The sequence below is a fragment of the Hydractinia symbiolongicarpus genome, chromosome 10, assembly GCF_029227915.1.
Source record: "Hydractinia symbiolongicarpus strain clone_291-10 chromosome 10, HSymV2.1, whole genome shotgun sequence".
Lineage (NCBI taxonomy): Eukaryota > Metazoa > Cnidaria > Hydrozoa > Anthoathecata > Hydractiniidae > Hydractinia > Hydractinia symbiolongicarpus.
In genome coordinates this window covers 8,533,463-8,653,488 of record NC_079884.1, presented here as the reverse complement: position 1 = coordinate 8,653,488, position 120,026 = coordinate 8,533,463, and the positions used below count along the sequence as shown (strand labels likewise).

Here is a 120,026-nt window from a genome sequence, read left to right as displayed (position 1 = left end):
TTAAAGCTGGAAATACACCTTTGTAACGCTTGCATACAAACTGAATGTCAGCCCTTAACCTTCCACTAATACTACTGCACTTCTTATGTACCCAATGCTTGCAAGTCTGAAAAAAATTGAAAAGTTACTACCAACCCCTTTCCTGCAAACTCCACAAGGCCACTTTCCAAATTAATTCTTCCATCGACTTTGCTATGAGAACCAAATCATCTACATACAATAACTCCCATGGACGACCTGTTCTGAACTCCATCGACAGCGCTTCTAAGACTAGAACAAAAAACAAAGGACTAAGTAAAGAATCCTGGTGTACACCAACATTTACACTAAATTCATCACTAAGTGCATTGTTAATCCTGACACGACTTCTAGCATTGCTGTACATAGACTATACCATCTTAACTAGCCACTCATCCACACCTAATTTTCTCATAGCCCACTAAATAACTTTACGTGGCACTCTATCAAAAGCTTTCTCTAAATCTACAAAGGCAAATTAGAGATTCTTTCTCTTTCCTAAACACTTTTCCTGAAGCTGTCTGAGTAAAAATATGACATCTGTAGTGCCACGCTCTGGAACGAAACCAAATTGCATCTTATCTATATCAATTCTTTCTCTAAGTAACTTATCAATCACTCTTTCAGTAACTTTTATTACTTGATCAACCAACTTCAAACCTCTATAGTTACCTCTTTCTAATGCATCACCCTTGCCCTTGAAACAATTCACTATTACACTCGACTGCCATTCACTCGGAATAGCACCGTCCTTTATAATCTGATTAGCAAGACTTGTAATAAGCTCAATTCCACCAATCTTCAATTTCCTAATAGCCTCCACTACCCATTCTGTCTTGATCTGCATAGCTGGCCCTTCTACAACATCATCATCAGACAAATTATCCTCATCTCAATCAAACTCAGTGTTAAAGCAAACTCTGATAAAAATTCTTCCAAGCTACCCTTTTCTCCTCCTCTGTGCTAGCCAAAACACCTTCATCATTATGCATACACTTCTCACCTATAACATCTTGATTAGTCTTTTTCATTTGCTTTGCTATCTTGAATCCCTTATTGTGCTGGTCTTCCCATCTTAACGCATCTGCAAATCTGTTTCTCTCTGCTTCTGATTTTGCCTTATACACTGCTGTACGAGCACGGCACTTAGCTTCTAAGTAAATATTTTTACTAACACCTGACAAATTTTATTGCTAGGTCTAGATTATATAAGTTAAATGAAAGAAAATACTATCTATTAAAACTGCAAAAATGTCCGTTTAAAAAATGCAGGGGTAGTTATAATATTTTTATTGAGAAACCTAAAACATCTATAAAAATTAACAATCGCAGTAATTTATGTTGCAAAATGTATAGTAAACATTGAAATCGCAATAATTTATGTTGCAAAATGTATAGTAAACATTGAAATCGCAATAATTTATGTTGCAAAATGTATAGTAAACATTGAAACCACAATAATTTATAAAGGAATAATGATATGTCCCAAAAATTTTTTGTCCAAAACAATTATCTAAATTGCACAAGTTTCTGTAGCTGTGAAGTATAGGTTTTACAGTTCCATAATACCTACAATTAGATTACATTGCCGTACTTGGGCACTTGGAAAGAATGGAGGAGGATAATTGGGTAAGAAAGTGTAGAGACTTGATAGTTCCTGGGGCAAAGCCCAGAGGCAGACCGAGAAAGACTTGGCAGGAGGTTATAAGGACAGACTTGATAGAGAGGAAGTTGAGTTTAGATCTAACACAGTCTAGATCAGATTGGAAGAGGGTCGTTAATATACCCCATCCAACCCATGCTAGCATGGAAAACGGATGTTAAGCCGAGAATAATGATGATGATGATGTAATGTCAATGTTGCTAATGAACAGAGGCATGAATGTAAAAACATGTGATTAAAACTACATGCTAAAGCTTTATTCACACCAGGCACGATCGAGAAAATTTACATCCACAGGCGCAGGAGCACACATGTAAATTAATTCAGGAACAACCATGAGACTAATGTTGTGAAACTCGCATACGTGTAAAGTTCTCTTTAAGGAGTACTATAACCAACAAACCTATTTAAAAATGTTGTAACATAAACATTGGATCTGATTTTTACGAAAAGCTATGAGTTTTTTGACTATTGACTAGCTTATATTTCAACTTTATATTTAGATTGTATTAATATATATATATGCAACATACAATGGCAGGTCAAGATGGAATTGCCACTACTCAAATAAAAACAGAGGGACTGCCAACAGCAGGTAGCACAACAATGACAAGTAGTAATGGTCAAACTCACCCACCTAATCCAAGGGATGTCAAGGTTAGGTGTAGTTTTGTTCGTTTTGCTACCAGTTATCTGCTGCAATTTTTTAAAAACATTTTCCTCTATAAAAAAAGTTTTCCTTTAGAAGCCTAACTACGTGATAAAATATACACTAACAGGCCACACGAAAGCTATATCTTCTGTGAAGTTTAGTCCAAATGGTGAATGGCTAGCAACAGCTTGTAAGTAGTTGTGTGACAGATTGGTAATTTAAACTTGATTTTTTTGATGAAAAATAAAAAGTTACACTTAATACAAAAGCAAAATTTCATATATAAGCAAGTGCAAAAAACACAATCAGGCTTAGAGTCACATTATGCCCATAGTGAAAACAAAATAAAAACTTAAACATTGACTTATAAGCTATATTGTTAGTTAGGAATGGTCCTGTTTTTAGCTTTAAAAGAACACTGACTGAAGACCAAGTTCAGACAGTATGGTGGTGTTAATTAAGTCTTATTGTGTATAAGGAGTTAGACAGTGCTCAATTTCACAAACGGTGATTTAGCAGATAGCCAAAAATTGGGTTCAAAGATGAAATATTATCAGTAAAAAGCAATAGATATTTCAAGTTTTTAAATAAGGGTTACAGAAAATCATTTTTTAGCGGTATTTGTGATAGCAATAATATTTTAAAAAACGTTTAATTTGCTATTTTTTTTGTCTCTAGCCGCTGACAAACTTATAAAAATATGGGGTGCATATGATGGAAAGTTTGAAAAAACTATAGCAGGACACAAACTGGTCAGTATAGTGTGGAGAAATGATTCTTTTTTAACTTTTGTTGTCTTGCCATGAAATATGTTAAATTATTATTTGTAAGATTGTATTTCTGCCAGTTACTAAGGTTTCTAAAAAAAATGTAGTATTCTATATAATTTTGCAGCAGTCGAAGTTCTGTATATATATTGTCGTTTTTACCAATATTTTTTCATATTTTAACGGTTTACTTGTAAATTTAATTTGACATAACCAATCAAAAATGCTAACAAGTTATCTTATAATTCTTTCCCATACCCTTCTGTCTTTCACAATCTTTTTGCTTTTTACAAGTAAGTTTCAGTTCATTTAGATAGTGTCTGATTTAGGATAATAGTGTGGTTGGCAGTCTACCTAGTGGGCATTTTTTATTTTTTAAGGGCGTATTTTATGTCTTATGAAATAATAAAATGTAAAATTTTAATTGGTTAATTGACGTTATTGTAAAAGTCGTGAAGTTAACAGATATCATTTAATGCGTTCTAACTTCTCAGCGTCAAACACCTTGACAGCTGAAAAGAAAATCAGGAAGCCTAATTTTCCAGGGAATTATTATTTCGGCCAATTTTTGGACTAACTAGGACGCCAATAACCAGGAGCTGTATAAACTCTAACAAATTGGAAAAAAACAACAGTATTTTTGCCAATATTTTTAATTATTTTTCATCCTGGCAATACTTATTTTAGTCAAAGTTTTGAAAATATTAATAATGATTTTTGCACTTGGTAGTGATATGGTTTTTGTTTCGATTTACCCGAAAATGTATATTTTTCAGCATTTATTTGCATTTAAGTAACAAATTTTCTGCTTTATATAGGGTATATCAGATTGTGCTTGGTCATCCGATACGAAACTTATTGTGTCTGCATCAGACGACAAGACGTTAAAGATTTGGTCTCTTGTCACAGTAAGGCAATTCATATGAAGAACTATATTGTTCATCACTAACCTACTGCGTGGAAGTGAGCGGGATTTAAACCGCGTACCCCAGAACTGGGAGCCGAGACAAAAGCACTAAACTACATGCAGCAATATGTTAGTGATGAACTCATATAGTCTATCCGAATGGTGTGTATACATAGGTGAATTCTTATCGTGGCACATCTGCATTTATATATTATAAGAGTTATATAAAAGTTACAATTACTTTGTATGAGTGTGTTTATGCACTTTGTTGTTCTTCAAGATTTATCTTGTCAAGGTATTATTTTTATTTATTTCAGGGTAAATGCTTAAAGACGTTGAAAGGACACAGTAACTATGTATTTTGCTGTAATTTTAATCCAACATCCAACTTAATCGTTTCTGGTTCGGTAAGTACGAGGAATATATAACTGGATTTGGTTTCAGCAATGATACTGTAGTTAGCTTGCTGTATTATTTTTGTCTCTAACGTTTCTAATTCAAATAATTTTGTCAACGTGTGAATATTTTGTTGAAATGCGTTAAATGCACACGAAAGTGTTTACGTGCTTGGTCACACTTACTGTTAAAAATAAATTAAAACTTAAAACGAAAGGTAGGATAGGTATGGCATGTTTATTTGAAAACTCAAATAACCATTATGTAAAATACTAATTAAATAAGGAATGAACAAATGAATAAATAAGCGATTGAATTTTTAAACAGAATCTATCATTGAAGTCAGCCTTAAATTTTTTGCGCACAACAAAAATCTTTGCATTTGTCAAAAACTTTCATGGTGCATGTATAGATGATGACCTGTGTTTTGCAAATTTTAAAATGCTTTGTTCTAGTTCGATGAAAGTGTTCGTATATGGGATGTAAAAACTGGGAAGTGTTTAAAAACGTTACCAGCTCATTCGGACCCAGTCTCTGCGGTTGATTTTAATCGAGACGGCGCACTAATAGTTTCCAGTAGTTACGATGGTTTGTGTCGAATATGGGATACTGCGTCTGGCCAGTGCCTCAAAACACTTATAGGTAGTGTATTTGTATATTATTGAGTACGTCAGATATAGGATGTTTAAAGGGAACCCGAGGTATAAAATGATGACATATTATAGAGCTTCAACAAAAGTTGGTTAAAATAAAACGAGTTTAATCAAATTCGAAGAGATAAATGAAATGTTAGAAATTGTTTTTAAAATTAGCCCTGCACAATCTAGGAACTGTTGTGTTCAAAATTGGGACGGAATAATTTGTATTTTCTCTTTTAAATTATGTTGCTGTATTTATTTTTCTAGATGACGAAAACCCACCTGTGTCGTTCGTTAGATTTTCACCAAACGGAAAATATATATTAGCAGCAACATTGGACAAGTAAGACGTTTTAACACGCTTTTTTATAAGAATATGGTTTATAAGAATATCAGGCGGGGATTTCAAAGAACAATTGAGAAATAGTGACCACCCTGGTTAGGATTTTAATGTTTTCATAAAAAGGGCGTATATACAAGTTAGTGAAAAAAATCGGTAAACAGCTTTAGTTGTCACCTTGAGAATATTTTTAACTCTTTACCGATATAGTATGTAAATGTCAATTAAATTAACTAACTCTGTTTTTTATCGTGTGTAAAAATAAACGCTCGTCAAGGCTACGAGGACTTTGTGGAGAAAGAGTTGTTACCTAGTCAAGCGTCATGACTAGCCGTTTTAATTCAAATTATTTCACGTCGGCGAAAAAAACGTGTACGGGAAATGCTTGTTTTTGTTCACAGGCGGGTATTCTTGTCGGTAATTATCGATGGGAATTCAAAAGACCGATGGCTGTTAGTGACGTCAATAAAGCTACGTATGTTACAAACATAACTTTCTCTTTTTATAGCACATTAAAACTTTGGGATTACAGTAAAGGAAAGGTATATTTCTTTTTTATTTTTTTTTTACTTTATGTAAAAGTTGACGTGTATGAAATTATTTTCTTATTTTGTCCCAATTTGCTCTCCGAATGATCTCCGATCGCTATTTTCTAATGCTTTCGAAAACTCTAAATGTTTATGCCTTTGTTTTAAGTGTTTAAAGACGTATACTGGTCATAAAAATGATAAATACTGCATCTTCGCCAACTTCTCTGTCACTGGTGGAAAGGTACAATAGCAAATTTAAGTTTGTTGTTTTTCATGCGCATGCGCAATAGTGTTTTTTATTTAACTTCAATTCATATTATAGTGGATAATTTCTGGTTCAGAAGACAACTTGGTGTATATATGGAACTTACAAACCAAAGAAGTTGTTCAAACACTGGAAGGACATAGCGGTTAGTTTACATAAAAATACTAATAATTAGTCTGAGTTAAGCGAGGCAGTAAATTGTCTCTCTTAGCCTTTATCCATTTAAATATTTGTCTTTACCGAGAATATTACCTGGTTAAAAATATTTTGTTTTTTCATTTAGATGTCGTTCTTTGTTGCGCTTGTCATCCAACTGAAAACATAATTGCATCAGGTGCTTTAGAAAACGATAAAACCGTCAAAATATGGAAGTCGGACAGTTAAAACAAATCTCACTTACTTCAGAGTATAAGAGATAATCAAGACAATATAACTTGCGTTTTCGTGGTGATCATGCGATTCGAATTTTACAATCAACGAGACAATTTTTTTCTTTGTTTACTCATAAAATCATACCACCTTTGAGTTCGACTACTAATTTCTGCAATTTCTTGAAATCAGCTTGTTTGACGTATTTTTTTCTGATTGCCTTAGTCTATTTATATGTAGTTCTCATTTTTTTCAGTATTTTGTATGTACATACTGTATATCATTTAGCCTTGTAAAACGAGTAATATTAATAAGTAGAGGGGTCAGTATTAGAAATTACATAACATAAGCCTTCTGTCTTTTTTATGCGGTTGTCCTTCCCAGAAATCTTAAAAAAAAATCTAACTGGACTGGCGGGAACATTCACACGAAAACATGAATACATTGTGAGGGAAAGTTTTTATCTTGTCAGCTTTTACGTTATGTCTTTCTTTAGCAAATGCAACATATATATCGATGCCAAGATTATTTGACCGCCTGTGTTTTTGTTAACGGAGTGAGACGAATGAGAATTGGTTTCTTAAAATAGTCTTTTTTGATTTTCCCGCCATATACTTGTTATAAAGGCGGGTTTCCACTCAAACAAATGTTGTCGAATCGATCGAATTGATCGATGTCGATCGATTCGACCACATTTGTTTGAGTCGAAACCCGCCTTACGGCCCGGTTTTTGTTCTGTAGCTCGTGCATTAAATTTAATAAACATTCGATTGGTTTTCTTTTGTTGAGCTGTAATGTTTTCCCCCGAGTCAGACATGACGTTGGTTAAACAACTTTCTTATATTATATATTTCGCGTTTATATATTAAAAAGCAGTGATGTAATACACCTTTCCCGAGACTTATTCTTTTGATGTGCCGCAACTTTTTCTGTTGAGTTTTATGAAAAACGGACAACAGATTTGAATTCCTTATAAACAATGTCATAAACAAAGAAAATTTCGAAACAATGCAGCAAGTAAACAACTTGCTATTCTAATTTAAAGATTTGTGACATGTCCAACCTCTTTTTGAAAACGAGGCATGGTAACTTGAGCATTAAGAAGACTTTAACTGTGATATATATCTCCTCAAAATAGCACTTTCTGTTGGCGTATCAAGTTAAACTTTTACACATGAATTAAACAAACTATGGTGAATTCAAATATGGTATTCATATTTTACGAGTTTAAAAAAAGTATGACTCATGGTCTCGGGAAAGGCGTATTCGCAAAATTCGTAGTGAATATGTCGGTACGCGTACTTGTACCGAAATCAGTTGATTGAAAATCAGACTTTACAAGCATAATCTGTATATTGTTTTGCAGAGTTGTTTTCTGAAATTATCAGATGGAGAGGCAGATTATCTCTTGATTGACAATTTTATATTTCCAGTGGAATAAAATAGATGGAAAAATGAGGAAAATGATAAAGGAGTTAATATTGCTCCTAAATTAAGTCCGTTTATCTGAAACGTTTAGGGGGTTATGAAGGTTTAGAGAGATTAAAAAACACAGAATCTCGCGAATAGCAAGTATTGCAGTTATTTATACGGGAAATAATATTTTGCGAAATTCTCGAAAATTAATTTTGTTAAGGAACAGACAACCTGTATATAGCCTACTTTCCAATATCGCGGACATCTTGTGGGATCAGTCCTTAGAAAAAGTATTTTTTAGACAATGTTGTTGTTTTTTTTGTATGAACTGTACGTTGATTGAAAATGAAGAAAAATTTATCACCATTTTTATGCCCCGCAAATTTTATACAACAGAAATTAGTTTTTATAAACAAAGTCTTGACGATATTGTTTTAATGTTGTTTTTTAAATTATTACCTACGACACTAAACCTAATTGTAAAAATTAAAGTTTCGCATTTTAATTTCTAGGATAAATTTTGAAATTTTTGCTAAATTTGATAAATTAAGAATTTTTTATATTTCGAAAATTAGGAATTATGTCCTAAAATTTTTTTCATTATTTAAACACACGCAGCTACGGGTTTCTCTTCTCTTAGTAAGAAACTGATGGCTTCAAACAGAATTTTCTATTCGCTTTATATGCAATTCAAGGTGAACTTATCTAAATAATACGCATCTTTTCTTTGAAACAGAACAATATGACAAAAACCAAAACTTTAAAAGATTTAATATTTCACTCCATCAGCTCTGTCTACATCATGCATTAAATACGACGATCGAGTAAATCGTCGTACAAGGTAAATTCTCCAGCACCCAAAAATAACATAAAAAAATGCTAATAAATAAACTGAAAAGACACAAAGAAATATTAATTTAATTGAGAAAATAAAACTGAAAAATCAAATAAGGCATATATTTTTTTTGTATAATAGTTATTGCAGTTGTTTTACATTTTCTCCCACTCTTTGTATGTTCAGAAATTTTTATTGCATATATAAAAAAACTACGATACTAAGGCACACAAAATTTTTAAATTTATCAACATTTATTTTTAATATATATTCAGTAATTAAAAATTGAAAGTTCTTCGCCCTGTTTTCACATTCATTCGTTTTCACATTCATTCCGTTTTTTTACTCGTTATACTCTCCTTCGCACTGTTTTTGTCATCAACCTTCTTCTTCGTCTTCTTCTTCATCTTCTTCGTCTGCAGTTTCTAACCACTGCAACCAATTGTTCACCTTAAATAAAAGTTAATATCAAAATGTACCCAACGTACCCGGGCACCTACAATAAGATCTATAAATCTAGAAGCAAAAATATCTACCTGAAATAAAGAATTGCCTTTTCCTGGATATGAATCATTGATGTCTTCTTTCCATTTTAAAAATACATCTTCCTCAACTATCTCCAAATTGTAGAAGAGGATAAATAAACGCAATAACATTTCTAAGAAAAAAATATATGCTCGAATGAATAAATGAAGGAGCAAACAAACAAACAAGTACAAGTAAAAACAAACGAGCAATAAACGAGCAAACAAACGAGCAATAAACGAGTAAACGAGCAGGAAACGAAAAAACACGACCAAACAAACGAGCAAACAAACGAGCAAATAAATAAAAAAAGAGCAGCAAACAAACAAACGAGCAAACAAACGAGAAAACGAACGAGAAAACAAACGAGAAAACGGACAAAAAACGAGGAAGCAAAGAACAACAACAAAAGCAAACAAAGGAGTTTAAAAATTAAATAAACACCTTTAGGAAATGACTTCTCGCAACAAAATATTTGCAAGGCATAGATAGCTTCCAGCTGCAACGCGGCATCAGAGCCGATGTTATTTTTCAATAAATTTTTCAATCCTTCTAAAATGTCTTTTTCTTTCTCTTGCAGTTCTTTATCAGGCTTTTGTGTAAGGTCGCTGTTTGAAAATGTTTCCTGCGTTGCTACAGCAACCGCACAAATAACTATCATATGGATAAGTAACTTTTTCTCCACTTTGTTCGCGACATTGTTCTGTAAAATACGAATGGAATAAAATTACCACAAAGTTCGGATTAAATATGATGCATACCGCAGAGAAAACAAACACAGAGCTCACGTACCTCGACCCAACTGATAAGAGAGTCTTCAGGTTTATCTTGCTTAATCAAATTTAAAAGCTCTTCTTTTAAGCATAGGTGAGGAAACAGGAATGTTAAATTCTAAATAAACATGAGAAAATGATCATTGGCAGGGGGGGGGGGCATCAAGAAAGAAATGCGTTAGGATACAGCCAATGAATTTTCAATTGTCTAACCTGGACGCAAAAACACACAAAGACGGTAGTCTATAGATTAGGAAGTAACGAATATAAATATTTTTTACCTTTTCGTCCACTGTTTTCAGAACGTCATCATCGCTACGGGAGTCCTTTGGAAAAGTCAAACGTAGATCTATCTTTGATTGTTTATAGGTATTTTCCAACCACTCCTAAAAGATATCTCGAAGTGATAACACGATAACTAAAAATGACTGGTCCGTACATTTTGAATTTCTTAGTTAAACTGTACAATTTGTTCAAGAGGTGCTAAATCAAGGCTAATATTTGAGAAATTAACCTTATTCTTTTTACGTTAAGTGGTAAAGTAAAATAATTCCTATTGACATGGTTGTTGATGAAATTCGCCAAAGGATACGACCATATAGGATCAATTTTCTCTAATATTTCATCCAGGATAAAGACAAACTTTCCTGATTTTACTTTGTTACTGATTTCGAATGAAACATGATGTAATTCCCAATGTATATCACTCAAGATAACTGTTGGGAATAAAAACTTGAAAACAAAAAAAACAATCAAAAGAATCAAAATCATAAATTTAAACAAGCTAGCTACATTCTCACTTTGACAAGCATTTGTTCACTTTGACAAGCATTTGGAGAGCTTTACTCACCCTTCCATTCTTTTCGCACATGTATGCAAAACATAGCAAGACTATCGGGTAGTGGCGACCATCTTGGAAATGCTCAACAAAACTGGTCAATGACATTAAATCCTGAAAAATATGAAGAATTCACAACTACATTACATTTTGACAGTTTTTACGTCTATTAGAAGAAAAAGAAAAACAGGCGTTGATTTGAATATTCGCTGAACAGTCAAGTAAGAACATAATTTTTAGAAAAAAAGAGCTCACACGGAATTATAATTTTTAAATTTTTGGAGCATCCTCTACTTACATTATGTATAAAGATAGCTGCGAACGTTGAAATGAATTCTTTTCCAATAGCTTTTTCCATCACTTTGGCATCGTCAAAAAGCTGGGTAAAAGTCTGAAACAATGGAATAAAAAATTGCACATAACTTCACATTAACTACGAATAAAAAACGTGTTCTTTTATGAGCCCCCTAAAATAAATTATTCAGATGTTTTAAAAGAAATATTTGATATCGCTCTTGTATAATGCTTTGTTTATGGTAAAGCTTTTGAAGAATCAACCGCTGATCTATAGGCTTGTCAATTGCATTTGCAATGAGATGTTGAACTTTATAATGCCACTTCTAAATTTGAACGTGTCGGTTAAATTTACTACCCAAACCTTGGATAGGACGAGAAATTCTTTTTTAAGTTGATTTTTAAAAGTTTCATTAATTTCATTAGTTCAAATTAGTAACAAGTGCATTCATACAAGATAGCACTATAGTTGATTACATTTTAACCACTCGACACACGTTCTCTTGTTAACTTACATTAAGAAAGGTGTCTTCAGAGATGATAAACTTTTTACCACACTCCACACAAATATTTGCCAACATTTCCCAATCTTTATCCTCTTGATTGGTCGAAAAATGAAGAAACTGTTTCGCCACCATTTTGGAATACTTCAAATTAGTAGCAAGTGACTGAAGTTCATTGCAAACTTTTTCAATGTCCGCATCCTGACGATATTGACCTATCATGGCCACCTTTTAGAACGAGCATGAAAACAAAAAAAATCTGTTAATAAATTTTCAATAATCAGGGGGTAAATAAATGTACAAACAAAAAAATTAAAAATAGATAAAGTTTTACTATTCGATAGCACAAGAATTATTTACTTATCAATATTTTTACACTTAATAAATACAAGCTTCTTACGATTTTCTGGTCAATGTCTGCTTTTGTCAATCCAGTTTTTTTAGTCTTGTTTGTTTTGTCATTGATAGTAAGATTGGTGAATTGTTGCATGTTAGCTGGTAAGTCCTAATAATAAATAAATCACAAGTATTAACACGAAACTAGAAAAGAAATTTGTTAATTGCAGAGCTTGTACTTGATGAAGCAGATATTTTGTACTTCACAATACTAAAGACCAGAAATTTACATAGACTTCATCATTATGACTTTTGCCAAACATAAAATATACAGCAGACTTGTAGTACTCAATATTTTTAAAAATACATCTATCTTCAAATAACAAATTGAGCAAGTAAGTACACGTCGTAATCTTTATGTCGCAGTGCTTGGTTTATCTCACCTCAACTTTTGCAAATGTCGTTTTGGGTTTTTCATCTTTTTTGCTTAAAAATGACGATGGTCTCAGACTTATCTAAATAACAAGATGGGTGTTAATAATATCTAGTAATAAACATTTCTGTACTCACAAAAATTATTTAGCAGATGTAAAGACCATGGTTATCATGATTTCCCTTTACTTTTACACCACCAATCCTACAGCATACACAAAATTATTCTTAAATCAAATTATTAAATTATTCAAATCTTTACATAGAGCTCGTAAAACATAAAAAGACTTGCTAAAAAGAGACGAAATCTAAAAACAAAAAATCTAAAGCTACAAAAAGCATCTTATTCACACAGTAATCATTTAAGCATTTTTAAAGAGTTTGCTAAATTCCATTTAAGACAAATCATAAATTTGGATGAATAAGTAAAGGTCTCACCTCTCCATCTTTGTTAGATGATTTGTTGTTGTATGGATTCAATCCATTTGATCTACTAGCTATAATGTAAAGACAGGTTGGACTTACTGAACTAATATGTAACATTGGGATGTAAGATGTTGTCTACCACATATGTAAAGTCCTTTTGCTTAATATGCAAATGTTATGGCATTTTTTTCGAACTGATGAAAGGTCCTACTAATGGATGCAAATATCAGAGCAGTGTACCTGCATCCATAATTACACAAGTGCAACTTAATGTGGCACAATCCTTCTAATGGGTGCAAATATCAGAGCAGTGTACCTGCATCCATAATTACACAAGTGCAACTTACTGTGGGGCAATCCTGATAACGGTACTTTGGAAACTTTAGCCTGGTCAGATTTAACAGCTTCATCGTTTACGGGGAAAACAGCTGGTTTCTTGTAATGTGGCATGAATGGATCCACATTCCATGGGTTATTCCTGTTAATTGCAGATGAGCGTGTCTTTGTACTTTCTTTTTCATCTGCTACCATGTTTGTTCTGTGGGTGTTTTGTGTTTTCAGTTGTGGGTTATTGTACATATGCAAGGCAGAAATGGCTGCTTTTGATGCACTGCTTCCCTTCGATTTCATGTAGCTAAATATAAATTTATTTTCCTTCTTGATATACAACATACTTAGCAACAAGTTGAACCACACATTGTTTTTAAGAAACAGGACTCGAGAATTAAAAAGAAAAATTGGGTTTCTTCAAGCCAAAAAATACATCTCTTTAAATTATATATTTAAATAAAAGGCAAAGGTCACCAATTTTTTCCTGGGATTTTTCACTTTTTCCTTAATTTTTTCTGTAGGTGCGAAAAAGGAATTTCCCGTGTTTACTATACCCTTTCCTATCTGTCTTAACCCTGAAAGAAAAGTATTTGTGAACTTACTGTGGTTCAAAAAGATCTGGTTTGGCTTGTAATTTAGATGCAGAACCAGAGTATTTACTAGCTGTAGGTTGTTTTTGAACAGGTTTACCAAAAATATCTTTTGTATCATCTGTAAATTCAGTAAGCTTTGGATCCATTGATGGTGGCATGATTCCGCCAGCAAGCATTGAATCATTCAGCCAAGGCATGGGTCCACCATTTGCAGCAAAAGGTGGCATCGGCATGTTAGGCATCATTCCTGGTGGAACCATTCCAGAAGGGAAAAATGGAAATGGGGGAGGCATCATTGGCTAAAATATTAAAGGTGTAACAATTAGAATGATGATAGAGTTGTAACATTTTAACTGAACTGAAAATTGTTGCTGTAATGTTTATAAGTATGTCTTTTTTTTCGTTTGAAATGCTACATGGTTTGACAAATTGCACATATATACAAGAAGAGATCAAATTAATCCCTAAAAATGCTAAAGTACGTTTTTTTCTCTAAATGTATGTTATGCTTTATACATACTAGGTGTCACATATTTTATTAACAAATTTTGACTCTTCCATTAACAATATTTTTTTATTGTTCATCTGGTATTTAAAGAACTGATGCACGATGGTAGAAATTAATTTTAAATAGTTTTGTTGCTTTTTAAATCATGAATATTATACACTTTTTTTTACTTCCTGACTGAAATTGTATGTGATGTTGATGCATAGCATGTATCTCATGCAACAAAGAATAAATGACTTGAAGAGACTGTATTATAAGACGTACAGTTTTACATTTGTGCACATTGCCATGTGAGAAAAGTAAATTCTTAACCCCTGTAAACTTACCCCCATCATTTCCCATCTCATCTGTGTTACAGATCTTGGTCCATTTTCCTGCTGGATTCGCCTTGGCACCCACTAAAATAATTTAAAAACTTAAGATTACATACATCATACACTGTAATATATATAATAGGAACCAACTTTACGAAGAAAAGATATCAAACCTTGTGCTTCCGAAGTGTAAGAACATCTTGCAACATAAATCTTATGCGTGATGGAAGCTCTTCAGATTCAGACAATACATATATTCTGTCAAAATATTGGTCCATAATATTCTGCAGAAAAATAGAAAAAAATTTATCATAAATATTATCATTTTTTATGTAAATTACACAAACCTGCAAAACTGTTGATAAAATTTTGCACCTAAACAAATTTCCAAATCATTAAATGTGCACTGAACCAATTGTTGAATAGTTAGGTAAATTAACTCATACTGTCTGAATGTTTGACTCTAGATCAGATCATTTAAGATCAACTAATGAAAATCACTTTTCAAAATTTTCAGTCCCTCCAAGTAAGCTCATATTTAAAATTGATCCAACCCCCAGTTGGATAAATACAGCTTTTAAAACCTACCCTTGTGATTATTCTCAAGATGCAGCTACAAAATTTTAAACTTACCTTCGCCTTTGGTGTATCTAACCGTTTACCGATTGTTGTTATTATTTGACACAAGCATTCAATATCCTCTGCCATATCAACCAATGAAACTTTCTTTTTCTTAGCAAGCAGCTGGAAAAGTAGATTAAATGTTTTAGTGTCAAAATAAGTTATAAAGCAGGCCTTGCCTTAGACTTTTAGCTTCAGCTCAAGTACTAATATGCACTGCATTACTCAATAACAAATATTGTATACTAAACTCAGGTAAACTTCTATAAGGCTTATTTGTTAGAAATCATTTTTAGGGGGAGGCTGATTTAAAGTTGAGTTTATATAAAGGATACTAAAGTATCTGCGGTACTAAAGTACTGCAGTATGAGTGTGCTTAAACGCTTATGTTAATAAGATTTGTTTTAAAGTCAGCTTTTGAATCAACGTTTTGGTTACCTGTTGAATACATTTGTGCAAGATGGCTTCTTGTACAAGCTCCAACTTACCAAGTTCTCCTACAAACAAAAAAAAATACAAAAAGTAGATGAAAAAGAAAAGAACATCAAAAGCCTTACTCTACATAATCTATATTCCAGAAAATGTTTAATATACAGTTCTTTTAACCAAAATTGTTTAATAAATAAATAGATATATTTTTAAATGTCTATTATACTAAGAGAAGTAGAGCTTACCGATGAATTTAATATTTCCCAACATTTTTCTTTTTGCCACCTGCTTTGCTTCCTGCTCGGAGGGTGACAATGACCCATTTTTCTTGTCATAGACTAAAAAATGAAATGCATTGTGAAATTTTGTGCCATCAAATTTGTAATACATAGTATATAAAAAATCTATGTTAATATTATTAGTAACCAGTGCTACGGAAGCTAAATGGAGTGGGGCTTACCAGATGAGGCCTTTGACCTAGTTTCAAATTCCTCTTGACACTTGCTGAGCAACAACCGCACAAAGGTCTAAGGTAAAAGAAATAGTTCGAAAGAAATTAAATTTCATATATTATCAAAACGTAAAAATTGAAATTATAATTTTGTGAAAACATACTGTTGTATTTGATGTTGGTTCATCAAAATTTGGGACTTCATGTCGAAATCGTTGACACAATCGCGCATATAAATTAGAATATTTTTGTTCATCAATAGCTTTCTCAAAAATCTAAAAAAAGAAAAGACATATTAAAACGGTTGTGTGGTTAATAACATGCAACAATATACCCAAAACAGTTGAAAATTATGCTATGATATTAAACTGAAGAAAGAACTCACCAAAATAATAATACCCTTCAATATTGTTTTATTATGTATTCCAACATTAAGCAAATCGTAACACAACTTATCAAACTTTTCAGGAGTTAGCTTGTTTAAAATCCTAGAAAAAAAATATACTCCATTTTTATTACTACATAAAAATTTGAAATTACAGTATTGTTTATTGTGTTAAAAATAAAACTACATAGTTACTTTATAAATCAACATTCAGATGCTAAATTAAGGTAGCATGTATCATCTTTGGCCCAAGAAATTTAGGAAACTTCATGCAACATAAAGCTTAAAGGGAAAAGCTGAAATCATGATGTAATCTCTAAAAACCTGGCTCAAAAAATGTTCATAACTCATAACTGAGCAAAAACTTTTCATCATTGAGAAATTGTACGTACCCTCTTACTCTTCGGAAAATTAGTTCATTCCGATCAGTTATATCATGCAAAAATAGAGGGGCAATCCATCTTGAAGAGGAGCTGGTCTTATTTTGAACAGAAGAGACTGGAGGAGACTGTCTGTGCACATTTTCTACTTCATTTGTTGAGCTATGGTAGCTGAAAACAACAAGAATTTAAACAGGAAATAAAAAACAATTATTTATAGATATATACAAGAAAATAGTCAAACACTTGTAAAACTATTTTATGTTACAAATAAATGAATGAAAATCAAAAAATTTGCTAGTATATACCCGTTTTCAGGTTTATGTGAATGGTCACCATTTGTCAGTCCATGCTGTCTGTGGGATGCCTCCCTTGGAAAAGATTGAAATGCAACAGAACTCGAGTTGTCCAGTTTAGCGTTTTAATTTGGCAGATATACTGAAAAAAAAAGAATTGCATGTAAAAAAATAAAGGGGAAGAGTTTCATGTTGCACAAAATAAATTGTGATATTTTGATAAAGTTATTGGGAAGATGCTCTAGAAAATATTTTTAACAAATATAATATACAGTCAAACCTGTGTTAACGACCACCTGCTTATAACAATTTAAAGAAATTAGTAATAGTTAACAGGCACACAACCAATGTATAATGGCCAAAAAATAACATTTGTTTTTATGGCAATTTTTTTGTGGCAAGCTTCATACATAATTGTTCAATAATGCCACCTCACTTGCTACACTACAATTGCTTCTGACAAGTTATGCATTCATTTTTTTAGATAACAAAAATCTAAGGAAATGTAATGTCCAAATCAAGAAAACATATACCAAGCCAATTGTCTGATGATGATGATGATGATGCTTGTAGAGAGAAAATAAGAGAAATTGATTGCAGTAAAAATAAAGCTTTAAGTAGTCTATAAACAGCAAGTTCCAGGGTTAATTTTAAGTTGTTTTGACCACTTGATGGCATTAGAAAGATGGTGGCTTTCTGGGTGCTGTCAATTTATCCATTGAGGACTCTAAAAACCTGTGTTGAGGGTTGACAGACCCTGGACTAATACCACAGAGTCTACGATTTGATGTTCCGTTCTGGATTAAGTTTCCAATTAAGAAGAAGCCATAGACATAGATTTTTGTTTCAGAGTTGTTCCAGGGGACACCTATACCTTGACATATATCTGTCATAACTTAACAACTAAGTTAAACAACTGCTGCATGTGGTGTTCACACATATTTAGGATGTTTGGGGAGCAAACAACAGGAAAACCTTGCCACGTAGCTAGCATGTTTTTTTTTGAGATGACAACATCTGAGTATAATTAACATTGAAGTTACTCGAAGTAATCTACAAAGCTAAGCTTTGTTATTTATAAATAGTTAAGATTTATATAATGCCTTGCAGTTAGCTAATTTATCTGTCAGTCCATTTCTTTATTTTAGCATTCTTTCCCCCACAAGCCATAGCTTTACTTTCCTCCATCCTGATTTTGAAAACACGCCAATCTTCACAACAGGGTGGCAACAGAATTTCTGACTTTCTTCTTAGGCAACCTGTGCCCAAGATTTTTACTGCGATAAAAGCTTTCAAGATAGAGCTATCAAGGTAGATTTGTTAAATAAAATGGAAATGAAATTTATTTAACTGATAATATTGTTTCTACACAGATTTAAGAATGCTGAAAGTTAGTGTATGGTGGTAAAATTTTGCCACACAGAAATAAATACTATTCACATCACCACAAGGAGTTTTCAATGATGCACGCCTTGAGTTTCCAATGATGCACACCTCTTCTATGGACAAATCTTTAATAAAAAACAATGCTTAAAACAACAAGGCAAATTTCTGTAGACCACTGCTACAAATCTTTCTCAGACCTGTGTTTTCTTGATTTTTATTTTTCTCACAAGAGTGGTACAACTTCTCTGGATTTTATTTTGGTAGATCTGAAGAGATTCTCCTTTTAAACCCATTTTTTTTACCTTCACAAGTAACAAAGGGCTTAAAAATAGTACTGGACTGTTTTCCGGTCCAAAACCTACCTAGCCTGCAAAATACACCGTTTCAGAATGAGCACAGCCATATATAATTTTTCCGAGAGTGTTGCAAGCTGTTCCCTATGTTCTTGGTATAAAAACCTACAAAAAAGAGCCAAAATCTTGTGGCTCTTTTCAGAGATTTACATTTAACCTTTTAATGTTTTTTTCTTATTCTTATATATCAGCATGTTATTTTAAGTCTCTCAAGTCTTGTTTTATAGGAAAACTTTTTAAAGTTCCAAAACATGCCAAATCCAAGGTGGTGTGGAAATTTGCAAAGTATATCAAGATACTCTGTCTGTGGGTCTAAAATTTAATATTGGTACCCAATGAAAACAAAAACATGCCAAGATAGGTGATAAATCTCTCATAAATAGACTCTACTTTTTAGCACTTACCTTATGCTGCCCCACCAAGAACTGAAGGTCCAAAGTTTAACTTCCACCACTTGCGGAAAAAATCAATATGTCTGTGGTAATTTCAAAAAGGGTAATTGTACCTCCGTTGGCAAAATTGTATCCTTTGTGTGAGTCCCATCGGTTCAGTCTTATTGTGACACATGGTCAGTTAGAACTGAACTATATTTGTTTGGTTATTTGTTGGGGTACTGTATGTCCACAACTGTGATTAAGTCTTTTTGGGGTGCTTTACACAAGGCTAAACAGAATTCCTAAATCAATGTATTACCCACCCCCCTGCTAGCTTAAAAATACTTTTAAGTAAAACACATAATAGCTAAACTAACTAACGAGCTAATGTATATTGTAGCCAGAAAAAAATTATAGCTTAGCTAGCTAGCTAAATGCTTTTTTGGACACTGTGTGTATGAAATTTAGCAATTTTTAAGAAGATAAGAAATTTTGGCTAGCAAAACTTCCTAACAACCAATGTATTAAGCAGAAATAACTACATACCTAGTTCAAGAATTCTTCCTTTTTTTTCTCCAAAGGATAATTTGTATCTGTCTTTTGATGAATGGCAAATTAGTGTCGGCTTTTGCTTTATTTTGAAAAAAGGAAACGGATATTTTGAAGTAGCCTCACTTTTGTTTTTAAATGTTGTTTTGCCGTCAAATTGACGTGCGATATGCCGTATTTTGCAGTAAGACTATGCTTCAAATGATAAAAATATGAAAAAAACTAATATAATACAGTACTGCGTTTTGATTATAGATAATTTCGATTTTTTAGCTTTGTTAATAAAAAATTTTTTATGAATGCTGAACAAAATGTAAAATATTTTTTCAATAAACTCCCAGCAGGAGGGTCTTTCACGCGGGAATTTTCCGAGACGCATGCGTCGCTAAATGTTTTCCATGCGTAAGTTATGTCCTTTCCTTCCCCTGCTACTGAAGACGAGTAGTACAGCCTGCGACAGAGGGCGTCAAGAGGTAAAATACCTGATAGTTTCAGAAAATTTTTATTTTAGATAATGAAGTTTGAAACCGTATAAAATTAACTAGTTAGTCAAGAGTTTAAAACAAAAAAGTTCCTGTTTATAACCCCTTTTGGCCCATCATATTTTGTCTTTTTTTTAACCATAGTTATATAATATAAAACCTTACTCCTTACTGACTTTTTTACCTTATTTCAGGATTTTATCTTAAATATATGTAGCTAGCTAGCATGTACTCTCCTTATAGCGTGATTAGGCCACCGTCGAAATTATGTTTGGTTAGCGTCATTTCTAATTACAAAAGTGAGTCGGTCAGTCAGATAAAAAATTTTCCCGAAAAATTACAAAAATACTATATTTTGCAGCCATATTTTGTTATTCTTTTTAAATGTACGCCAGCTGTATCTTTAGCCTCCATTTCAAGTTCGATTTATAAATGCGAAGCAGGAAAATATAGCACTGAGTAGCGCAGCGCAGTACCCTATCGAAATAATATTCGAGCGTAACAACCATAATTCAGAGGACCACCGAAAAGGTAAATGGTGGATTTTGTTGCATGTCGAAGATTGTTCATGGATTGTTTGGTTTACTTTTACAAATTTATTGACTCCCCGACTTGACTTTCGCCTTTCAAAGTGAGTCGCTCGGGTGACGCTAACCAATTATATTTTTAAGGGTGGCCTTATTATCTAAACAAACAAACTTTGGTGACGATCTGGCAACTCTCTGCTTGCTACATGAATTCATAGTTTTGACTATAAGCCATCCCTTGAAACAACTTTCCAAAAATGAAGTTAAACATTACTGTTTTAAACATCACTTCAAACATTGGCCATCACCATCAGTAGGGCACTTTTTCCCGATCGTGTGAGTCTCCCCCGATCGGGGGTAATCACCTGATTGGGGGAGTTCGCAACTTCCAAATTAGTTGTGACTTACCTGGATTGGGTGAGTACTTTTTGTGAAAAAAATTGTTTTGTAAAAGAGCAACCCGCCGGACAATAGTGCGGGCCAATTTTGTTTTGTGAAGTCACATGTGTATTTCACGCCGATTCACCAATTAAAATAAATTCACCAGCTGTTCTGGCGCTATTAATGTTTATTTACGTTGGATCAACAACATGGTAAAATACTATTTGTTTCTGGCTAACATGCTGGAGAGATTTTATTATTTTGATGTCCTGAAGCATGCAAGGGTAGCTAGCTTGTGAATAATAAGTATGTAAAAATATATTCATGAAAGAAATAATTAATGATACCCTATAGCGCTGGCTAGCTAAAGACATAAGAAACATGTTATTGGTGTAATGGCTTCACATATATAAAATAAACTCTGAGCAGCTGATAGGCCAAAACTTTTGTGAAATATGTTATAGCATTGATTGGGGGAGAGTCACTCTATTGACTGATTACAAGCTCCAAAGAGCCACTCGATCGCCTGATCGGGGAAAAGTGCCGTACTGACCATGTTCTGTTGCTCAAAAATCTAAAACGACAATAGAAAAAGTGAAGCGAATTAACAAGGAGAATTTTGGAGGAGAGCACAGGTGGTAATGATTTTGTTTTTCTAAAAATATTCAAGTCTAGTTTAAAAATGATATAGATATAGATAATAACATGATATAGATAATAATTACAAAGATTAAAATAGATTTAATGTCATCAGTTAGCTACCCAAGTGATGTTTAGGTTGTCTGTTCTGTAAAATACAAAAGTTTTAGTATTGCTGAAACTGATAATATTGTAGATCCTAGACTTTAGGCTAGGAATATTGGGTCATAACCATCCAATGTTGCCAGTTAATAGAAAAGTTTTATACCGGGCAGAAAAATTGAAATTATGTAAGTTAAATGTTTACGTAATACTGTCCCTGATACATGATAATCTGATTGAATGGTGATTTTGACGGGGGTGCTGACTCGCCAAAAACCATGGGGGTTGTTGACCGACTTCCAAAAAAACGTGATTTCGCCCGGAGAAACCCCAAACAACATTTTATTAAAAGTTTATTACCATCTATAATTTATTCTATGTTCAGCAGTGGCAGTGGAAGAGTTCTGAAAAAACTGTTTTTATCATTTTTTCCATAAATAGCTGTAATAAAATCCCACAAATAATAAACTGAGAGTACTTAACGAAAAAATAGCACCTTGACAAAATTTAAATGGCAGCAAAATGAGCATGCGGGTGTTGCATTTCGGGCGGTTTTGGACAGCCCCGGGCTTTGCCAGGCAGTTACAGACAAAAAATATAGGCCTTAATACATAATAAAATAACTTTAACACTAAAATTGTTGAGTCAGTAAAAATTTCTATTTAAAAATGTATCATAAACAAGAATATATATATCTTCTACGAGCTCTGACTTTTACAATCTCGTTATTTTTCATCAGCTTCTGTTTTTAAATGAACCTGGAGTTGACCCTGTTAAAACGGTCTGCGGATTTTTTTTGTTCATTCTTATTTTTTTAACAATAGCCTATTGTTTTTTTCAAAAGATTCTTTGTTGGCATTCCCTGCTGAACCGAACACTGTTAAAAGAAAAAATATTCCAAATAAAAAGATTTCCACACACTGTATCATGGCTGCAGGGTCCACCTCACCTTTTTAAAAAATTTAAAGTAAAACAAAAATGCTATCGGAAGTTTAAGCTTGTGCAGTGTAGCATCTTAAATTTCTACATAATGCGCCATCTTTGGTGTATCTTGTCTTTTTAATAATTACGTCATTTCTTTCTGTACAATTTCGCAAGCGCATAAACTTGAACTGGCAGAACTAATTAATTATTCATGAATTTTATTTTAGAGGAATTGTTGAGACTGAATATTTTTGGTGATAATAATAGTATTTTAGCCAAATAATATGGATATTAGTCTGAAAATAAACTTTCGTAACTAATTATGTAAAAAAAAATTCCGATTTTAAGGGTTACTGCCACCTTAACGTAAGTAGCCCCTGTAAATCTTGTATACATACCAATAAGATATATGAATCCACTGCCCATTTCATTTCTCCAGATCAAAGCTGACTACTTTGTTAAACTTTATCTTAGCAGGGTCAAAGAGGTTTCCAACTGCTGGTCTGGGAATAGTCAGTTTGTATCGTTTACAAACTAAGCATTCTAATGATATCTTTTGTAAAATTGATAAAAACTTTTTGTCTTGTTCATCAAAAACCATTAAAACCTTTTTTAAAACTCAAATAGTGTATGGCAATATTGTCGGTGCAAATGCTTAGCAGCTTTAAACTTCTCCTTACTTGACATTTCTTGTATATGTGCAAGCAACACATATACAAAGTCAATTGGAAATCATGGTTGATTGTTGATACACCAATGGCCACTTGATGACGTGTATAGCTTAACTACCTTTTTATCTTTAATTGTCATTTGCAGTCGATATGACAACAATTCATTTTTAAAAGTAGAGGTAAATCACCAACAACATCAAAAGCAATTTTTTTTTAATTATCCAGCAATCATAACTGGCACTTTGATTTGGTCCGAGGACTTCAAAATGTGACCACCACCAAACCTAAACTTTTTAGAACTGGCACTTCTTTGGACTTGATTTTGCAGATCTTCATTTAAACTGTTTAAAAAACATTTAGCCCAGGCTAAACCTGAACATTTTTGGGGGCAACCAGTGTCTAGAATCATGTAATTTAAAGCTTATGATGTACATGAATCAGTGGCAATGTCACATTCAATAATATTTTTCCTTCACTATCTAAAAATGCGTCAGAAACGTTATTATTGTGATAAGTGGACTTGTGGGGACAATTTCTCAAAAAATATGCCACAGACTGACACACATGACATTTCAAGTACCCTCCCTGCTCTTTGAACCTTTCGCATTAAATCTTGTAAAGTTTTTAAAAAATTTCATTGTTAGGATTGCAATATTAAGATTGTTTGTATAAAACCTTTTTTGGTTATGATGAGACTGTTTCCAGGCAAGAATCATATGTGTAAAATACTTCTTCCTTAACTGCAGGTGTAACACTAACTGCAGGTGAAATACTGTCCAATTGATTTGTTACATTATTGATTGCTGAACTTCCATAATACTTCTTTAATGCTTTTTCTGCCTGCTCATGTCTTCTGGCTTATCATGACCAACTTCCCAAAATCTTTAGCTCGATGTCGTTTAAAGGAAGTTCAAGCCATGAATACGCTCACCAAGATCCATTTTAAACTGTTTCATTTTAGTTTTAGACTTTTCGTAATGCATTATGTATTGGTAGATTGTTTGTTCCTTGGTTTGAGTAAAATTACAAAATTCTCGCAATGTGTCAAACGCAGTCGTTTTTTCATCCTTCTTTTAATGTATTTGAAGTAATTCAATCCTTCCACACCAGGTAACCCATCAGTATCTTGTGTATCAAATATCTGATGCCGTATTTGACTTCCTTCTGGTAAATGTAAAGCTATACCTGCAGACCATGGGCATTTTTGAGTCCTGTTAACAACTTGTTGGTGTTTTCCACGCTTTAACTTTAGGCAACCACAAAGAGAAGTCTTTATTCTTCTCATCCAACAGTAGTGGGCTTAAAAAACTCTTGATGCCAATGTTTATAAAATTCTGTTAACATCCTTCTGCTACCATGAAACATTGAACGAATAATACTATATTGAACCCACCAAAGGCTACATATTTTTAGGAATACTATTTGAAGGGAGGGGAAAGGTAAAGTCTATGTCTAATTTGACTTGTACCGAAATTTCTGTAATTTACAGAATAGCCTAAACAACGCTGGATAGCTCACCAATGAGAACATTTGTGCATGGCATGTAGTCTTTTGTGTATGTAAATCAGTCATTAAATACAAAACAAACCTCTAATATTATCAAATTTGACAGGCTGGGGAATATTTTAGGAAATTGCTTTTATGTTCTCCACAAATCTTTGCTAATTCTTGCTCATTGAAAGTCAATGTGTATCTTAGTGCTAATGCACATAGAGATAAGAGATAAGGAAGAGCCAGTTATTAGGATGGAATCCCCATGGACTTTAAAACCTTCAGTTATTTAATTACTTAAAAGTTTTAAAAGGACCATAAAACGGAAGGAAATTATAAAATCATAAAGAATCATCAAAAGTACGAGGGCTTTGTCAAAAATATTTTAAACATTTTCCCCTTATTTGTAAAAATCATAAACAATCATTTGTAAAACCAAATACCTACAAAAGGCATTTTTTTTATTCTAGATAATATATACATATCTGTTAAGATTAGTATCATTAAGGTATTTTTTTTACTTTAGATATAAGATGTCTGGTGAACCTGAAGCAGGAGGAGAACATGATGTTCAAATAGACAGTACGTTAAGTTGTGACTATTTATGTTAGCAAAAATACACAACTCTTTCTCTCCTAAATAAGGTATTTTGTGAGGTAGGTCTGAATTGTAGTAATATTACCTCCAAACTGGTAAAACATGTACTATTTTTTACATTGAAAATTGAATGAAGTAAGACTAATGTATTTTTTTGCTGTATACATTGTTTTGCAAAAATAAATGGCAAATTTTATTGTATTTACTTACCAATCATTAAAACCTAATATACTCAAATTTTGCTCATGTCTAATTTTCGCGCATTTTTGCGCAGGAGTGCTAAATGTAGTTTTTGCACATGTTTTAAGTAAGAGTATCACTTTTCATGCTTTGGTCGCTATTGTAGACATCCTTGATATTTGACTTCCTTCAACCAGCCAAGACGGTTTCGCTATGATCTCTTATGTAATCATCAATTAATACAACCCATTAGCATGCAGTGGCTTTATAAATGTTGTGCATGCATCAACCTTTATTTCATGCGCTTGTTTACCATCTTTCAGTTGTTTTTCAATTTCATGGGAGTACAAGAATTGGGATTATTGTCAAAAATTAGATTTTTATCTTCTGTTTGAAATGGATACCACTTTCACAACACAATCAGAAAATATAAACTTTCAAGGAGTGCGTTGCATCAATTTCAATAGCGATCCCTGCAAATTATTTTTTGGTATAAATATGCAATAGCTTGAATGTCTCACATCTTTATCTCCAGAAAATGATTTAAAGAAAGAATACAAATATATAACTGTATTACTTCAAAATACAAAATATATATAAATTACTTTGGACATGCTTTGTTTCTTTTGAAATCAATATATCTGTACAATTCTGAATAATCATTTGATTTATGAAAACGCATTTAAATAAACTTAACTTAAATGCATTTTCTATATATATAAGAGTAAGTGTATACTTGTTTTACAAACAATTTTTTTTTTTAAGTACGCTTATCAACTATTGTTTCTATACATCCATCAGCTTTGTTTAGTGTCACAAGTGTTAATTTAAAAAAGAATATAATTGTCCATCATGGGACCAATACTCTTCTGACCTAAAAATATGTTTTCCTGTTTTAGGTACTACTGGTCTTACTGCATCTGATTTGATGTCAAATCCACAAATCATGGCTGCTGTGCAGGCAAAACTAAATGGTTTAATGGGAGTGGGTACAGGTTTCATTGAAACTTTACCAGAGTGTGTAAAAAGAAGAATTAATGCGCTGAAAAATATTCAAGTTGAATGTGCCAAATTAGAGGGGAAATTTTATGAAGAAGCTCACCTGCTTGAAATGAAATATGCTGAACTTTTTAAGCCATTGTATGACAAACGAAATGATATTGTCAATGCTGTACATGAACCAAACGATGAAGAAGCAACTTGGGTTGAACCAGGTGAGGATAACGAAGAGGAAGAAGAAGAAGAAAAGAAGAAAGCAGAGGAAGAAGAAAAAGCAAAAGCAGTGGATGAAAACAAAGAAAAAACTGAGGAAGAAAAGATTGCTGAGGATGTTCTTAATAAATTAAAAATGGATGAAAATACTAAGGGCATTCCAGAATTTTGGCTTATTGCAATGAAAAATGTCGAATTACTGGAGGAAATGATTCAGGTACAAAAAAAATAAGATTATTAATTTGTAGTTATTAGTAAATTATAAATTTTTCAAATATATTTTTCTAAAGGAACATGATGAAGAGATCCTAAAGCATCTTATCGATATTAAACTAATTTTTACTGGTAAAAAAGATGATGGAAGTTCTGATGATTCAGAAATGGTAGGTGTATGAATAGATCACTAGAAAAAATAACTTAGTTTATTTTGTTTGCTTATGTGAGCCTGGCCTGTCATACGTAATCCGTGCATTAGCACACAGTTTTATTTATTAACTTACTCAGTTTTATTTATTAACTTATTTCTTTAGGGATTTGTGTTAGAGTTTCAGTTTTCTCCAAACGAGTACTTCACAAATACAGTATGTATAGTGTATATTTCACAAATTTTCACAATTTAATTTCATTGAATTAATTCTGCAAAGTTCTTTCTATTTGTTACAAATTCTAGGCACTCACAAAAACATACAAAATGAAATCAGAACCTGATGTAGATGATCCGTTTTCATTTGAGGGACCTGATATTGTCTCATGTACTGGGTGAGTTTAATAATCCTATTGACTGCTCTGGAAATCTGACCTTTTCTATGTATAATATATGTTTTAAGTATTTCTGCATTATCATCTTGAGCCAAATGCAATTGCCAGTGACGTTCTATTAATATTTTTGTCAACTGTTTCTTGTCACCTGTTTTATACAAAAATCTGTGTTTTTGAGGTTACAGTAATAAGCATATGCAGTTATTATAGGAAATAACTTTGCTTCTAGATAGGAATGAAACCATTTGCTTATTTATTAGTATGCAATGTTGAATCTGAAAACAAACAATAAACAATAAATACAACAGTTCAATGTTCATTACTCTTTATCTCCCCCCAGTCATTAGGAGATGTGCAGTATATAATGACGATTAAATGTATTAGTTCATAACATAGTCCTCGAAACGAGATGGTTGCCGACGTTCTCTTGTAGATCGACGAACCGGGGACGGATAAGGCGGTGACGAGGAGGCGGTCGGTACATCCAAACGGTTGTCAGCAGCTGGCTGGTCAGGACCAAAGTATGTGTCACTATCATGCGATGCTTGTGGAGGCGGAGTGTTGTCGGTCGGATTTGAGAGGGGTGGTGTAGATCCCTGTGGCAAGTCTTGAGTGGAGCGGCTGTCATCGATGGGTTGTTCCACATCTTTAGAGGTGATTGGCGGCCTAGAGGCTGGTGGGATTGATCGCCAGGCGTTCATAAGCTGGTCCAATGGTAAGTTTGGCCGAACAGGTGTGAATTTCCGAAGGAATTTACGGTTACGTAGTGTCACCCGTCTTGATCCATCAATTCGAACCACATATTGGTCATGCGGGCGAACTTCGATAATCGAGCCGGTTTTGTCCCATCGAAGAGGATGGAGACCAGTCTGATTTTGGATTCGCACCTGATCTCCCACACAAAGTGGGTTCAACTGCTTAGAATACAGAGACAGTCTCTCAGCAATGGCCATATGACGACGCCTTAGTGCCTTTTCGCGATCTTCAAGGACACTCACCCACGTAGGGTGGGGGAGGTATTTACCTGGCAAGATGGGTACGAAATCCTTGATGGGTCGTCCAAACAAACATATTGCAGGTGATAACTTGGTGGTTTGATTTGGCGTGTTTCTATATTGTAGCATGGCTTTTTGAAATGCGTCTGTGTCAAGGTTCCCATCAGAACAAACATTATCCGTTAGCATGCGTTTTACTGTTTTCACACCAACTTCAGCTCGACAATTGCTGTGTGGATACGCAACTGATGATATTCGGTGGTGGACACCCCAGTTACGCAGGAAAGTGGACGTGGAGGATGCACACAGCTCAGGTCCACCGTCTGAGGAGAATTCGTCCGGTATACCATAGGTTACAAATGTTCGGCGGAGGCAGTCGATTAATCCTTTCGCACCATTTCTAGCCTCCTCAACAATCGGCCAATTGGAGTATCGATCAATGCAGACAAGATAGTTGTGGCCGGCATAATGAAAGAAGTCGCCACAGATTTGCTGAAACGGATAATCAGGATATTGCAGAGGCTTCGGCGGAGCTGATGGTTGCGATGGAGCAATACGGTCGCAGCTTTGACATCCCTGACGTAACTTTACGATATCTGCAGATAGACCTGGCCAGAAGATGGAAGATTCGGCCCTCAAGTTCATCGATGTGACACCATGGTGTGCGGCATGAAGGCTGGATAGTATGTTAGGCCGTAGGCATGGAGGTATGATGACCCTGTCCTTGTAAAGTGCGACTCCATCAACAGTGGACAATTGATCGCGATATTGATGATATACCTGCAATTTCTGGGGCCACTCCGTCTGGTGTTCAGGTAAGCCAGACTCAATGGTATGAACTAGATCTCGCATTTCGACGTTGGCTGTAGTTGCTTGACGAACATCCTCCCAGGTTGTGGATTTAAGGGAATTCAATGCCGATGAAGCAGCTATAAACGAAATGTCGTCAGGTAATACCAGTTGTTCCGGAGACGGGTCGCCAGATGGATGGCGCGACAGAGCATCTGGAACTCGATTCTTCAGGCCAGGAATATGTTGCATGGTGAAACGATACCTCAGTGTGCGTTCTTTAAGATTCCGCAATCGGTTGTTAGGTATGTCTTCCAGGGATCTGTTTGTAAAGAGTCCGAGCAACGGCTTATGATCAACTGCAATGATTAGGTCCTTGCAACCCAAAACAAAATGTCGACACTTGTCCAACGCATGTGCAACGGCTAATGCCTCACCTTCAATTGGTGCATAACGGGACTCAGCTGGGTTAGTGAACCGACTGCCAACTAACACAACCTTCCAACCACTACGACAACAGAAGAGAGATTTCCCTTCACATAGGCAATGTTTTTGGAGCAGCCAAAAACCAACTCCGTTCTTTGACCAGTCTGTTGCTATACATGTGAGCCTTGACTTGTCAAATATGCGTACACCTTCCTCAATCTCACTTAAGATTTTTGATTTAGAGGCAGCAAATATTTCGTTGAGTTCATCGCTCCATTGAAACGAAGACTGAGGTTTCAGCAATTCGCGTAGGGGTAGCATTTTGTCCGTCATACTGAATGTGTATGCTACTTGGTTGACCAGACCGAACCAGGAACGGATGTCTGTTATATTTTGCGGTACAGGAAAATCGGCAATGGCTCGCATAAGGCTTGGTGCTGGACGGACATTGGTAGGGGTAACTTCAAACCCAGCAAACTCCACCACATCATGGGCAAATTTGAACTTTGAGGGATGTTGAATAATTCCGTTTTTCCCGCAAGTGTCCAACCAACCATGTCCAAGAAGCTCCAGCTGAATATCAGGGTCGGAGATACCACGACCAAGAACATCACATAATATTTGTTCGGTATAGTCCACGTCGTGGCTGCACGAGGGGCAGGGAATAACATATTTACATACACCAGCTTGACCTTTCAATCTAGCCCCAAACGATCTTATTGGCTCATCAGGATCTTGATTCATATTGTTTAAGGCAACTCGTGCAACCATAACGTTTTCCTCCCTGACAGCGAGTGATTTCATTGAAGCAAGGATGACATCCTCACTTTTTTCGGCCAACATGCCAGTGGTGGATCGGGTGAGGTCTCTGCGCAACTGCTCGTCACAGCATTCAAGGAGTTGGAGAACAGCATCTCTACCTGTGATTTTGGTAGCGGTCTTGTACTCAATCCAGCGGGTCAGGAAGTATTTCCAATCCTCAGAGGTTCCGGCTAAAGTAACAGTGGGACGTCTCACTCGTTCAATCTTGGCCGTGGGTGATACCGATGTAGGTTGATTCGAATGCGTGGTAGCATGGGTTGTCAGTAGTGCAGCAATGATGACAGCATCGAGGTCTGGCGTGGTGTAGGTGCAGCCAGGCACTGGACAACTAACTGATGGCATGTCGAGGCGTTTCACTTGAAGATTAAAAGATTCAACATAGATAGGAATGAAACCATTTGCTTATTTATTAGTATGCAATGTTGAATCTGAAAACAAACAATAAACAATAAATACAACAGTTCAATGTTCATTACTCTCTAGCTTCATTTTCCAGTTTTCTGTTTCAGTGCTGCAAAGAATATTCTGCTTCCTTTTTAGTTTTTGTTATTTTTTGTTTGTTAAAACAAACCATTGTTGTATATTATAGATGCAAAATAGACTGGCAAAAGGGGAAAAATATAACTCAAAAACAAGTAAAGAAGAAGCAAAAGCATAAAGGTAATTATTTCGTCCTACTAAATATATTAACTATACAGATTGAATATATATTTAGCAAGGCTGATTTGATTTTATAGGTCGTGGTCAAACACGTGTAGTAACAAAGACTGTCCAAAATGACTCGTTTTTCAATTTCTTCGATCCACCAGAAGGTTTGCATGTCATTTTTTATTTTCTTGTCTACAAACTGTTTCCCTGCCTGTATTCTCACACCTGATTAACGAATGCAGATCTTTTTTTAATGAAAATAAAAAAATTACTCTATACTCGTTGCCTCGAGGAAAGACAAACTTTTTTATGTGTTCAATTTTATAGGACAACTGCAATTACTAGGCCTCTAATTTGAGGGATTTTTCTTAATTTATAAAATCATGTGTGACCAAAACAAATAGTGTGTATCTTACTGTAATAATGTTGCTGAAATGCTATAGAAGTCATCCAAAATGGTTTATTTAAAAACCTAAGCTCTTGTTGGGAGGCTTGAATTTTGTTTGCATGGGCGGCATTTGTTTTTTAGTTGACATGTTACACAATGTTTAAGCACGATGCTTAAAAGAAAAATTGAAAAAAATAAAGCGTTACTTCAATTTTCATCCTTTGAAATAATAAAAAAACAGTTTCAACGCCAAAAACACTAACATAGATAACATAGATAACAGAAATTTTAGTCAGAATATAAATAACGTTCATAATAATAGTTATTATCTGTTCAATCTTAGTTCCTGAGAATGTTGACGAAGATGACATTGTAAGTCAGTTTTTCTTAATTTACCTACATGAATATCTACTAGTGAAAAAAGTAACGTTTCATGTTTTCTTTTAAGGATGAGGAGACTGAAGCAATTCTTGCTGCAGACTTTGAGATCGGTCATTTCTTCCGAGAAAGATTGATTCCAAAGGTTTGTCGTTTGTTTTACGTGATATTGACAGACTGTTCATGATGTAATACTTGGTGTAGCAAACGACTAAACTGCTGTACAAAATCCTGTTAGTATTTTGTCTGTTATATTATTTTGTTTTATAGGCTGTTTTGTTTTACACTGGTGAAGCTATAGAAGAAGACAGTGATGATGAAGACGATGAGGTATTGCTAAAAAAGAGTATTGTTTGAGTTTTTTAGTAATAATGGCAGGGGTCATAGTTCGCATGGGAACTCGCCGGGATCAATTTTCTTTAAGTCGTACGTGTACGTGTACGTACGTGTACGTGTAATACGTGCCTACTTGCTTACTCATCACTCGTCTTTATCCAAGAGTGCTGCACTTACTAACTATGCCTCTTCGAAACAAAATTTTTATAGTATTTTTAGCTTTTACTTTCATTTATTTTTGTACAGGTCCTGCATTGATACCAGATATGTATATATTCTGACGTAGTCAACCTGTGTAAATATGAATAATAATAATAATAAAATAATCAAGTGTTTCTTTTATTTTTTAGCTCGATGATGACGAGGTATAAAATTAATATTGTGTTTGTAAATTTGTTTTCTGAATTTCAAGCTTGTAACTATTTTTTTCTCTTTTGCTAATAAGCATAGCCAGTATGCCTAACCTGATTAAGAAATAGGTCTGAAAATGTTTTGTTAAACAATTACTTTCTTAATTCTCAGGACGATGATGATGACGATGGTGATGACGATGACGAAAATGACCCAGATTTTAAACCTGTAAGTAAAAATTTTACTTTTTCTCATTGTGGTTGCCACTTGCGAGTCCTGCATTTTACTTGATTTACCCAAAATCCGACCATTTCCATGATTTCAATGTTCTGTGCTCAACCAATCTAAGCTGTTGTTGTGTTTAATTTGCTTATTTATTTGCTGTACTTTGACAAGTCAATGTTCCTTTCACATTAGGGAACATGCACTTTCTGGGACTTCTAGAAAAATTTGGCATTTTAATTACGTTTTTTTTTTAACCTTTTTAGGGTGAAAAACCTCAAGAGTGTCAGCAACAATGATCACAAATGCTCCTGTTATCGAAACAGGTTCTCCTCCCTCGTGATGAAGACAGCTTGCGCATTATTGACACTTTTTATAATGGGGGTACGTTGATTCGACCCCGTGGTGATGTGCTCATTGATCAATCAGTCTTGTATTGAAAATTTCTGAGGTGTTTAGAAACAATTTTTATCTGTTAACACAAATGTGTTAAAAATAAAATTTATGAACGAAATTGTCCGTATGTAAATGTTAATAAATGCAAAAAAATATCTTCCTTTTAACAATTACATTAATAGTTTTAACATATTGGCGAAAATTAAATTTCGGATCTGCTCTTAAGAATTAGCATTAAATTTTTAACAGTTTGTTATGAGAAAGTTGTCGGAATTTTAGTCAAAATGTCAGCAAATAGTAACGACTGAATTTGCACCAAGGTTTAATTCTTACTTTTAAGGTGAGATTTTTCATCATGTTCTATGAACAATATGATGTGACAACTTAAACTTCCTAAATACAGAAAATAGTTTAAGAAATAACTTAAATGAGATCCAGTAAATTTTCAGCGCAATGCTTACGTCGAAATAATACATTACAGCTTTTTATATGATAGTCGTTAGCCCGTGAAAAATCCACGGGTTCGCCCGTCGTTTTTATACCGCATTGCGTGCTTCTCGCTATTGCGCAGCTAACCTACCATTTTGCGTGACAGACAGACGGACGGACAGACGTATACGGGCATTATAATAGCCCGTGGAAAAATCCACGGGTTCGCCCGTCGCAGCTAACCTACCATTTTGCGTGACAGACAGACGGACGGACAGACGTATACGGGCATTATAATAGCCCGTGGAAAAATCCACGGGTTCGCCCGTCGCAGCTAACCTGCCATTTTGGGTGATAGACGGACGGACAGACGTATACGGGCATTATAATATAGACTAGTCGTTGCCCGTGGAAAAATCCACGGGTTCGCCCGTCCTTTATATTTACCCGTCGCAACAAGGTGGATAAAAATATATCGGATTTGATATTCGTGTTTCCGTAACATCATTTTCTAACTCAGCGGTGGGTCCGCGCAGAGACAGACAGACACAGACGGAATACGACTATTATTATAGAGAAGTCGTTAGCCCGTGGTGAAAAATCCACGGGGTCGCCCGTCCTTTATCTTACCCGCCGCAACGAAGTGGATAAAAATATATCGCATTGATATTCGTGTTTCCGTAACATGATTTTTAAACTCAGCGGGGGGTACGCGCAGAGACAGACAGACGAAATACGGCTATTATTATAGAGATTCGTCAAAAAAAGCGAGTACTGTTTCCCAACACAAAACAACTTAGGTTCAAATCATTGTTTTTAAAATTTATAACAACCCGAATAAATGTTACCATATAATAAGAACAATCCGGGATGTAAATACTCTCTCAGGCTAATGATTGCTTTTGGTCGTTTCTCTTCTCTCGCTCGATAGTATATGAGCAGGACGTATTTTCATATATAAAAATGTTTTTTAGGAGAAGTTTAAAAGAAATATTCGCCAAAATATAAACAGAGACTTTGGGTTGCACTCTGCAATTGTTCTTAGTAATTACATCCGGCTGAGAAAGTCTCGAACAATAAATCCCTCTTCCTGAACAAACATCGAGTTAAAATCTGCCAATGAGCAAAATGTCAGCGCAGTCACATTCCCTCTTTAAGCAGTCTCTTTTGACTTCCCGGTGGTAAGAAAAAACACTATAGGATATACTTTATTCTATCATGAAACTGAACGGTAAATGGCAAAGAAGTTGTTTTCAAGGAATAAAGGTTAATGTTTAACCTTCTTTTTTATTCGCTTTATAATAATTTCGCGCATTGTTAACCAACTCTGACTATCTGTTATACTTTCTCGGGATATCGCATAGTTCTGCAATCCTTGTAAGCATTCATGCAAAAACGTATCATTTATCCTTGGTAAAAAGTATCTGTCGTTTACTATTGTATCGTTCCTATTGTTGAGTGTATTCTTTGATGTAAATACGTCGGTGGTGGACTTCTGTACCTCTTTTGTCTCCTCTTCTTTGCTAAAATTGACAGAGCTGTCTTCACTATCACGGTCCTTGGTATTGCAGTCCCCGGTATCGTGCTCTTTGGTTTTGCATTCTTCGATATCGTGCTCCTCGGTATTGCGATCTTCGATATCATGGTCATCGGTATCGCGATTCTCGGTATCGTGGTCCTGGGCATTGCAGTCCCCAGTATTGCAGTCCTTGGTATTGCAGTTCTTGGTATTGCGATATTCGATATCGTGGTCATCGGTCTCGCGATTCTCGGTATCTTCGTCCTGGGTTTTGCATTCTTCGATATCGTGCTCCTCGGTATTGCGATCTTCGATATCGTGGTCCTCGGTCTCGCGATTTTCGGTATTGTGGTCCAGGGTATTGCAGTCTCTGGTATTGCAGTCCTCGGTAATGCAATCCACGGTATTGCAGTGCTCGGTATTGCAGTTCTCGGTATTGCAGTCCTCGGTATTACAGTCCTCAGTATTGCAGTCCTCGGTTTTGTATTCCTTAGTATCGCAGTGTTTGGTATTGTATTCCTCGATATCGCAGTGTTTGGTATTGTAGTCCTCGGTATAAAACTTCTCAGTATCGTAATTTTCGATATCACGGCCATCAAAGCCATTCAGAAGCACTTTGTGAACTGTTTTCTCATCATGTTTATGTTCAGTCATATGTACTGATGATAAACATGGTTGTTGAATTTGACAGTAAAACTCTCTGGCTAGTCGTAAACAAGTTGACTAAAAAAAATAGTATTTATTTTACGCGACGAGTATGTGTTTTCAAGATCACTCGAGATGTAATAAAAAATATACCGTTTCTTTCTTCAATTTTGTTTTTTTCTTCCCTTTATTGTTCATTCTCCGGACAGCTCCACGACTAACAAAACCTTTCATCAATTCATTTGAAGACAAATATTCGACATACGTGAATAAATTAACTTTTCCTTGCATAATTAGTTTGTTTAAATACTCCATTATATTTTTCTGTAAGATTCCCTCTGTTATTCGAATGCATTTTGTCCAAACATCAGAGTTCACAAATTGCCAAAAACACCTAAAGCAGAAACAGGGATAGTTAATTTCTGTGGATGTACTACATATTAAAAAGGAAAGTCGAGATCGCGCCATCAATCAATTCCATGCACCGTTCATATATAAGTAAAATGTGCTTTTAACTCTATGGTTAGGGAACTCTATGGTTATTTGTTTAGATCCAAAATCTTAAACAACAATACTAATTTTTGCGTATGGCTGCACGTACCACCAACCTTGTCCCTGGGGCTCCTTTTCTCCTTCCAACACTCTCGCCCTGTCCGAGGTTGCACGTCCCACCTCAACTCGTCCCCAAAGTTCTTTTTCTCTTTCCTCGCCGTCTGAGATTGTCAGATTGCCACAGCTATGGGTCCACTCATGTTATATAAAAATTTGGTAGACACCATTCTCGACCCAAGAGCTCTTTGAGATAAACTCGAAAGTATTGTGTATCACAAACCTGATTATACGATGCAGGTTAGCTCCGTATTTGCTCAGTTGGCAGATCAACCAGCTTTAAAAAAATCATTTTTTATTCGAAAAGTCAACCTAGGAAATGATCTGTATATACTGTTCTCTGTTTTCAAAAAAATAGGTAACAAACCAGCATTACAATTAATACAGAAAATACTCTTATTTTTGACAAAATGAAACTGATAAGAAATGTAAAACATAACATGGTTGTTTCTTTTTTGTTTTAGCTTGCAATATGCATGTTTTTGCTTTTTCAACCTGACACTGGCTTGCTAAGTGACATTATATGAATCGAGTCAACTAATCGATTCAACTCATCCTCAGTTGGAGAATGAGCAAGCTGGTTTCAAGAGAGTTGGCCTGCTTTATATAATATCAAAGAATCTTTAATGGTCTTTTTTATGCCAACTGGTTAACTTAAGCTGGTGCTGGTGTAACAAAACAGTTTTCACAAAAATAACTAGCTATTTCTATATAGCTAGAGATAGATAGATGGCATCTTTTTCGGAGTCGTAGAAGCCACTCTGGTTAAACTTACGATTAAAATTATAAGCTCATGATTGAAAACGGCAATATATGGGATAAATAGTTAGCTAACTAGTGTGCTAAATTTGTACGTATAGTGAGACTTTCACTTATAGCTAAGCTACAAAACAGAGACTGACTACGTAACTAAGTTTCAGATTTACATGTAGCTTAAACACTAAAAAGTTTTTAAAAATTTAAATAAGTGCTTTGGACTTAGAATCATCAAATTAAATTTCTTTTCAGGATCTTTCCACCGTACTGTCACGAACCCAATTAGGTCTCCTCAAACGATAAGTCAAATTAAAAACAACTAGTTTACAAGCACAACATCAGGTACTTGAGTCACAATAATATGCAAAATATGGTGGCATATTTTCATCACGTGACCAGACAGGTCCATAGCTACTTTCGAGGTTTTATTCTCAAAGAGCCTTGGGGACAAGAATGGGTAGACACAATGCCGAGGCAGATATCTATTCGAAAAAATATTATCAGATAAAGTATTTATCACCCTGAGAAAATTTAGACACTTTTGTCCGACATTTCCGATAAGGTACATTCTTTGTATACATTTAGAACATACAGGTGTCCACATTGATAGCAGTGGTTTTGCTGTATAGATAGTGGGAAATGTAAAATGATAATAATGCAAACATTCTGAAGTGGTTATGCTATAGATACAGAAAGATATAAAATGATAATCCGGTCCTATGTGTTAAAAGTGAGACATGAAACGTGTAAGAAACTAAAGATATTTACAACCTACCTTTCTTTCGTGGAAAAAGACTTTATCTCGCCAGTTTCCTTGTCAGTATAATAAATAAGCGATTTGTCTTCTGTATTTTCTTTCAGTTCCACAGTACAATCATAGAATTTTTCGTAATGTTTTGGATTAAACGCAAATCGAACGTTTTGGATTTTTTGAAAAGATTCTGTACTACTTAAAACTATTTGTCGAAGACTCGTAGTTTGTGTTTGGGAGAAATCTTTGGAAAACGTACTGCTTGATTCGATTGTACCATTATTTGAACTTTCTATGGTTCTTAGTTCTTCAATAAATTGACCATCGGTAGTTGAAAAAGAGTTTTCTCTTGACATTCTCAAACGATGTTACAAAATGTGAACAGTAGCTCTAGAATATGACGTGTAATTTGCACTCCCAAACCTCGCTTACCATTCACGCTTGTAAATAATATCTTTTAAATAAATAAAATTTTATTTATTTATATTATTTAAATTTTGAATAATACAAATAAATAAAAATTGTTTTAAAGTGAGGCTGTGTGCACCCAAGATGGTAACTATTTTGCAAAGAAAATTTTACCTCCTAGTAGAAGAGAGTATCAAAACACAAAGAAAAAAAACAAAGAAACAAAACAAACAAAGAAAAAAATGGTGGATATCCACTTAACTTTGATAAAATCACGTAATAAAATGTTATAATTTCCCGACAAAGACCTGAACTTAATATTCGGTTGAAAAGAAACAAAACAAAATTCTACTAGCTTTTTTAATGGAACAACAGCATGAAAAAAACTAAAAACAAAGTTGGGTGTAGAATAAACAATATAGTGTGAAAGTATGAGAAAGTCGTAATCAATGATTTGACGTCATTAAATTTAGAGCTACAGACGGCGCGAAATTTCTAGTAGTGGTTATTTTAGTTGACAACCTCGTTCCCATGGCTGATTTTGTTTATTTTATAGTTCATTCTATAGCATACACTGCGGCAATGGTGTAGTGACTAAGTTATATGTCAACTAACCTGTGTGTATCAGACTAACAAGTTGCGAACCGCAGGGACGCAACTTGTTTTACTTGTGGCTACCGCAAGATGTATCTAACCATAGGTTTGTGGTGTGGAGAGATTATTCTTTTTGTTGTGTTGTACCAATACCACACGTGCATAACCAAACTGGTGAGAGGATTCTTAATCCCGTCATTTACTTTGGGTAATCTGGGTGCGGAGAGCAAAGATGTCAACTTCATTAAAGGTAAAAATGTTCTAAAAGCCAAGAAAGAGAAATTGGAAAGCTGTGTTGAGGTTGCAATCAAGCTGTTTTTACTTATTAAAAGAAAGTCTCTGAAACCTCGTCCTCAAGGCATCTTGTATCTTTTCTGACCCCGGGACGGCGATACGATTCTTCTCGCCTTCCCAAAATAAAAAAGAGACAACAGGCGCTGGGAACAAGGTTAAGTCTCCGGGTACCAGGCAAAACCGACGTTGACAGGTATATTAGTATGGTGAGGCACAGCGTCAAAATACTGATCGAGAAACAAGCGAAAGACACGGAATCCACCAAGGCACATGTGTCCACGTTGTTGTTGAAAAAAAGGATAGTATCGTTGTCCAGCTTGATCCTGAAGATATTGAAAATGACAAAGAGCGTGGTGGCTGTTAGTCTTTAAAATAAGGGAGATGATGCTACTGCTTGAGAATGTTCTAGATGACAGAAAAAGCCTTCTGTCAGAGATGTCTTTTTTTACGGAACATGAACGAAGCGAGCTAAACCTTGAACTCCAAACCCTGCAGGGTAACTTAAAGCTGCTAAAGAACAAGATTTTTTACGATGGCGAGATCGGAAGAAGTTAAACAAAATTAGAGTGACTAGAGGCAAAGAAAGCCCAGCCAGGCGTGTCGGAGCATTATCAAGAGATTTAAAACGAAGATAATGCTAAGACCAGGAGGGTCTGGAAAAATTGCAGAATCAACGCGAGATAGTACGTCAGGCCCATGGATTACTATTCAATTACTATCCAATCTTGCAGCAATTACAAATACAATGATGAAGCTAACGAAGAATGATACGTGTCTTACTGAGAAGCTTAAGATTCTGTTCATGGAGCAGGAAATAACCATCACATCAATCGTCACAGCCGTCGGGTTACTGGGTGTTATCGAATTGAATAGGCTTCTTCTTTAGGGCTGCAACAAAGGTGGTAGAGTCCGCGGTACGCCATCTGTATCTAGCTCTTGCCGGCATTGTTACTATTGTTGTGAGATACATGGGAAAGAAGAGGTAAATAGTAAAGGATCGTAAAGGTCTAGTAAACTGATGAAGCACACTAGACAGAGATATACTTTTTGTGTGTGTCTCTAGGGAATTCACAAAGATAGTTAGACACTTCTCACTTAAACCATATATACGCTAGAAAAACTCCTACCCCTGTTGTCATCAACACAGTTTTATCTACGTGTTGTGGTGGTAGATGCATATGATGATGTAACTTTGGCTTATGCACAGCGTGCGGAACTGTATGGCGCTCTTGCTTTGGTGGTAGTATCTGTGGAATTTGTTTTCCTTTCGATCTTTTTTTTTACCTTGCGCACAGCGTTTACATTGACTCGTGTACCAGGGCTCACACTGGCTGGTGCTATCAGGATAATATTTTTGTACCCTTACCACGAGATTTACAGGTGTTTTCAGGCATACTGTATCACTTTGCTGATCCGAACAAAAGCGCTACCCGCATCAGCTTCGCATACGGTCCATATCACAAAGGAATCGAACAATTAGGGTGTGTGTTTGGTTAGCGCGGAGATCTCACTATACCGGTAGGTGCCTTTTAAGTATACATATTAATATATTTCGTGCTGGGTAAAATATCCAATCACATATCTCGTGTCTTTGCTATTAGTTGCAGGGGTTGAATCGTTTGGTATTAGATTTTCAACGTTCGCATCTTAAATATTGTAGACAGGAACATCGCTAAAAAATTCTTTTGACTTGAAGGTTTAATTTTTAAATTGTAACATAGAAACCCTTTTTTATTTAGTATTTTTCTGAGCTAGCAAAACAATCGGCGGTGCAAAAATGTTTTCTCTTACATATGCAGCTACTGTAAGATAGACATAACCAAACTTCTTGAATTTCAAGTAAACAGAATTTTAAATAACATGATTGTATATTTATACATATAGAAAACAATCAAGAGCAATATAGAAGCAGTTTGTCTGCACTGCGTATGAGAGGAATTAAAACAAACTCACCGCATATATCTGTAACGTAAAACGCCAACTTCGCTTAGTAAAGTAGTAGTACTTATTCAGGGGCGGCACCACAATTTCCAAAGGGGGGGGGAGGGGTGCTTAGGCATAGTGGGAGATTTTTAGATTTTAGTGACAATCAACGAGAGCAACGACTTCCCGAAACAGCTGCGGTCCAATGCATTTTTAGAGTACTAGAAGTTATTCCCCGTTTTCAGAAAAAATTAAATGGACAAGAAAAAAATTTTAAAAGGTTCTGGATCGTCGGAAAGCGCGACGTTTTTTGGTTTTCTGGTTGGATAACATCAATTTTCATGCAGTGTGATAAAGACATTTATTGGCAGAAAATAAAAAATTATTACTTAGCAAAATTAGTCGTAATAGTCGTAATGGAGTCGAGGTTGGAAATGATGGTCAAACTCTTATAGGAAAACCTGTCTACACCCGCCTCATTCCCAGGGATTCCCAGTAAGACAACAGGTCCTGGGATCGAGGTTGCTCTCTACACCTCCTGAGAGGTTTTAAAAGCAAGACAGATCAAATCACGTGACATACTGGAGATAATACATTTCTCCATCAATGAATTACCTCTGCACATAAATTCAAAATGTCTGCCAGATTTTAAGCACAAGGAAAAAAGATTGCTCACGTAAAATAACGTTCTAGAAAGATGACGGAAGTAGTAAGTGAAAATTTCCATGCTTTTTTTGTTCAATCATAGAAAACATATAAAAGAATGGATGACTTACGATTTAGTTAACCAACTATAGCTGCTAGCTAACTAACAATTTTCCTCCATTCCAGGGACAAAAGGCAGAATTTTTGCTTTTCTAAAAGCGAAACTATATAGTTACCTAGCTAACTAAACTTGCGATTCGTATTGATTTAGCTATGAGGTGATGTGCTTAAGAATAACAGGTGGATAGCTAGCTAGCTACTTACAGCGGACAAAAGCATTGTGAAAAAAGAATTTTTTATTGTGAAAACAGGATATCTTGACACTTGAGAAGGAAATAAAATTTTTATATTTTTATGTGGTAAAAGAAAACTTAGGTGTTTTAAACTGCTCAAAAATTGGCAGCTGACCACCATTGAAGAGAGTAGCAAATGATCCGCCAACTCCGTGAATCCGATAACTCCGTGAAACTGCTTTCGAAGCCTACAACAACCTACCACAGCTCTGTCTACCATTTTTAATGAATGAATTCGATTCAGGGGGTTTGATACTACCACTTAATCATTTTAGGGGTGTCGGACCTCGCGCAAGACAAAAATTTGGTGGTAAGTTCAGCCGGCTACACCTTTTTGTGATTTTCAAGTCAAACGCGACGGTGGTCATTTTTGATATATATTGTTATCTCAGTTAATTGATTATAATTATGGTCATGTTATATATACCTTTTTTGAGGGTCCAATGATTCGAGAATGTTTTCTAATGAATATTTTAATTTTTAAAATATTTTTGCTAGTCATCAGAAAGCAAACGTGTTTTTCAAATCTCACGGAGTTGAAGGATCCATCACGGCATTATCGGATGATAGTACATGTCGGATCCGGCTTATTTGTCCACAAATAAATGTATTTTTTTCTTGTCATACCCCCCGAACGGTCCGCGACAGATAACGCTATGATAATAAAAGTTTGAAGTAACCGATATGTTGACGATATGGATATAAGGACGTTAAATGTGTTTTTTTCACGGAGTTGGCGGATTATACGCTAGCCACTTTCACAAAACATTTGTATTTACCAACATTATTAGATTAGAGATTATGCGCCATTATGAATTTTTGGATCTCGGTGGTGCAAGTTAAACTTAAAGACTTTAAACTTCCGTTTTTTCAGTCTTCTGCCTTACGGAACTGCTTGCAACAGGGCAGTTTTGCTTTTTGTTATCTGTTTTTATCTTCGTAATATATACTAATTTTATGATATATATTTTGAAAAATACTTTTATTAAGCACTTTTTGTACAACGAAGGCAGCTTATTATATCCTAAAAACGTTTAAACTACCTAGCTAGAAGTCTCCCAAAAATGCTTTTAGGACACTGTAGATGAGGGTGCCGATAAGCCGCATTCGCCGTAAAAAGTGCGGGCGTTTTCGGGCGAGTTCGGCATTTTGAAAAAAATTAAAATATTCGCCCAGAAAAACCTGCATAGGCCCGAACAATGCCCGAAAAACAAAAAAAATAGACACTAATATGATTCATAAAAACTATAAAAATTAAAATAAACTTACTATGTGGTAGCGAAGTTCTTAAAAGAACTGTTTTTGATGGTTTTTGATAAAGTTTACATATATAAACTTTATTAACTCCTTTCTCTTCTAGCGCCTTCTTCCCAACTATCGTCCGCATGGTTTGTTACAAGGAATTGCATTTCGGGAATGTTCCGGGGGAGCTCGGGAAAGTGCGGGCGGTTTCGGGGGACAACCGCCAATTTTATTCAAAAAGTCACCCAGGCGTTTGCGGCTTATCGGCACCCTCTTCACTGTAGCTCCAGCGATTAACTCAACTTTTCTACCAACTATACTCTCAGTCCACGTACTGGCAAGAAGTCAGTCAGCTGCCTCACACTAAGTTCTAAAAAATCCTCATGTTGTAAGAAGCATAATTCGATCATAAAAATATGTTTAAAGTTGATTAAATAATATTCCAGATGCTTTGCTTCAACGTTAAAATTTAAATGTATTAAATAGGAATCAAAAACAATAATAACACACACTCAGTATCACCTACGTCCTACACACGTGTATTTAATTGCTATTTATAATTTTATAAAATTCGCCAAATTTAATCCTCGCCAAAATTTATCCACTTAAGGTAGTTATCCCCTGATATTTAGATAGAAACATAACAAAGACCTATAGGGTTCAAAGTTAAACTTGCAACACCGGGCTTCAAAAATCCATAATGGCGCATAATCACTGAAATGGTCTATACATATGAGTAAAAACTAAACTTCCCCATCTTGGCATATTGTAAAGAAAAAGGTGAGAAATGTAACATTTACAACATTTTTCAAGTTTAAAAAAGTAGTTTGCGTAAGTTATTTTCTATAGGTTATAGAAAAGAAATAGGTGCCAATAGATCGCATAACAGTGGAAAAAGTACAGGCCTTTTTCATTTCACTTTGGCATTTTTAAAAGACATACTTTTTGATTTTGTAAAGCACCAATAATTTTGTCTTGGAACCCTATGGGACCTTATTATAAGTAGGAGAGACACATAATTTATGTCAGCATCACTTCAAGAGGTTGTGAGCCAAATATGCCCTACCTAGTTACTAATAAGCTTATTGATACTAATAAGAGTGTTTATTGATGGTACAACATCTAACCTTGTATCCAAAATGTTTTGCACATAACTCTGATAATAAAAATATGGCAGACATACTGTGAATGGTACCACAAACATACATAATTGAAGTTCACAATTCTGTTTACCTTTAGGGGGCTGTCTTTTGTGGTCAAGTCAACAGAATTAAATGTACTGGTTTGCATTTCTGGAATAGATATTGGCAAATTTAAGGAGAAAATCAAAATATTATTTAAAAATTTGTCTAGCCTTTAAATATGCAAACCTTTGTGGCATATCACTCTACCAGGACTGTCTGATGTTTGAAATAGATCAATTAACAGTGACGTTTTTTTACTTTTCACTTTATATTTTTGTTCAGATGGAAGGCCCAGAAGCTGCTTATGCACAGTCTGATTTGTATGCTGATGTCATGACTGGTGACACTGTATCTCAACCAGATGGTCAGGTATGTCTTTCCCCTTTTACGTATATACCACAGGTATTATGCAAATTTTAGCAAATAGTTAAAATAAATTAAACACAAATCCTCAGGCTTAGGCAGGAGTAAAATCTCTGGCATGCAGACCATCACACACCAAAATCTTGTTGATGAGTGTCACCATAAAGTGAATGCGTCCATGCGTCTCTTAACTAATGTAAAGGTGAACCCCACGAAGCCCAGATGAAGCAAGTCTGCAAAACTGCACTTACAGGCGGAACAGACAAAAACAATAATGGGGTGTGCGGAGGTGTGCGCATGCACTCACAACCCATTTCTGTCCAAGCCTGAATCCTTTTGAAATCAAATTCTGTGTCATCAACTTAAGGTTGACAACAATTTGTGAGTGCTGTCTGTACATGTCTGCCAAACCCTAAAAAGAGATCAAGAATTCTGTGGTTTGTCAATTTTTTTATCTATGTTATGATAAGATTTTCATTGTTGCTTTTAGTTTGGTCAAAACCAGCCTGCTGGAAATTCCAAACCATTGGGTATGTTCTCAAATTGTCTCTTTTGTATTTTATCATGGTAACACTTAGTGTAGTTCACTTTCAGGAAGTATTTTAGTGATGCACAAAGTAGCAATTTAATTTAAGTTTACATTGAGCACACTCACAAGTCGTGATTGGGGATCCGATCGTGTGAACAATCCTCAGTAGTACATACACTGATGTATGCCATTCAAATACTTAAGTTTTTAACTCTGATATAACATGTTAGATAAATTTATTTAAAATTTATTTATAAATATATTTTCAGCTCTGATGAAACGAGACATTTTTAATTGCCCTGCTGTTTATATCACGAGCTACAAGTAATTTTTTAAAAATTGTTAAAACAGGAGTGGTATATCAGTAATCCTGAGTTTATTTTTCTTTCATAACTGAGAGCACTTTAACAAATTTTAAATCTAATTTAAAGGCTTAAAACATGCATTGTTAAAACATACATCTTTCAACTTCAAGTAGAATTATGCAAACGCTGCTTAAAAGACTACTGTGAATGCAAAAAATGGAGATAACTTAAAAGTTTAGCAAATAATCATTTGTGATTGAATAGCAAAGAATTATGAAAGTTGTTCATAGGTTTATTATTTTCTACAAAGTGGCTTGTAATGTTACATTTTATACACAGTAATGGAATACAAATCATACACAACAATACATCCGAAATCTGTTGAACAGCAAGAAAAAGAATCGAAAATAGCTGCTCACGTAGACCGTCAACCAAAAGGAAAACAACTTTATGTTGGTGGACTCACTTGGGTAAGTGATTCATAAAATTGACTACAAACCCCTGTCCTATCCCTTCACACCCTTTCACCATTGCCTTGTTTTTTGTGCTAATGTTCTAATTGCAATTTTTTGTTTTCCACAATTTTATTTGCCAGTTTTGTTATTATGTCAGTAGCTGTCTTTAAAACGTTTCGTGGTGTACAAAGCATACATGTAAAAATATTAAAAAAACAGCTAAATCTTTCATTGTTATCAAACCTTGTATATTGTAATTAAAATTTATTCATTGTTTTGTTTAGAAAGGTATAGGCTACAGTTTTATGCTTTTATAGACTTTGTATATACATTAAGATAATCTAGAAAACAAAATTTTTTTATTTAAAAGTAATATTAACTTTCACAACTTTTGAGCCGAAAGATTAAATGTTTCTAGTACAAGGCAAATGGTCTGGTTTTTCAGTGTATGCTGTTCTTATTTAGTAGAAATTGATTTTACAAATGTGGGAATAAAACATAAACAATCTTTAGAATCATAACAGTTAAATGTGAGTTTGTAAGAAATGTTTTTGCTTGGTGGCATCTGTGAGTTGCTTATGATTTCCCACCTGCTTGGGAGGATTCTTTTTATGTATCCAAAGGTTTGGTGGAGATCTATTTAGTAGTTTTTCACCACAGTAGTAATGTAAATGTAAATTATTTTTATATTATATGATATTTTATATAAAGCATGTAAACAAAGTTGTATTTATGTTATAACATATTGGTTGTAATCTAGTGGACAAATGATGAAGAAGTAGCTAAGGCTATCCAGGCATGTGGTGTGCAAGATCTGATCACTATAAAGTTTTTTGAGAACAGGATTAATGGACAGTCAAAAGGGTAGGATTTTGTGTGTGTTAGTGTTTTAGTGAATGAGATTAGAACAGCAAACTTTTGGTCAAGATTGTTTTTTGTTGTTTGTTTTTACTTATTTGTATTGCTTATTAATTTACTTTGTCCCCTATTACTTTAGATGATCTGTGACAATCCCACTAAGAAAGCGGAATCGAAAGAAAATAAATAAAATAAAATGTACATAAGATTTGTAAATATGCAGACCACAGTTACATCTTGTTAGTGGTACTACTTTTGCAACATCTAATGCCTTTTCCTTTTCTTCATCTCATAATCTCTTCTTCTCATAATCATCTCATGCTGTAGATGATTATGAGAACATAACTATAGCATGAAATTTTGGGTCAAAATGTTTATATCTATATTACATATTTATCTGTTGTAATATTTTACAAGCATTTAGCTTCCTAAAAATAAAGCTTTAACATAACATATCGATTTACCACCCCTTCTTAATTTACCATTAAGTCAAGGTGTGGGCGCTTATTGAGTATTTCCGTAAAGCTTCTTCTGCTGTCTGATGGAAACGAATCTATATTCAATGAAAACTGTTAATTTACTTACATGTACACACACTGAATATGTAACTGTGATCTGGATTTTGACTCATCGATACCTTCATTGGTGTCTTGTTCTAAAGCATGCTGTTCACTTGATGAGCAGGTATTTCACAAAACGTTTAGTGCAAACTATCTTTAAAACTAAGGTTGCTTGTTTCGATGCAGCAAGTAAGTATGATAGTCTCCTCCTGATGTGTTTTTAAGGTGCAGTAAGACGATCTGTTTCTTGCAATGCTTACTGAAAGAAATAGAAAAACTTCCAAACATCGACGAAGTAGTAAAACTAAAACCAAATGAAGCTACATTGTCTATATCTGGTTCCTCTTCTATTCCTGCAGAATTGAACAGCATGCTTTTTGACATATAGATTTCCACTTAGTGTTTTTATTCTTGTAAATTTAAAATTTCAGACTATCAGTTTCGCATATGCATCAATTTATTGTTACATCAAAGGTGTTCAAAAAATTATACGTTACTTTAGAAGCATGTCACTGTGTTAAAAATCTTTAACACGTCTAGCACTTACAGCAAAAGCTTTCTTATGTGTATTGAAATCAAAGTTTTGTGGAAATGTATTTTATCTCCACGTAGAAACTGATTTACAAGAATGATTTCACTTGTGGATATTTAACAATATAATGGTATAAGGCATGGCATGCTACAAATAATTTTCCAACTCAACGTAATGATACTATAAACACGCATAGACATGCCTTGTGCCATTATATATACATTATCTAACAAATTTTTATAATGTAATTTTGCTGGCAACTGTAAGTAATATAAAAGTCAGCACCCCTGTAACTATTTTTTAAAGCAGCTTTTATTTTTCGTAAGTGGAAATGAAAATATGTAATAGATTTGCAAACACGTTTGTAGCTATGTCATGCAATCCACCTTAGCTCACAGTTACCTCCAGTTGCATATAAACCTGCCTGTTACATGTTAAAATCCCGCCTGTTACATGTTAAGAAAAAACTCTTAGCACTTCTTTTCTTGTATACTTAAGAACTTCGTTTTTGTCGAAAATGGATACAGCCTTCATATTTTAACATCTCCTTTGTTTTCACAATTTCTGATTAGCTTTTGGTCACAACCGTTCTATTCGTCGTTATATATGCTGAATGAGCAAACATATTTAATCATTATTAATATTACTTTTAGATTTGCTTTAGTTGAAGTTGGTTCTGAAGAATCACAAAGACTGTGTATGGAGAGACTTTCGTCCCAGTAAGTAGACCTAAAAAAATGGTGGAAATATGGTATAACCAGATTGCAAAAAAAAAACAATGTACTCCCCAGTTGCTACACAGTATGTGACTCCATTTATTTTATCAGATATTTTTTGTTCACTTTCGCACGCCATGATCACCTAAAAGTTTTTTTTTTCCATTTATAAATCAATAACAATAGAAATTTACAACAGTTGTTGTTATATGCAACTGAGTTTGAGGCTGAATTATGGATCAAGACTTGATTAACTGTGTAACATGAATAGCTTAACAGCCCACTGAAAATTAAAAGTTGAACAACTAAGGCTTAAACCTGTAATCCATCCACAAAATATTGAGACTATGCAACTATTTGGGGCTATTTTACAAAGTTGGCAAGAAGCACTAACTCTCCACAGTAGTTAAGTTTCAGGAGTGTGACTTTTACACATGAGTAGGTTAGGTAAGCAGTGTTTTAAATTGCGCACTTTGTAACACATCTATTCTATAAAATATTCCACGTGGGACCCATAGAGTTCTTTAATTTGAGAAAACTGGCTATACTGATGTCAGTAACAGTTCGTACAATTTGAGGATTTCAATCTAATTGACCAAGTCCACTATAACATTGCCAAATTCAAATTGTGTTAACCTAGTAATATATGCAGGCTTGTAGAGACAACTGTGCCACCTTGTCTCAATATGTTCTGTTGGGGGGTTGTAGATAACCAAACAAGAAATCTACAGAGCAGTTCTGTAAATAATGAAGTCTTTTCCAATGAACAATATTATAAAATGCAAATTTTCACAAATGATGTTTCAAGCGGACTTTGTAGGTATCACGAAAATCTTAAAAATTACAACACATTTTTGGCCGTCTTCTTTGGTTGTGACTTACTCTTAGGTTTAGGAGCTATTTAATATGGGAAATATTTACTCGGTGACCCGAAAAATATTTAAACATATCTTTTCTTATTATATAGGCGATAGAACCCCTTCATATCTTTTTATATGGTATAGGCGATAGAACTTTTTTCTTGTTTTGAAAATGTTATGTGATGGGAAACTAATTGTTTTTTCTTGTGCCAAAAAAATCTATGATATATCCTGCAAGCCAAGTGTTTATTTGTACATCCAATACCTCAGTATCGGGAAAAGATTTATTAACATATGAATGAGATTTTAACGGTGGTTTGACAATGAATGTAGATTTTATCCCTGACATTTTCCTAAACATAGTCTGTAAAATATATTTCTACCTTGTGAGCCTGACAATCTTAAAATTTTGCAGGTTAATAGCCGGATCAGAAACCACATATTGTTTTTAACGTTTGTGATATAACGGTTTTTTAGGAGTTTATAAGTATGGGTGTGGCTACAGAGACGCAAAACAGCATGTTTTAATTTATGTGCATCCTACCTTATGATGGGAGACTCGTTTGAAGCTGATCTCAAGAAATATAAATATTAAGTGTAGCTCATAAAAAGTTTTGGTTTTATTAAATTTAAAAAAATCTGGAAAATACGATTTTTGATCTTAGCTAGTCTTCTTACAGTAGCTATCGTTGTCACTGTTGACCTATTTTCATTGGATTTGTTCTGTCTATTTAGAGTAATCCATCACCAAAAACCCATCGTGACGTATGTCAACAAACAGTCCTTAAGTATGTTTGAAAGTCAAGCTAGGAAAGGTAGGTTATTTTGTTTGTCTTTATTTTGTTTTGACATACAATTGTTTATCATTACTCCAAGTTGAAATAATCACTTAGATATACCTGGCCTGGCTGGTTCTGATAAGCGTGGAGGAGACGATCGAAAGCCCAAGCCTAACTATACGCCACACAACAATGGTCCACAAATTATCACTGGACTGCCCCCACCAGGTGCAAATGTTGTCAGTGCGCCTATGCTGGATCCAAGTATGATGCATCAACACGCTCTACCTATACCGCACGCTGGTTTTCCTCCGGGAAGCATTGTGGTTGATGCTATGGGAAACATTATTCAAGGTGGTATTAATATGCCTGGTATTATGCCTGGCGGTATGCCACCAGCATCAGTAGGGGGACCCATGCATGGATTACCGCCGAGACCAGGAGTTGCGCCGCACATTAACCCGGCCTTTATACCACACGATGGGGCCCCTATTGATCCAATGACAGGCGCACCTTTGCAAACAGCTGGTTTAAACGATCAAGATATGGAGTCAATGAGAAGAAATCAGGCGGTTGCTAGCACAGCCATTCAGAGAGCTATGACAGATGCTAATGCTGGAGAATTTGAGAGTGGTATTGAAACTTTAGTGACTGCTATTTCGTTGATTAAACAATCGACCACAGCCAATACCGAACCTGCGCAAGTGTTGGTGCAATCGCTTCAAGATTGTCTGCAAGGTTTAGAAGGTCAACTTGTTCAAAAGGGTTCCGGTCATCGTTCTGGAAGATACAACGATGACTATCGCGACCATGACAGAAGAAGGCGAAGAGATCGATCACGTTCACGCTCAAGAAGTCGTGATCGGAACAGAAGATCGTATTCGCCTCATAGATCCAGATCTCGTGAGAGAAGACGACGATAAACGGTATTTTAAATACGTAAGATTTTCACGTAAAAAGAAAAACGGTTTTTATTGACGCGAATTACATTTTAAAAGAACTTTAGTGAATCTTCTAACGAACGAGAATTGTAGCCATCAGTATGAAGCAAAAAAGTGACAATGTATGAACAGATCTGCTTGTAAAGATATTTCTGTAGATTTAAAACCTTTGTATCTAAAGGAGAGTGTTTTTATTCTGTTCTCTTTTTTGAGTTTCTTGACGCTGATGTAAAAAATGCATGCCAACCCGCATTTTAGCGTTAAAACTAATTTTGTCCATATGCTAAATTCACGCTAAAAAAAGTTATGCGTCGCAGCGCGTTTTCACCGTGTATAGTATCCGCTAACTGACTTTAATCGTTTTCCAATCCAAGCATGCTGCAGCGTTTTGCCATGCCGCATGCTGAAATAAGCATTTTTCCTTAGCCTGGTATCACTTTTTTCATATATTGTTGCAGATATTTCGTTTGAACATAAAGATGCAAAAAGTCATGCAGCGACCGCGCCACAAGGAATTGTGTTTTAGTGTGAATTTAGCTTTACATTTTGCATATGCAAAAGTATGTCGGCTTTTTATACATTCACCAGAGCCTCCGATTAGCTTAACAGTGCCGTGTAATGAGCTTAATGAGCGTCCAACTTGCGCTACATTTCTTTACTCATCGCAAACTAGATAATTTGGGACAAATTTGTAGATTTTGCAAAATAAGCTTGCACCCTCAAATTATCAAGTTAAGATTCTTTAATGTAGTGACCAAAACGATTTTTGACCTCACTGGCCTAAAATTCAACCTCGTCCCCAGGGCCTTTTGCCTTAGTCGTCAAGCGGAGGTAACAAACCCTAGGGAAGAGGATCGCATGGAATTGTGATTGGCAAATTCAGCGGCGAATTAGCTTCGACGTATTTTTTTGATTTCTACTAGAAACAAAAAACGTAGTAATGAATGTAAACAATTAAAACTTGTTATCCATCTGGTGTTAATTCGCGTTGCGGGTGCGCAAATTACAGTTAATTTTTTAAGGTCTATGAATAATTAGGGCACCTGCTTTAACTTCGATTAGCGCGCAGGCTAGATATAATTTTTTTGATATTTTAACGCGATTTGGCGCGGACACACTTATCAAAATATTGAGCATATTATGTGTGCATAAGCTCAATTTCGTTCCCAGGGCTCTTTTTCTCTTTCTGACAAGCTCCGACCCCGAGACGAGATTGTCAGAAAGAGAAAAAGAGCCCTGGTGATGAGGTTGTGCAAAAGCTATTTTTACAATTTTTTTCAAACCGAGAGACTAAAAAAGTTTATATTTCAAAATTTATGTTAATTCTTATAAAGGAGATGGTGATATTCTCCATATTGCCTTTGTTGTACAAAACATTCACGGACCTATAATCTTGACCGTTTTCTTTTTTGATTTTGCATTCTTTTTTAACAACACCAGGGGCGGATCCAGACTTTTTCAAGACTTAGTCAAGACTGAGTCTTGAATTTAGCAGCTGGGGGCTAAATTTTAAGCTTTGCGGGTACAAAAATCGCCGAAAAATTGTCTTCCGATTTATCTAGTTATTAATAAAATTGACCAAAAGAAACGCTAAGCTATAACAAAATCTCCTAAGAACATCTTTTATAAGAATCAAATCTCCGTCTTACAAGTCTTATTTTAGATAGATAAAACCAGTAAAATTAACAGGGATTAACTACAATAAAGTGAGACAATTGTGAATATATTTCATTATTTATAAACTCCTGCTGTTTCTGCCAATATCAGGCTTCATCAGCATGACTAGGTGAATCAAATGATCACACCAGCCATGGACAGCAAAATAAAACACAATAATAACAAAAAAAATAAGAATATGGAAAGATCAGGATAATGAAGATGAAATATACATACATGTGATATGATACAAACACACCTCAACCCATGTATTTGTTCAGATATATTTGTTTATTCATAGGGCTAAACTCAAGTTTCGTTTGAACTTTGAAAGAAGAATTAAGAAGGGCTTTTTACTGCTTTTTGCATGCTGAAATAGGAAAATGCAACTTTCAGTTAAGAAAGTTGCAACCTGGAAAAAGGGGAACGTAATGATTTGGCTTGAAGTCTACACCAGACTTAACAATATCTTCATAACAAAATAAATTTTTTAACTGATCTTCATCAGGTAAAATAGATGGGTGTGGCAATATACACTGTGTAAAGAAAGTTGTAACAAACTGTAACAAACCGAATTGTGGGTAAAATGTGTTAATTTTTCTCTTTATTACTGTTGACAAGGCAAGTATTGATAGAAAAGGAAACCATGTCTTGGGGGTACAGTTGTTGATTGCTTCTGCTTTAACTGCCTCCTCAGGAGAAAGAGTCATATCACAAACAATATGGGAAAGGGAAAATCTGAATAAACTTTTCTCAGATATAAAAATATTTGCCTTTTGGTTTTTAAAAGCAAATTGAAAACAAGGATGATTGGAATAAAAGGAAGGATGCAAGAAAAGTTCTATGGATGTCAAGATTCTCAAAACATCAACAATAGAATTATCACCTATGCCTATACCAACGATGCTGAGCTGTATAGACAGTCTCCTGATGGATTGGATCTAAAAATAATATATTTTACCATGACCTTTTACTCAACAAACTTGTTTCTTAATAGTCATTCGAAGAGTTGTTTATTTTCATCACCAACCTTACTTATCCAGATGTCAAGTTCTTGCTTCTAATAACAACACAAATATTAATTGAGAAAGAATTCCTCCGCAATGCTGAAAATTCTGTTCAAAGCTCATATTACAAAAACAATACACCTTTATGACAATTCAATTGTACATGCGTTCCTACGGCTCTCCATCGTTTTACAATATCGGAAAAAAGGAGGTAAAACTCGTGTTTTTATGAGAGTTTGTTAGAGACGAAAGCGTGTTTTCTCCAGTTTTTTAACTTCCGTCGTATCAATTTCTTTCAAATTTTTAGGAAACGTTAATAATAATAAGATACAACTTATGTGTACTTTTCATTAAAAACAAAACGTGGCAAGAAAAGTTATCACGAAAAATAGTGTTTTCTCCTTAATAAACTCTTATAAAAGTGTAATGTTTACCTCCTCTGATTGCAAAATAAGCTGCGATGGAGTGTTATTTTTTCCGAATTATCGTAAAGGTGTATTAGCCCTAGCTATTAGCTAATTAAATCTTTTTGTATTTGGTTTTAATAGTCTGTTGTATAAAGCTCTCCCCAACTAGCTTTTCGTAGCAAATATACTGAAAACCTTTAGATAAATGCAAGGTGTGTTGGAGAGTAAAAAACATACTTCTCACCTTAAAACAATAATTCCTTTATCCTCACACCTCGCCTCAGATGGAAGGTATATATCTGGACCTGAATTCCGATGAAGACTTTTACCAACCAAGGGATAAATATCCCCAGACAACAAAAATGCTCGAGAATAAACACTTTCTAAAAGTTCTTTTTGCATTTTACGAACAGATTCAAAATTATCACACTTTAAATCAGTAAGCACCCGCGCCAACATATCTGCTGCAGCCATAATCAATAATAATACGGAAAGAATCCAAGCCAAAAGGCGTGAGTCTTTGACTAATCCTGACGGATGGGAGTTAAAACTATAGCCTAACAGGTTATCAGTAACCACGCAGTACGGAAACTAAATTTCCTTCGCCGGCTGCGGGCCACATATTGTTGGACTACGCATAGAGTGTGAAAATTACGTCACGATTTTGACGTCACAGGCCCCTTAGGTGAGATGGGGAGGGTTGCGGGCCATAGCTATTTGATTTTTGACTGACTGAGTGACTGATTAGTCAAAATGAATCAGTCAAAATCTGTAAGCTATAATTTGCAACCCTCTCAGTCTATATGGTAGCGACGTCACAACTTTGACGTCAACATCGCTATAGGCGAATTGGAGAGGGCTGTGAACCATGGCTTTTCGCCGTAAAAAAATTACAATTTTTAACGCCCTCCGTTTGCAACGCCTGGATCGTCGACATCTTCGCTTGGCTAACATTTTTCGTCAAATTTACACTTAGTCACGCGACTTATCTGACTAACCCTGGATCCGCACCTGAACACCTCGTGAAAATCCATAATAAAATGTCCGCAATGTTATTAGACATATTTTGTCAACGAAGAGATTTAAACCACCGTTAATTTTAACCACCGTTAACCCCGCCAAATGCTCAATATGAATAACCCTGAGATTAGAAATTAGCGGAAAAATAACCACAATATAACGCCAGATGACTGTGTGGAAACCATGCTTGAAAACAATTTTTTTGAATTCTTTTCAGTGAAGAGTGCGTTAACCGAATTTTTTAAAACAAAATCGAAACTGCGCATGCTCAGAAATACAATTCGCCAGGAAATTTGCCGTCTAATTCGCTTTATGAAAATCCCACTTTAAAACAAAGCTGGGGCCTGGAAATAACTTATATACCGCTGACCATATGACATCTCCGGAAGCACACGGAGCACATTGTCTGCACACCTGTTCTTTCTATACCCACCATTCAATGACTTATAATCGATTTTAAAAAGAAACATTTGTTATTTTCCATAATTCAGCAAAAGACAACAACTTTTTATTTTAAATTCAACTTTTACTACGTTCGGAGCAAGGTACGACTTTTTTTTCTTTCTTTTTTTTATTTATGGGTTCATTGCTATATTAAGACATATTAGCTACCTATATATTTTGTTAAAATTTAATAACAATATTTATATTTATATTTATGATAGATACCCACCCTTGGCAGAGGGGTCGAAAGCGCGGGGCAAACGATCGCAACATTTGATGCAACATCACCCAACAAATGTTGCACGATGTTGCGATCAAATGTTGCATATCGTTTGCCCACAACAGAAAAAAACATGCAACATTTTTATTAAAATGAGAAATCAAAACAAATAGTTGTCAATATGTATAGTCAGCGCAGACGTTGTGTCGCGGCTCTGATGCTAGCTGGCTATTTCTTTTATAGCAACATCTCTCTTGTCTCGATTTTTATAATTTTTAAAAAACACATTCCATAAACACGGTCTTTTTTCGTATAATTCGATCAATATCCCTATCTCTTCATCTGTCCAAACTTTATTATTCTCTTTTTTACTTTTTTTAAAATCCGGCGTTTCTGCTGGCATGTCTTTTTAAAAAAAGACAAAAAGCGCTCTCATGTTCTTGATGTATGATTTCTCAAAAATTTTTAAAAACAAGTGGTGCGAAGAATTTAGACAATAGCAGGATTAATTTAAACAAAGAAAATGTTGAATGAAGTAGCGTAACATTTTTGATTGAGTTCAAAAATATTGGGCGAGCTGGCAACATAACCCAACATCGCCAGGGGGCACAGCCCGTACCCCCCAATAATTTTCGTACTATGGTACTACTGGGTTATCTTCTTAGATAAACCCAAGTAAAATACTTTTGTTTGAAGTTATAAAAGTGGGAAGACTGATGTTAGTTATGCATGCTACAAATGCTGTAAGGCTTGGTTCTCACCTGGCACTAAGGAGCACTAAAGAGCGATAGAAATTGAGCACTAAGGAGCACTGGAAAATGAGCGTCTGTTTTAAAGTGATTCACACTATAAGAGGAAAATTTTAATGTAAAAACTCTTTTCAGCATGAAACGTAGAAGAAGAAGGTTGCTTTTACTGCTGCTTTTGCTACGTTTACAAAAATTGAAACATAATTTAAAGAAAAAATATTTTGGATACGTCCAATATTCAAGCTACGAAGTGAAAAAGGGGAATAAGGCACAAGAAAGTTCCTAACACATTCTGCTAGCCGTTCATCCTCTGCTACGCATGAAGATTGGTTACGTCTCGATTTCTCCAACGACATTTTCCTCTGCCTTGAAACACAAAACACACACAAAATATCTCTTTAATAATAGCCGTCGTCTGTGTGTCTGTGTGTCCGCGAAAGCCGTGTCCCGTAACGGAAACATGAAATTTTTAAAATGCGCATCAATACCAAATGTGATATATTTCTTTCCACTTTGTTGCAACGGGTTAATTTAAAGGACGGTATAACGACTATTCTATGTTATAATACCCGTATACGTCTGTCTGTCTGTCTGTCTATCTGTCTGTCACGCAAAATGGTAGCATAGCTGCGCAATAGCGAGAAGCACGCAATGTAGTATAAAAATGACGGGCGAACCCGTGGATTTTCCACGGGCTAACGACTAGTATTCACAATTCACACTGTATTTCATCATTTGGAAATCATGTTCTGCACGAATGTCGGCACCTTTGATCTCAGAAGAAAACAATGAAACGAGTACTAGAATCTTAGTGCTGTTATCAAAAATTTTTGATTAACTATAAAATCTGCATGAATTAAGGGTTTTTTTTTTATTAGTTTCCGATAAAAAAAACCATTGTGGGACTTTTTACATATTACATATATCCCCCCCCCCCCCACCCACCCCCAACTTTCAATTTCGGTCCGGGCCTGATCGTCCAACATCATGCAACATGTTGCGTGTGAGTGCAGTCTTTTTCAGGAATTTCTGAGTAGGTGTGCGATGATTCGCCCGGGTAAATCAAGTAACCCGTGCAAAGAATGTTACGCATGCAATACGGGCTCCGAGGTTATTTTTGTTGCGCATTTATTTTGCGGTAGAAAAGTGGGAAACGTTTTAAAACCCAAACACGATAATCGAGCGTCTACTGGTATAGCGACTCTCTCAATCTTAACTTTCTTTTCTATATGTCCGAAATAATATGCATGACTACACTGGCATTTTTATATTTTGAAAATATGCTTTGTTTCAAATTAAAACAAGAAGCCCTGGGGGCTCTAAGAATTTTCGCTCGGTCCCAAAATATTTGATGAAAACCTGCTAATTCGTTGTGTTATTGTGCTAAACATTCGAGGAGGTTTGGTGCATGAAGCTCTGAAGATAAAGCACACAAGTGACATTATATCTTACAACAAATGCAAACAAAACGAAACGTGTCATAATAAACTCACATTTTAAAAGAAATTGCTAACAAAAAATACAGCCTATCATTCATGGTTGAAAGTCTTCCGATTGAAACGTTTATGGTCTTAAACGGCATTTAGTTGACAAAAAATCAAAATTTTGCTGTGACCATCATTTTCAGCATACTTTTTTTATTAACTGTGCCAATTTTTGTCGAAAATAAAGCAGTTTTAATTTTTGGTTAAATTTTGGCCTAAAATGACATTTAGGTGACAAAAATTCAAACTTTTGTACCATCATCATTTTCAGCATACTTTATTTGTTAACTGTGCCAGATTTAGCCGAAAATGAAGTGGTTTTAATTTTTGGATCAATTTTGGCCTAAAATGACATTTAGGTGACAAAAATCAAAATTTCGATGTCACCATTATGTTCGGCATACTTTTTTTGTTGACTTTGCCAATTTTTGTTAAAAATGAAGTAGTTTTAATTTTTGGACCAATTTTGTCTTAAAATGACATTTAAGGTGGCAAAAAATCAAAATTATTATGTCACCATTATGTTCAGCATACTTTTTTGTTAACTGTGCCAAATTTTGTCGAAAACAAATACTAATTTTGTCCTGAAACGTCATTTAGATGAGTTCCCAGTAGTTAGGGAGCTTGGGTACGAAGTTTACATCTGTGACGGAGGAACGTGTAATCCCAGGGTCGATTTTTTCTCAAAAAATGCTCCAAAAGAAAAAAACGACGGTTTTAAAGAATTTCCTACGCCTTCGGGCGCGGAAATTCAAATAATCTTTATCCACGTGGCTTAAATAAAAATTCAAAATTCAGTCAGAAAATTCAGAACACTTACCAAAATTTTTACAGAAAAAAATTATACCGCACGTGGGTTTCGTTTTTACAGGCATAAAGGAAAAATCCAATAAATTCGGACGTGCTATGGTTTTCAATTGTTTTGTCAAATAAAGAATTATCTACAATTAAGTCCATGATAAAATGTCTATTCCACCTGTAAGTGCAGTTTTGCAGACTTGCTCCATCCGTACTCCGTCGGCGTTCACCTCCGCATTATTTAAGAACCGCATGGCTAGATTTCTTAGTAAGATCTGGTTACCAACGACGAAGGGACCAGAGAAAAGAGATTTATGCCTACGTATGTCTTTTAACTAAGTCGGGAGTCGGTGAATTAGCTAGGATGGTCAGGTTGGCTATGAATAGACTTGCTCGTGGATTAAAAGGACCAGGACTATTCAATAATTTCTAAGACCTAAAAGTGGGGCAGCTATGAAACTATGCAGAACATCACGCCTACATGGTGCGTATCAAAACTAAAACAATTTTTTTTTGCTCACGTGGTACATAAGTACGCATGCTCGGAAGCTTCTCTGTCCATGTCTGTTCCGTTCTGCGGAGAATTTTCTTTTAGTGGAAAAAAGCCTTTTAGATCGCTACTATATTTTTTTTAAAAAAGCTTTATCGTCAGTGGCCAGGTTTCAACACAATAGCTGTAAAATGTCGGCATTCCCAAATTATTGTTTTCTAGATCTCCTAGCTGAACTTTAAGGGGCTAGGGAACAGCTGTTGGTTTTGGACTTCAGTAACTTCACGAAAGTCGAGCTGATGGCGGCGAAAAACAAAACTGGATATTTTCCGGCATGTGTGTAATTTACAGACTTAAACATATAGATATATTTGAAATTTTTTTCTTCTCCAGCCTGGGTCATATTTTCTTCCAGAATGAGTCTCGCTGAAATATTTCTTTGTAATATATTTTTCGAAAAAAAATTTTGAACCAGCGAACAAGTGCGCTGGTCTGTTCATTGCGCAAAAAGTGTGCAGTATATACGAAATGTGAGCATTTTAACCGGTTCGTATTTGCGATTAAATCGCCCGGGCGATTTGCATGTGCATGCGCAATAGTCAAAAAACGCCGCTGGTTCAGAGATTTTCGTGATCCGGCGATAAAATAAAATTCCCTCGCAAAGTTGAATGAATTCAACTTTGTGAGGGAGCTTTTCTCTTGTGGCATTTAAAAACACACTTAAGGTGGATTTCCATAGAGCAGATTTTACCCCTGAGCTCAAAATGTGACGGAGATTTTTGTGACAGCGAATTTATAGCTTGTGCGATTTCCATTAAACTAGTCGTTAGTCCGTGGAATAATCCACGGGTTCGCCCGTCCTTTTTATACCGCATTGCGTGCGTGTCTCTACTCGCGCAGCTAAGCTACCATTGTGCGTAACAGACAGACAGACGTATACGGGTATTATAATATAGACTAGTCGTTAACCCGTGAACAAATTCACGGGGTCGCCCGTCCTTTTTATACTGCATTTCGTATGTCTCGTTACTTAAGGCGCCATCTTGCGCAGAGACAGACAGACGACGGCTATTATTATAAAGACTAGCCGTTAACCCGTGGAAAAATCCACGGGGTCGCCCGTCCTTTATATATCGCATTTCGTGTTTTTGTAACAGGACGCAGTTTTCGCGGACAGACAGACAAAATACGGCTATTATTAAAGAGACTAGTCGTTGCCCGTGGAAAAATCCACGGGTTCGCCCGTCCTTTATATTTACCCGTCACAACAAAGTGGATAAAAATATATTGCATTTGATATTTGTGCGCATTTAAAAAATTTCGTGTTTCCGTTAAGGGACGCGGCTTTCGCGGACACACAGACAAAATACGGCTATTATTAAAGAGATTCATAATTTATAATGTCAATTTGTTGTTAAATGCCGGAAGCTGAAGGGTGGTGCAATTACTTTATTTTCAAGTGATCTGATTGGCTATCGCTCAAATCGCTCAAATATCGCTTTTTATCCAGTGAAATGAGCAATAACAATGACTCGAATCCAGTGTGATAAAACGTTTCTAAAGAACGCCGCCGCCGCGACGAAAGGGTAAACCAACATATCACACTACTACGTATGTGTGATTTAATTGTACAGTGGAACCTCTAATAGCAGTATATACGTTTAAAATTTTCCCGTTGCTCCAAAAAATTTTTCGGTACACGTTTAATTCTATTATGTGGTCAAAAATTTTTATAGAAATTTGTGTATCTGTTGTATTCATTGTATAGATCTTGACACTCTCATATTGGGGTTTGAAGGATTTTTGATGACGTCATCAACCCGTTCATTCCGAAGCGGATTCGGGGACCCAGGTTTGGGAAACTTACCCAAATTGGCCCCGGATGGTCCCTAGTAACCCACGTAGTGAAAAATAATTGACGTCAACACCTCGTTTTCAAGTTATTTAGCCTCAAAGTTTTAAATGCACTAATGGCTTCAGTAATTTTAAAGTACGATTTTGACCTTAAAGTAGTGTTATTGATGTCGCGCCGTACATATCATTTTTGGCTGCGTCAAAGGAAAATATACACATCCACTTTGCCTGTCATAGACAGCCACATTCTCCGTATTTTTGTAAGAGATAAAACTTTTTTTGCGATTTTTCGCTTTTCAGCATTTTTTAGTTTTTGGAGCCGTTTTTACGAATACATGAATTTATTTACGATTATGTAAATTATGCCCTTGCGTTCAATCAAGTTTTCAAGTCACACGTCGATAGAAATCTTGTGAACCTCCCACCCACCCACCCACCCACCCACTATAATTATGTAAACGTAATTTGATAGTATATTATCATTGTCATCGCGTTACTTGTACAACCTTGTCACAAGACTTTCTGACTACACCTTTTATATTTATACTTACTATTACTTAAAATAAAAGCAAATAAATAAATGAAGTTATTTTTGTTTGAATATGTGAATTAGAAAATAATGATAGTTTCTACAATTCATTTCATCGATCCTTGTGCACGCAGTGTTTTAAAGAAACTAGTCGTTAGCCCGTGGAAAATCCACCGGTTCGCCCGTCCTTTTTATACCGCATTGCGTGCTTCTCGCTATTGCGCAGCTAAGCTACCATTTTGCGTGACAGACAGACGTATACAGGTATTATAATATAGATATTAATCGCAAGCTCAATGCGGTGATTAAAGCAATACATTATTTGAAGCCATGTCAATTTTTCCTTCTTCAGTCTTCCAAATCCACCACGTATGACGGTGTTAAGTACGGCTCAATCCACGTTCAGACCAAGGATATGTTTAGATGTCAATGCCAAATCTTTAGGTAACACATTCCAATATCCCATTTGCGTCAGCATTGATTTACAGAAACGTCACTTTCGGAATACTACGTACCAAGTAAAGAATGTAGCTAATCAAGGTCTTCCTCAATGACCACGCTGTTAGTTCTGTAACATGAAATAAATAACATGGAAACGAGGCTATAGCTGTGTAAGAGTTTCACTACGCCACATACAATGTACAGTCATGTGGCAAACATCCTTTAGGAACCTCACGGTGCAAGTCCATCTTTTCATAAAAGTGATCAATTTTAAACAGTGGCTCAGTTTTGCGAAAGGCATCTGGTCTGCAAATTATTATGTAAAGTTAGACATGGCGAAGTTGAAAGTAAAGCTTCTTTTTAGCAAATTGGCACTAAATTCGATATGTTAAGAAAGCTAAGAGCCGTCGTGTTAAGGTAAAGTTGCATATATATTGCGTATTTACAAAATATACGCTTAGAATATTAAAATTACTACCCCCAATCACTACCCCAAATGCTATCCCGATTGGGGTACCCGATGTCTTCATTTAACCCTAAGTATCCCTGTTTCAAATCTGTGGCTATTGTAATGCGCTAAGAAATTACTCAAAATGCTAGCGGTAATTTACTTTCGCAAATGACTAATTTTCAATTTCGCGCAATTTGCGGTAACTGTTTTTTAATCCAACGGTAATTTTATTATAATGATACAAAGTTGACAATTGCGAACGCGGCTTCTACGTACTGATTTTTCTTTTCGTTTAGATCTTGGAATGCTTGTTGTGTGGTTGTTAGTAGCGACGTTTTCATCGGCTTATTGCAAGCCACAGTATCTTCAAGGTATGTGACGGTTAAGGTAACGTGACTGAAATTGATTTATTGTGCACCTTCAGGGAATTTATTTTCGCTAGAAATTTTTCGAGAACTAATTTTAAAAGTCCTAGTAGGAAAATTAAATTTTTGCGAAAAAAGAATTTGATGACACTTTGTTTCTCAATTTATGCCATTTATGAAGGGCTTGGGAGGTTCACACGTAAATTATATAGTTCTACGTTAACCAAAAATGAAATGGTGTGAATAAGTTTTTAAAACGGGGAAAAAATTCCAAAGCACCCGAGAATTAACTTACGCCAATTTGCGAGTGAGTTTCCTAATAATTTTCTTGGGAACTAATTTTCGTGGAATCAAAAATTGGGAAAATCAATTTCCTTGGTACTTCAGAGTGCCGCATAATGATTTTCAAACTTAAATGATGCTAAAAAAGACAAATTACAAACATTAACCATACTTTTTCCTATTTTTTGTCTTTTAATAACCTACCAATCACCTTTCAAGGAAAGAAAAGATTACAAGTAAAACATTTTAGTATCTTGAGAGGAAATTTCAAGAGAAATTGCATCCTAAAAGTGTCCTTATTTTATGTGAAAATTCAGACTCGGATTGCTCGTTTATTAAAAATATGATTCAAGCCTGGGGCTGTTTTTTTGTTTGAAAATGTACGTAAAAAAGGCATGTATAACTGGATTAGTTTCCGAGAAAATTGTTTAAAATTGAATTAATATTTGGGTCAAACATCACTAATTTTTGTTATATTTTTATAGGTAATGGAACGTTTTACATTGATGTTTTCCTACCGATGTTCGACGAAAATTATGACATAAATTATTCAAAAGGTATTATGTCACTGGCTGCCGTGAGATTTGGCATATTTGTAGTAAACAAACGTTATGAACGTTATATGAACGGATACAGGGTAGCCTTACGAAAAATCTTCACTGTTACGGCAGATAAACAGCAGTTAATAGAAGATTTAAAGGATTCCCGTTTTGAAGCAGCCTTTGTCGTGGCGGTGTTGACACCAAACACAGCTGTTGCAGTTTCCGCATTTGCCAGCTTGGTAGATTTGCCTATTTTGACGCACGATGTATCCAGCTATATGTTTGACTCGGCATCAACTGGTTGTTCAAAAATGCTTCGAACAATGACGCCTTCCTACAAATACCGTACGGCGTTTCTGCTCGAGTTAATGAAGGACTTGGACTGGACTTACGCGAGCATGATTAGTTCTGATGGTTATGATGGAAATTTCGATGCCTATAGTTTCTCTCGCCAGTTGAAAAAAAATCACATTTTTCTGACTTCTTTCGTAGAATTGAAGATGCAAGCAGACCAAACGGAGGTTGAGGAAAAGTTAATAAAATTATCGACAATATACAACCTAAATCTGATACTTTTATTTACAAATGACGAGGATTCAAGGAAAGTGTTGGTTGCTTTACGAAATTTAAAGATGGAGAAGAAGTTCACTTTAGTGTTTGTTAATGGAAATCTCAATTACGTTGAAGTGATAAAGGGATTAGAAGATGTCGCTGTTGGTTCGATTTCATTGAATTACGAACCAACTATTTACCCTGAATTTGAAAGTATAATGTTACTAATGAACACCAGTTGGGTACCTGTGAAAGAGTTCCATTTGTTTTGGGAACAGTTGTTTCACTGCAAGCTAAATAGTACCATCCTGGAAAATGTTACAGCTCCTTATAGAAAAAAGTACAACCAGTCGTGTAACCCGCATATGAAGCTTTCTCCTGGTAAAGGGTATTTTCCCAATTCTCCTGCACAAACAATTATCCATGGCGTGGTGGCGGGTGGGTTAGCAGGGGCGCTTACCGTAATGAAAGTTTGTCATAAATGTGTACCCTGTAATAGTAGCGATCCTGCGTGTAACTACACAGAGAGTATTAAAGACTGTTTGCATCCACCAAATGCTACCCATTGCCCATTTGAAGCAATTGAAACTAAAAAACGCTACAGAAGATTATTATCTGAATCTCTTTGTGAAATAACCATCAATTCGTACTTTGCAAAGTTTTCAAATCTACGCAACAAACATCGATTGGAATTTGTGGCTAGAAATTTTCAGCGAACAAAAAACAACGTTTATGAAAACAAGAACGTTGGACATTGGGCTATACATTTACCTGATAGAGATTCTGAACTGCATCCTGATGAAACTATGCAGTTTGCGCACAAAATAGTGTATGATTTGCGAAAGAACGAAATTATATGGCGAACCAGTGCACGAGCTGTCTGTAGCGAAGAATGTTCACCAGGCCACATAACGCACTACAGAATACACTTGAAAAGTTGTTGGGCTTGCGTTAAATGCCCGAAGAACAACGTAGTGTTAAACAACACGTGCGTTGAGTGTAAATTTGGTGAGGTTTCAAATCATACAACAGCTTCTTGCGTTGCCCTCCCAATCAGGTACCTTGAAATTGATGTGGACAGATACCCTATGGTGATGGTGATCGTTTGTTTATGTATTGTTGGACTTCTTGGTGTTGTTCTCGTTGTGACATTGTTTATGAAGTTCAACCAGAATCATATTGTTAGAGCTTCTGGTCGAGATTTAAGTTATTCCATTCTGTTTGGGATTATTTTAATGCTGTGCTGTCCGCTTGTCATTTTGACGAAACCAGACTCCGTCATTTGTGGAGCTCGAGATGTATTACCTAGTTTGTCTTGTTTACTCTGCTATGCTGCATTGAGTATGAAGGTTGGGAGAATCTACCGAATTTTTATCAGCGCAAAGAGCCAAATTCAAAGGCCAAGATTTATAACTACATCTTCACAACTGGTAATTTTGCTCATCTTTGTTACCATGCAGTTAGCAACATCAACAGCCTGGTTCATCAATGATGTACCTGCAGCAATAAATGTGGTATCCAAAGACGACACCTTTGTTTCATGTCATTGCCAGGGAGCTGATAACCTTGCAAAGTTTTTTATCAATTTTTTACCAAGTGTTGTTTCTATAGCTTTCTGCACCGTGTTGGCTTTCAAAACAAGAAATTTTCCGAAGAATTATAACGAAGCAAAGTACATTGGTATTACGTTGTATGTCACTTGTTGTTGTTGGTTGGCTTTCACCATTCTCCTGATTATGTCCGGTGACGACGTGTTTTCGCTAGAGTACCGTTTGTCTCTTTTTTGTTTATGTAACGGCTACATAACCCTTCTCGGTTTATTTGGTCAAAAGTTGTGGATTTTGTTTCGACGAAAAACGCTTGAAGACCATCACGATTCGTTAAAATCGCGTGCTAGATCGTTTTCATCCCCGTCACATAAAGATATACCAGTGCCGACCTAAGCGTTGTTGTTGGTTCTTTTAAAACTGGGCACATAAAACTTCCACAGCAAAATGGATCGTTCAAACGATGGAGAGTTTTTTTATTGATGTGTTTTTGTTGTACAGATGGTTCATCAATGAAGCACCTGTTTTTGATGTACCTATTTTTAGCTATTCACAGTTATGTTTTATATATTATGTGATAGAACCTGTCTCCCATTTACATGAGACCCAAAGTGAAGAAATCAAACTAGTTTAAAACTTCAATAAGGTCAATCTCCCCACCGCTTAAAATAATGGATACGTATGTCAAAATTCCTATGCGACACAACGTAGCAAGAATTAGATTTTTCGCTTCAAGCTGATTTGACACTAGGCCTCATGTGAACAGACATTTTTTTCTTGTATTTTTCGAAACTTTTAACTGTAAATATAGTTTTTTAGAAAGGCTGGTTCTCACATATTGTCGTTTTGCTTTTAAAAAAGTACTTAAGTGTAAATACTACTTTAGCTTACATTGGCTATTATTCGCCTTCTTCAGCCGTGAAAACTAGCCTTAAAAGATAACTTCGATATATTATCTTTGGTTTTTATAGGAAGATATTCTTCCAGCTATTTCTTATTTTAGATTATATAAAAAAAATTATCTCAATTTTATTTTTCGAAGTACTTGACTATACCTTTCATTTATTTTAATGTTTTAACTAAAATTAAACAAGGATTAGAAGTCAGCTACTAAAATGACACCATTGAAGTTTGGATCAAAACAATGTCACAATCACGACAATGTAAAGAAAGAATTAAACTGTAAGTATTTTGAAAATACTTAAAACTTCTACTAATGTATGTATTTTGGGAACTCGTGTAGGGAGTTAAAATACTAAAATTTCTTTTCTAAAATTTAAAATTTCTTGAGCAGCTAAAAATGTTTTGGCAAAATGTAGTAGAAGTATAGATGGGTTCAACCCAGGAATTGGAGTCACATCGAGCAAAACCCTTACTCGAGCAATGCTCCTTTAACACCCCTAAAAATCTGTGACGTCACAACTGTATCATGCAGCAACTGAGTAAAATCTGCGCATGCGCAAAAAATCTGAGAAATCCACCGGCATCCGAAAAATCCGCCGACGGCATCATGCGCAAGTCGAGTAAAATAATTCAAAAGTTTCTGTCCATCTAAAAATTTTATTGATAAATAAAATTTGTATATAATAAAGAGAGATAAGTTGGTTTAGAAATGCAATGACAAAATTATACAACGCAGTATCGGCGCCAGTAGCAGCAACTCACGATGCTCTTACCGCTCGACTGCAGAGTGTGCGAGATAGTATTACTGATTATTACAAAAGAGCAAAGGAACAACTTTCGAGAGGGACGACGCTCCACGATGAGGTCGAGCAGGAAGCACAGGAAAACTACATACAAGACGAATATTATGTAATCGAAGATATCAAACGTGTTCCAAAGACAGAAGAAGCAGGCCACAGGGATCGAAGGAAGAAGAAGAAGGCCACAGGGATCGAGGACATCAAACACATATTCCCGGGAGAAAAGAAGCAGCCCATGGATCCCGAAAGGATCGAAGGAATTCGGTATATATTTGATGAAAATGATATACAAGTGTTAGAGGACGGGAATCGTGTCAAAACATGGAAAAACAACAAGAACCTTAACCAGCCACTCACGCGTGCTATTATGGATAAAATCATCCCCCATATAGATATGCGAGTAAATGTTGTTTACAGCTTCAGCTGTGATATTCACCAAGGTGGAGGTGGTGTATCTCTATCACAAAACTAAGAGCTCCAGGTCTTTAGCAAGGATCGCAGAGATCGAAGCTTTCATAGAGGAATGTTAGATGAAGCGTCTGGATCTGGAGGATGGTGAGTTTTGGAGCAAAGCCTACCTAACAGCTGTGAGAACTATAGAGACGCCAGGAGGGAAAATCATCTTCGATCACGTGCAGATTAAGATCATAAGCACGCGTGAGCCTCTGTTGGGATGCGGACCACTTCCAGACTAGCTACGGAGGAAGAGATGTATCTACGCTATGGATGGTATGGAAAAGAGAACGGATAATCTATGCTTTTGGAGATGTTTAGCGGTAAAAAAGAGGACTAACGTAAAACGTGGAACAGATTTCCCTACAAGGCCAGCTCTTGCATGAGCGCGAGAGTACTACGAGGACTCCAAGCTAAAGCGTAAGGACGTCCACCCCACAAAGCTGGTAGATATGGAAGGTATCGCAAACCACCTCAAGATCAACATTAAAGGGTATGAGCCTTAGTCAAACAACGAGAAAGCACCATGGCGACTTGTCTATGGTCGGAAGCAGCATAAGAAAGGGTTAGATGATTGGAATGTTTGAAGGCCACTGCTTCTACATTAAAGATATCAAGGTGTTGACAAAAACCCTGGAGTGTGAGGTATGTATCCAGCTCTTTACTGAAGCCTGGAATCTCACGGGGCATAAGAAAAATGAATGCGAAGGAGTCAAGACGACGATCATCTGCAAAGGTGAGAAAATGAAACGTATGCCGAGCAGGTCTGAGAAGGTATTCTACAGGGAAGGTTTTAGCTACGCTGCATCTCAATGGTTAAAACACATGTCGAGGGAAACAGCAAGACATTCACCACGAACTCTACGGCCATGCTGGAGACCGTGTGATACGTGATGGAGAAGGGAAGGAGTGGAAATCAGACGGCTATGAGCCTATCACATAGACCGTCTACGAATACCATGGATGCAAATAGAACGGATGCCGCTGTCAGCCGCAAACGAACAAATACCGCTATGAACAGACGAAGAAGAAGGAGGATATGATACGAGAATAGGGATACAACCTAGTGACGGTGTGGGAATGTAAAAATCCTCCCAAGAGCAACCGACATTTCAACAAAGAATACAAACGCAATCCTCGCTACATCGTATTTGATTTTGAGGCCATCTTGCCACATTTCAAAAAAGCAAACATCTGATTTGACATACCTTTCGAGTCATAGCTATACCAGGAAGTGCCGCTATTAATGATAGTCTGAGTGGCAAACCAACGTTCTTAGAAAATGAAGATCCTAAAATTTTATTGAAACTATCCGTAGAGGAGCTAGAAAGGAGACGCTCTTATCGTCGCTGAAGTGGAGAAAATGTACCCGAGACCTGACGATTTTGACATGCTTCCGCAAGAGCCAGGATGCGTGGATCGAATGGGTGAACCAGGTAACGGTGATAGGCTTCCATAGTGGTAAGTATGATCTGAACATGATCAAGCGATACTTTGTTGAGCAAATTGTGAAAAACGGAAGCGAAAATATCAAGGTTGCAAAGAAGGACAACAACTACATGTTCGTGACGACATCAAAGTTCAAATTCCTTGACATTATAAATTTCCTCGCTCCTGGTATGAGCTACGACCGATGATGCAAGTCTCTCGAATGCAAGCTCGTGTTCCCTTACGAGTTGTTAACGAGTTATGACAAGTTGAGCTATGTCGGGTCTGTCGCGCACGATGACTTCTATAGCCGATTAAGCGGTAAAAGCACACTATCACCCGAACAGTACGAAGCTTCTCCGCAGAATTCTATAATGTGGCAGATGTTGAACCCTTCATCGAAGCGGTTGATAAGACAAGACGTCAATATTATGGAGATGATATCGACATCTTGAAGGATGCAGTGAGTATTTCAGGCGTGTCGATGCGTCTGTGGTGAACAAGACTCTAAAACTAAACCCCAAGGTGGAGCTGTACGCTCCAGGTGGACCTTGTAAGTACAAATGTAAAGAAGACTGCACGCTCCAGCTGAACCTTGTAAGCACAAATGTAAAGACTTCTGCTTTTGCAAGACCTATGAGGATTGTAAAGAGGTGCATAAAGCCTGTACGAAATGTGCAAAGAATTAGGCTTACGAGCCGCTACAAACGGGTATGGTAGGAGGCCCGGCGATTGTGTTCACTCGCTATCACAAGCGTATGACTGTCTTGTGTTTAGATGCGAACATGTTGTATCCAAGCACCTTGTTACAAGACTTCCCTTCCCATGCTGGAGTTCTACTACGACTTCCTTGATAAATATGTAGATCGTAGAGACTTCGAGTACATCTATATGGGTACAGATTCTGCTTATTTTGTCATTTCTGGAGAAGAATTGCGTGATGCCGTACGTCCTTAACTGCTCTAGGCATACGACAAAGATGTAAAAAACTGGCTTGTGACAGACGATTACCCAAAGAGAACAGGAGGTCTATTTAAGCCTGAGTTTATCGGCACAAGACTGGTTGCATTGACAGCAAAATGCTATTTTGTAGAAGGTAAAAAGGGTACAAAGTTTTCGTGTAGAGGTATGTTATATATTTATGGATATATGGACATATAGACACTGGAAAAAATACAGGGTTTAGAGTTTATAATCAAAGGATGGTTACATACGAGCAAAGTAAGCTAGGGCTCTCAGCATGCTACGAAAAGCGGTGCATTTTAGAGGATGGTGTGCATACGGTACTTTTAGCTTTGTAATTGCTATCGTAGGGGTACCCAATTGGGTACCCCTCTCACCTATACTTCTATCAGAAATCTGAGTACATCAGTATGAAGCGGTACCAACGCGGAACACAGTTCAAAAAACAAGATCAAACCTTATTTGCCTCATCTATTCAAAAATGTTTACACCTTTGTGAATAATCGAGGTTTTTCTGAATGATGCACGAGAGATATGCGCGGTGATGCATGATTTACCACACGTGCAATACTCAAGTTAATACTGAAATGACTATAAACAAACTTCGAATTAGATTAGAATAGTGGTACCAGGCTTAGTTCTGGCGGAAGGGTAGGGATGCGCGGGCGAGAGCATACTTTTCCTAGAAGCGGCCGTCTCGCCCTGGTGTGTACCACACATTGTGCCATGCTAATTGTGCCATGACGGGAAAATTGGGTCAAATTTCGGTTAAAACATATCTGTGCGAGGAACTGCCTCTGAAAGTTTACCCTCAAAAAAAGGTGTGTTCATTAATTCGTAATACAGCACGACGTTCTGTATAGAGTATCAAGAGCAAGTACGCTAAGCCTGCAAAGCAGGACAGCACTGAAAAACATCTCGGAGATGGAAAATTAAAGACTCTGAGTGGGATACTCGCAGAATCAAAAACCCTCTGGGTTTCAAACAACAACAACAAGAGCAACGATAAAAAAAACCCAGAGGGTTCTCAAGCAGAAGTTTTGGTGCTTGTGCTGAGCTTGGCGATATTTTTTTTCTTCAAAATAAAACATGGATGTATATCTTATGTATTGCAATAATTTTACCGTTATATTTAAAAAAAATTTATTTATTTTATTTATTTTATAAATTTTCACCTATATTAAAGAAGATGGCTGAACTTAACGATTTTCTTAATGGCATTGATACGCAAAAAACAGAACAAAATAAACTTGAGTATCTGAGTGATAACCTCACAAAAATATCTAGTAAAACACAATGGACTATTGAACGTTTAAATAAAGCATCTGATAAAGTAATCGATAAACTATATGATAAGGAAGATAAGGTAAATAATAGGGTAAATAAAAAAGATCTGTTATCAAAATATTCAGGTGTTGATAATTTTCAAAAAATGATGATTGATGTACATTCGAGTTATTTAATTAAAAAATCAGCATGCGAAACTAATGGAAATTTACCGCTGGATACTAATGGCCACACGCAATTGGAGGTTTAAGGTTTACATATGTATGAAAAATGCGGATTTTAACTTGCCCCTGTGTCATTATTTAGTACAGTTTTTAATCATCTCGATTGGGAAACTTTCGATTAAATTAGCAAAAAGAGGCAAGAAACTAGAAAGACTGGTATTTTAAATGAGACTGATATTTTGAATAAAGGTGATCAAGAAACAAGACACGCAGCTGTCTAAGAGAAAAGAAGATCCAAATAGAAAAGATCAAGAAAAAGAAGATGGGAAATTATCTGTCAAAGATGACTGTAGGATTACATGAATTATATGATCAAGAACTTATACCCTTTAAGTCTAGGACTCGATTGGGAATTATGCCAAGTTTTAACACATTGCGCAGTTATGGCTATGGCGTCGTTTCCAGCCCATGTCTGCGAGTTAGATCTAGATGAGAGTATTCGAAATATCTATATAGGATAAGTCGAGAAATGGCAGTCAAAAAAGATGGATCCCAGCTTTAACTGTGCCTAAAAAATAAATATAATAAACAGGGCTACTTTAGCAGTGGTGGCAGCAGGAGCAGCAATTAATGCACTAACTTTTTCAGGCTCGAACTATCTGTTCAGCAAACTCTCAGGACATGGCGAAGAAGAACGAAAAAACATGATAAGGCTATTGAACAAATACAAGCTGCCCAAGCACCAAGTGGGTGCGAGATAGACAAGCAAGAATTGACTGGTATAACCATCAAAGAGAGCTGAAGAGACAAACCGGGAAGGATTTGGAGGCTCTTGATGAAGGTATGCGAGAATATTACATTACTACGATCGATAAAGCTCTCAAACTTTCAGATTTCTACGTACCTTCCCAAGAACAAAAGAATGTGAACTTACGTTTGTAGTATGATCCTTGGCTCTTCTAGGATATGTGGCGTACAAATATTTGTAACAGAAAAAAAGCACACATTTTGACATGTAATAAAGAAACATGTCAAAAGCAAAGAAATTACTAGCTCACTCTGTCTCTAGCCAAGATGCAGAAAAACTGAGCACCATTTACTATCAGCCTGAACATCTTTGGATTGAAAGAAAAGCAATTAAACTACTGGCTAAGGAGAGTAAATTACCACGTAAGAGAGTCTTACACTGGTTATCTCGACAGCTCCTATGGCTACGACATATTCAAGGACCAAAAAAGATTGATTATCCTCATCTTAGCATTACAAAACCGAATGAAATGCATCAGTTTGATCTACTGTACATGCCTCATAACAAAGTTTATGGGAACATGTACAAGTATATCCTGACAGGCATCGATGTGGCTTCAAGATATAAGGTGGCGAGATCTCTACGTACGAAAAAAGGTAGTGAGGTTGAAGGTATGATCAAGGACATTTACAAGGCAGGACCTCTACGCTATCCCGAAACCTTCCAGTGCGATAATGGATCTGAGTTTAAGTCAAATGTGAAAAAACTGTTAGAAGCAAAAGATGTGAAAATTTCTAGGGCCACAACCAAGTATCATCATACATTTACAGCCTTTGTCGAATCAAATAACAAAGTGCTTGCAGATGCGCAAGAGTTGGTCACTGAGGACCCAAGTAGTATATGGGTGACAAACCTATACTCTACAGTGAAAGCCCTCAATAACACCAATACTGTAATGATCGGCATGAAGCTTTCAAAGGCCATCAAATTGGAAGACGTGCCACCTAAAAAAAACGATCGCCTGCGGCTCCGTCCTGATGAAAAGGTGAAGCACGAAGTCCCTTTGCCTGAAGATGGTCTATACCTCTATCTGCTTCAACCTGGAGAAGAATATGGTGATCAGAAAAGACGTTCAATCGACGCTTTTTGTCGCAAGAAAACGTATAGGCAGGATCTTATTGTGGCAGAACCAAACAGTCGTGTGTTGTACTATCTTAAAAAAGGTCCTGATAAATCATTTGTCTCTGAAGAATTAATGCTGATTCCAGAAGATGTTACAATAACTCCTGAGTATGTGAAAAAATGGTGAAAGGGTATGTTAAAATTAGGTTCCGCGTTGCTGTCATCTTGTAAGTCTCATGAGACTTACAAGAACCTACCTGTATATTCCTCATACTCGCAGATAATCATAAGAATGTAAGGTATAGAAAGGGTACCTATACACGATTCCTTTAACAACATTTGGCTCGTTATCAAGGTTAATTTCAACCAGCAGTCTATCTGGTATATTAACGCCTAGGATATCGCCTATTTTTTCCAAGTCTGCTAGATCTGATAGCTTTGTTTCTTTATTTTTGATCACTTCGTAACAAATAACACCGTATTTGTTCACATCCGTACTAACATGCAACCCTTAGCGCGTTATATCATTCTCTAACTCCGGGTCCATATAAAGTCTTGGGCATGTTGCCCATGCTTTTTCCCCTGATGCTACTCTGGTTAAAAGCTGTTCATCAGTTGGATGCTCAAATCCTTCGTAGTATAGTCCATTTCGATAGGTAAAATTTCCCAAGCATTGCGGGCAATAACCAGCAAGTGACGCTGTCTTGATACAACATTTTAGAACAGGCACAGAGATATTGTAGTAAGCTTTAAATTATTCTTGTTGTACGTATGCTTCCATATTTGTTTTGTTATTCCATCACTTTTTTTTTCTCCGTCGTAGCGGTCAGCAACGCGGAACACAGTTTCAAGTTGTAAGCATTTACTTTTTGATGTGACTCGCAAAGAGTCACAAAATTAGAGGCGCTGCTTACACCATATTGATCTTGAACATCTCTTCGAAAAACTCCCGCGTATCTCCATCAGGCAGTGTAAAGTGGTTGATGAAACACATTAGACTATTCAGAGATATATCGATGGCCCTTCGTCTGGTTGTCCGCAATCCACATGGGCTGAATGTTGGTGTAGTGCAGTCTTGCGAGTTGTTCTTCATCACTAGGATATTCTCCATTCTCTCTATACCTGACTGAGATTTTGTGATCGAACTGCCATTGACCTCTATTTCCCCAGCTCATGCCGCCTCTAAACTGTGCTTGGATATGCTTCATAAACATTACAATGTCACATCCCAGATATTTCTGGGAAGCTATCTTTGTGTCATGCCTTAGGGCGTCGCGTATTCTGTCTAGAATTAGCTTATAGAGATACCCTGGACAGTCACAGGTAGGACATTGTTGTCGTTGTTTTCCGTGTGGGCATTTGTTTCGCTGTCTTGAAGCCTTCTTTATATCGAGGCACCTGGATGCACCATTTTGTCTGATGTCCATTCTCTCTAACCTTGAAATTGTCTAGAGATAAAGAGTGTTGACATTGTGTGTATTGTCTTTCCATGTTTTTTTCTTGTTTTGTGAGATTATCTCACAAATCTTTAACACATGTTTAGAAACAAAAATTATTTTTTTGTATGGATAAATCTATACAAAACATACGATTTTTTTTTTTTTTTTTGAGTTCCGTTCCGCCTGGCGCCACTGCTTGCTCTCTTTTGACATCTTCTTGTTCTAGGAAGAAGTGCAACCAGGGTGTTGGCGCTTATTATAGCACCTTGTGCGGGGCGAATGCTAACGCTTCGCGACCCAGAATTTTATAGCTTCTAAGGTGCTCAAAGTCTAACGTATAGACAGGCATGTTTTAAGTTTTTCAGTTGAGTTTTGATCTCTTCCCAATTGCTATCACTGATTTGGTTTCGTCATCAATCAATTTTATATCTGAACGTTTGTGTGGATACCAGAGGAACAGCTGCTTATTCTGCCTTCGAAGATTTTTCGGTAAAGCGGTATACGACTGTGATAACAGCCATAGGCTATTTTTTCTGTGTGAAACCGCTATTTCCAGCAGAGATTGTCTTTTTTTATCGAGATTTTCGTCTGCTATACAGTCGTCGATAATGAACAGTATATCTTCGCCAGCTAGCAGCGACGATAATTTATCGATCCATCCAAAAAGCTGATTCTTTGGGTTGATCAAAAATATATAAAAAAATAAAAAAATATGTAACACTTACCTCTTTAGGTAAGTACTGTTCCATTGTATAGTTGGGCAAAGAATAACTATATTGTGAAAAGGAGATCAAGGACAAGTTGTGTTTTCCCACAACATGTCCTGTAAATATCGCAATATGGATCTCTAAAACAATGTCTATTGGAGTCATTTATTTAAGCCACAAGGTGATCTGCGACTTTAATACTCGACGCTATGAAATCTACCATCCAGAATGTTCAGTCGGACATCTGGGATAAGATAGATAAAGCTTTTAATTCTTCGTCATATGTACAGTGATACCATCCGACAATCTCTGCAAAGATCTCCCACTACCATGCAGACTATGATCAGGAGATGATCTGAAGTCAAGAAAAAGCGCATACCTTTCAGTCAGAAATTGACCTATTGTTACTGTTGAGTCATGACTGCCGAAGAGGTTGACAATTTGTTTGAAAAGCTGAATGATGCATTGCTCTCAAAAAAATGCTCTCAAAGACACCGTCAGAATACAGCCGATGAGGTTTACCTTGGAAAGTTATCTTTCCAAGGTAAACCTCTCGATCTTAGGGTTGTAGAATACCTCGTTAGCGCCACTATACGGCTTGACCTTTCATGGATCTAGAAAGAACAGTAGAACACTCTTCAAGCACTTTGCCGGTGTATTAATCTGTAAATTATGGCTTGTCGCCTCTTTTTTCATGGTAATTACTTTGCTTCGAAGTACTTTCTCATAGGGTAGTGCATGACTGTATCGTGATACCAGGGCACTCGCAAGACCCTTATTATTTACCATATCATATTCTAGGATTATATTACTAATCTTGTAAGTAGCATCCACAGGCTTTGTCGTGGTGGATCCGAAAGTTGCCGTACCTACATCTTTAATGACATCTCCATACAAGGCAAAATGGAGAACAAACTGCAATCTGTCGTGTATGCCAGGTTGGTTGAATAGTACGTCCTTGGTTAGTTCAAACATTTTACCAATAGGGATACGGAAGGTATTTCCGTAGGCTGTGACAATCGCCTTTTCCTCTACAGTTCCAGCATGATCGCTAGCTTTTACCTGCCAGGCGCAGATAGTGCCATCATTTGGATTGATACCCTCTTGAATTAAGTTGTTTTCACGTTCAAATTTTGGCAACCACATCTCGTTGCCATTCAGTGTGATTTTCAGATTCTGCACCAGATTCTTACCAATATTTGAAACGATGATACGCTTTGTATTTGCTCCCGTTAATTCAAGATCAAACAGAAGTCCAAGACTTTCAGGGAAAATGACATCGTTCTGATCCATATTTGGTATGTCAATATATAATTTCTGATTTTGATCGATCGTCCCCCGTGTATGAGTTACATGTACATTTTTCACCTCTCCTTTCATCGCCGTTTTAATCTCTTCATAGGGATCGAGTGTCTTTCAAAATATATTACTCACATCTTCTGTATTATTAGATGATTTTTTGTTGAAATAAATGCCTATTAATCCAGCTTATGATCCGGGGAACGATTTCACCCCTGAGGAAAATATTCCAGACGATACTGATGATGTAGCTTGTAGAAGACCCGAGGACCTTGCCCAGCCTGGTACCAGCTCCACATTAAAACCTGAAGAACAACAAACGTAGGAGGGCACCAAACTAAGTCAGAGGGAAGAGCTCAAACAATCAAAGGTCAACGGTTTTTATGACCATCTTGAGAAGACATTAGGGGAGCCGGATGCGAGGCATTATGACGACTTCGAAGTTGCAAAAGATGGACATATAATCAGACTGATATATAAAGATAAAGATATAACTGACCTGATACATAAAAAGGGGGGATTCCAAGCAGTCGTGGAATAACGAGGAACCTAGGAGCAGACCTTGTAAGGGAACTAGATTTTACGGATTATACTACTACACCAAATAAGGGAAGCAATCTCATGGCTCAGAAACTGGTGAACGAGGTTGTTCACATCGAAAACAATGATATGGAGATGATGCCACTTCTGGAGAACGTCCTGGATGGGGCGGAGAGCCTTATATTAGAGACTTCATTCAATGGGGAGGCATTTACGGAAGGAGAAAGAAAGAGCTAAACCTCAAACTTGAAGCCTTGAGGGGGACCTTGGAAAAATTGAAAAGATTGATTATGATGATAATATTAAGGAAGCAAAGGCACAGGTGAAGAGACTTGAGGATAAAAACGCATTGCCGGGAGTATCTAAACAACAGCAAGAGATTTGGAACATTGCGACAAGAAAGATCTTGAACAGCTGCAGGATAAAAAAAAAACCGCAAAAAGCGCATGGTGTAATATTATCCAAGACTCGAGGGCAGCTCACTGCAATAAAAGACATGCTGATTAAAATGGTGGAAGACGATACATCGCTCACTGAAAAACTCAAGGTCTTGTTCAAGGAAAAAGGGATTACTATAGCAAGCATCATTTCTGCTGTTAGGTTACTCACATTTATTGTACTAGCGGTGACAGAAGGTTGAGCAGCAGCTAGTGCTGCAGCGGAAACTGGTGGTGGTGCTAGTAAAGGGTTTGTACGAAAATAACTTGAAAAACTTAGTAAATGTTTGAAATATTTGGTAGGAAAGGCTGGCGCGGCTCTTCCTGGTATCATAGGGACGATATTCTCCTTTTTCAGAGTAGCAGCAAAGATTGTTGAATTTGTGGCGCAGCAATTGTATATAGCAATTGCAGGTGATGTTGCTATTGTTGTAGCATACATCGGTAGGAACAAGGTTAAAAGGTCGTAAATAAAAAGTCATGTGCGCAAAACACACAAACGACTGTTTCCCACTTTTTGAGCCCTATGTAAACCAAAATAAGTTCTATTCCACCCGTAACTAGGACAGCCTTGTTATCTGCATGTTGCTCTGCTTCTATTACTTCTTGCTTAGGGAGTATTGCTGCCACAGGTACCTTCTTTGATGTCTCCATGTGCTTCGAGAGTATTGCTAGGACAGGTACCTTCTTTAATGTCTCCGTGTGCTTCGAGAGTATTGCTGGCACAGGTACCTTTTTCAACGGTCTCGGGGCCCTCGGTTTCTCAATAGGCTTCTTCATCTTGTTTAGATCGACTTGAACCCCATTATTTACCATTGCAGGTGCAATCAAGACATTGTTATTATACTCCTCAATTTTATTAATACGAAGATTCATGTCTGTACACGCTGGGCATGACAGCAAAATTGACTAGGGTTTTAGCATATTGAAGTACCTTTTGGAAACGTGTTTTCCCAATATACGACGCATGTGATAGTATACATGAAATCGAAAGATAGAGTTGACAAGAGGTAAAGATCCGGTCGTATGTTGTGACATGCCTAATGCTGTTGTTGCGCAATAAGCTGCAAAATTAACCTGGATTTTGCAGTAATCCAATGCTTGCCCATCTTATCCAATTCGAACTGGATCGTTAAAGTAAGTCGTTTGAACTTTGATGGGATACTTACTAAACTCTGGGAATACTACAGGAATATGTGACTCTGTCGATACTTACGGTTCCTGATGTTCAAGATTCGTGATACCCAGAGGCCATTCTCCCCTGTTTGATTTGTATTATGCTTTGGGGTTGTATGAGTAAATATTCATTTTACTTATACAATAGAACATGAGCCATTTGTATATCACAGATATCAACAAGCCTACGATTTTTGATGACTACCTAGGACAGTTTACGAGGATCGCTCTAAAATCGATTAGTATTCGACCTACGTGGTGGAATATTTTTAGTAATAATGATTTCGCGATTAGAAAAGTTGGGCCTGACCAGAAGGCAACCCGGATTGAGATCATGAACGGTTTGTATAAGATCGAGGATCTGGCAGCTATCATTAATAACCAAGCTGAATGAAAGGCTAAGATCTTTGTGTTGAAAAATTGACTCTGCGGGCTCCGTGTGTTTGATGGTTTTACAGTCGTCATTCATAGGGCACTGCAAGAGCTCATGGGTTTACCTGGTCCAGTTGGTGGGAAGTATTATATGAAGGGCGACTATGATGGATACTACAATACCGATGTTTACATTCGGCTGAGACTTGTTTGCCCTCAGATTGACGAAGATAATTGCTTCCTTGATGGTAAGAAATCAAAGATTCTCGCGATGCTGCCCACCAAAGAGAATGCTTGGGGAGATATGCTTACTTGGAATTTTGATACACCAATCTATCTTCCTTTGAAAGGATCGACAGACAGACTCGAATTTATGTTGAGTAACGAATATCACCCTGAAAAAAACGTATCTTTTAGCGTCATCACGATGCAATTGCTTATAGAATAATATAATAAAAGAAGATGGATACTATGAAATTATATCCGACCTTATCACCAAGTGCACCTGAGGATGATTTTATATAGATTAAAAAAATCAAAGAAATTGAACAGTACTTACGCAAGTAAATCAAGGAACGGGACGGACTCACAAAAAAGTTCAAGATGCATGGCACGTGGGTTCGCTATTGTGACCATGGACTATTAAGTGTAAATGCATTACCACAGGAATTGGAATTGGTGTATTAGCAACGGGCTTTGGAGCTTCTCTACGTATTGCTATGGGATGTATTGCATTGGCTATGGGAATCGGGCAAGCCGGCCTGAGGAATGCTTCAAGGAGGCTAAATGTAAAGGCTCAGAAACATGAAATTATAAGACTACTTGCTGAATCAAAGTTAAATTTTGTCGTTGATTTTATATTAAAGGTAACCGAAAATGGTGTTAAAAGTGACTAAAAGTGACTATGAATTCAGTCTAAGAATGCCAAAGAAACAGCGCTATATGGTGTTTAAAGAGTAAATACGGCAACGAGTTAAATGTATCGTCAATAACATTAATGAGCGATGCAAGAGGTAAACAAGAGGATCAAGAGAAAATTTAAAAAAAAAATCAATCTGTACAGCATGTCACCGGTACTTAGATATTCGATAACGCCCTAGCGGCTCCGCAGGATTATAACTTTTATAGGAAAGTATTCCTACAAAACTACATGCGTTGATCATTGATGTTGCAACCGATCACAATACCTGTATTACTATCAATCAGTAGGTCTCCATCGCGTACTATACATCGCGATTTTTTTTCAGCAAGTTGTTACAAATATTTTTCAAGATTTTTTTCGTATGCCAACACAGGACTTGCAATTAGGGACCATCTGTTTGACTTGAGGCGACTTTGCACTTGATTTTGCGGATTGCTTCAACAAGATCTTTATTCATTGTAGAATAACGAGGAATTTTCATTAATTTGGCTTTCTTTCAAAATGTGTTTATTATTTATATAGTTGTCATCAACTATATAAAACCTTTACATACAGGTAATGCAACATGTTACAGCATGGTGAAGATCTCGTCATCATCATCCTCAGATTCAGTAAGATAACTAACGCCATACCTTTCAACCGAGTTGTAATTACATTCTTCCAAGTACGCTTGTACATAATAGTTGCGACCCTGCCTATAGATGCTCCCTATTTTAATGATTACCATACATTCGCAAGATTCTTGGGGTATCTTTTTCTTATGGAAATTATTTCTAATTTCACCTTCCCATTCCTTTAGTTTAGGGTTTATATACGATCTTTCTTCACACTTATGTTGGTGAAGCAATGTCCCTCCAAAACCTCCACTTTTTTCACGATCTTATCGTATTTTTCTAACCACTCAGGATCAAACGACATAGTGAACGCGGAATTCTCACTATATTGAGAGACACCCTTCGAGTTGTTTTTTATAGGGGTTTTTATCAATAACGGTGATGGGTTTCCGTCTTGGTCACGATACCTAATCACAAATCTTTCGTCTTTGCCTTTGTTTGCAGGCATTGAATCGCTTAGGATTTTCACATCTTCGATATTGTACGGTGTTATATTACTGTAGAATTCTTTTAATTTAACTATTTTTGTCTCCAAATTTTAACATGCTATTTTATTCATACGAAAAAAATTTTTTTGTACATGTACAAATACCACGGTTATATAAAGTGTATTCCTCATAGCAGAGCCAACATAATTTTTTTCCTTCCACCACAAGTTTCCTTTCACATTTGCACCTATCATACTCATCAAGTATACATTCACAATCATCGCATTGTTCTTTCATCGTTTTATCTTATATTTCTTGTACAAGAAATATAAGATCCTATATATAGTTTCATTACTCTTCTAAATCACGAACCCTAGCCCTTAGTTCTTCAATCTCCTTCTTCTCCTCCAAATCATGAACCCTACCCTTTAGTTCTTCAATCAACTCCTTATCTCTTTTATTTTCTAGCATGAGGGCCATGGCCATCATTGGGAGAGAGATACCAACGCTGGTAAAAAAAAATTCCCACTATATCTTAAAATATTTCGAATGATGATTTCTGTTTTGTACCCATTTATTATACATTTTCCCACAGTTTTTCAAGATCCTCCTTCTCATCCTCTGAAAAGCACCAGTCAATAGCTCTTTCGGGATGCCAAGCTACACGGATTAGATCACCATGTATTATAGTCTTAAATTTCGGCTCATGATTTATCTTAGGGCAGCTTTGAAATAACTCTTGGGGAAGGTTGTCATAGTATTCCATTTTATGTATTGATAGATTATAGTAATTGGTGTACATGTCAAGCAATTCCTCTTCATATAGCCGGTTGAACCTATGATTAATCTCTATCATCCTCTTCAAACTTTCAGCGTTGCTCACTGAAATAGATCGCCGTGTCTGTCATGTCTCTTTATTATATACAGATTTTATTTAATAAGAAATTTTTTACATGGACAGAAACTTTTGAATTATTTTACTCAACTTGCGCATGATGCCGGCGGTGGATTTGTCGGATGCCAGCGGATTTGTCAGATTTTTTGCGCATGCGCATGTTTTACTCATTTGCTGGAGGATACAGTTGTGACGCCACAGATTTTTAGGGGTGTCAAAGGAGCATTGCTTGAGTAAGGGTTTTGCTCGATGTGACCCCTGGGTTGAACCCATCTATACTTCTACTAATGTTCTTCGCACAACTGAAAAGTTATTTTTGTTGGAATGCAATATTTTCAACATGAAACAAAACAAAAGAAAACTAAAGAAAGAAAGAAAATGATCACAATAAAATGAACGATATAAACGTAGCGTGCAACACATTAACTGAAAGACCGAAAGTCATGCTGCTTATCCCTGCGGTTAAAATTTTGTATTAAACGCTTTCATTGTGGTTTGGTGTACACAGACAACGAAAAGATAGAATAATAGATTTTTCCCAACATAAGGCCGTTTGTCTTTAAACAATGACCAGTCTATAACGAAATGTTTATGAGAAGAAATTCATTTTCAAGGACATCTTTGAGTTTCAATATTTTGATAAAGTGGATTGATCTTCTCTCCTTTAGGAAATTTCCCAGATGTTCCATAGTTATAATCACTGGAAAATACATCAGTTATTTTCTTCTTCCAGGCTCTGAAGATATATACAACACTGCAATGACTTCCACAATCTTATTCACTGTGTGTTGACGCCTAGTTTTAAGACATATAGACGTTTAGTCGTAACGTCAAAAAGGTTAAGAAATAATTTTCTCTTTACGGTAAGAAATGAGTATCGTCCTTTACATGTGGCAAGCAGACAGACATAGATTATTAGTATATGAAGCTATCTGCAAGTCTGGAAAAATCCACTTCGGTTGACGAACAGTTGGAAAGATTGATTTTATTTTGTTAACCTATCCATTTGCAAAAAAAGGCTTGCCACTATTCTTTTAGTTTTAAAACGATGATAGCGTATGGGATAACTTGTTTTTAGACAAACAGTTAGGAATATTAAATTTTAATAACACCGTTAAGCCCCAGGTTTTGAAGCAGGTTTTAGAATATTATGGGGAATCGGACCAGTTTTGGTCCTGGGCTCTAAGTGCTCATGCGGTAAAAATATTAATTTTCGTAGCCGTTGTCAAATAACTTAGCAAAAAAAGCTGCGATGTAGTAGCTTCTTTGATTTTTAATAAATTTTTGGGGTTAATATTTATTGTTTGTTGACCACAAAATAATATACGCCGTCACCTTATTCAACATCGCAGCACATTGCAAGAATATTGTGTTTTTCCCCCCAAAAAAACTTTATCCTTGAAAAATATAAAAATTGTAAGACGAACCCCGATCGGATACTATTTTGTGTTGTATGACGAACTCAATCGGATACTATTTTGTGTTTGAAACAATAGCTTTGTAAAATAAATCATTCGGACAGACAAAAAATATAAAAATAAGTTTTCCAAACTTTGTGATAATGACCGTCCATACACATTGTGACTTACTTTACATTAGATAAAGCCTTAAACGCTGACAAAAAAAAATCTAAAACGTTATATCGACGAAATAATATATATAATATATATACGATACGAAAGATTTTTGGAGATGCGTTTTTTTCTTGAGACGGATGTTCAATATACTTGTGAGCATATTTTTGCACTCGAAATTAGTGAAAACAATAATAATTACCAAGCTTTAATGAGATTTAAACCCTACAATCGGAAAGCTGGATCGATAATTCTTGACAAGTTGTTATATATATTAACTTGACCAATCCAGCGTTGACTTACAATGTTCAAAATATGAATTTTTATTTTTAAAATTATGTTGCAACCTCATGAACAAATCATACCAGACATGTGGAGTTGTTATTTATTTTTTTATATACAATCCTATTCGGTTCTGTTTTTCATCAAATTGAATCAGAAATCAAAACTGGCATGGGCTGTTTTATATTTTGAAACGTGTTTTTTTTTGTATGTCTAAAAAAAATTAATCCAAAAAGGACCTACTCAAAATACTTTCCCTTCAAGAGCTTTCAAGTTTACAATATTGTGAAAGATTTCAAGTAGTTTCGAAGACAAAAACCGCTCGATAGAATTTAAAAAGATTCGGCAATAGAAAATGTAGATGTTGATGTAGAAACGTTTCTCGATATAGTTTCTCGATAATTTCCGTTTCTGTAACTTGACGCGAACTGGTGTATGCTTACCGACAGGGTTAAAATTTAGGATTTTCTGACATGACGATTTTCTGACATGGCAATTTCTACTACCCTGGGCCCTTTTTTAGTCTTATTTCTCGATTTTATGAGGCAGCCTACTTACAAGAAGTGTTTTTTTGATTGCCTTGTTAAAACGGTGGAAACCATTTATTCTGTAACTTTGCTAACCACATCTTGATTTTAAGCAGAGGCAACCTCAAACTCAGGGCATATAGCATTTTTTATAACCGCTACAGGCGCTGAGATCAAGGTTGAAGGAGAGGTCCAAAAATATTAAATCACTGATCGAGTTTTTTACTTTTGATGGTAGAATTGTAACAAAATGATCAACTTTAAGAAGAATATTTTGAATAAAAGTTTCTTTAAACACGTTATAACTGCTACAGTATATAAAACCACTAACAAAGTACATGTCATGAAAAACTGTTGTACATTCATACAAGAGGATTAAAGCACTTTATGTGATTATGGAGTTGTTAAACAAAGCTACATATATACACACTTGAATATGACACTTTGGTCTGAAGATGTTGTCTTGAAGTAAAATACATAAATAGCATCTGGATTGTATTTCAGCCATTCCAAGCAAATCTACATGACACACGATACATTCTGTTCAGCTCAGGTTAAAACAGTATTCACAAACTCCAGCTTTCATTTGGTCAGGAAAGCATTGTTCCTGTGAAAAGTCGAAAGAATGTGTTCGTACTTGTGGTATTCGTTTGTAACTGCTGTCATCAGCACTGTTGTTTTGTGCTCTCCGTTAAAAACTGATAAATTAGCAAATTCAGTCGAAGACCTGCATATTGAATTAATAAAAAAGAAGATCTTAGAACAGCTTCATTTCACAACAAGACCACCAAAAGAAATCAGGAGTGGAAAAATTGTGGTACCACGGCCATCTCTGGATGACGATAAAAACGACGACAAACGGGAAGAGAATAAAGTTGAGATTCTTCTTCCGTCTGAAACAAGTGAGTTGTTTTTTATTTACTTTTATTATAATGAATACCACAAGCTGAAGATATGTTTCTGAATAAATTTAGGTATATTTGCTTTTTAAGAAAAATAAGTATATATAAGCTTTTAATTTTAACTGTAGGAAATCACACAAAAAAGTTATTAGTTTGTTTTGGTTTAAATTGTAAGTACTGGCTCGTATCCGAAACGTAAAGCTGATAAATATAAATAAATAGATTATTGACATAATCTTCTTGGACACTACGTTTAAGAAGTTTATTTTAATACTAAACCACACGAGTCTACTCCAATTGCATTGCTCTCCATTTCCTAAAACACTCCTCCGATTTCGTTCTTTTACTGTTCTTAAAGTTTTTGTGTTTTTTTAAGAAGGAGCTTAAAAGTCTAACTTTCTTATAAAATTTATGCCAAAAAGAAATATGAAACTTTGTCAATTTACGAAATTTACCGAGCGCATGTTAAAGATATAAAATATGAGTTGAGACTTCTATAAAAACAAGTAAATGACTACTAGCCGCTAACCAGCTCCCTTCAAATAAACATCTCCTTATTCTGCAGCTAAATTTATCACTTCCTTAGATTCTTTGACCAATAAATGAATTGTTTACTTGTTTATTTTCCTAATTGTGCTGCAGTACAATGTGTTTTGCATTCCAATATGTTGTGTATGAAGAGGAGGCAGACATGGCAAAAGAAGAAAGACATAGCAAAAGGGGGAGACATAACAAGAGGAGGGAGACATAGCAAAAGGGGGGAGACATAACAAGAGGAAGAAGACATGCCAAAAGGAAAGAGACATAGCACGTACGCGCCACACAGGTCTCTTTTTAAAACCAAGTATTTACATTCAAGCACCTAACAAACATACAACAACGTATTTGTTATTTATAAACTATTTATGACATATCACGTGGTTTCAAATTAATTAGATACCTCCGAAGTTAAATACTTTGCTCATCTTACTAAATTAATGTACATGGGAGAGATTTAAGCCCTTTTTCTTCAGAAAAAAGTGTATACTGTACCCAAATCGTTTGCAACAAAGTCCACGTTTTGAACCGTCGTGCAGATGATGCATTGACAGTGTCACAAAATCTTCTGGGACAAATGAATTGAACTAAAATAGTCAAATTCATGCATTTTTTTACACACAATTTCTGTGATACTGCAGTTGCAGCCAGGATCTAACACATTTATGTCCAGAAAAATTGAGCGTTATATTTATCCTCTGTTAGGGAAGCTTTTTTGCTGCTTTTTACTTTCGATCGGATAAACAAGAGCCGCCCCATGATAATAGTTTCACCAGTGGATGCTGTATGGGTAAAGTGAATCAAGTAGAGCTGTGCCATTTCTGCAACTGGGTGGCAAAATTTTGCTACTCAATCGGTTTATTTTGAATAACATTTGTCTTAATAAGGTATATGCCAGAAATTTACGACTTTTACTTTTTCCCTATTACGAGCAGAAGTGAAAAGTTTTATTCTCATTACTAAAACAAATTTTTTTTTACATTTTATTGGAACTCGATGGAAAGGTTTTGAGTTTTGTTTAAAATTATTTTTTTGTTTTTAAAACGCTTTTAACACAAATTGTTATAAAGATCTCCTCTCCTCAGATCTAAATTGGCATTGACACATCTTGAGGGCAAATTATTGAAATATAAATTGAATTAGATAAAAATTAGAAAAAAAAACAAACAAATTAAAAAGCCGTTTTTTTTTGAAAAAAGAATGTGTTAGCAAGAAAGTAGTGACGCCAGCATTAATTTTTTTTTATGTCAAATCACCTTGGTCAAAATATACACTTTATAGTCAGTAAGTAAGTAAGTAAGTAACGGGAAGTTTTAACATCCTTGGGGATTCCATCCTAACAGTTGGCTCTTCCTCCCCTCCGACTGTAACTATGCCCTAAAGTAGGACTTAAGTGTATATTTAGTACATAAAGAAAGTAAGGTATAAAGTTTAATAAGAAGAAGTAGTAAAATATAGATTTTTTTAAACATGGAGAAGAATGTGAATAAAATAAAAAAAATCTAAAGTCTATATTAATCCTATATTTACCTATTAATAGTTTTCTTGAATTATAGTCTTTTTTAATTTGAGTAGCTAAATTTAAATTATTTTGTGGTATTTATTATTTTTCTAGAATCTACCTTAAGTCACACTTTCAGGGTTACAGCTGATGTTTTTAAACAAGGACATGTCGAATATGCAACATTATCCGTGTACAAAAAAGGTGTAAATAAAGATGGCGTCGAAACAGTGACATTAAAATACGGAAACAAAATTTTACAACGCAAAACATTCCCTGTTACCTTTGCTGGATGGGTAACATTCGATGTAGGTAATGCGATAAAATATCACAAAGGCGATAAGATTACGTTTAGTTTCGTTTGTAGTCAATGTGCGGGAAACAATGACTTTTTGCTTACCTCTGGAACAAAATATACACCGTACTTGACGGTAAGAGCTTTACTTAACCGACACAAGATTGTTAAAAGATCAACACCGACATGTAGCGACAAAAAGGCGTGTTGTTTACAATATTTATACGTCAATTTTACAGAGATTGGTTGGAATGATTGGGTCAAAGAACCAAATGGCTTTGAAGCAAATTACTGTGCTGGAAAATGCTCAGACACACTATCAAAACACAAACTACATTCTACGGATAATTGCTGCGTGGCAAAAGAGTTTAAACCATTGACTTTGTATTATTATATAAAAAAAAATACATTTTCTCAAAAGGTCTTTAGAACTTTGGTAGCAACAAAATGTGGCTGTATGTAACAAAAAAGCCCTGGTAACTTTTGAAGCTTTTTGCACTGTATCACTGTTGTCCCTACAAAAAATGGTCTGTTTCTTCGTTTGATGTAAGAAACCAACTATTTTTTTAAAATAAAAATTACTAATAATGGATAATAAGATTAGAAAAATTATTTAGTTCTGATCTGAGCTAAAAACAAAAGTTTAACCGAAGTCGTAATTCCTGGAAACAACTACAAATAGTTACGACTGATATTGATAATATATTGAATTAATTTTTCTACTCTTTTTTTCTTTTATTTAATATTTAGTTTTATGTATTTTTATTTGTAAGTAATTGACACCAAACTTCTTTCCAATCTCTTTTAGAAGATAAAAAGTTTGGAAACCAGTTTGACGAACTGTTCACTTTTTAACGAAATGGGATTTACGTATAGTTATAATTCGCACCTTTACTTTAGGGTAACATTTTGATATTCAGTATCAACAACTGCTACGTGCAATATTGAAATTTTACAAGATTTGAGCTTTATATTTGTTATTTTTGAATCTTGTAATTATTTATTGTTTTGTAGGTTGCTTGCTAGATTTTTGTTTTATATATTCAACCTAACCATAGTTATCGTTTCTAAATCCCTTAGCAACTTGTAGGTAGATTCAGTGTGGGATTACTGCCAACGAAACTAAAAATAGTAGATTTCGTAAAACCAAGATTTAGACAAGGTTTTAGACAAGCTTATTTGTCATCGTCTTGTGCCAATATTTTACAAAAACAATTTTTTCGCTAGATTTAATTTCGCGGACGGGAAATTTAGTGAATATCGGTTGGTCGCATGGGGACAATTGCATTAATTTCCATGGAAGTTTAATTTCACAAATTGAAAGATTTTAAGAAGAGTCTGTTTGACGCAATCTCGTCCCCAGGGTCTGTGGCCCCTAAGCCGTTATAACGGAGTGGCCAACAAGCCGCTATCAACTTCATCAACAAGGCAAAATGCCCTGGGAATGAGGTTGTGTTTGACGCAACGAGTTTATTGTTGGTTTACGATTCAATTGTTAAGTACCCTTGGGTATCCTTCCAAAACTTTAAAAGACCCTTAAATTAAATTTAGTTGAAACCAAGTAGAAATAACAATTGTCTAGACTGCGGAAAATATTCACAAGTAGCTGTATTGTATCACGTCTTGAAGGGATTAGAAATTTGATATACGCAACTCAAAATTTTGCCAAAGTTGCTAAACTCTTCGTCGTTTAAATTCTCAACATTTGCTTACTTATGATTCAAACCCGTCCACAAGACCTTTTCCTAATAAAAAAGTCCAAGAGAGGTAATGTTCACTATGCATGTGAAGAGACTTGCTGGTCATTAAGTTATATTAAAAACCGAAATTTTTAGTGCGCCAAAAATTTTAGTGAGAAAAAAGATCCATATTCACAAATCTTGTTGTTTTCAGAACAAAAAAGGCCGTCGAAAATTTATTCGTCGAACTCTTTTTCACGCCCAAAAAAATATTCGTCGACTTTTTTTTCCCGCCAAAAAAAATTTGTCGACTTTATACCAGACTGTCTGTTTTGGCTTAAAAATGAATTGTTAAGATATTATAAGAGGGTAAAATAACATAATGTCCAGCAAAGAAACAGAAAAAGCAACTTTTTGATGTAAATTCGAAACTAACCTTGTTCCCAAGACTTGTCTTGTTTCTCATTGACGCTGCGCTTATTCTTCGTTTCGCTGTCCGATATGCAAAAAGAGACAAAAGGTCCTAGGATCGAGGTTTAGTCGGAACTACACCTTAAAAAGCAAAACTGAGACACCGAGACGAGTGAAGTAAATTTAAAAAGTGTGATCAGTTTTATATGCTTGTATCTTTTAGATTTAATATGTTTTTGCGTCTTCCCAGTTTATTATTTCTTGAAGAAAATTAACAATATTTGATAGGATCTTCACTTGGTTTTCAGAAAATACATGTTTTCATATATATTTATTTCTTAATTTTAGAGGTGTTTTTGTCGCATATGAAATGAACACAAAGAAACACACATAAGATTTGAAAATATCATGGAGAAAGAATTTACAACTTTTATTTTAAAGTTTCTATAGTAGAATTTATTTTCTGCGAGAAAGCATTTACTGCATCTAAGATTTGGCTTCGATCACGTTCATTAAGTCTATGTCCACACCTGTGTAAAAATCTATCAGGGTGCCATCTTATTTGTTGCTTCTTTAAATATTTTAATTTATCTTCGTCAGTAAGGCCATGTACTAGAGTGTCAATCATATCATCTATGTACTTTAAAAACGTTTTAGCTTTAACTTTATTAGTCATAGTCTCTGGCCATGGTATGTCGCCAAAGCAAAGTAGATCTGTATTTTCACTATGATTAAAAATACGCGCGCATTCAGTTTCGTATCTTTCTCTTAGCTCTATTATTCTGAATTTCTTTTTTAATTCGTCAACCAAGCTTGTATCAGGATGGTTGTCCTCGTGCGCAGTTTCTGCTTTTTTCTTTCTTTCATTTTCATTGACATAATGTCGGGAGTTCTTTCGATGATAGCTTTCCCTCATTTTATCACCCCATTCTGAAAAAGTTTCTTCTTTCCGCTTCAGATTCGTGTCGTTGAATTCGTCTTGAGCATAAGTCTCATTCGAAAATTTTTCATCCTGACCCATTTCGAAGAATAATCTTTCATTCCAAGAATCATCGCCTATATCGCTTTCGCTTTCACTTTCAATTAGATATGCATTCTGTTTGTCTTCTAATATTTTTATGGTTTCGGCGAGTAGTTCCTCAGGGGTTTCACCGTATGTGTTTTTCTGTCGAAGCATTTCATTTGAAGACAGTTTCAAAAGGTCGAAGACATAACCGAGAAAGTTTCTGTCCAGATTTTCTAGAATATAGTTTAAAGCGAGGTGTAGAATGTTGTTGTTGTTGTGATCACAAATGCTGACGTCAGCACCCAGTTTTATTAATGTCTCCATCATATATACATCTCCCTTTACACAACACTTGTGTAAATAATTTTTCTTATGTTTAATTGAGTTCATTTCTTTTACAAAGTCGTCTTGTGAACCTGCATTTTTAAACTTTTTCGCTATTTTTTCCAACTTGCTTACTCGGCCATCTTTTATATATCGCCTCATCTTTTTAATTCCTCGTTTAATGTCTATTTCTTGTTTGTTTTTCAAATTCATATGTGGTCGATTCTTCTAAAATAAAAATACAACGTAAAATACAATTCGTTAATTACCGTTACGCTGCGATTAACAACCCAGGGTTTATTAAATTTTTTAGAAAAGAGGTCTTCGGGGCAGTTATTTTAAAATTACCATTCTGTATTTTAATTATAACTACATTGCTAGCTAAGTTGTTCTAATTTTCAAATTTGTTAATGCGACAAATTAAGCATAAAAATTACGCGCAAAACGTTTCGCGCGAAAATATAATTCAATAGTTTATGTATAAAAATGCAATCTCAGAATCTCACTTTTTTCCTTTTTAATTGTACTCACTGAAAAGATGATACGGATTAGTAAAAAGAGCTTTCTTTAGTAGCTGTAAAGAAGGGGACATTTAATCGAGGTAACAAATGTGTTTTGAATCGTTATAGTGTCCACACTGTGTGCGATCCGATCCGGGGCAAAACCGAATTATTCCGTTCCAATAAGCAAATCAAAGATAACATGAATGAAGATGTTGTTGTTTTGCCAGAAATTTCTTTCAGCTTTGTTAAATACTTTATTTTACATTCCGATCCACACTACTTGTATCGATCAATTATTTTCTTGCAACTAGCAAGCTCATGTTTGCACTAAAAATAGTAAAAGTCAATTTTTCAGGATAGCAAATTAAAATCCGCTTTTTAGACTACGAGTTAAAATATGATAACTTTAAAAAGGATAGAAAATCTTACGACACCTGAGGTATGCCGTTGCTAATGTTTCAATGGTAGATTAAAATACTTTCTACTATATTATTTTGCACATTCGCTAATTTAAAAATTCGTTATTTTGAAAAATTATCGTTACCGTTTTTGAACGATTATTTTGTCTTTTTTTTTTTAATATTGAGCGTTATAAAAAACAAGAAATAATTTGTATCAAAATTTGCGATGAAAATTGTCATCTTCATTTATACATTTTTTAAAATATCAACATATTATCTCCCATGACACAGACAATCTTGATATCCACGAAACTATCAGCAACTATTTACAAAAAATTATTGTCGTCACCCAAGTCTAAATACAAGTCGAATGCTTCTCTGTTACAGTTTCCATCTTTTGTAAAAACATACTTATGAAACGAACCGTCATAACAAAGCGCAATTACACTGGCATTTGGTCCGAACACGCAAATACAAGGACATTCCGCCTGCACAGAGAAATTGGCCAAGCCCCATTGAGATTCCACATAATTTCCAAATAATCCGACTTTTGACAGTGTAGATCGTTTGTTCATTGATGAATCTTGAACAGCAAATATGTGGACGGTGCCTTTGTCACTGGACGCACATATATAAGCAGAGTCTGGGCTAAAGTTTATACAATATAAAGCTGCAGGGTCAGCACCTCTCCGGAGCTCAATGACTTGTCGTTTGTTTTTGATTTCAAACACACGAATTAGTGTTCCCTTTTTCGAAGCTGTCGCAACTAGCGTACCATGTTGGTTTATGGCGCAACAAGCAATCTCGTGTTGATGAGCATTTATGATACAGGGACTGGACGAAACACCCATCTGCTTAACATCTAAGGCAACTAGTTGAATACTTCCAGCTTTCGGTCCTGGAAATACACACCATTGATTGTCGAGTGAAGTTGAGATTTCACATATCCCTTTTGGATTATCTCTTGTTTTGTAACAAAATAACATGCTTAAATCATTGGGGAAACTGTGAGCATAAAGTTTGTCTTTGAGAGCAGCAATGATCATATTTTTACGAAGACGTACGTTCAAAACAGCTGAATCGAAAGTTAACTCAACCACAGCTTTTTTTTGGCTGGCATCCCAAATGAACACTTTATTTTTGGGATATTTCATATGCTTTCCGTTCCCAACAATAGCGATTAAATTAGTCCTGTTCAGCATCTGTACCTTCCCTATGCCACCACAGTCGGGAATGTCTTGCATAAGTAGCTGGCTCAATGGTTCAATATTGTATGTACAGAAACCATTCTCTACTCCACAAGCAAAACAACTTTTATCATTATTGACACTTAGATGAAGAATATCATTGCTTCCTGCCATCTTTGGTTATAATAGTAATAAAAAGTAACATGAAAATTATATATATAATAAAAATAACTTGTGGAATATCAGCTTTTTGAGAGACTGTAACTAAACGTATAGTGCGACTACTACAATTAAAAAAGTTTAAAGAAAAACAGATCAATTTGGTAGAAGAAGCAATTGTTGGTTACCTCAAATAGGAAACTATTTTTTTTTTAAATCAAACAACAAATATTAAAAAGTTTCTTGCTTTCGACAAAGCTTTTTAATTAGTGATTAGTGATATGTTGATGGTATACGGGAATTTTGATGTTGTATATATGTTTATTTTTTAACTCAGTTTTTACTGCTTAATAATTTTAACTTTATATTTTAAGCTGAAGATGATTTACAAATAAATGGAAATATATTCTAAATATTTTAATATCATTGTTGGTTTGTTCATAAATTTGGAGATAAGCACGACAATATTTTTGACATATAGACTAATAATAATAAAACGCACACACAAAAAAATGTTCAGAAGTTCTGGTCTGCAAAATATCACAATGCCAGCGTCTCAGCCTGAAAACCATCTTTATTTGTGGTCCCATATAATTAAAAAATCCACAAGAAAAATTTATTCATAAAAAAGGTGGCAGAAATTATCTTGACTACTATTATGTTATTATATACTGACCTGTCAAATTTGCAAAATTGATTAGAGTGAAATTGTTTATTATAAGCAGAGTTGCCTAAACATTTGGCCAATCAGATGTGGGCCACAAAGAAATTGGAAAACCTAGAATCTCTCAAGGATTAAAGACATCCTTTGACTTACCAGCAAACAAGGGATCCCTTGTTTGCTGGTAAGTCAAGCAGGCCTATCTATTAGTGGGTTAGTGATCATGTTTTCGGACCCAAAAACCTGCCCATTTCTGAGAAAAGGGATAAAAGCCAAGACATTAACTGCTCCCACAATTCCACAAAAAGTTTGAGCAATATTAAGTTCCAAACTTGATACTCTGAATTTGCTTTTTAGATTTATTTTTTTACTTAGATTATTGTGGAGCATATTTAAGTTTAGGAATTAAAAAATAATTTTAATTAAAATAATGCCAACAATATTACCTGTTCTGCTTGTAAGTGCAATTATGCAAAGTTGTTTCATATGCACCAGTGAAGGATCGCATGGCTAGAAGTCAGCTGTAATCTGTGGTTACTAACTACAAAGGGGCTGTGTTGATGATGATATCCTAGTCGATGTAATTCTTTATCTTTGGTAAGGAGTTGGTAGATTAGCTAGGCTGTACTGGTTGGCTTTGTATAGGCTTTCATTGATTGTTAATAATTAATTCTTATTATTCACAGGGTGTATGATCATTACGTTTCTTAGGAAAGTATATTCCTCAGGATTTTGAAAGTTAAGGGGTCACCGTTTTCCACAATGCAAAAAAAACATGCAGGTTCACAGGAATTTCTCCGTCTACTTTGCCTGCAATATCTCACACAACTTGTTTTGGTTGTCCTCTTTTGTTAACTCTGATGGTTTTTTCATGAAGTTCTGGGGCAATTTATTCTCATATTGGCATTTTATTACTATCACAGCAAAGGGAGAGAATTGATTGCAGACTTCTTTTTCCACTGTTACCGCAATGCTTCAAATAAACGCCTGGGGCGTTTAATAAATTTTTTGACATTTTTTTTTTTTTGGGAGGGGCTTCTATTTGAGGGGGCGTTTAAAAGGGGGAGCGTTTGTTAAATTTTTACTCTTCGTCTGTTTTGAAGTTTTTAAGAATATCTATAACAGATCTATAACAGGATTGACAGGACGTATATTTATAACAGTATTTTTTACTGACATACTCATCCTGTATATAAATTCGGAAATAATAATAATAATATATATCTTCACAACAAAAAATAAAAGATATTCACATGTTTTAGAGTATGGACTTCAAAAGCGAAAAGCTAAACTTCCAACCCTAAACCTAAGATTTAGGAAGTAAGTAAGTATACTTTTACTATCGCCTTTAATAAATGCCCCAATGCCCCTTATAAGGGAGGGGCCTTTATTCAAAGGGGACATCTATTCGAGGAGGGCGTTTATTTAAAAAATGACTGAAAAGGAGGGCCGTCTATTCGAGGGAGCGTTTAATAGAAGGGGGCGTTTATTCAAAGCATTACGGTATGCTACTATGGCGAGTGATTTTAAAAATATGATACCCTTTGATGAAAAAATCTTTTATTACTATCCATTTCCGTGCTTCCTAATATTTTAAAAACAGGGGAAACTATTACCCTTTATCGGATACGGCTTGTCAAAACTAGGTTTAGGAAACGATTTTCTAGGTTTTACATACAGTGTTAGGGAAACCGTCTCTTATGACGATTCGGTTCGGCTTGTTGACGTAGTGATGATTGGCATTTTACTTAGTTGACGAATCGCATTTGTGCTACATCCGCCATTTTTGTAATTTCACAGGGTGCTAAAAAATGTGGAAATGGAAGAATAATTAGCTAGCAACGAAAGGTAAAACCACAATAAAAATTTGTCTGGAAATGATGCTTAGCTAGCAATCTTGCTAGATTTTGCTCCAAAAAATTATCTTTGCTCAAAATTCCTAACATTGTTCTTAAATTTCCAAAATATGCTTAACTCTGCACTTTCTTCACCTAAAATACGGAAACTTTTCACCTCCAAAAAAATTGTTATGACGTCGTGAAACCGAATCGCTTCCCTTTTGTGTTATTTCCCCAGAACTGTGTTGTAATGCCTCTTTTTTATAAAGATTAAAACGAGCTTAGTTAGATCGAGTAGTTTATATGATCAGGATTTAAATAAATATTTACATAATTATAAAAGTAAAAACAAAAAAATATTCTCTTAGCCATTTTCACATCACATCGCCTCCATATTTATTTTGAAAACGCTGCAGGTCAATGCTGCAGGAAAACTATGCGGGTCAACTAAAAATCTAAATTGCAGACTTTTCCTGCGCTATATGCGTGCTGGAGAGATTGTCTCCTGCGTAAATAGTTCTTAATGTTCCGCTTGTTGAAACTTCTGTTCTCTAGGTATAATAAAAGGAGACACCAGAAATAGGTATATCTATAACTTTAGATGCAAAATAAATTTTTTAAATAACTGTCATCAATATGTCATCAACAAAGAGTAAAAAGTCTCTAAGTAGTCGGTCAAAAATTGATAATTGCAGCTTGTGATTGGTTTATGAGATTAAATATATTCGCCATTGGAAATTTATTTAATTATTCGACAAACAACGCGAAAATTAGGTCCATCCGTACGGTTTCATAGATGCAATCCAAATTTTGCAAAACTCAGAAGAACAGTGACATGACAATTTTAAACCCGATAATAGAAGAAAAACGATGTTCTATTGTTTGAACCTGCTGCAAAAGGTCTCGTTTTTTTGTCAGAGAACTCTCGTTTTATAGTCAAAGACCTCTCTTTTTGTTCTTTAGTCAACGATCTCTCGTTTTGTAGCCAACAATCTCTCGTTTTCTAGTGCAACCTCCCAGTGAACGTTATGTATAACATTTATTATAAAAAACTCGAAGGATACCGCAAAAGGACGAGTGCATATATGCCTCTTTTTTGATTAAAATTTCTTCTTAGCTAAATATGATTTCAACTTTGATGCTTTTCTTAACTTTTAATAGTTTAAAATTTTAAAGTTCATATAAATTTTAAGTCATAGCTTTTTTGCGCTAGAAATAGCAGAAAAAAACTTAAAAGCAGGGATAGATTCGTTGCCATGTTTTTTAAACGTTGCTGCCTCTCATAAGACACATATACCTCTAGTCACGTATTAAAATTCATAGACACTAATTTAAAACCCCAGAGGGAGAGCATGTGTATTTATTTGAATAGACATTTTTCAAAGAAGTAATTCGCATAAAAGGTCACACCACTAACAGCTTGCAGTTTACCTATAGTAAACACTCTACTCGGGTTTCCGACTATAAAAATCTCAAAACATTGCTTCCACTAGTAGCAACAATAATTAAGTATATTTTTCATCGTCAGCAAAAGTGGCAAAGCATTGACCGCTAGTTACATCCAGAATTTACTTGCTCCAAACAGTATCAAAAATTGAAAGAAAATGCTATAGAAACGAAATGTCGGTACAAGTAATGGTTTTTAACCTAAAATATCTCTATGGCTTAAATTCTCGTTGACAACTTTGGGGGCAAGCAAAGGAAATACACCCAAATGTTTTGTCACATAAAAATTTAATGTCATTAGACAATTCTACGTTTGCAAACTGGTTTCCAAACTTTTTATCTTCTAAAAGAGATTGGAAAGAAGTTTGGTGTCAATTACTTACAAATAAAAATACATAAAACTAAATATTAAATAAAAGAAAAAAAGAGTAGAAAAAATAATTCAATATATTATCAATATTAGTTAATCGTAACTTGCTATAACTTTATATGACGTCATTAATTACGTCATTATCTTGACATAGTACTTTATGACAGTAGCCGAGTTCATTAATTATGATAGTTTCTCAGTTTAGTCTTGGACAGTTTTTTAGTCCTACCTTATCCGTTTAGAAAGGCGGGAGTCGTTTTTTTATCCCAGAATTTGACAATATCAAAACTTTCCTTCTTCTTGGTTTTCATATCCAATTAGATACGGAGCGGAAGGTTTTTTGCGAAACATTCCTTATTCTCTTTTTTGTTTAATTAATCAGATTTACTTAGTTGGGATTGAAATTTAATTGAAATAATAATCACGATGGACTTATTTTAGCTATTCAACATTTATTTTATTTCATTTATATTCTTAATCAGGCAAAACAGCAAATTTAACCTTTTCAGGTGACGAAAAAGTGCAGTTAAACATTCTACTAGAGTTAAATCTAAACTAAATCCATTTACAATGGAAAGGTTAGGTTTTACAACTTCTTCTCGATAAGAATTTATGTTCTACTTCTTCTCTAACGTGGCTGGACCATAATATCTTTTCTTCCTATAACTACTGATATTTACGATACAGTACAGAAGTAGCGGATTGTGATCAATACGTTTTCTTCATTCATTCTACGTGCAGCCACATTTCGTTGTGACCAGGTTCTTGAAAACTTTTTTGTAAATCACCATGTCGCGGTGAAAATATAAAGTCAATGGTGCGTGTTCCTTTGCTATACAGCATGAAGATGGAGGCAGGTATCCAGCCAATTTTTCCAAACTTAATTTGTTTTTTAATGGATTTTGCGAGCATTTTCCAGCACAGTAATTTGCTACAAAGCCATTTGGTTCTTTGACCCAATCATTCCAACCAATCTCTGTAAAATTAACGTATAAATATTGCAAACAACACGCCTTTTTGTCGCTACATGTCGGTGTTGATCTTTTAACAATCTTGTGTCGGTTAAGTGAAGCTCTTACCGTCAAGTACGGTGTATATTTTGTTCCAGAGGTAAGCAAAAAGTCGTTGTTTCCTGCACATTGACTACAAACGAAACTAAACGTAATTTTATCGCCTTTGTGATATTTTATCGCATTTCCTACATCGAATGTTACCCATCCAGCAAAGGTAACAGGGAATGTTTTGCGTTGTAAAATTTTGTTTCCGTATTTTAATGTCACTGTTTCGACGCCATCTTTATTTACACCTTTTTTGTACACGGATAATGTTGCATATTCGACATGTCCTTGTTTAAAAACATCAGCTGTAACACTGAAAGTGTGGCTTAAGGTAGATTCTAGAAAAAAAGAAAGTAAATAAATAAATTTACTTATTTTATTTTTTCGTTTTAATAACTTTAAGTTTGAAACGTAAGATATCCACATAGGGACAAAGAGACACATATAACCTGCATGCGAAATCACACCGCTTATTAAGTAACTAGTTGAAAAGTCCGTGCAAAAGATCCACTTGTTTAGAGTGGCAAGCAGTTACAGAGACATATTCTGATCATGTTATCAGCCGGATCATTTAAAAATCTTTTTGCTTTACATTCTTGTGTATTCCTTTACGTTATTTACCATTGGACTGCCTTCGCGTACGTTATTGTACACTAATCTACGTTTCTTTATATTTCTGCACTTTATGTTGCGTTTCTGTACGTTCCTTCACGCTTTCTTACGTGAAGTAACGTTGTTTAAGGCTTTTTTACGTCAATTAACGTTCCTTTACGGTTCTTTACATTGCATTACGTTTTTATACCTTACTTTCCGCTCTTTTATATTACTTTACATTAGTGTACGCCTCTTCATGTTTATTTCGCTCTATGAATAGGATAGTTCGTACAATTTGTCGTTTGGTTTGCCAAACATAGTCAACATGGACGTGACATGCTGGAAATGTGCATAACAGACAGGATAAACTCTTTTCAGACTTTCAGACTATACCCAAATAAAATCAAAAATCTCTGCTCCATGTAAAGCTCTGTGTCAACAGTTAGGTCAATATGTCTGATCGAAAATAGAAATATTTATTTGTTTATTTATCTGTCGTTACTTATGCTTTGTTAATATTTTGGCAAAAACCTTAAATTAAGTACACATGGATGAAAGTTAAGTATATATAGTATCCTCGTCTGTAATTTTTCATGTAGCGAAACAAAAATTGTTATATATAAAAGAATTTATCCAAAAACACCACCAGAGTAAAGATATCTGTTTGGCGATGACGGAATAAGTTAGCTTCCCACGATGTAGACTGTAGTAACACTAAAGGTTTTTAGTTTTTTTAAACCTAATAAACTATTATTTAGTAAAATAACAAAAATATTGATATGTATTGTCATTAATAGTATGTTTACTTCGATCTACAACTCAAGGGATCAAATGTTAGTTAATCCACGCGCATCAGTTACTACAAACTGGTTTTAATTACTACAACAAAATTCTTTCAAATATTTTTCTTACGAATGCGTGCATGTTAGAAAACACTAGATTCATGTAACTGACCACTATTGAAACATTATTGAGTTATTTAATGTTTTCAAAGAGCTTAATGTTTAATTTCTGTTCTTTTAATTTTAACACTCCTTCTTAAAAAATGAAGTTACACTAAAAAACACATTGGAGGAGTGTTTCAGAAAATGGAGAGCAATGCAATTGGAGTAGACTCGTGTGGTTTAGTATTAAAATAAACTTCTTAAACGCAATGTCCAAGAAGAAAGGAACGGAAGATAAATAAAAACTTGTTTATTTTTTAGATTATGTCAATAATGTGGTCACATTAATCGATCATGAATAATCATCTTTTTAACCACTTAACTTGTAAGGTTTCTGAGTTCTTACAAGTCATATTGAGACACTCTAAATTTGGATACATCATCAACATTCAAAAAGTATGTTTAAACTCAATTTTTGTTGTTGTTGAAAAAGTAACATGAATTTTTTAAGACATCGCGCAGATAACTTTTATTTTGGAAGTTTGCAGCAAAAATTTTTTTTTTTTGGTTTTAAGTTGTTTTTAAAGATATTGCAAAGATCGATTTCAAGTCCTTGCTATTTTTATTTACAGAAAAATCCTTCGAGAATACTATAAGCAAAAAGAAAAAAACAACTCACTTGTTTCGGACGGAAGAAGAATCTCAACTTTATTTTCTTCTCGTTTGTCGTCGTTTTTATCGTCATCCAGAGCTGGCCGTGGTACCACAATTTTTCCTCTCCTGATTTCTTTTGGCGGTCTTGTTGTGAAATGTAGCTGCTCTAAGATCTTCTTCTTGATTAATTCAATATGCAGGTCTTCGACTGAATTTGCTGATTTATCTGTTTTTAGCGGAGAGCACACAACAACAGTGCTGATGACGGCAGTTACAAACGAATACCACAGATACGAACACATTCTTTCGACTTTTCACAGGAAAGCTTGTGTGTGTGTGTGAATACTGTTTTAATTGGAGTTGAGTACTGATAGTGTCACAATCTTAAGTGTGAGCGTTGTGTATGTTAGCTTGTGAATGCGACACATGCAATCCTGCAACTATTTATGTAGTAGATTTTTAAGACAACTTTATTAAACTAGGGTGTCATATTCGCATGTTTGAGTAGATTTGTTTAATAACTGACATTTTATTTGACGTCTGGAAGACGTGTGTAAACAAAAGACAATTCTGTTAAAAGAACTTTAGCATTCTTCCAAATTGACTGAAATGTTCCAAATAGTCGAGTATAATCTATTCCATAACACAAGGATGGTTTATTCTTTTCATAAACTTAAGATCCGATTGCGACATATCCTCATCTGCGTTTTATTTTTCTTATGCTGGAAAATTCTTTGTTTAGACCGTCATAAGAAATCGTTACAACATTGGGAATAGTTACAACGTTGAAGCTGGTTGACGCATGCAATAATCTTTTAAAAGGGCGTAGTTTGAATCTTCTACGTTATTTAATCTTAATCGCTCTTGGAGGATTAGATATTTTGACTTTTTCTTGGATAAAGTTACATCAGAAACACGTCAAGGTATACTCGTGCCCAGTGCTTCTTAGTCTGTCCTAAAAAGGGACTGCGGAGAATATATATAAACAAATACAATTTCGTACTGTTTGCAAATATGTTGTCATAAATCTTCGCTTTTAATTTTGATTTTATTAGTTTAGCATGTTTTCTTATCGTCTGTTTTTTTGTGAGATGTCGCAACGTTGACTTTATTACCTCTGAATTTTGTACATGTCGTTGCCATGGAGAGAAAACTTTGCGTTACCTGGGAAACATACTTATAAAATTGACAATAACAATAATTATTGGATTTTATTCATGTATTTTGTTTGAAGGCCCAATGCAAAAAAATCACGTTTATTTAATCTTGATAAAAAGACGTGCCTAAATTATTGGATGATTCCCCCTTCTATACCAGATTACTGGACGATTCCCCCTTCTATGCCAGATTACCGGGCGGTGGTCCTTTTCTATACCAGATTATGAGACTCTTATGAGACACTTCTCCCCCTCCATGTGTTATGGAAATATATTTTTGACTTCATGGTGATCCGAAACGTAAACGATACTTCTACTTAAACATAATTCGCCGCTCAGACTATTTATTAGCGTAAGTAAATAAAATATATTTGATTTTATACTGCAATTGGAAATACATCTAACAATGTCTGACTCAATACACAGACGGACATTCCAAACATATTTTTCATTATTTGTTTGTGCGCGCGCATGTGTTTTGTATTTGCGTTTGCTAAAAGCATATCCAGACAGCATTGTTTGCACGCCTCATGTCGTTAATTAAAAATGGCCTTATGTACTCACTCCTTAAAATTCGAGCCTTAGTAATTGCTTATTTGTTACGACCGTCTTACTCGTGAAGAACAAATTCACGTGTTTGCTTGCTTCGTTAGGCTCAATTCTAATCTGGTATCATCTTTGATATGGTGTTCTTTCTTATTTTACGGTTATGGACCCACGTGGTGTTTTTACTTATTTTAATAGTTAGAAGAGGCCCGAATAATTTAGGAAAAAGTATACAGTGTGTTATAGAAACTACAAACAATAAAAAATGCTATTCCAGCTATTTTTAAAAGGTGGGCTTTAGCCAGCTATAAGAAAATATATTACTGTTGTATTTGAATTGATAAATTAAAAAATTACGTGATAATCCCCTATTAAAATAATTTTTTTAATATTGACAGGAGAATGACAGACGGTCTGCAAATATTGTGGTCGCATGTTATTATGCTTAGCCCTATACAGAAAAAGACAAAAGGGGAGAAGACTTCCAATTATGATTTTTCTATGCTGAGAGAAATTATTAATAAAGCTCTCTAACTATATACTATACAGCCATCCGGGCCAGTTTAAAATTTATAAATTTAAACTTTTGAGCTGAGAAATTTCGGTGGGAATAAATCTAGACTTGGACCGTTAAAGGCATCACCCAAAATTGTTGACTGTAAATGCCTAAATGTAGATCTGTCATTTTAATGATCATTACTTTTGAGCATGATCAATTTTCTTACGCGAAGAAATGGCAAAATTTACCTGCTTTTTACGAACAGTCATATAAAATAAAAAGTTTAACATGTTGAATATCTTTTATTGTATCTGGGCCTTAACTATGGGCTTATTTTTATCAATGACGCTGTCAAGACAAGAAAAGTGGTTTCTAGTATTCCAAATGTTGTTGAAGTACCAATGTAATAATAACAAAACAAAACTGTAATTCAACAGTGACTTGTTCACATGATGTATGCATTCTTTCAAATGCGACAGAACGTTTTTTAGCTTTTCAAACGTCAGTTTAAACACCCTTAATCTTGTTGTTCTAGCTGTCTAAGATTGTATTATGGAAATTACTGTACTGGCAAAAATACCACATTGTTGATACTTCTAAGATTGAACAATCTAAATTCCGGACATGCTTTTAATTCGTCTGGTTTTCCAGACAAGGTTAAGGTAGCTTTTTCCAATAGATATTCTGCTGATGGGTGGATATAGCTGAGAAAGAAAGACATCTTTTCAAATGTATCTGTTGGTGAATAAGATTAAATGCTGCTTGCAACAGCTGTGATTGCATTTGGATAGGATATACATACAAATTTCAGCCTGATTAATTTTAGGGACAAATAAAAACTCCATCAAAATTATCATGAGGATTAATTATCATACACAAAGTGTGGAATTTCTTTATGGCAACAAATATTTTGATCCTTTATCGGTTTTCCTTTCTGTCTCGAATTTTCTCTATTCGAATAAATTTTCAGGCCGTTGCAAATTCAAGAACTGTAACTTCAATATGGCAGCGACATTTTATTATGTTAATAACTAAATAGTAATCCAATTACAAACTTAGCAGTCTTCTTAGAGAATTACTAAACTTTAAATTTTACCCTAAATATACTGGAGGTGGATGGCAACCTCGAACCCAGGGCCTGTAGCGTTTTTTGATATGAGGGGATGAAACGCGTACGAGGCCCTGGTACAACAGACTTACTCAACCAATGAGAATGCGTATACGGCTTTTTTAAATTATGCTAAAAAGATAATAAATGCAGAAGTATTTTTTGCAAGCACAGCATTTTATAGTAACAACAAATATGGCGATGAGCATTACGCAGATTTTTTGGTAACTTGTTTATGAAGAAAATATTTATTAATTCACGTTATTTTTGACTTTTCTTGCATCGTTACAAATTTATCGGTGCTGTTCAAAATTTTTAAACATTATTTTTGTTGTTTCACTGATGGGAAAAAGGCAGCTGACAAGTCAAATGGAATGGTGCGATGAACATCTGTCCTGCTAACGAAAGTAGCAGGTACTTCTCACCTTTTGTTGGGACACAATACTTATATTTTTAAAAAAACTGCAATTTAATTTTTGTTTTCACATGCTAAAAAGTAAACAGAAACTTGGTATAGATGCAACTTTTTTAGTATGTATGCTGGCTAACTAGCTAGATACTGTTAGCTAGCTTGAAGATGCACAACAATGACAAGTAATCTTTTTTATGTCACAATTCAAGGGATATTATTTGACAATTTTTTGGGATAAGAATACTAGCTAGAGCATTAAAAAATATTTTAGGAAATAAAGTATAGCTAGCTGTATAAATAAAAGGAAATATATATATACAAAAAATAACAACTAATATAAATCTTTGTTTTTAGGCAAAGGGAAAGAAAATATCACACCACATAAAGTTTATAGTGGATGTGATAAAGTGTGTAGACTGTGTGCTGAGACTGACTTAAAACGATTTAGTCAAATTTTTGGAAATATTGGAACATCAAAACAACTTCAAGAGAAAATACAAGGCACTGTGGGTATCACAATTGTGCAAACTGATAACATAAATGATATAATCTGTCGTAAATGTGAAAGAAAAATTGAAAACTTTGTACAATTTAAGATTTTGTGTCGGAATGCACAGATAAGCTTTTGGAAAAATTGCAGTGTGAAAAGGGTAATATCGTCACCAGAACAAAAATGTACCACAAAGAAACTCAGAGGTAAAATATACATTCTTTCTTACCTATGTTTTAAAAATTACATATATCTTTTTTATATATACTATGCATATACATGTATACTTTTTTATATTTTATATATATTCTTCAAATTCCATTTGAATATACACCTGGACGCTTTCATCCATCATTTAGAAATATAAAAAGAAGCCCTCAGTTATACCTTGACACTAATCATTTCCATCAATGGCTTACAAAGCATAAAAAGCAAGTTTCTGGAATGTAAAAAATGTATATATATCTCACACACAGGTTAGTTTACACACAAAAAATAATTCCATAATAAGCTAAGAGTAGAATATATAAGAAAACTAAAATTGATTAATGTATGTAGTAACATTACCTCACATTGTGTATTATGGAATTACTTCAGTGTGGTATACTTCTCAATAACTTTAAAAACTCTGCTACTAACAAATTCATCCCACAACTGATATTCTAACAAGCTTTCCACATCGTTGACATACTCAATGTTAATAATAATTTCTGAAAATTTTTCAGCCAAGTTTCCTGTATCCACAATGTTATAAAACTCCATGGCTGCATCATGTGTGGCTTGGTCGTGATCTGCCAGTATATTATCAAGTTCATCTGATAGTTTCTTTAAACTCTCATCTGATACTTCTCTATATTCAATACGTTCCTCTTTTTTAGGTTCTTTCAAGAGTGAAGAATCACAATTGCTACAGCATTGATCCTGGGGTTGATAATGATATCCAAAGTGAATCATCAATACTTTACGAAGGCATTGTGTCGTAGTACAAAAATTCACCATATGTTCATCAACTTTATTTTGTTTTAAACGCCTACTGCTGATATCATGCCCGGTATAGTACAATCTTGCCAATGCTTCTTGCCCTCTTCGACCAGCCCGTCCAAATTGCTGCATATAGTCTTCGATGGTACTTGGTGGACTTATATGGAAAATTTGTTCGATATAGGGTGCATGAACACCCATACCAAGCGCAGAAGTTGCTATTATAACGCGAATGTTTGAAACTTCTTTTGCAACTTCAAGGAGAATTTCGTTTTTCATTGACTTTGTTTGTGGTGCGTGAAATTGCACAATTAAACAATTGCTAGGGTTTGTTATGTTTTCAACATACATGTGTTCCTTTAATACATTTTTTATTAACTTGTATATATACCCACAAAACCTCAATCCACAATATATAATAGTTTGAGGAAAACTTTTCTTTAGTGATTTTAGCTCCTTTGCAAGTGGCAAGATGATATTTTCAATACCTTCTTCACCAACTTTTCTCTTTTCTTTGCACATGTATACATTTTTTCTGTTTGGATTAACAGATATTATTGTTGGGGTTTTCATTCCAAGTATATGTTTTATTTTAGCCAGTGTTTTTTCTGTTGCGGTAGCTGTAAGTGCGATAAAAGGTACCTCTCTAAAAAAAGCTCGCATTGCTCCCAAGTTTTCAAATTCTTTGCGAAATTCTTTTCCCCTTAAAGATAAAGAAATATATATATATTTTAGGATTAACATTTTGTTAGTTATATATAATAATTTTGTTAGTTATATATAATTTTATATCTGTTTTATATTATATATATACATTTTTGTTATTCAGTTGTTGTACAGATATTCTTGTCTTTGTTATTTTATTAGCATTTTGCAATTAACATTACATTATTGCATATTTCCTTATTAGAGAAATTATTCTTGTATATATATATATATATATATATATATATATATATATATATATATATATATATATATATATATATATATATATATATATATATATATATATATATATATATATATATATATATATATATATATATATATATATATATATATATATATATATATATATATATATATACATATATATATAATATTTAACTTTTTTAAAGTTGTAGCTATATATATACCTATATAAATAAAGTAGTACTTACCAGGTGTCCAAGCAGTGAGCCTCATGACACAAGCTTTGACATTTTTTTGATAAATTTTCGTTTTCATCAAAGTTCTTCCTCTCTCACTCAATATAGCCTCTGGATGGCAAAATAGGAAGTCACAATGACCATCCAATACAAATGATGGTAAGACATCTTCTGTTTTATCACTCAGACAGATATCCTCAAACAACGTCTGTACAGCATTCTCCTCAAAATTTAAGTCACGTAGGATGTAGCAAGTCATTCCTACTTTTTTCAGAAAATTCACTTGATCTTCCATAATTGCGTTTAAACAAGTGATTACAATGACAATTGAAGATTTTTCGTCTTTGTTTCTCATGACATCTGGTAACAGTTGAAAAATTAAAGATTTCCCATATCCTGTTGGAAACACCCCAATGACATCCTGTCCTCTTACTATGGACTCCAAGCACTTGACTTGTTTGGGTTTAAAGTTAAGGTCAGGAAAATTTCGACACTCCAGAGATCTTTGAATTTTCTCCAAAATTGCGAAGGGTTCCATCGCATCATCTGTTATTTTTGACGTAGATGTAAAATTTAGAAATTCTATTCTATAATATTTAAAATAAGAATAATAATAAACATTTAAAGTGGCTATCCCAGAAAATCACAAAAACCTATAGTTAGTGGATTGTTTCCACTATACAATACTATATGTATCATACACCACAAAATGACTAGAAAGCCATTAAGGGTTGTATTTACTCTGTAATTTTACAGTGTAGCTATAGGTAGCGCTGGCTAAAGTACCCTCCCGCCACTAGAACACCATCTTCGATCGAAAACGTCACGCATACATTACGTTTCTCTGCATGCTTAATTTTGGGCGAATTTCAGTCTGTTGTACCAGGGCCTCGTACGCGTTTCATCCTCATATCAAAAAACGCTACAGGCCCTGGGTTCGAGGTTGGGTGGATGGGTCTCTGTCGGTTTTTCAATAACCTTTTTTTTCATATGATGTATGGTTAAAATACTGAGTTTTCATATTTATTAATTCGACCCCTCCTAGCAAATTTCAGGTCCCATACCTTTGAGAGTTTTAGACATTCGCCATTATTTAAAGCTACCCCTTAAATTTCCATGAGATCCTTATAATCATTCAGTTTCAAAGAAAATTTATTCATCAAGAGGATTCATTCTGCGAAGTTTTAACACGTGATTAATCCGATAACACGATTTTTGTTTTGAATTCTACCCGAGAAAATTGGGGCAATTTATGGCAGTTTTCATATAAAATATGTAGAAAGAGGAAGGTATGTTTAATAATTTTTATTTGGCTATCAGAAGCTTCAAACAGAATGTTAAAATACGTTAAGATTAAAACGTTAAATGTATTTTAAGCATACTGTTGTATATTAGACAAATTTCTGATGACATCATAAAAAAAGTTCTGATATAAGCAAATCGAAAAGTTATGGAGGGGACGATAAAAAAATTAAAAAAATTCGGGGCCGAATAGGATTAGGCATGGTATCTTCTGTTGGCATCATTTTCTTCTTCTTACTTTATGTGTTAGGGAGACAATGTTTTCACAAACTTAAACAACCACCCATCTAGCTACCCTTCTTCAGCAGGTTAAGGTAAATTGAATCCCTAATGTACAGTGGAAATCAAGGTTGGCAAGGAAGTTACAGCTCTTCGCCTCTGCCATAATAATATTAGCAACATTTTGAACTTTGAAATGTGAGAAGAAAAATTAAAACTAGAAGTTATGTTTCTCGTCTTTCTTGACTTCAAAAAAGCAGAAAAATAGAATAAGTTCGTTTCATGTTTATTTACTTCGTTGTTGACTCAAAGAATAATGAAAACAACAACACAACAATAAAAAGGCAACAACAATAACAACAATAACAACAACAACAAAACAACCAGCCTTGTGATCGCGCATTATAAACAACAACACCACCACTAAAAACAACAACAACAACAACAACAACAACAACTATATATCGCTCCTTTACACTGTCAGATTAAATTATCTGACTTGATACAGAGTTTAATGAATGAGAAATATGCATTCGAACTGTATCACAACTTAAAAACCACAACAGACATACGATATCATATTTATGTTACAATACTGGTGTATTAAGTGAATGAGTTTGGAGTGGCTGTTGAATACTTTATTTTTAGCTGCACGATACTTCGTAAGTAAAACATTCAATACATACACATATAGATGTTGCATGAAAAGTTTCAGTTAGGTTGGTTAAACCAAGGCTGCCATAACGCTCAAAACGTTTCTTAATTTTTTTTAATTCCAAAATTTTGCTGCCTGTATTATACATTCATTATACATTGCTGCCTGTATTATACATCAGCAACCGTTGAGGTGCACCCTCTTTCCCAAGGAATTTTGCATTTTTGATGAAGGTGATAGCGGCTAAAAGGTCCTGAAACAGGCTAGTCAGTATATCTGGGCGTTGCTGTATCAAGTGACTCTGGGGACGAGGTTGGTTGAGAAAGTATATTCAATGTTGAAATATTGAATATTGATTGTGCTTAATTTTTTACAATATGGAATATCTCTTTTTAAAAACAACGTTTTATCCTCTTGATTGAAATTATTTGTTATAAAATTTGCCGCAAAAATGCTGACGTTAGCATTAACGGAAGAACACTCAAGCTATGTCTATTAGTACCAAGATTTTTGATAAACTTTAATAACTCACTTGTACAATTTTCACATAGTCTGGTCTGCAAAATGTCGTTTGGTATAATAAGGCAAACGACCTTATATGTAAGGAATATATAGTTGTCTCAAATGCTGACATTGTTAATCTAATTGCTAACTTTGTTGAGTTGAAGGAGACGTTTAGATTTTTTTTATCAATCAATATATAAAAAACTGTATTAGAATCTGCAAAAGCACAATTCCTTTTTATCCGAATTTGAAGCGGAGTATGATTGGGTACCGGTGTGAAAATTTCCGTCAAACCAAACACATAGGGCGAACACAAGTAATTGTTAGCAGGGAGTTTAATAATCTCCAAAATTGTCTCAATGTGTAATAAGCAATCTTTAAAAAATTTTCCCACCAAATTAGAAACATTTTTTAATGTCAAGTGCAAGATAAAAGTTAAGTACGGACGTTTGAAAAGGACTCATCATTGTTCCTTTTTTAGTTTTAGCTAATTTATTTCTTTTCTGTTCTGATCAACCTTAAATAAGAAGACATTTGTATCTCATAAAGCAACGAACTGCTGGATGTAAGACCGAATGGGGGTAACTTTAATAGCAACGTTTGAGTGAAAAGTTGATCTTCAAATTAGTGGAAAATGTGCTACATATTAGTTACATAAAAACAACAAATTAAAATTGTCTGGGTAAGGGCATTTTTGCATTTTTTTATATATCATGAAACAAATGACTTTAATGAGGTCTTTTTCATCACCTCAAACCTTGTACTTTAGCAATCTTGTTCTCAGACCTTCTTTTTCGCTTTCTAGAATATCTTTAGGCTTCTAAGTAAAGCGCAAAGTGAATTTATCCCCGACATGGTATTACTTTGCCCGAAGGTTGTACGTTTACAGATTAACAGCTGTCTGCAAAAAAATTGTTTGTTTGTTTTGTAGTTGTTTTTTGAAGCAAACTTGTCAAGCCACTGCAATGTTTGCAAATTGACATAACTTTGTATGCTTTATCAGACTCTAGTGCAAACAGTGGTGTCGCAAGAATTACTATCAGACCGTTAAACAAACGAGTGGCTGCAAAAACAAATAAACAAATAAACAGTCAAAACAAAAATTACATGCCTCATCTGGTGTCTTTTATAAACATTATCTTTACGTCTAGATGAAAACACACCCTACTTGTTATTGGGATATTGCCATTCTTTTAAGTTAAATAAGAACCAAAAAAGGCTCTGGAGACGAGGTTAAAAAGTGTATCGCTGAGTTCAAATTGCTCTATAATTCTTTGTTATAAAAATATCGTACAACCTTGGAAATAATATTCGGCAAAATAGCTGTTTTTGACAAATGTCATTGCAGCGGACTCCGTAATCAGAAGGCGGCAAAACATCTCTGTGAAAAATTAACAATCAGGAAATTTTAAGTGGCAAAAATACACTCCGGAATACTCACTAATGAAAAATTAACACCTTTTAACAGATCTTGAAACGTTCTAAATTTTTTAAATGTTAAAATCGGCAAAAGAAAAGCATGTGTTTGGCGTCTTCCGAACGTTTTTATGCAGAATGTCCTAAATCTTCCCTAAGTTTTTCAGCTATTTATCCTTATTTAATGTTAACAGAGCGCTTCTCAAAATTTCTTAAAGTTTCTCCCAATCCAGTCAAGACATTCACACGACAAAATAATACCGATATTGATGACAAACATTTGACGAAATTGTGACATTTTTATCCAAATATACTGCAGACACAAAGCAACATGTTATTCTGCAACGGACGTTGCGACTTTACGTCATAAATCGTTCATGTTTATACTTTTGTACAATAGTGTAAACATCATATTTACTATGAGTCAACAAAAGTTGGCTCAAAAAGTGCATTAAAAAAATTTTTTAGACTTTAATATTATTTGCTTTTGGAAGATAAAAATACATTTTTTATGATAACTGCATGAAGAATATACTTAAAAAATATCTTTAAAAATAGAACCTCAATTTTAGTGCAATTTTAAAAAACTACATTAGCTGTGACGCCAATTTTTATTTTCTGGACTGATTAATTTTAACAATGTTTCTGATTTAAACTGAAATAATTAGACACAACTTGTTAATAACCCTATAAAAAAATCCACGGGAATTGGTCCTTCATGCATATTTCCCGAATCGGTATTGCTTGCATCCTTTTCCGCCTTTAACATGAAGTAATGAATTACTCTGCAGAAGTGCGAAAAAGCTGCGCGCAACCATTTTGAACACACAAAAAGCATCTTTTATTATTGAAAATGTCCGAATAATAATTTTGTCCGACTAAAATTTTGGTCGACTAACATTTTGTCCACCATTTTATTTTCAAAATCGGACTTCTGAGAGAGCTGTTGAGATGTAAAATTTAAAATTTACTTCTAAACAATGACAAAAATAGATAGTGGAAGTACAGAAAATAGAAAAAAACTTTTTCTAACAGCGATAAAAGCTACTCTTTGATATGAACTTTTATCTATAACAGTAATATACATATCTGTTACAGTAATACATTCAACCTCGTCCCCAGGGTCTTGTGGCCCCTGAGCCGTTATTACGGATTGGCCAACAATTCGCCGCTATCAACTTATCAACAAGGCAAAATACCCTGGGAACGAGGCTGTAATACATTTACAAAATATAAAGTAAAGACGACATGTTTAGTCTTATGTCATAAAGGGATTGCTTCACAGATACCTGCTTCTTAAAAACCTTTGACTATAATCTCTCTTTCGTTTTGCACGTGGTTATACAAATTTATTAAGAAAGTTTAGAGGAAATTTTGATATCTTTCGATCCAATGCCACTTGATCTTATGTGGACGAAATTTATTCTCTTATTTTTAAAACAGAGATTCTTTGAGTAAAAAACAAATAAAGAATTTTACCAAACTGGTAATTTATCAAAGATGTAACACTACAGGTAAATATAAAAGTCGCTGTAGATTCTTGTGAATACTATGTCATTTATTTCGCCTTTTGCACACTTACAATAATGTGCCAGTTTTTTTACTTTTTGCCGATCAGATAAAGCATCGTAGGAAGAAACTAGAAAATAGGTTACTACTAAAAAATCTAAACATAGAGAATAAACAACCTAGAAGCAGAAGACGTAATATTTCATTACATCAATTAGTAATGGAACGCGAATGCCAGCTCCATCATTTGCTATAAATCTGCGGATAATTCAGGATCAGTGATTGACAAATTGACAAACAAAATGTGTGTTATTTTATGCATCTCTTTTCGTTCGTTCGTTCGTTCGTTCGTTCGTTCGTTCGTTCGTTCGTTCGTTCGTTCGTTCGTTCGTTCGTTCGTTCGTTCGTTCGTTCGTTCGTTCGTTCGTTCGTTCGTTCGTTCGTTCGTTCGTTCGTTCGTTCGTTCGTTCGTTCGTTCGTTCGTTCGTTCGTTCGTTCGTTCGTTCGTTCGTTCGTTCGTTCGTTCGTTCGTTCGTTCGTTCGTTCGTTCGTTCGTTCGTTCGTTCGTTCGTTCGTTCGTTCGTTCGTTCGTTCGTTCGTTCGTTTATTTATTCGCTTTATTCAATGAGAAATAGGAATGTGTTTTACTAATCTCCAGGTTACCACTATGAACAGCTATAGGTGAAATGGCCGCAACAGAAGCTTGTTTACTATATTGAAAGCCGAATCGGATGAAAAAGTCTAATCAAAGAGCCTTGAAAGCGCTTGTGCCGCACAAAATTACTTCTTTACTGTCCTTTGTTCATATCTTTATCAATGAAAATAAAAGGAAATAATCCAGCTTCAAACTTAGGATCTGTAGCGTGTTTTTGATATTAGGATGAAACGCCTTTTATCCTTTAATTAAAATTTATACAGGCCCTGGGTTCGAAGTTAATATATTGACAATGCAAAAGAAAAAGAAAAAAATGAAAAAGAACACGTGGCAACGTTACATCCCTCATTTGGCGCGAGATAATGAAATAATTGTTGCCGGGGGTCAAAAATAACTTAAAGAGCTTGCTTTTAAAACGACACAATTAAATTCCTAACACTTTTAGATATATTATCAAAAAAAAATCTATAATTTTTAACGAGTATTCGTAGGCGACTTACACAGCTTCAGTTTTAGCTTTAATACTCGATCCAAAGATTGACAATTATTATAATAAATCGTAATTAAAGAAATATCAATTTACCAAAAATTTGTTTTGCTTTACCCCCGTTCGTTTTGTTTATAATTGCTTTTTTCACGGCTCTCATTTTTAAACAGAAAAGTTGCATTTCACACAAAAACTAGTTACCATACCTCCATCATAAGAAAGACACCTGCTTAAAACAATATATATATAAAGGATCTGGTACTGAGTGTTTATATTATATTGGCCGTCATACACGAGTAAACATTACGTGCATTATGATGAAATGTTTGTGCAGTCGTACTAACATTATGAAACAAAAGAAACAAAATTCTGTATTGAAATTTCATCTTCTACGTAAAGAAAAAGAAGACGCTGGCCGTCAAAGAAAGCACTCTGCTTGAACACCTCACAAATTCTAAGGTAATCTTCCAACTAATATACTCAATCTTCTGGTCACGTGGCTTTTTTGCTTTTTTGACAGTCATAAATCAGAGGAAGCGTTTAAGAAGGAGTTTGAGTTCTCCACTTTCTAAAGGCGGCTAGAAATGGAGTGTTGAACATTTAGAGACATACACGAAATTCGATTGAAATGGTGTATTCTTAGTTGTGCAATTTAAGTTATTTTACGCTATGCGATGGAGGGTAATGTGGACAAGAGAAAAGAAACCAACGCCTTCGCACCACTTCTAACCCGTTACCTGGTTATGGTAGCCATATGGTCTCCACGCAGGTTGTAGGGAATAGAGGTCCCACCAGATTTCCACATGGGAGGAACATGGGGTTGTTTTCACAAAATAAATAAAGTGGATTTCGAATGGTGGACTACTTTTGTCGGCGAATATCCTGTTAAGGTGAAATATCAAATTAAACTTTGAGTTTTTACTTAGTCCTGATTCTATAAGCCTAAAAATTACAACACTTTTGGAACACGCCTAACCTAAGTACCTAAGATCTAGCTAAGATGAAAAAAGAAAAAAAATATATGTTGGAAAAAGGGAAACAAAATCCTAGCATATTGGTAACTCCACAATACGGTCTTAGAAGAACTTTATCAACATATCAGGTTGAAATTTATTTTTTATAGATTTTCCAGGCAAAAAGCCACCCACTGATTGTCATACGCTTCTCTCCTCTATCATTTCATGGACACTACACTGTCTCCGTCCAACGTGGAAACACAGCAGAAGATTCTGCCCCTACATCCCCCATGGACTAAGCTTAACAGAATTAAACTAAAAGATATTAGTAGAGAGGAATATAAAGCGATTATAAACAGATTTCATTCTTCTTAATTTAGTATTCCACAACAGTCTTTATTAATTACTTCTAATTTTACACACATTTGTTTTAAAACCTGACGGATTACCATATAAGAAGCATCTACTCCGTTTTCTCTTTACTTTTTTGGTCCTGTGGTTGCAGCGCATCTTCAAAGAGACATCAGTCAACGAACAAAATCGTTACTTTATGCCGAAAACTTCATTTAACAGTCCGTGTACTCTGTCTATGTCTAATACCGTTAATTCATATGTAGCCTATACCTATACAAATTTATGTCTACATTGCTATTTTGGCATAGGAGTATACATATTTATATAGTAAATAGCCGATGTTATATACTTACAAATTATATCTGACTTCTATGAAGTAACTTTCTAACTTTTATTTTAGTAAATTTTAGCGCACAGCCACGCTTTTAGGGAACAATGCGCGAGCTATAAAAAAGTAACTCGTGATTCTTGTGCCGTGGACTCACATGCTCACTCACGCAAGGAAATTAATAAATAGGATACATGTCTTTGAAAATAATTGTAATATTAAGTGTAATATTGGCATACTTATCGCAGGAAGGAATAAATAACTGCCGGGCGCATATATGTTGCTAAGTGTGATTGCAAATATTAGAAAATACTGTATTTGACCGCCCACGGCTTATAATCTGGGGTGCAGTCTCTCTAGTCAACTACTATTATAGTACTCACTTTAAGAATACATAGTTATTAATATGGTAGACTAGTCGTGTTACTACACAATGATATATCTGATATGCTCATCTATATTTACATATTTTTTATCCTATGATAACGCTCGCTCATAAATGTTTTAAATCTAATTTTTTCCTATGATAATGGTAAAACACATCCAAGATATGACGCAAATTGGTCGCTGTACCTTCCTTTATCACTTAGCAACTAAACAGAAAACAAAAAAATCTGCCACTAAGTTAGCACGTGTATAATAATAGTGTTAACAGTGACTTCACAGGGTGCTAGCCTACATTCACGCCCTCCTACACGCTACATATTTTGACAGAACTGACGTTTCCATGCTGTTTGAATCTTTTGAAAACTTAAAAACGTTGTGGCTTTGAAAGTTGTTGACTACTAAGAACAACATAGCGCAGTAAAGTTATTATTTGGGGCGTTTAAAAGAAGAAGACGTTTTTTAGATGTTTTTTTTAAGCGACCAGTTTATAAGCAACTGTACTTTATCTGCGAAACTTCTAAGCACCTTTAAATGAAAACAAGCAACTAGCTATTTTCTCAAATGTAACTTCTTGTGTTCCCTGAGATAATTGCTTATACATAGCTACTTATAAAAACACCTTTTTCTCGATTTTACACTAAATTATTATTTAGTCTAAGTATTAGGTGAAAAAAAATTGATAATTAATCAATTGTGGGTGAACAGAGATACAAAGTTAACGTTTGTGAAATTTTTACAACTACTTTATTATAATTACAGGAAAACATTTAGTCGCTTAAAAAATCAGACAATGTTTCAACATTATTCCTATGGTTTCTTACATTTTTTATATCAAAACGGGACCCAAAGTTTTGAGGATAAAGTAGATGATGTTTTAAATTTTTTCTTCGAGGGCTTCATTTCGATACTTGTATACCAGTATAGTCATGAAATTATACGCCTATTTGACACACAGAACCAATTGATTTTCTTTTCAAGTCAATTTTTTTCTAGCCGTTAGCCCATGCAAAATCGATAAAAATTTATCGCACTTGCTATTTGTATTTTGATGATTTCGTGCTTGGTTAGCACGACCCGCTTTTCGTCAACAGACAAAATACTGGTATTTTTAATATAGAGACGATCTGTGATACTTAGGAATAATTCACATTTAAAATTTGCTTTACACCATAAAGGGAAATAATGTTGCAGATAAAGCAAGAAAATCATTTCTTTTTTAAATAAAAGGTCACAAATATCCTAAAATTTGTTTAACAATTAAAACTTTAAAAAAAAGCCTAATCCAAACATTTTATATCAAGACAACATTTCATGACCTACATTTTACATCATGTCGCTAACAAAACAATTTCGCATCCAAAACATCCCAAAAGCCTGCTGGCGAATACTATGCAAAACAAAACAAATCAAATCAAATATAAATTACTCCAAAGTTCTCGCTTTTCAAAAATTGTTATTTATATTTTACGCAAAAGCTTTCTACGATATGTCGACAAAGTTCTTCCACCGTAATCTCAAGCAAAGGAAAAGTAGCTTTCTAACTTGAAGGAGAAAATATATCAACTATTCTAGATTCATAACAAGAACTGTGATAACTACTAGCTTATAGTTAGTTTTACGTTATACATACACCTGTTGATAGGCAAGGGAAGCCAATGTATAGAAGCTTCCATACACTGCATTGTAATGCAAAAAAAGATGCATCCATAATCTGGCAACATAGGTTAGTAAGTAACACTTTTGACTTTTCCTTCCCTTCGATTTTAACTATGTTACATTACTGATAGAGATACGTTCAACGTTACTCTAAGTTGCTTGCCTGCCACACAAGCCAATAGGCGGTCATTAGATGGCTCTATCTTAACATTATTCTAACTATAAATATAAATATTTACTAAAAAAACGAAAAAGCGAAAAACCCTTTTATATTTTCGGCAGAATCGGAACGCGAGCAAAGGAAATCTTAAAACGGGACTATTGTAAAAAAAATATTAAAACACATCCACTTTGCCTGTTAAGCACAGACACAAAAACAATTAGCATATCATTATCAGGTGATAATTCAGTCACACAGAATTTTACTAGCTTTATTATGTTTCTACCTTACATTCACACCCTCCTTCTTAGCACAACTCACGAATTTCGATAACTTTAGAGGTCATCAAATTAACGGACGCAAAGAAATTAACATTGAAGAATAGCAAACCGCGTTTAAAAAAATCATCTGAATAAAACAGGCAGTTACGAAGTAGCCACAGAACAAAAAAATCGTATATCTTCTTTACACAATGTATTTTGAGCTACCTTAAATTTCAGTGGTATTAATTGCACAGATGTCGACCAGTTTAAGTCCTTCCGATTACATTCGATTACTAGTAGCTAAAATTCTTGAGAAATAATGAATGCAGCTTTACTTGCAAGATTTGTCAAAACCAAGAAGGAGGAATTAATCATAAAGTGAATTTTAAGAGACATTTTTATAAGATAGAGTAAAAATGTAGCATATTTAGAGTTAAGTTTTAACTAACAAAGCCTCAAAGCAAGAACACAAATTTTTCCTTATAAACAAATTATAGTTATATAAATTTATCTGTGTAGCCAACCTCATCCCCAGGGCTTTTTAGGTTTTTTATATTGGAACGGAACCTGAAAAATATTAAACACTAAAAAACCCTGGGGACGAGGTTGTCTGTGTAGCTAGTTCTCTCATGCGAAGCTTTGACG

At 35.0% G+C, this 120,026-nt stretch overlaps 12 protein-coding genes across 12 annotated transcripts in view; 6 read left to right on the top strand and 6 right to left on the bottom strand.

Annotated features, from left to right (window-relative positions):
* Nucleotides 1-2,164: 2,164 nt before the first annotated feature.
* On the top strand, nucleotides 2,165-8,627 carry LOC130662659 (WD repeat-containing protein 5-like). The gene is made up of 11 exons (XM_057461560.1): nucleotides 2,165-2,338; nucleotides 2,427-2,523; nucleotides 3,012-3,085; nucleotides 3,919-4,008; nucleotides 4,325-4,414; nucleotides 4,859-5,045; nucleotides 5,309-5,384; nucleotides 5,890-5,923; nucleotides 6,078-6,152; nucleotides 6,234-6,321; nucleotides 6,460-8,627. Exons 1-11 carry the CDS (start codon nucleotides 2,204-2,206, stop codon nucleotides 6,558-6,560), a joined length of 1,047 nt encoding a protein of 348 aa, XP_057317543.1. The 5' UTR covers nucleotides 2,165-2,203; the 3' UTR covers nucleotides 6,561-8,627.
* Nucleotides 8,628-8,720: 93 nt separating this feature from the next.
* Nucleotides 8,721-20,118, bottom strand: LOC130662652 (eukaryotic translation initiation factor 4 gamma 2-like). The gene is made up of 24 exons (XM_057461552.1): nucleotides 19,890-20,118; nucleotides 17,243-17,372; nucleotides 16,947-17,105; nucleotides 16,555-16,657; nucleotides 16,334-16,444; nucleotides 16,179-16,245; nucleotides 15,964-16,056; nucleotides 15,728-15,786; nucleotides 15,302-15,412; nucleotides 14,842-14,952; nucleotides 14,681-14,752; nucleotides 13,856-14,145; nucleotides 13,271-13,557; nucleotides 12,936-12,994; nucleotides 12,509-12,580; nucleotides 12,130-12,234; nucleotides 11,742-11,957; nucleotides 11,231-11,323; nucleotides 10,945-11,046; nucleotides 10,376-10,480; nucleotides 10,114-10,212; nucleotides 9,766-10,024; nucleotides 9,333-9,454; nucleotides 8,721-9,246 (listed from the first exon to the last, which is right to left on the bottom strand). The coding sequence occupies exons 7-24, from the start codon at nucleotides 15,986-15,988 to the stop codon at nucleotides 9,175-9,177; spliced, it is 2,259 nt and encodes a 752-aa protein (XP_057317535.1). The 5' UTR covers nucleotides 15,989-16,056; nucleotides 16,179-16,245; nucleotides 16,334-16,444; nucleotides 16,555-16,657; nucleotides 16,947-17,105; nucleotides 17,243-17,372; nucleotides 19,890-20,118; the 3' UTR covers nucleotides 8,721-9,174.
* Nucleotides 20,119-20,263: 145 nt separating this feature from the next.
* LOC130662654 (nucleosome assembly protein 1-like 1) lies at nucleotides 20,264-33,781 on the top strand. Its single transcript, XM_057461554.1, has 14 exons — nucleotides 20,264-20,365; nucleotides 25,636-25,691; nucleotides 26,786-27,315; nucleotides 27,389-27,481; nucleotides 27,629-27,679; nucleotides 27,769-27,857; nucleotides 31,479-31,549; nucleotides 31,627-31,701; nucleotides 32,269-32,297; nucleotides 32,374-32,448; nucleotides 32,574-32,633; nucleotides 32,990-33,004; nucleotides 33,162-33,218; nucleotides 33,479-33,781. The coding sequence occupies exons 2-14, from the start codon at nucleotides 25,643-25,645 to the stop codon at nucleotides 33,509-33,511; spliced, it is 1,227 nt and encodes a 408-aa protein (XP_057317537.1). The 5' UTR covers nucleotides 20,264-20,365; nucleotides 25,636-25,642; the 3' UTR covers nucleotides 33,512-33,781.
* Nucleotides 33,782-36,927: 3,146 nt separating this feature from the next.
* LOC130662661 (uncharacterized) lies at nucleotides 36,928-39,268 on the bottom strand. The gene is made up of 2 exons (XM_057461562.1): nucleotides 38,342-39,268; nucleotides 36,928-37,087 (listed from the first exon to the last, which is right to left on the bottom strand). The coding sequence occupies exons 1-2, from the start codon at nucleotides 38,671-38,673 to the stop codon at nucleotides 36,955-36,957; spliced, it is 465 nt and encodes a 154-aa protein (XP_057317545.1). The 5' UTR covers nucleotides 38,674-39,268; the 3' UTR covers nucleotides 36,928-36,954.
* Nucleotides 39,269-42,049: 2,781 nt separating this feature from the next.
* LOC130612080 (cleavage and polyadenylation specificity factor subunit 6-like) lies at nucleotides 42,050-52,038 on the top strand. Its single transcript, XM_057433369.1, has 8 exons — nucleotides 42,050-42,245; nucleotides 45,243-45,329; nucleotides 45,814-45,853; nucleotides 46,497-46,627; nucleotides 47,373-47,476; nucleotides 49,216-49,281; nucleotides 50,874-50,953; nucleotides 51,032-52,038. The coding sequence occupies exons 1-8, from the start codon at nucleotides 42,234-42,236 to the stop codon at nucleotides 51,838-51,840; spliced, it is 1,329 nt and encodes a 442-aa protein (XP_057289352.1). The 5' UTR covers nucleotides 42,050-42,233; the 3' UTR covers nucleotides 51,841-52,038.
* A 4,363-nt stretch (nucleotides 52,039-56,401) lies between these two features.
* On the top strand, nucleotides 56,402-67,307 carry LOC130612104 (metabotropic glutamate receptor 3-like). Its single transcript, XM_057433394.1, has 3 exons — nucleotides 56,402-56,493; nucleotides 63,705-63,779; nucleotides 64,541-67,307. Exons 2-3 carry the CDS (start codon nucleotides 63,713-63,715, stop codon nucleotides 67,090-67,092), a joined length of 2,619 nt encoding a protein of 872 aa, XP_057289377.1. The 5' UTR covers nucleotides 56,402-56,493; nucleotides 63,705-63,712; the 3' UTR covers nucleotides 67,093-67,307.
* A 19,000-nt stretch (nucleotides 67,308-86,307) lies between these two features.
* On the top strand, nucleotides 86,308-89,519 carry LOC130612580 (inhibin beta B chain-like). The gene is made up of 2 exons (XM_057433912.1): nucleotides 86,308-86,678; nucleotides 88,831-89,519. The coding sequence occupies exons 1-2, from the start codon at nucleotides 86,402-86,404 to the stop codon at nucleotides 89,472-89,474; spliced, it is 921 nt and encodes a 306-aa protein (XP_057289895.1). The 5' UTR covers nucleotides 86,308-86,401; the 3' UTR covers nucleotides 89,475-89,519.
* Nucleotides 89,520-91,492: 1,973 nt separating this feature from the next.
* Nucleotides 91,493-92,982, bottom strand: LOC130612200 (NF-kappa-B inhibitor-like protein 1). The gene has a single exon (XM_057433500.1). It carries the CDS (start codon nucleotides 92,642-92,644, stop codon nucleotides 91,532-91,534), a length of 1,113 nt encoding a protein of 370 aa, XP_057289483.1. The 5' UTR covers nucleotides 92,645-92,982; the 3' UTR covers nucleotides 91,493-91,531.
* Nucleotides 92,983-93,540: 558 nt separating this feature from the next.
* On the bottom strand, nucleotides 93,541-97,776 carry LOC130612201 (WD repeat domain phosphoinositide-interacting protein 4-like). The gene is made up of 2 exons (XM_057433501.1): nucleotides 95,789-97,776; nucleotides 93,541-94,696 (listed from the first exon to the last, which is right to left on the bottom strand). The coding sequence occupies exon 2, from the start codon at nucleotides 94,694-94,696 to the stop codon at nucleotides 93,662-93,664; it is 1,035 nt and encodes a 344-aa protein (XP_057289484.1). The 5' UTR covers nucleotides 95,789-97,776; the 3' UTR covers nucleotides 93,541-93,661.
* Nucleotides 97,777-98,726: 950 nt separating this feature from the next.
* LOC130612639 (inhibin beta C chain-like) lies at nucleotides 98,727-103,115 on the bottom strand. Its single transcript, XM_057433985.1, has 2 exons — nucleotides 102,212-103,115; nucleotides 98,727-100,392 (listed from the first exon to the last, which is right to left on the bottom strand). Exons 1-2 carry the CDS (start codon nucleotides 102,486-102,488, stop codon nucleotides 99,728-99,730), a joined length of 942 nt encoding a protein of 313 aa, XP_057289968.1. The 5' UTR covers nucleotides 102,489-103,115; the 3' UTR covers nucleotides 98,727-99,727.
* A 3,871-nt stretch (nucleotides 103,116-106,986) lies between these two features.
* On the bottom strand, nucleotides 106,987-110,454 carry LOC130612836 (ATP-dependent DNA helicase RecQ-like). Its single transcript, XM_057434182.1, has 5 exons — nucleotides 110,346-110,454; nucleotides 109,762-109,853; nucleotides 109,317-109,381; nucleotides 108,539-109,117; nucleotides 106,987-108,082 (listed from the first exon to the last, which is right to left on the bottom strand). The coding sequence occupies exons 1-5, from the start codon at nucleotides 110,452-110,454 to the stop codon at nucleotides 106,987-106,989; spliced, it is 1,941 nt and encodes a 646-aa protein (XP_057290165.1).
* A 5,156-nt stretch (nucleotides 110,455-115,610) lies between these two features.
* The window catches only part of LOC130612250 (synaptotagmin-1-like), a 7,714-nt gene continuing 3,298 nt past the window's right edge, over nucleotides 115,611-120,026 (top strand). The window contains exon 1 of the mRNA XM_057433555.1: nucleotides 115,611-115,736. The gene's annotated coding sequence lies outside the window, so the exon portion shown is untranslated. The remainder of the gene's footprint in view (nucleotides 115,737-120,026) is intronic.

Excerpts from the sequence above, each read along its gene's own strand:
- LOC130662659 (XM_057461560.1), top strand. The coding sequence starts at position 2,204 with ATGCAACATACAATGGCAGGTCAAGATGGAATTGCCACTACTCAAATA. Across the intron at positions 2,524-3,011 it reads TGAATGGCTAGCAACAGCTT|CCGCTGACAAACTTATAAAA; the intron begins GTAAGTAGTTGT and ends TTTTGTCTCTAG. Across the intron at positions 6,153-6,233 it reads TCTCTGTCACTGGTGGAAAG|TGGATAATTTCTGGTTCAGA; the intron begins GTACAATAGCAA and ends TTCATATTATAG.
- LOC130662652 (XM_057461552.1), bottom strand. The coding sequence starts at position 15,988 with ATGTTGGGAAATATTAAATTCATCG. Across the intron at positions 9,455-9,765 it reads CGAGAAGTCATTTCCTAAAG|AAATGTTATTGCGTTTATTT; the intron begins GTGTTTATTTAA and ends TTTTTTTCTTAG. Across the intron at positions 9,247-9,332 it reads AAGGCAATTCTTTATTTCAG|GTGAACAATTGGTTGCAGTG; the intron begins GTAGATATTTTT and ends CTTTTATTTAAG.
- LOC130662654 (XM_057461554.1), top strand. The coding sequence starts at position 25,643 with ATGTCTGGTGAACCTGAAGCAGGAGGAGAACATGATGTTCAAATAGAC. Across the intron at positions 27,316-27,388 it reads TACTGGAGGAAATGATTCAG|GAACATGATGAAGAGATCCT; the intron begins GTACAAAAAAAA and ends ATTTTTCTAAAG. Across the intron at positions 27,680-27,768 it reads ACGAGTACTTCACAAATACA|GCACTCACAAAAACATACAA; the intron begins GTATGTATAGTG and ends TACAAATTCTAG.
- LOC130662661 (XM_057461562.1), bottom strand. The coding sequence starts at position 38,673 with ATGTCAAGAGAAAACTCTTTTTCAACTACCGATGGTCAATTTATTGAA. Across the intron at positions 37,088-38,341 it reads TCTTTTTCCACGAAAGAAAG|CTGGTTGATCTGCCAACTGA; the intron begins GTAGGTTGTAAA and ends ATTTTTTTAAAG.
- LOC130612080 (XM_057433369.1), top strand. Across the intron at positions 49,282-50,873 it reads ATGGAGAGACTTTCGTCCCA|AGTAATCCATCACCAAAAAC; the intron begins GTAAGTAGACCT and ends CTGTCTATTTAG. Across the intron at positions 50,954-51,031 it reads TGAAAGTCAAGCTAGGAAAG|ATATACCTGGCCTGGCTGGT; the intron begins GTAGGTTATTTT and ends ATAATCACTTAG.
- LOC130612104 (XM_057433394.1), top strand. The coding sequence starts at position 63,713 with ATGCTTGTTGTGTGGTTGTTAGTAGCGACGTTTTCATCGGCTTATTGC. Across the intron at positions 63,780-64,540 it reads CAAGCCACAGTATCTTCAAG|GTAATGGAACGTTTTACATT; the intron begins GTATGTGACGGT and ends ATATTTTTATAG.
- LOC130612580 (XM_057433912.1), top strand. The coding sequence starts at position 86,402 with ATGTGTTCGTACTTGTGGTATTCGTTTGTAACTGCTGTCATCAGCACT. Across the intron at positions 86,679-88,830 it reads TCTTCTTCCGTCTGAAACAA|AATCTACCTTAAGTCACACT; the intron begins GTGAGTTGTTTT and ends TTATTTTTCTAG.
- LOC130612200 (XM_057433500.1), bottom strand. The coding sequence starts at position 92,644 with ATGAATTTGAAAAACAAACAAGAAATAGACATTAAACGAGGAATTAAA.
- LOC130612201 (XM_057433501.1), bottom strand. The coding sequence starts at position 94,696 with ATGGCAGGAAGCAATGATATTCTTCATCTAAGTGTCAATAATGATAAA.
- LOC130612639 (XM_057433985.1), bottom strand. The coding sequence starts at position 102,488 with ATGTGTTCGTATCTGTGGTATTCGTTTGTAACTGCCGTCATCAGCACT. Across the intron at positions 100,393-102,211 it reads TCTTCTTCCGTCCGAAACAA|AATCTACCTTAAGCCACACT; the intron begins GTGAGTTGTTTT and ends CTTTTTTTCTAG.
- LOC130612836 (XM_057434182.1), bottom strand. The coding sequence starts at position 110,454 with ATGCGCGATCACAAGGCTGGTTGTTTTGTTGTTGTTGTTATTGTTGTT. Across the intron at positions 109,382-109,761 it reads AATTGCCCCAATTTTCTCGG|CATGCAGAGAAACGTAATGT; the intron begins GTAGAATTCAAA and ends CCCAAAATTAAG. Across the intron at positions 108,083-108,538 it reads ACTGCTTGGACACCTGGTAA|GGGAAAAGAATTTCGCAAAG; the intron begins GTACTACTTTAT and ends TTTATCTTTAAG.